We start from the raw sequence: 144,179 nt of genomic DNA, 5'->3' as shown, positions 1-144,179 counted from the left end.
TTTTTTTTTTTTAACCCTCGTCGTCAGTTTGTAAAGGCCTCCTCGCTACTACTGTGGAGGCCGAGTTGCCACTGCTGTTACGGTAGGCCGAGTTTGTGAGTTCGCGAAACGCCCTCTGGTGCAATACAACGCTAAGACAATTTCTTCCTGCCGCTATTACGCGGCTATGCCCCAGTGCCAGGTAACAGGATAGGAGGACGAAGGTTCTACAACACTCCAACAAATTAGTAACAGAGTCACACAAATGAGTTATAAGGTTTACTTATCTTTGTGACTGGTTGAATAATGAAGTCAGCAACACTGCTTGAAATATAACACAAAAAAGCCCTCAATGGTAAGTGTAAATAAACGTAGGTAAGCTTCACAGTACATAGAAAATTAATTTTACAACAACTGTCTGTTCACATCTAAGAGTTCACTAAACGACGTTCCTGTCCAAGTCAGCCCTGGACGATAATCTATAACAAAGTGGACGAGAGCTGCTCTTCTATCTTCCGAGTAAGTTTCTGTACGTTGTCGTCCTGTCATTGGCGGATTGCACTCGGCTGGCAACTGGCCGAGGCGAAGTCGATATCTTCATCCTCAGCACCGCCCGTGGCGCTGTTGGAACTCTCGCAAGTGGCGGATCTCTGTGCCAGTGGTAGCAGCTCGCATCTTTTCACCTCTAGAGCTTTTGCCCTTGCCGTGTCTTGTTTGGACGACACAGCACTTTTTACTTATTCTAGGCGGGTTATTTGCCGTGTCGGTCCCTTCTAGGTGTTCTTGACCTTCTCTCTTCTTACCTTTTCTTTCTTTCTGTATAATAAGACTTTATGTGATGATTGAGAAAGAAGTATAATTTGGAATAAAATATTATTTACTAATGAAATGCTTACATTGAAAACAATGAATCATTATACACTACTTCCCATTAAAATTGCTACACCAAGATGAAATGCAGGTGATAAACAGGTATTCATTGGACAAATATATTACACTAGAACTGACATGTGATTATATTTCCACGCAATTTTGGTGCATAGATCCTGAGAAATCAGTACCCAGAACAACCACCTCTGGCCGTAATAACGGCCTTGATACGCCTGGGCATTGAGTCAAACAGAGCTTGGATGGCGTATACAGGTACAGCTGCCCATGCAGCTTCAACACGATACCACAGTTCATCAAGAGTAGTGACTGGCGTATTGTGACGAGCCAGCCGCTCGGCCACCATTGACCAGACGTTTTCAATTGGTGAGAGATCTGGAGAATGTGCTGGCCAGGGCAGCAGTCGAACATTTTCTGTATCCATAAAGCCCCGTACAGGACCTGCAACATGCAATCGTGAATTATCCTGCTGAAATGTAGGGTTTCTCAGGGATCGAATCAAGGGTAGAGACACGGGTCGTAACACATCTGAAATGTAACGTCCACTGTTCAAATTGCCGTCAATGCGAACAAGAGGTGACCGAGACGTGTAACCAATGGCACTCCATACCATCACACCGGGTGATACGCCAGTATGGTGATGACGAATACACACTTCCAATGTGCGTTCACCGCGATGTCGCCAAACACGGATGTGACCATCATGATGCTGTAAACAGAACCTGGATTCATCCGAAAAAATGACGTTTTGCCATTCGTGCACCTAGATTCGTCGTCGAGTACACCATCGCAGGCGCTCCTGCCTGTGATGCAGCGTCAAGGGTAACCGCAGCCACGGTCTCCGAGCTGATAGTTCAGGCTGCTGCGAACGTCGTCGAACTGTTCGTGCAGATGGTTGTTGTCTTCCAAACGTCCCCATCTGTTGACTCAGGGATCGAGATGTGGCTGTATGATCCGTTACAGCCATGCGGATAAAACGCCTGCCATCTCGACTGCTAGTGATACGAGGCCTTTGGGATCGAGCACGGCGTTCCGTATTACCCTCCTGAACCCACCGATTCCGTATTCTGCTAACAGTCATTGGATCTCGACCAATGCGAGCAGCAATGTCACGATAGGCTACAATCCGACCTTTATCAAAGTCGGAAACGTGATGGTACGCATTTCTCCTCCTTACACAAGGCATCAAAACAACGTTTCACCAGGCAACGCCGGTCAACTGCTTTTTGTGTATGGAAAATCGGTTCGAAACTTTTCCTCATGTCAGCAAGTTGTAGGTGTCGCCACCCTAGTGTGAATGCTCTGAAAAGCTAATCATTTGCATATCACAGCATCTTCTTTCTATCGGTTAAATTTCCCGTCTGTAGCACGTCATCTTTGTGGTGTAGCAATTTTAATGGCCAGTAGTGTACATTGAAATGTATTCAAAACTCGAGAGAAGACTAGTGTCAGCAGTACAAAGTTATGTATGACAAATTTGGAAGGTCAAGTACGAACTCTGTGTCAAAAATTGTCGCCTACACTTCAAATAGTAAGCGTAGCGTGAAAGGAGATTACATTTCCTCTTCAGCGGCCTGTGCAATGCTATGCAGTGTGGATTAGCATTTCATGGCGGCATTGGCGGTCAATGGCTGGCAGCAACCCAGGAAGACGGCTTGTCTGTCAGTTGTTGCTCCACAGGCAGTGACCGACGACAAGCGGTAACGCGGAGGAAGGCTTTCATCTGTCGTGCTGGCGTTTGCTAAAATGTTTCTTCCCTAGACCTTAACTCTGGTTTTCCTCTTCCATCTCGCAAATGCCGTGCCACAGCAGAGAGTATGATACTCGCTCGTTACTTAGTGACAACAACAGACATCTGTAGCTTCCTGGCAGATTAAAACTGTGTGTCGGACTGAGACTCGAACTCGGAGCCTACGCCTTTCTTGGGAAAATATTGTATCCACTGCGCTATCCAGCCGTGTCTGGCGGCCCGCACTTACAGCCAGCATTACTTCCGCCAGTACACCACTCTACCATAAAAGCTTGGTCGGAGTAAGATTTGCGAGCGAAAGGTAAAATACCAACTTCGAATCTCGGTCCGGCACTCAATTTTAATCTGCCAGAAAGTTTCGTATAAGCACACGTTCCACTGTTGAGTGAAATATTCATTTTGAAAACACATTATTTACTTTCATCGAACGACGGACTTTAGAGATGAATTTTATCCATAGTGGATGCTGTTGAGCTCCGTGACTGTTCCTTTATCGGGTGTAGAAAAATATCCGCTACTACTCACAACAAAAGGTTATTTATTTGTCACACGACCGGTTTCGGGCTTGCGCCAATCCTCAGGTGTTTATACATTCATTTATATGTTTATACTGTTGGAGATTACTGTATAAATACAAAAAATTATTTGCTGGTGACTACACAGATACAAGTGGGACAATTGTAAGTGGTAAGGCAGCATTTGACGAAAATATATCTGTACTTACATAAAGATGAAGCACCATTATTACAGTTATGCTGTAGTGACAGTTTTGTCAGTTAGTTACACACTTATTGTCATTTTCACGTGCATATTTCAGTTTTACCAAGTATAGCTTCATATTTCACTATTATGAGGTGCACTCGTGAAATACACTATGTTTACACACAAACACGTGGGCTGTGGTCAAAGAACTTAGATGTAGCAGATGTAAAGATGTTGGTCATACAGAAACGTGTAGGTTATGGTCAGAGAACTTAGCCACAGGAAGTGCAAGGGTGTTGCATATATAGAAATTTAAAAAGCTATTATAGACTGCGACGTTTTTCGATACACATTTTGAAATTTTTTTGATTCACATTTTTGTCAGAGAACTTAGATCTAGGAAGTACAATGATGTTATATATATGAAACTACTCAAAGCTATTACAAATTAAAAAATGACAGCTAGAACTCTTTTGAGCCACACTGTTGTCAGAGAACTAAGATCTAGGAGGTACAATAATGTTACACACATGAAATTTTGAAAGCTATTACACATTATACAATGACAGTTACAGCTTATGTTTACAATATGACTATTACAAATTACGATAATGACACTTGGACTGTTGTATGACTGCTACATCGAATTTCCATAGAATATTACTTTGTTATTATATCAGAGGATAATTAGTTTCTGTTTTTGAATATTTCATGAAATATGTGAACATAGGATTTGTTTGCAAGCTCCACTTGTTCGTTGAGAATAAGGTCTGGTGAGTTAGAGCTGTGGATATAAATTTCTAGCTGTTCAAGCAGATAAATTTTCTTTCCTTTGTTCACAGTGTGTAGCATTTGTAGGTTTTCTGTAATGGCTGTGGCTGAGTGACCATGGTCTTTTAGGTGCATTGCAAAGGTGGATTTATCAAAATTATTTAGCCGGAAGACATCCATATGCTCACGGTATCTTATAGTGAAACTCCTTCCAGTTTGACCTTTAGAGAATTTGCGTCAGTAGGTTTGAGGTACCCAAGGACCGACGACGGGGCTCGCCACTTAGAGTCTAGAGTGAAGTAGCTTTGTACCGGCATGTACTAACAATCTGTGAATGTGCCATGCTTTTTCCTCTGCTGTAATTAGTGACATTTCTAGGATAGTGTCTCATGTTTACTGTTGTGACCTGACGAAATACAGTCGTCCGGACATAACTGTCGGTTCTTTGATTGCAATGGGAGATGGTTGATCAGTACTACAACATATGAAATACTAGTTGACTTTATTACAAGAATGATAAAAAGATTTACTTAACTCTACACAGTCCATCGCCACAGGAGTGTACTGAATATTTACAATTGTCTTCGTATATTAAAGCACCACTTGATGTACATATTTACTAAACTATTCTCTCGAAGAACAAAGCTCCCAATTCTTCCTTCTAAGTCATAAGTAACACATCGGTCCTAACTATCCGATGTTGTCTTTATGATCGGAGGTCACGAACTGGGCAGAGCCTTCCTCTTCTCGGCTGTGTATCGGCCTCTGTGCGGTTGCGTTGCGGAGCTGGAAGCGATCGATGCGCTTTGCAGCGAGACATCGCTAAAAAATGGCTCTGAGCACTATGGGACTCAACATCTGAGGTCATCAGTCCCCTAGAACTTAGAAATACTTAAACCTAACTAACCTAAGGACATCACACACATCCATGCCCGAGGCAGGATTCGAACTTGCGACCGTAGCGGTCGCGCGGTTCTAGACTGAAGCGCCTAGAACCGACCGGCCACACCGGCCACCAGACATCGCTAAATCTTTGGTATCGATGAGAGTTGCCGACTTTGGTATCGCGCCGCGATCTTTGGACGATACCACATTTACAATAAATTTATATGTTGTGGGTTTTATATTTTCCGTGTCCGATAGAATATGTAGAATGGGCTGCAGGTCACTCATTGTTCACACCAAAAATATACACTACTGTTTTGATGTTTTATGTGGTAAATCGCGCAAAGGCTATCCGCGTACTTTTAATGAACAGATTATATGTACTGCCTCTGCCTCCGATGCCAAAGAGGCAGAGAGCGCAACGTTACATCTGCTGCTCGAGCAGCAACCTCTCATTCGTCGTAGTTCCAGAAGCTGTAGTCCCATTAACAGTAAGCCGCTACAACTTTAGGCCCATTATAGCTCCCTTTACGGAAATAGCGTCACTGCGAATGGAAGAGGACATTCAGTGAGTATTCGAAAGAACGAGCGGCAGTCAGCTGCCTATCATAGGTCGCAACATCTCTCGCCAAAGACTTGAGACTATACTCGGTTGTTTCCGGAAATTAATTGAAGTAGTGTAGCTCGCCTCACATGTAAGGTCTCGACACAGTTGTCTTCCTATATTTTATTACATATGTTTTTGAGTGGGGTCTGCCTTTAACAAAACAGAAGTTTGTTTTTTGTCCCAGATATGTTTCACTGCAGTTGCAGCTTCATCAGTGGCTTTTTTATTGTTATGAGAGTTCAACATAAGGAATGTTCTTTACTGTTTAAATACATACAAATATTAGTTTCTAAATCTAAATTACAGGTTTTTGAGGAGCACATAAAATTGTGTATTCATACCTTCTTACCACATGGTGTGGTTATCCTGTTGTATTTCGTTTTTATAGTGTCTGCTTTTCTTTACAGTTTGTCACCTGCAACCATATACAACTTAATGTAGGCAAAACATTTACGCAAAAATTTCGATTTCTAAACTGTTGTGGCTATGCCTGAGATTAATAATTTATGTGAAAGGTTGTGTGTTGTTGTGTACATAGTTCCGCGTAGTCAGCGCGTACACAACTTTCCCACTAGAGCGCGCCCCGCTAAGCACAACAGCGCAGGCGCAGCGCTCGTCCGTCTCCGCACTACGAGATGGCACTGTCTTAGAGACGGACCAAATTCTGCTTCCGCCGATCCGCGTATTAATATGTAACGCAGCCAATGAGATTGCTGCTAACGTAGAACCTTTTCTCCTCGCGGATCACACTCGCGCAGTGATACCTGAACGCGCGAGGTATTATAACGAGTGTACAGACCTCCGATTAGTTAGTCTGCATTAGTCTACATTAGTCTGTACCAGTCTATAGTCAAGTTTCAGTCTGCGCCTAATAAGATTATCATATTCCTGTACATAGCCATGAAGATAAATGTATAGACACTTTGTCAAGTATCAGAGATATGTGAGAATAAGATTAACGTGCCAAGACCAAAGGAACTTCAGATTATCCATTGTAAATAGCATCCAGAACCAAGTTAAGTTATTTTTATGCTTGTTATTATTTTAACAAATATGTGTGAAAATTAATCAAGTTCTGTTTAAAGTTGGTCACCGTCAATCTGCTACTCTAAGCGTGCATTTCTGTCGTCTGACCTAACGACAGAATATAAACACGCCACGATAAGACCATGAGACATACTGCTGACACTCGCCTACTTCGTTAGAGCGACAAGTCAAATAATCTGATGGTGTGTGTACCGAAGGTCTTACAGTACGCACACCACATCTGTATGTGTGTGTTTATCTGTTTACATTACGTTTCACTTACGGTTTCTTTCTCTGTCATCTTCTTCATTGTCAAGTTCAGTGTTTTGAGTTGTCACTGTCACTGTCTATCAGTTGTGATAACAAGATGGCGGACAGTGGAACAGTAGAAGGTGTCAAAACAAGATGGCAGACAGTGGAACAGTTAAAGATGTCATTGGCGGTTGTTTTGAATTTCTCAGAGAGAGAGAGAGAGATAGAGAGAGGGGAGAGAGAGAGAGAGAGAGAGAGAGAGAGAGAGAGAGAGCGTAATTGTGCTCCTCAAAAACCTGTAATTACGATTTAGAAACTAATATTTATATGTATTTAAACAGCAAAGAACATTCCTTTTATCAGCCATAACAATAAAAAAAAAAACACTGGTGATGCTGCAACTGCAGTGAAACATGTCTGGAACAAAAAACAAAATTGTGTTTTGCTAAAGGCGAACCCCACTCAAAAACATATGTTATTGTTAAAGCAAACACAGACAAAAGAGCTTCAACATCAAGATGATTTTAGAACTATGTTTAATGTCCGTCTGGGGCAGTAACCTAGAGAAACTATATTGTTTGTGGATAAAAAGAAGCTTTTCTCAAAGCATCAAAACAGTTTTGGAATAAAAAACAATTCATATTTAATGCACCACCCTGTATTCTCACAAGCTCTTAGGAAAATATAAGGTGCAAATGAACAAGTGGATTCCTTCTTCTTATATTTCAGAGCTGCGGTCGACACTGTACTGTATCGTCTGCTAGTGTCCAAAATAAGATCATACGGATTAGTTTCAAAAACATGTGATTGACTAGAAAAACATCTTACTAACAAATCTAAGCACGATTTACACTGAAGTACCAAACAAACCTGAACACCTCCCTAATATCGTGTAGGGCCCCCGTAAGCACGCAGAAGCGCCGCAAGACGGCGTGGGATGTACTCTACTAATGTCTGAAGTAGTGCTGGAGGGAACTGACATCATCAATCCTGCACGGCTGTCCATAAATCCGTAAGAGTACGAGGGGGTGGAGATCTATTCTGAACGGCACCTTGCAAGGCATCTCAGATATGCTCAATAATGTTTATGTCTGGGGAGTTTGGTGGCCAGCGGAAGCGATTGAGCACAGAAGAGAATTCCTAGAGCCACTCTGTAGCAATTCTGGACGTGTGGGGTGTCGCATTGTCCTGCTGGAATCAGCCAAGTCCGTAGAATAGCACAATGCACATGAATGGATGTAGGTGATCAGACAGGATACTTACGAACGTGTCAACTGTCAGAATCGTATCTAGACGTATCAGGGTCTCATATCACTCCAACTGCACACGCTCCACATCATTACAGAGCCTATACCAGCTTGAACAGTCCCCTACTGACATGCAGGATCCATGGATTCATGAGGTTGTCTCCATGCCCGTCCACGTCCATCCGCTCGATAAAATTTGAAACGACACTCGTCCGACCAGGCATCATATTTCCAGTTATCAACAGTTCAAGATCGATTTTGACGGACCCAGGTGAGGCGTAAAGCTTTGTGTCGTGCGGTCATCAAGGGTACACGAGCGGGCCCTCTGCTCCGAAAGTCCATATCGATGATGGTTCGCACGCTGACACTTGTTGATGGTCCAGCATTGAAATCTGCAGCAATTTGCAAAGGGTTGCACTTCTGTCACGTTGAACGATTTTCTTCTGTCGTCCTTGGTCCCGTTCTTGCAGGATTTTTTCCGGCCGCAGCGATGTCGGAGATTTGATGTTTTACCGGACTCCTGATATTCACGGTACACTCGTGGAATGGCCGTACGATAAAATCCTCACTTCGTCAGTACCTCGGACATGCTGTACCCCATCGTTCATGCGACGACTATAACGCCACGTTCAAACTCACTTAAATCTTGATACCCTGCCATTTTAGCAGCAGTAACCGATCTAACAACTGCGCCAGACACTTGTCTTACATAGGCGTTGCCGACCGCAACGCTGTATTCTGCCTGTTTACATACAGTATCTCTGTATTTGAAAGCACATGTCTATACCAGTTTCTTCGGTGCTTCAGTGTAGTAGGACGAAAATGTTCAGGTGAAACGATAGTAACGGCTGATGTGTCCAATGGAGCGCCGTAGTAACTCCAATGTTCTCATTACGCACAAACAACTTGTGAGATAAGCTCCGCCGTTCTATCCAAGTGTTCGCTATCGGAATGTTTGGCTACTGGATGATCGTAAGGAAACGCAGGAACAACTTAGATATTAGTGCAATCAATTCCAGACTGTTGCTTCTTTCGAGCCCCTACCAAGAATTCTTGACAGCAGACACAAACGAAATCAGAGTTTTGTTACTAGAATCGCAGCTGAAATCCCGTGCCAGCGCTTCGTCTGCTCTTCTCAAAGAACCCCATCGCTCCGCCGACAGACGAATCACTGTCAACAATGCCAAATTTCCTCATTCCATGAGACGCTGAAGAGAGGTTTAGAATTCAATCCATGTCACTGGACCATATGTAGTAATCAGGAACTTAACGCCACCGCGTTTCCTCCCTTTGCAGCCGAAATGAAAGAGGCAAGAATTTTTTCAGTCATCATCAGTCGAAACTTTTACGTCCCAGTCGAACACCACCTGACAAGGGTGTGTTAGCAACCTCTGCTGCTGAGGCGGCTATTACCAGTGGTGAAGGTGCATAGGCGGTTAATGTATTGCAGCCAGCACGCCATACTGTTAGAATGTCAGGTAACAAATGAATCAACATATAAAAGAGAATTTAAGTCACCCGGCGACTTTTCTGGTAGCAGCGTAGCCGGTTACAGAGAATGTTTTCGGTTTGGATGATTGATCCGCGTCTCGTTTTGAAATTAAGGACGCTCTTCCTCCGTCGCCGATTCCGTTCCAGAATACTGACGGTGTCTCTGCAGAGAATAGTTTGCTACTGTCTCCTACATCTGCTTTGTCCATATTATATTGGAACATAGCTGTGGAAACACGATTCTGTAGTGTTCTTCCTGCCCCCTTTGGAAATCAGAACACTGGTAAGAAAAATTGGTTAACTTACGAGAGCTATGAATAACTGAACCAGTGATATGTAGCCAATGCGAAATTCGAGTACTAGTAGCCAAGCTGTTCTATCCCCCTTCCTCTGCGGTGATTGTAAGCCGACTGTGAACGCGTATCCCCTCATTTATTTTTGTTCTGTACCTCGCCGTGAAAAGTTACGCTCGAAATTGTTAGCAGGCCAGTATATTACTCAAACTTCTTGACTGCCTGCTCCTAACTACCCTAATATGAGTTATTCTCAAAAAGCTGCGGTGGTTAACACCCTTTGGCCCCTATAAATGCAAACATCTGTCTTATTGTATCGCAAGCACAGCACTTTTATAGCACTAGCAGGAACTGCTGATTCAACAAAACCCGACGCATTACGATATTAAACTACCGGCCATTAAAATTGCTACACCAAGAAGGAGTGCAGATGATAAACGGGTATTCATTGAACAAATATATTCTACTAGAACTGACATTTGATTACATTTTCAGGCAGTTTGGGTGCATAGATCCTGAGAAATCAGTACCCAGAACAACCACCTCTGGCCGTAATAACGGCCTTGATACGCCTGGGCATTGAGTCAAACAGAGCTTGGATGGCGTGTACAGGTACAGCTGCCCATGCAGCTTCGACACGATACCACAGTTCATCAAGAGTAGTGACTGGCGTATTGTGACGAGCCAGCTGCTCGGCCACCATTGACCAGACGTTTTCAATTGGTGAGAGATCTGGAGAATGTGCTGGCTAGGGCAGCAGTCGAACATTTTCTGTATCCAGGACCTACAACATGCGGTCGTGAATTATCCTGCTGAAGTGTAGGGTTTCGCAGGGATGGAATGAAGGGTAGAGCCACGGGTCGTAACACATCTGAAATGTAACGTGCAATGTTCAAAGTCCGTCAATGCGAACAAGAGGTGACCGAGACGTGTAACCAGTAGCACCACATACCATCACGCCGGGTGATACGCCAGTGTGGCGATGACGAATACACGCTTCCAATGTGAGTTCACCGCCATGTCGCCAAACACAGATGCGATCATCATGGTGCTGTAAACAGAACCTGGATTCATCCGAAAAAATGACGTTTTGCCATTCGTGCACCCAGGTTCGTCGTTGAGTACACCATCGCAGCCGCTCCTGTCTGTGATGCAGCGTCAAGGGTAACTGCAGTCATGGTCTCCGAGCTGATAGTCCATGCTGCTGCAAACGTCCTCGAACTGTTCGTGCGGATGTTTTTTGTCTTGCAAACGTCCCCGTCTGTTGACTCAGGTATCGAGACGTGGCTGCACGATCTGTTACAGCCATGCGGATAAGATGCCTGTCATCTCGACTGCAAGTGATACTAGGCTGTTGGGATCGAGCACGGCGTTCCGTATTACCCTCCTGAACCCACCGATTCCCTATTCTGCTTACAGTCATTGGATCTCGATCAACGCGAGCAGCAATGTCGCGATACGATAAACCGCAATCGCGATAGGCTACAATCCAACTTTTTTCAAAGTCGGAAATGTCATGGTACGTATTTCTCCTCCTTACAAAAATGGTTCAAATGGCTCTGAGCACTATGGGCCTTAACATCTATGGTCATCAGTCCCCTAGAACTTAGAACTACTTAAACCTAACTAACCTAAGGACATCACAGTACACCCAGTCATCACGAGGCAGAGAAATCCTCCTTACACGAGGCATCACAACAACGTTTCACCAGGCAACGCCGTTCAACTGCTGTTTGTGTATGAGAAATAGGTTGCAAACTTTCCTCATTTCAGCACGTTGTACGTGTCGCCACCGGCGCCAACCTTGGTGAATCCTCTGAAAAGCTAATCATTTGCATATCACAGCATCTTCTTCATGTCAGTTAAATTTCGCGTCTGCAGCACGTCATCTTCGTGGTGTAGCAATTTTAATGGCCAGTGGTGTATATCAGGCACCACCCGAAAGAAACGCTAAGTGTAGGAGATTGTTTATCGTTCTCAAGCAATATGGTCCCTTATGAACTCTTAGTAAGCGTAAATTCTCCCAGTCAAGTGTATAATAATTGTGATAGGTACTCAGCAGAGATTGCATATATCTTACAAAACAAGATACAGATGCAAAGCATTGCGAAGAGCCATATTACACTACTGGCGATATCCAATTACACTACTGGCGATAAATCACTTAAAATACTATTAACCGTAAAATACCTAGGAGCAAACGTCCGGAGCGACTTAAAGTGAAATGATCAAGGAAAACTAACAGTAGGAGAAAAAATACCAGGCTGAGATTCATTAGAAGAATCTTAAAATTCTTATGTACGAAGATAGTGGCTTACTAATACGTGCCTGAGTATTCTGTAGTATTACTTATTAATATACTAGCGTGAGAACCAAAGAAGCATTGTTACGGAGGAACTCAAAAGGCTCCAGTGGCAGTCTCGCTATAAGAGGGCAATTATCCATCACGAAGAGGTTTACAATTGAAATTCCGTCAACGTGCTTTCCAAGAATAATCATGCGACATATTACGTCCTCGAAGATATGCATGAGGAAATTACCACGACGAGAAAATTAGAGATACTAAAGATTACGCTGGAGTTCATGGACAGCAGTTCTTCCCACAGACTTTCGCAAGTAGAACAGGGAAGCATGCAAATTCTTATGTACGAAGATAGTGGCTTACTAATACGTGCCTGAGTATTCTGTAGTATTACTTATTAATATACTAGTGTGAGAACCAAAGAAGCATTGTTACGAAGGAACTCAAAAGGCTCCAGTGGCAGTCTCGCTATAAGAGGGCAATTATCCATCACGAAGAGGTTTACAATTGAAATCCCGTCAACGTGCTTTCCAAGAAGAATCATGCGACATATTACGTCCTCGAAGATATGCATGAGGAAATTACCACGACGAGAAAATTAGAGACACTAAAGATTACGCTGGAGTTCATGGACCGCAGTTCTTCCCACAGACTTTCGCAAGTAGAACAGGGAAGCATGCAAATCACAGTGGTACCAAAAGTACCCTTCACCACACATCGTAAGGTAATCTGCAGAAAATAGATTCTTTATTGTTACGTCATCGCCCGAACTACATCTCAGACAAAAAAAAGGGAGAGTGCCACGAAGGAATTTACCGAATGGGACGAAAATCGGTAAAAGGCATTTAAGTGTACAGACAAAGAAATGAGTGCAATTTCAGATATATCAGATGAATTACTCAAGAGACAGAGTTTCACAAATTGAGCAAGTCAGTAACGTGTTGGTCCAAATGGTTCAAATGGCTCTGAGCACTATGGGACTCAACTGCTGAGGTCATTAGTCCCCTAGAACTTAGAACTAGTTAAACCTAACTAACCTAAGGACATCACAAACATCCATGCCCGAGGCAGGATTCGAACCTGCGACCGTAGCGGTCTTGCGGTTCCAGACTGCAGTGCCTTTAACCGCACGGCCACTTCGGCCGGCCGTGTTGGTCCATCTCGGGCCCTTATGAAAGCAGTTATTCGGCTTGACATTGATTAACAGAGTTGTTAGACGCCCTCCTGAGGGATACCGTTCAAATTCTGGCCGATTTGCGCGTTACATCGTCAAAATCCAGAGCTCGTTGGAGGATCCTCCCCATAATGCTCCAGATGTTCTCAAGTGGGGAGAGATCCGACGACCTAGCTGGCCAAGTTAGGGTTTGGGAAGCACGAAGACAAGCAGTAGGAACCCTCACCGCGTGTGAGCGGGCCCAGGAAGCCTTGTCCTGAGGGGCAACAAAACGGGGCCTAGAACATTGTCGACGTCAAGCTGTGCTGTGAGGGTGCCGCGGATTGCAGTCAATGGGGTTCTGCTACGAAATGAAATGGCAACCCATACCATCGCTCTTTGTTGTCACGCCATATGGCTGTTAACAATCAGGCTGGTGTCGAACTGCAGTTCGGGGCGCCTCCAGACACGTCTTCGCTGGTTATCGTAGCTCAGGTCAAGAAGGACTCATCACTGAAGACAAGATGGCTGGGTGTTGTGTGCTGTCCTTAGGTTAGTTAGGTTTAAGTAGTTCTAAGTTCTAGGGGACTTATGACCACAGGAGTTGAGTCCCATAGTGCTCAGTGCCATTTGAACCATTTTGAACTGAAGACAATTACACTCTATTCAATGAAACGACAAGTCGAAGATGTGTCTGGAGTCGCCTGGGACAGCAGCGCATACCTACCTGACTGTCGCCCGCCATATGGTCCGACAACCACGACTGATGGTCTGGGGTGCCATTTCTTTTCATATCAGGACCCCTTTGGTTGTCAGCCGAGGCACCCTTACAGCACAGCGATTTGTTGGCCTTCACGGCAAGCCATTCTGATCTAACATTTCAGCAAGAATTCGAAACCAGAACAGCTGTTAGCATGAGCGACATAAAAGTAGATATCTTAGGTGTTGCGACACTTAAGAAAGGCAAGTCTTCCGGTCCAGATGGTATACCAATCAGGTTCCTTTTACAGTATGCAGACACAATAGCACTTTTCTTAGCAATCATATACAACCGCTCATTTGACGAAAGGTCTGTTCCTAAAGACTGGAAAGTAGCACAGGTCACACCAATACTCAAGAAAGGAATATGAGTAACCCATTGAATTACAGACCCATAGCACTGACCTCAATTTGCAGTAGGATGTTGGTGCATACACTGTACTCGAACATTATGGATCACCTTGAATAAAATGACTTATTGATACATAACCAACACGGATTCAGAAAATATCGTTCTTGTGCAACACAGCTCTTTATTCCCATGAAGTAATGAGTGCTTCCGACAAGGGATCTCAGATCGATTCCATATTCCTAGATTTCCAGAAGGCTTTTGTTACCGTTCCTCACAAGCGACTATTAATCAAATTGCGTGCATATGGATTATCGTCTCAGTTGTGTGACTGGATTCGTGATTTTCTCTCAGAGAGGTCACAGTTCGTAGTGACAGACGGTAAACCATCGAGTAGAACAAAAATGATATCTGGCGTTCCGCAAGGTAGTGTCATAGGCGCTCTGCTGTTCCTGATTTACATAAACGATCTAGGTAATAATCTGAGCAGCCCCCTTAGATTGTTTGTAGATGACGTTGTAATTTACCGGCTAGTAAAATCATCAGACGATCAGTTCCAATTACAAAATGCTCTAGAGAGAATTTCTGTATGGTGCGAGAAGTGGCAATTCTCACTAAACAAAGAAAACTGCGAGGTCATCCACATGGGTACTAAAAGAAATCCGATAAATTTTGAGGCCGGCCGGTGTGGCCGTGCGGTTCTAGGCGCTTCAGTTTGAAACCGCGTGACCGCTACGGTCGCAGGTTCGAATCCTGCCTCGGGCATGGATGTGTGTGATGTCCTTAGGTTAGTTAGGTTCAAGTAGTTCTAAGTTGTAGGGGACTGATGACCACAGATGTTGAGTCCCATAGTGCTCAGAGCCATTTGAACCATTTTGAACCATAAATGTTGGGTATGCGATAAATCGCATAAATCTAAGGGCTGTCAATTCGAGTAAATACCTAGGAATTGCAATTACGAGCAACTTAAACTGGAAAGTCCACATAGGTAATATTATCGGGAAGGCGAAACAAAGACTACGCTTTGTTGGCAGGACACTTAGAAGATGCGACAAACCCACTAAAGAGACAGCCTACATTACACTTGTCCGTCCTCTGCTGGAATGTTGCTGCGCGGTATGGGATCCTTACCAGGTAGGATTGACGGAAGACATCGAACAAGTGCAAAGAAGGGCAGCTCGTTTCGTGTTATCGCGCAATAGGGGTGAGAGTGTCACTGATATGATACGCGAGTTGGGGTGGCAGTCACTGAAAAAAAGTCGGTTTTCTTTGTGGTGAGATCTATTTACGAAATTTCAGTCACCAACTTTCTCTTCCGAATGCGAAAATATTTTGTTGACACCCACCTACGTAGGGAGAAATGATCATCATAATAAAACAACAGAAATCAGAGCTAGAACGGAAAGATTTAGGTGTTCCTTTTCCCACGCGCCATTCGAGAGTGGAATGTTAGAGAAGCAGTATGAAAATGTTTCGATGAACCCTCTGCCAGGCACTTAAGTGTAAATTGCAGAGTAACCATGTAGAAGATAATGCCCTCCCGCGCACGGTGAGAGTTTCTTCTGCTTGTCTTTGTGCTTGCCATGCCCTAGCTTGACCAGCAGGGTGCTCGGCTCTCTCCCTCTCTGAGAACGTTTGGAGCGTTACTGTCAGGGTTCTCAAATCAGCTCAGGATTTTGATGATTTAACGCCCCAGTCGAACAGAATTTGGCACGATATCCCTCAGGAAGGCATCCAAAAACTCTATCAATCAATGCCAAGCCGAATAAATGCTTCCATAGGGGCCAGAGGTTGACCAACATGTAATCGGCTTGCTCAGTATGTGAAGCGCTTTCTCTTGAATAAATCACCATATTTTTCCGTAATTGTAATTATTTTTGTTCATGTACATGTACATGGCATCTACCGATTTCCGTCGCATTCGGATAATTCCTTCGTGGTGCGTCGATTTTTTTTTCTTAGTGCGTATTTATATCTACTTCCTAGCGAAGCTTCGTAGCTTTTAGTAATTTTCAAAGAAAGCTGCTACGCAACAGTAGTGTCACTTCGTCGGTGGCTAGCGGTTTTCATTCCTAGAACGGTACTTTCGGCTACCTTTTTACAGTATTTACATAGTTCCCTCGTTAAATCTACGTTGTGACCTCACACATCACTCCAACCCGTAAATTCATCAAGAAGCTCTCTCTTCATTTTTTCAGAGATTATACGCATCACATCTAATACGTTAAAAAATGAAACAACTTCAAGAAGCACCAAAAAGTTGCTATTTTAATTTTTAAAGATATTCTGCAACTGATTCCGTCGTAAGCCCATTTTCCATGTGACATAGTAGACACAGTAGGCAAAAGTCGCGGGAAGGCACTGTTGTTGTCTAGTGAAGCGCGTGCGGTGGATTTTTCCTGGTAAAAGAGCTTCCTGGCGCCACATGTTCAAATCTGACCTACTGTAGACCGTCGATTGGCGCTATTGATCTGCGTGGCGTACTTTCGTGAAACACTTATGGTCATTTATAAACTGGCCTGTGTTCCGGGCATCCGCAGCTGTGGTAATACATCTTGCGAAAGTAAGACCGGTCTCAGTTTTATATTACTCTTTACCCCGAACGAAGGACGCTTTGGTTAGCACACTGGACTCGCATTCGGGAAGACGATGGTTGAAGTCTGCGTCCAGCCATCCAGATCTAGGTTTTCCATGATCTCCCTAAACCGATCCAGGCAAATGCCGGGATGGTTCCTTTGAAAGGGCAAGGTCGATTTCCTTCGCTATAATTGACAAAGTCCGAGCTTGTTCTCCGTCTTTAATGACCTCGATGTCGACGAGACGTAAAAGCTAATCTTCTCTCCTTCCTAGAATTCCTTAATGCGACCGGTTTCGTAGTGTGTAGCCACAACCTCAAGCGTACATCTAAAGAGAAAACAATAGAAATCTACGTAACAATTCATATGGTCCAGCAGACCCACGTCAGGACATGACAATAATAAGAACCTAAAACTGACAATTACTAAACATACGTTACTGTTGGTAATTTAAGACATCAACGTTTGAGGAAAGGAGGACCCAAAATTTGCTGGTAAAACGGTATTACTCGCCAAATTCAGAATGTTACACTACTGGCCATTAAAATTGCTACACCAAGAAGCAATGCAGATGATAAACGGATATTCATTGGACAAATATATTATACTAGCACTGACATGTGATTGCATTTTCACGCAATTTGGGTGCATAGATCCTGGGAAATCAGTACCAAGAACAACCACCTCTAGCCTTAATAAGGATACGCCTGGGCATTGAGTCGAACAGAGCTTGGATGGCGTGTACAGGTACAGCTGCCCATGCAGCTTCGACACGATACCACAGTTCATTAACAGTAGCGACTGGCGTATTGTGACGAGCCAGCTGCTCGGCCACCATTAACCAGACGTTTTCAATTGGTGAGAGATCTGGAGAATGTGCTGGCTAGGGCAGCAGTCGAACATTTTCTGTATCCAGGACATACAACATGCGGTCGTGAATTATCCTGCTGAAATGTAGGGTTTCGCAGGGATGGAATGAAGGGTAGAGCCACGGGTCGTAACACATATGAAATGTAACGTGCAATGTTCAAAGGCCGTCAATGCGAACAAGAGGTGACCGAGACGTGTAACCAATGGCACCCCATACCATCACGCTGGGAGATACGCCAGTATGGCGATGACGAATACACGCTTCCAATGTGCGTTCACCGCGATGTCGCCAAACACGGATGCGACCATCATGATGCTGTAAACAGAACCTGCATTCATCCGAAGAAATGACGTTTTGCCATTCGTGCACTCTGGTTCGTCGTCGAGTACACCATCGCACGCACTTCTGTCTGTGATGCAGCGTCAAGGGTAACCACAGCCATGGTCTCCGAGCTGATAGTCCGTGCTGCTGCAAACGTCGTCGAACTGTTCGTGCAGATGGTTGTTGTCTTGCAAACGTCCCCATCTGTTGAGTATGGGGTCGAAACGTGGCTGCAAGACCCGTTAGAGCCATGCGGATAAGATGCCTATCATCTCGACTGATAGTGATACGAGGCCGTTGGGATCCAGCACGGCGTTCCGTATTACCCTCCTGAACCCACCGATTCCATATTCTGCTAACAGTCATTGGATCTCGACCAACGCGAGCAGCAATGTCGCGATACGATGAACCGCAATCGCGATAGGCTACAATCCGACCTTTATCAAAGGCGGAAACGTGATGGTATGCATTTCTCCTCCTTACACGAGGCATCACAACAACGTTTCACCAGGCATCGCCGGTCAACTGCTGTTTGTGTATGAGAAATCGGTTTGAAACTTTGCTCATGTAGGCACGTTGTAGGTGTTGCCACCGGCGCCAACCTTGTGTGAATGCTCTGAAAAGGTAAACATTTGCATGTGACAGTATCTTCTTCCTGTCGGTTAAATTTCGCGTCTGTAGCACGTAATCTTCGTGGTGTAGCAATTTTAATGGCCAGTAGTGTAGTAATGGCCTTGAACTGGACAAATTTAGATGTTCTCTAAACCTAGCATCGAAGCCTTTTATGACTGTAATGTCATGAACTGGGTCCACAGGACAATATGAATTGTCACTTAGGTTTTTATTGTTTCCTCTTCAGATGTATACCTGAAGTCGGGGCAATAGACCATGAAATCGGTCGTGTTCCATTAAACAGTGTTATCCTGCTGCAAGCGCTGATCTTTTTGCAAGACTTATCATTCTGTGCAGCCGTTTACGCGTGTACAAACGCTGTCCCTTTTATACTGAAGACCCACGTGAGACAGAGATGAGCTCGTAAATCTCCGATTTGCTACGGCCCATGCTTCTGGCACCGATTACGATCCCACGTTCAAATTCCGTAACACGCGACATGCTGCCATATTAACAACACAGCCATCTCAACAGCCTGCTCAGATATCGTGTCTACACTCGCATCTAGCCGAAACATGGGGCACAGCTCCAAATTGGGCAACCCTTTTCGAGACTTTTGGGAATTTCAGCGTGTGGTCACTTAGAAAACCGTGGCATATATGTTATCATTTATACGGTTTAGATCTGCAAAACCTGGTAGTACATAAGGGAACAAGGCGGCGAACGTAACTTTATATTATGACTGCATAACGTCATGTTCAAGTTGTTTTGATCCCAAACTATACGGTATACATGAATTATTAGCTGGCGACCTCCACTGGCTCCACGTGGGTATCACTACGGATTACGGCTGGCCGACTTGCCCCACGTAGCTGTAATAAATTATATACCACACACAAACCTTCATTCTCAGGGGCTCAGTATTCGTTTGCAGGGCACGGGCTTGGTGACTTCGGGGTGACTCAGCTGGAGACGTAAGTGCAGCCAGTCCTCTCTCACCTTAAGCTCTGGGCGTGCTTCAGCGAGCACTGTACGGGGCGGTGGTATGATGTATGCCACAGGGACTGGTGATATTGGTTTGACCGCCAGGTTTGTGAAAATGACGGAAACCTCTACATAAAACATTTCAGCCTCAAGGTGTGGTCGAGCGGTTCAAGGCGCTTCAGTCCGGAACGGCGCTGCTGCTTCGGTCGCAGGTTCGAATCCTGCCTCGGGCATGGATGTTTGTGATGTCCTTAGGTTAGTTAGGTTTAAGTAGTTCTAAGTCTAGGGGACTGATGACCTCAGATGTTAGTTCCATAGTGCTTAGAACCATTTGAACGTTTTGAATCAAGGTGTGTTGCGCGCCGATGAGATGCATGGCTGTTGAGTTGGAGCAGTCAATAGCTCTGGGGAAGCTGCCATCTACCGCACCTCAGTTGTATATACCCAGTCAAGTGGTGCTGTGTCTGAGTGGACTCTTACTTGCATAGCTGCGCGTGGGACTGAGATGGAACCCTCGTAATTTTCATTTCCACCTGCCGGCAGATTGAATGGGCTACTGGTAGATGGCAGTTGCCAGTCTAAGAAGAAGGCTCGTGTAGAATTCTTGTATTTACAGTAACAGGAGGTATGCTGCAAGTCAGAATGTGTTTTTAATAGGAAAGAGTGCAAGTTTGACAAAGTTTCACCTTCCTGCATCAAAAAAGCTTTATAGGGTATTGCTGGCATCTTAAAATATGTCAAGCTACTGCACAGTAGGACACTGTTGGTCGAAACCTCTAGTTCACAAACAGGGACAAACCTGCAGAAAGCGCAAAGCCTTTGTGATGTTAGAGACCAGGCAACTCGTTAACCACTGTCAGTGTGGATTCAGGCCGCACGGGATTAGCCTTGCGGTCTCAGGCGCTGCAGTCATGAACTGTACGGCTGGTCCCGGCGGAGGTTCGAGTCCTCCCTCGGGCATGGGTGTGTGTGTTTGTCCTTAGGATAATTTAGTTTAAGTAGTGTGTAAGCCTAGGGTCTGATGACCTTAGCAGTTAAGTCCCATAAGATTTCACACACATTTGAACATTTTTGTGGATTCAGGAGATTTCGGTCCCCGTTCACCAGCCTGATACTACTAGAGGCGGCTATTCAACAGGCTTTCTTATGTAGGCATCACTGTATCGGTATATTCTTTGAAATTAGTAAGGAGTACGACAGTACTTGGAAACCAGTATTCTAGGGCAGCTCCACCAATGGACCTTTCGTGGCCACCTCCCCATCGTCATACAGGCCTTCCTACCTAAGAGCGTTTTTAGGTCCCAAGTTTTTAAAGTGCTGTCGGATCAGTTTGAGCAGGAGAAAAGTGTTCCTTGGGCACTGTTTTAAGTGTTTGCAATAGCCATAAATAGTATCACATCTACAGTAAGGAATCTTATAAAACGCCCCTTATTTGTGAACGATTTTTCAGTTTTCTGTTCGTCCTCCAGTACTGCAACAGCGACTCGTCAGTTGCAACTTACAGTGCAAAGGCTACAAGAGTGTGTTGCAAAGACGAGTTTTCAGTTTTCTGCAGATAAGTGTGTGTTTTGTTTATTTTAATCGTTCTCATCGTATTTTTAATTTACCTGATTTGCATATGAAGAATACTGATCTCCCTTTTAAAGACTCCATGTGGCTTCTGGGCCTCGCTTTTGACACCAAACTGTCGTGGTTACACCACCAAAAGGATGTGAAGGCAAGGGCCAGAAGGCACAGAACGTCTTGACGTGTCGCAGTCGCAAAATCTGGAAAGCTGACAATATTATAGGGCTTTCGTGCGATCGCGGCTAGGCTATGGGTGCACAGTGTATGAATTGGTGAGGCCTTCTTATCTGAAGATTATTGACGGTATCTTCCATGACGGGATTAGTTCAGAACGAGTACATACTACTGAATTGTAATGTGAATTTTGGTACAGTTTGACGGGGAAGTTTCTGTTGTGTTCCCCCTTGCTGATGTGGGTAAAGAACATTCTCGTTTGTCAAACTCGCAGCAGCATTCACTCACGCCTCCAAATTGAGTTTGGGAATTGTCGATAATTCAGGAGGGAGATTTTGGATTTGGTATCTATTCACTTCCCAACTCTCGCGTCGTCCTGACTGGCGTCCACTAGCCGGGAAAATATAAGTGTCACTTAGGCCTAGCGCAGTCCAACTTCTGAGCAGCTCGAAGTTAACTAATTGTGTTACTCATCTTGTACATTCAGTTTTGTATTCCACTTTTGTCTCATTTATTTTGAGTTTGGCAGCTGCCCTGTTGTGGAAGTCTTATTCCTTTTTCTTCCTGCAGTCTTCCAGCTAATTTTGAGTCCTACAGTGCTTAGCGTCATATTACTTTAGATTATTCAATTCTTTAGAACATTGCCCTGTGCTATTTGTTGTCAATTACTCACTTGACTAGAGCAAATAAAAATTTTGTATTCACAATCATGACTTACGTTTTGAGATTCCTAATTTTCTATAACTTCCCCACGGTTAGGCGTCCGTTAAACAATAATTATCATCAGTTGCTTCCAAAATGGTTCAAATGGCTCTGAGCACTATGGGACTCAACTGCTGAGGTCATTAGTCCCCTAGAACTTATAACTAGTTAAACCTAACTAACCTAAGGACATCACAAACATCCATGCCCGAGGCAGGATTCGAACCTGCGACCGTAGCGGTCTTGCGGTTCCAGACTGCAGCGCCTTTAACCGCACGGCCACTTCGGCCGGCCACCAGTTGCTCTCTTAGGACGTTGCTTCGTTCTGATGAGTTTGCGTTGTGTGTAGTGGCCAAGCATAAGATTCTAATAATTTGTGCACGAGATATTGGGTCTGATTTCGACCTTCTTTAGGCCGGTTAATATGCTAACATTCATGTTAATTGTGTCATTCAATCTGTGGTGGAACATTTTCACACCCTGTAGTTAATTTCCACATATAATTAATCATAGGATAATTATCTATTTTGTTGCAATTGTCGCTGTCCCGCGTAGCTTGCTTCACTTATGAAACGTCCTTAATTTTTCGTTGCGAAGTCCTTCCCAGGGACTATCCAGGTAATATTCATGGTGAGCCTTTTTGCTGGGATAAACGTAGAAGCAAACACGTAATTTTACACATTCCTCGCGAATCAGTCTACCTATTAGTGAAAACCAAGTTAAAAACTCTGCAGCAATTTCTGAGATTAACCTTCACACACAAATGGAAAAAAAATACGGCAAGGGCCTTAATTTAGTAATATGTATAGACAGGCAAGTGAAGCGGACAGAAATTATTTGCGTATGAATTATAAATTTACGATGTGGTGTTATGTCCATTACCTTGTTGAATTAGATAATCTAGGTATAATCACGCTAGAGATATTCACCCGTATGGTCACAGACGATTTCTGTATATTTGCACACTGTTGTTCATACACAGCATACTGGCAAGACCATAGTCTTACGCTTGAAATTAGCTGCAGAATAAAACAACAGTATTAAAATAGAAAATTTTGTGATTCTCCAAGATGCTTTTTATATTATTATTCAGGTAGAGTGGAGTTAACGCTTACATGGAGGCACCTTAACGGGATTACAAACACACTTACGTGTCGCCTGCTGCTACAAGGTATCATCTCCCTAGTGACAGATCACAATCAGTACAAACTGATCTTTTTCCAAGCCCCTAGGGTTGTTCAGTATCTCCATAATGCCCTCGCACCGACTAAACTATCTCGTGATGAAACGTGGGGCTCTTCAGTGGGTCTTGCCTGTCGCATTAATCCAACCTGGTAATTGTCGTCGACTGATGAGCAATACCCAAAAGTCGGAAGAATTACAGATTCTTAAGATCTCAGCCTGACATCTGATTTTCCTGGAATTTTTTTTTTTTTTTTTTTTTTTTTTTTTACGTGGTCATTCCACTTTAGGTCGCTCATATGTGTTTTACGGAGGCTGATGTTTCCAGTGATTTGTCTCCAATAGTTTAATCGTACAGTAGAGAATTTCTTCACTTATTTGTGCTCAATAACTTACATTTACTTACATTCAATGTCAACGGCCAGGCCTTGCATCAGTAATCGATCGTCTGCAGGTCTTCCTGAAATTCGCTACAGTTTTCTGGGGTTGTTAAAGCTTACATACAACTGCGTCATCTGTGAACATACTTATGGAGTTTCCGACGTTACCTACTGGATCATTTATACATATATTAAAAACAGTAACGGTTCTGTCATACTTCCTTCGAGAAATCTTGAAATCATCATTACATCTCTCGTGTTTCTTCCGTCAATGGCGACGTATTGAAGTCTCGCTGCAAGGAAGACTTGAATCTAGTCGCAAATCTGGTCCGACACTCGATAAGTTCACATTTTAAAAAAAAAAAAAAAAAAAGGAAGAACACGGCAGTGCGCGAAGTTTAGGAACACGACAGCAACCTGAACGCTGATGTCTACAGCACTGTGGATCTCAAGGAGGAACAAAGAGAGCTGAGTACCGCAAGATCTCTGTTTGCGCAATCCATGTTGATTTTTAGAGACCCATTGGTTCTCCAAATATGTCGTCATACGTGATCGTTAAATACACTGATAAGTGAAAACATTGTGACCACTGCCCACCGTGACGTTAGATGCCACCTGGTGGCGTTGAGGGCACGTGACGCGGTCACAAAAGTGTGTAAGCGGAGCAGACACGGACGGGGGATCATCCTAGCGAAAATATGGGCTGCAAATGGGGAATCCATTGAGATAAGCGACTTTGACGAAGTGAAAATTATTATTACGCATAGCCTGTGAACGAGTATCTCAAAAATGGCGAGGCAGGTAAAATGTTCACGTGCTACTGCCATGAGCATCTACGGGAAGAGGTAGAAGGACATTGAAATGACCACGAGGCGCTAAAATGTTGGACGTCCACGACTCTTCACCGAACGTGGGGTTCGGAGGCTTGTCTGGTTTATAAAGTAGGTTACATGGTGATCTGTGACATCTCTGCCGAAAGAGTACAATGCTGGTGCACGCACAAGTGTTTTGGAGTACACCACTTATAGTACGTTGTTGAACACGGAGCTCCGCAGCAGACCACCCATACATGTTCACGTGTTGACCCAACGACAATTTGATTGGACACGGGATCATCGGGATTCGACCGTCGATCCATGGAAACATGTCGGCTCTTCGGGTGAATTACATTTTTGTTACACAAGGTCGATGGTGGTCTCCATAAACGCCGTCATCACAGTGAACGGCGGCTCGAAACGTGGAGCACGGCACGGACTCAGTTTGGTGGGAGCAGTATTATGTTATATTGTTATGGAAGACATTCTCCTGCGTTGGCGTGGGACCTGCGGTAGTAATCGAAGACACTCGAAATACATGCATCCCTTCATGCTTCTTCCTCGACGGCGATGTCATCTTCAGTAGTACAACTGTCCGTCTCTCGGAGCCAGATCCGTCCTGCAGTGGTTTGAGCAGCATTAAAGTGAACTAACGTTGATGTCTCGGCGAACAAATTCGCCTGATGAAAATCCTATGTAACCTATCTGGGTCGCTATCGAGCGCAATCACCGCGTACGCAACTCAGTGGCCCGTTATTTACGCGAATTACGTGACCTGTGCGCAAAACATCGAATGACACATCCCTCTTCAAACCTGGTAACGAACTGGCGTATCCCTGATACGCAGAATCAGTGATGTATTTCGTTCCAAAGACGGACAAACAAGCTGTTAAGCAGGTAGTTAGTGTTTTGGCTCATCAGTGTTTGTTTCATAAGTCTAGAACAAATAGACATCATCAACCGGCCTATAATTACGTGCATCTATGTTTTGAGAACTGGAGTGACCTACTGTTTTTCCAGTCTCTAGGTCCCCTTCGTTGCTTGAGCGATCTATGGTAAACTACTTTAGGGCAGCCAACACTCCCGCGTAATCTCTGTAGAATCTGACAAGTATTTCTGTCGATACAATACCTTTGCACTGTTAACCTGTTGTAGTTGCTTTTTAATGCCACGATCATTTATCTTAATATCTGCAATTTCGTCTTTAGTGCGATGACTGAGAGGAGAAACCGTATTACGACCTTCCGCGACCAAACAGTTTCGGAAGACCAAATTCAGTATTTCGGCCACCTATCTATCGTCTTCCGTTTCGTTAACAGTAAGGGCATGGGCGTACCCAGCGAGGAGCAGGAGGGGGGGAGGGGCAGCTGCCCCCCCCCCCTAGAAGATACTCGAACTCGTTCGCGCAGATCCGGGTATAATTTTTTCGTCTTCGGCACGTTACTGTCGGCAGGGAAGTTTATAGAAATAATAAATTTAGTGATAAGCAATCCGCTCTGCTATTCGCAGGCATGTTACGTCGCCAAGGAACAGCGTATTCACTTGAAGGCAGTTAGGGATCATGACTATGTGAAGTTTCTAACGAACAACATCGTTTCTCCTACCATATTTAAATGTAAAATGCTTTTCTGCTCCTAAACTATTAATTTTTTAGTTACAGCTGGCGCTAACTGTAGATTAATAGCAGTTGACGTGCAGGTTATGACAAGCAGTAGATGGAGAGACATTTAGTGCAAGTGATTTATAAAATAATTTTTAGAACGTTCCACAAAACTGGCCATCACCGAAAAAACTACCGGGCACTTCAGTAAAAGCCCCATTAGGACTGCCTGAAGCCCTTGCTCACTTGCATAATTTAATGAGTCCATTTTCTGGATTGTTACTAAGTGACGAAGAAAGATTATTTACCAAGAAATTATCGGCGGCTAGAGTGCTAGTGGAACGCACGTTCGGATGAGTCCATTTTCTGGATTGTTACTAAGTGACGAAGAAAGATTATTTACCAAGAAATTATCGGCGGCTAGAGTGCTATTGGAACGCACGTTCTGATTTTTGACGAGCAAGTTGCATATTCTCCCAAACAAAAAAAACTCCTTTAGAACACGAAGACATTGTTATTCAGTGCATCTACTTCTTTCACAACATATTAATCGATAAAGGTAGACCCAAAATATCCCTTCAGTTGAGTTTTTACCAGGACATAATCGAAAACACCGCTTTGAAGCATGCATTCAGAAGCAAACAGTGGAGCTTCAAGAAGGATGAGGAGCGGAGGAGAGGTGTTCAAAACCTGTCAACTGTCATTATTGCAAATTTACCTCATGAATCGTTTATTGAATACTGTAACTACTGGGGCTATCATTTCTTTATTAAAATGATAAAATTTGTAAGTAACTCAAATATGATAATATACCAAAGTTTATGCGTTTCTTGTCTGTAGTATTTTTGGTAGTTATTTATTTTAATTTTTTGTACTTATACAGTTCATTCCAAGATTGGCATACAAGACCTCTGTCGTGACTGTGTAGGATTTGGCTTCGATTGCTGTTCTACAATGGCAGGTAGAGAGAGTGGTGTACACGACATTTTAATAAAGAAATATTATCGAGCACCATACGATCATTGCTCGAGCCACAAACTCAACCTTGTGGTGAACGATGCAAACGCAGTGCCGTAAATTAGGAATACTGTTGCCACTGTGAAAGACACTATAAACGTTTTTAGAGAATCGAGTACACGTCGGAAATACGCTCCCAATTTAACAAGAATGTGTGAGACGAGATGGTCTGAAAAATATAAATCCATCAGACAATTTTCTCAAAATTTCCCAGAGGTTGTGAGAGCTCTAGAAAAATTGTCTACTGAGGGAAATTATGCAACGAGGAAATCTGCGTATCAGTTGCATTCAGCCATTACCAAACCAGTGTTCATCTTATCTTCACAAACAATAGCCAAATACTCAGCAGTTTTGGAAGCAGTAGCTAATGTCCTGCAGTCTACGTCTGTAGATATGATCGCGGTGAGGGAACACATCAGAGGAATCCTTGACGTGCTCAGTAATGATCGAAAGGAAACAGACAGAGTAACTAGCGAATTACTTGCAAAACCACAAGTTATAGCAGAGGAACTGGAAATAGAAATTACTGTTCCACGTTTTGCTTGCAAGCAAAAATTCAGAAACAATCCACCACCCCAAAATGACAACGAATACTGGCGACGTTCGCTGGTAATACCATACATCGCATCATTCATGTCACCATTAAATATACGATTTTCACCAGAAAATACACCAGCTTTTGCTCTAAATAAGCTACATCCCTTGAATATGAGCAATTCTAGTGTAACAGACTTCCTTAAAAGTGCAGAATTGTTTAAAACATTTTATGGATTGGATGATATTGCCGGAGAACTGGAACTATGGTACAATTTGTGGAGGAAGAAGAATATAACTGAAGCTAAATTAAAGGATATGGAAGTCGTTGACCTGTTTAACGAGACCAATATATTTTTCCCTAGCATGAAATGGCTCTGAGCACTATGGGACTCAACTGCTGTGGTCATAAGTCCCCTAGAACTTAGAACTACTTAAACCTAACTAACCTAAGGACAGCACACAACACCCAGCCGTCACGAGGCAGAGAAAATCCCTGACCCCGCCGGGAATCGAACCCGGGAACCCGGGCGTGGGAAGCGAGAACGCTACCGCACGACCACGAGATGCGGGCCCCTAGCATGAAAAAAGCACTAAAAATTTTGAGCACTCTTCGATGCACAACAGCGACTGTGGAACGATCCTTCAGCACACGTCGAAGAGTGAAGACGTGGCTCAGAAGCACTATGGGAGAAGAAAGGTTCACAGGATTGTGCCTGGTGAGCGTACACCGCAATTATGTAAAAGAAAACTGCGAGATGTTACAGAAGAAAGTAATTGAAAAATTTGCGGCAAATCCTAGAAGATTATTACTGAATTAAAAAGTTGAGTTTTTAAACAAGTGCATTCTTATATTTAAAATGTTTATTGAAAACAGTTTTTCACTAGTTTACTGTTTTATTTAATAAGAAGTGCTGCATGTTTTCTCGGATTGTACAAGTGCATTCTTGTATTTAAAATGTTTATTAAAAGCAGTTTTTCACTGGTTTACTGTTTTATTTAATAAGAAGTGCTGTATGTTGTTGTTTCCTGAGACTAGTACGACCTGCCCCCCCCCCCCCCCCCCCCTAGTTCAGATCCCGGGTAAGCCCTTGAGTAAGGGCACTTATCGACTGATTAGACGATTTCGATCCACTTAGGGACTTTATATACAGCAATACTTCTTTCGACGTTTAGTCAAATCTATTGCCAAAATATTACTTTCAAATTCCTGAACGTTTATCTCATTGCTCTCCTTACGCTCATTTTCTTTGCCAGCTAGACTTCGACTTCGTTTAAACCTGTGATAAAGCTCTCTTTCGTTTCGTAGCAACTTCCTAACATGGATATTAAACCACGGTTAGTCTTTCCCATTCCTTAAAAGCTGTGTCTGCGTATGCTTGTCTAAGGTGTATTGAACACAGGTTTTGAGTTTTATTCATTTATGCTCGACAGATAAAAAGTTCCGGAAGCAGGTCTTTGCAGTAAGCGCTTTTTATTTCATTGAGTATATGGAGTATAAAATAATGGCAAATCCTATTACAGGAGCCATTTCCATTCTTGGTGCTAAACTCCCAAGAGGTCAGAATTCGTGGCTCATCTGGCTCTCAAGCGTAACGGCATAAACTTTATTTACAGCGTTTACTAATTGCGTCGAAGTCTGAACAAGGGATCTACGTTAATCATTTAACAGTAACACATGTGCACTCCTAACAGTAACTACAGATCAAGTATAATTTTAGTGCTGAGTCGAAAGCTTGTTTATTGAGTGATGTAGCACGATATGTGATGCTCATTTATTCACTGCACTGACAAGAGAGAATAGCAGCGACCTCTCCCTACTGCCACTGCTTCGGTCCATGATGAAAGTGTTGAAAGTAAATAGTACATTGCACACACAAAAGAAGAGGACTGAGAATGAACGCACCTGTGGTTCATTAAGTTGTATTCTACGAAATAAACGTGGAAAAACAGTAAAAGGTGCGTATTAAAGCGTCTTGTCCGTATTACACGTATTTTAAATTAATTGTAATTTAGGACACAACGTTTATATTTTACACTGATCTGGCTTATGAAGCCAACATTTAATTGGCAGATGAACTTAAAATACAACTTCTTTGATTTCTATTGTTTAAAATTCCTTGTTTTTGTTATCTTTTGTTTTCTACACCGATATAATAATTTTGATTTTTATTATCATGACTTTATTCATTTGATATTAATTTATTAACTGTGTGTTAAGTATGATACATGCTTTTCCCCTTGAGTACGATCCACAACCATAAATTTTGGAGTTGGGAGCTCTGCTTCTTGAAAACTGGATGATAAGTGTTCCGGATCAACAGAGAGTATTAAGCAGGTACCATAAAAATTCACTTATATATTGATAAACGTATGGTCTGTAATAGCATGTAGGATGGAAACTATTCGAAGTTAGTGACATACGAGAGGTACACTATCTGATCAAAAGTATCGCAGCAAGTACTAGAGGACATTAATACGGGGTGTATCCATCTTACGCCTGTACGATGGCCCGAACACTGGTACAGACACTTCCAGTGAGGTGTCTCAGTGACTGTGGAGAAATGGTAGCAAGTGCCTCCTGGAGAGCCGAAACCGGAGGGACGCTAGAGTCACTAGTGAAGTAGACGTTGTGGTAAGAGGGGAAAACACGAAGGTGCCGCATTTAAATGCAAATGCAGTCGGGCTGCGTACAACTTGATTTTATATTTCATATTTCTCAACAACACAGATGAAAACTAAAACAAATATCCAGTATTATTCGGCTGTTTTTGGTGCGCTGAAAAGGCCTACAAAGTGAAGCAGACAACTTCGTAGAGTTTCGTACCCAGGTTGTCATGAAACTGTGACTTATTTACTCTCGTAAGCAAAAAAAAAAAAAAACGTCTTTCACACACATGTTATTGTTGTTGTGGCCTTCAGTCCAGAGACTGGTTTGATGCAGCTCTCCACGCTACTCTACCCTGTGCGAGCCTCTCCATCTCCGAGTAACTACTGCAATCTACATTCTTCTGAATCTGCCTAGTGAACTAATCCCTAGGTCTACATCTACGATTTTTACCCTCCACGCTTCCCTCCAGTATTAAATTGATGATCCCTTGATGCCTCAGAATGTGTCCTACTAACCGATCCCTTCTTCCAGTCAAGTTGTACCACAAATTCCTCTTCTCTCCAATTCTATTCAGCATCTCCTCATTAGCTCCTTGATCTACCCATCTAATCTTCAGCATTCTTCTGTAATACCAAGTTTCGAAATCCTCTATTCTCTTCTTATCTAAACTATTTATCGTCCATGTTTCGCTTCCATATATGGCTACACTCCACAAAAATACTTTCAGAAAAGACTTCCTGACACTTAAATCTGTACTCGACGTTAATAAATTTATCTTTTTCAGAAACGCTTTCCTTGCCATTGGCATTCTACATTTTATATTCTCTCTACTACGACCATCATCAGTTATTTTGCTGCCCAAACAGCAAAACTCATCTGCTACGTTAAGTGTCTCATTACCTAATCTATTTTAATTCGCCTACATTCCGTCATCCTCGCTTTGCTTTTGTTAACGTTCATCTTATATCCTCCTTTCAAGACGTTGTCCATTCCGTTAAACTGCTCTTCCAGGTCCTTTCTGATGACAGAATTACAATGTCATCGGCAAACCTCAAAGTTTTTATTTCTTCACTATGCATTTTAATTCCTACTCCAAATTTTTGTTTTGTTTCCTTTACTGCTTGCTTAATATATAGACTGAATAACATCGGGGATAGGCTACAACCCTGTCTCACTCCCTTCCCAACCATTGCTTCCCTTTCATGTCACTCGACTCTTATAACTGCCATCTGGTTTCTGGACAAACTGTTAATAGCCTTTCGCTCCCTGTATGTTACCCCTGCCACCTTCAGAATTTGATAGCGAGTATTCCAGTCAACATTGCCAAATTTTTCTCTAACTCTACAAAAGATAGTAACGTAGGTTTGCCTTTCCTTAATCTACACTATGTCATCAAAAGTATCCGAATACCTGGCTGAAAATGACTTACAAATTCGTGGCGCCCTCCATCGGTAATGCTGGAATTCAGTATGGTGTTGGCCCACGTTAGCCTTGATGACTGCTTCCACTCTCGCACGCATACGTTCAATCAGGTGCTGGAAGGTTTCTTGGGGAATGGCAGCCCATTCTTCACGGAGTGCTGCACTGAGGAGAGATATTGATGTAGGCGTCCCAGAATATCCCAAAGGTGTTCTATAGGATTCAGGTAAGGACTCTGGGCAGGTCAGTCCTTCACAGGGAAGTTATTGTGGTGTTACCACTCCGCCACATGCCGTGCATTATGAACAGGTGCTCGATCGTGTTGAAAGATGCAGTCCCATTCCCGAATTACTCTTTAACAGTGGGTATCAAGAAGGTGCTTAAAACATCAATGTAAACCGTGCTCTGATAGCGCCACGCAAAACAACGAGGGGTGTAAGGTCGTGAAAAACACGACCATACCATAACACCACTGCCTCCGAATGTTACTGTTGGCACTACATACGCTGGCAGATAACGTTCACTGGGAATTCGCCATACCCATACCCTGCCATCGGATCGCCACATTGTGCACCGTGAATCGTCACTCCACACGTTTTTCCACTATTCAGTCGTCCAATGTTTACACTCCTTACACCAAGCGAGGCGTCGTTTGGCATTTACTGATGTGCTGTGCGGCTTATAAGCAGTCGCTCGACATGAAATCCAAGTTTTCTCACCTCCCGCCTATCTCTCACAGTACTGGAAGTGGATCCTGATGCACTTTGGAATTCCTGTGCGATGGTCTGGATAGTTGTCTGCCTATTTATTACACATTACGACCCTCTTCAACTGTCAGCGGTCACTGTCATTTCAAATGGTTCAAATGGCTCTGAGCACTATGGGACTTAACATCTGAGGTCATCAGTCCCCTAGGACTTAGAACTACTTAAACCTAACTAACCTGAGGACATCACACACATCCATGCCCGAGGCAGGATTCGAACCTGCGACCGTAGCGGTCGTGCGGTTCCAGACTGAAGTGCCTGGTACCGCTCAGCCACATCGGCAGGCTCTCTGTCAGTCAGCAGACGAGACCGACCTGTACGCTTTTGTGCTGTAAGTATCTCTTCACGTTTCCACTTCACTATCACATCAGAAACCGTGGACCTAGGGATGTTTAGGTGTGTGGAAATCTCACTACAGACGTATGACACAAGGGACACCCAATCTCCCGACCACGTTCGAAGTCCGTGAGTTCCGCCGTGGGCCCCATTCTGCTCTCTCACGATGTGTATTGAGTTCAAAATGGTTCAAATGGCTCTGAGCACTATGGGACTCAACTGCTGTGGTCATAAGTCCCCTAGAACTTAGAACTACTTAAACCTAACTAGCCTAAGGACAGCACACAACACCCAGCCATCACGAGGCAGAGAAAATCCCTGACCCCGCCGGGAATCGAACCCGGGAACCCGGGCGTGGGAAGCGAGAACGCTACCGCACGACCACGAGATGCGGGCTGTGTATTGAGTACTGAGGTCGCTGATATGGAGTACCTGCCAGTAGGTGGCCGCACAATGAACCTAATATGAAAAACGTATGTTCTTGGGTGTGTACTGATACTTTTGAGCACAGTGTATCTTCTGAGAGAAGTCTTACGATCAGCATTGCCTCGTGTGTTCCAACATTTCTACGGAATGCTAACTTATCTTCCCCTAGGTTGGATTCTACCAGTTTTTCCATATTGCATCACTTTTGCAACCTCATTACGGAGATGTGGAAAATCGGAAACTCTACCTGACAAAAGCAGTGAGGACGTCCTGGAAATTGTTAACGTTAAAGGAATTTGTTTTTAAAACGGAAATTACCTCTCAGATTTATCAGTTGTATTTGCATAAGCACAGGGGCACTTTCAGTCGAAACGGCAAATCGGCTCAAAAACAGATGTGAAATTAGTAAAACAGAAACCCAGCCAAAGTTGCAGATTTCACTTTTTTTAATTACTTGATGACTAGTTACGCGCTGGGACCCAGTTTCAATTTATCCAGATAGTGAAAATGAGATTTCCAAAAATACAAGAACCAGTCAAGATAAACATATACGTGTTATGAAGTGTTACCCGTATGCGCTGTCACTGTTCGTTTGCACTTCATAACACGTATGTCTTTATATTGACAAGGTTCTTATATTTTTGGAAATGGGCACTAGCCTGAAACTAGTAGCAAGTAAATAAAAAAGCGAAATTTGCAACTATGTCTGGTTTTCCGTTGTAATGATTAAAAGAAGTTGCTAACCTGCAATTATTCCAGATAAAAGATGTAAAATTGTCAGTGTCCCCAAAATGTTTCAGAAAGTGTCCTTGTAATTCTTTCAAGGCCACCATGAATTATTGAAACATCACGTTCCCTGTAAAGCAAGTGAGTTAAGGGAACCGGACTGCGTTTTTCAGAATGTGTCCCTTCTGCAACGCGATTTTCTTTTTAAATGCATTCCCATCACATCAGAAACAAGCTGTTCCTCATCTTTCAATGTCTTACTGTGGGCAGTGTGCAGTCTACTCTTCTTAAATTCGAGGTCTGCAGTCCATTCCGGATGTTCTATTTTTTTTTTTTTTTTTTTTGCCTGTACTCGTTCTTCCTTCATTAATTCATCAACAGCGAGTTTTAGATCGAAAAATCCTTAAAAGCATCCCCCTTGACTTACTCTTTGTTCATTACCACCGAACTCTGTTGCAACTAATACTGGAATAATACTTGCGGCTTCAGAAATTTTACTATTCGTACCACCAATTTCTTCACGTGCTCCATGCCTGCAAATGTAACACACAGTGATGTACAGAACAATGAATCCCGTCTATTGTTCATTGTAATTTATTGCTCTTTCATTCTCAACTAAATGTTTAAATCCTTTCTGCTTCATGCCAAATTTGCAGCACTATTCGCTTATGCACCTGCATAAAATACATTGAGAATTGTCATCTCCCTCATCTGTCATTCACATTCATTTTTAATAGCAAGTGACGATAGATCACTAGACTGCCTCATTTGGTGCAAACTCGAACCATACCAAGAACAACTAGCGAAGTGTGGACAGCGCTGACACCATGATTCCCCCGAGCAGGAGACAGTTGTGCCGACCTAAAACTGCTACACCACAGCACCCAATGAAATGTCGCGCTGTTCCGGATCCGTCCGAGAAGGACCGAGCAAAGCCGAGACAGGCCGCGCCTTTTCCTACACGCAGTCCGCGCACCGTGCTCGCCAGAAGCTGGCCGCGCCGTGGACGGCCCTGTTTTAACTCACCCCAAAGGTGTTCCATTGGGATCAGGCCCTGAATCTGGCTAGGCCAGACAGTTTCAGAAATGTTATTGTCCACAACCTATTGCTTCACAGATGCTGACTTATGACAGAGTGAACAATCATCGTCTTCTATATAGTTGTTCTCCTGTACACAGTACACAATGCTGAAAAATGTTTTGATATCCTTCCTCATTTAGAGTTTTCTGAAGCGCAAAAAGGCGACCATACCCCAACCACGAAAAGTACCCACATAAAGTAACAAAAATTACTCCACACTTCACTGTTGGCACTATGTACCAGGTGGCTATGATTCAACTTTCCCTATTTAACAAGTTAGAGCACGGAAACTGATTACCGTACAAGTACCAAACTTGGTAGCATTAATTTCCAGAGTATGGGATGCATGATTTCCATGTGTCACAGCACTACCATCAAGTTCCGACTATGACCACCAGGTGCCGTGATCAGTCACCGCGATTCATAGTCTCACACACCTGACCAGTCGCAGTGCACTTGTTGACGTGTCAACATTAGCTTGGACAAAACGAGCAGGGTGAAACTGCAGCTGAAAGGATTACGGAAGTATCCACTTTCTCCCTGCGGAACATGATGAAGAAGTTTGAATCAACTGGAGAACTGGGCGTCGCTTTGGGAATGGGTAGACAGCCGGTTGCACCACAAGTGGTTGATGAAATCGCTGTTGCTATGGCGGACAACGCTCTAAGTAATTCCAGATCGTCAGGCAGTGCACGTGCTGTGTCACGACAGTTGAATATCCCGTGGTCCACTGAATAGAGGGTACTTCGAACCATTCTCAAATGGTATCGGTAATCGATTCGTATCGTACAGCAGCTTGCACCACAGGACGCACAACGACGTGTTCATTTCGATCTCCAGTTTCTCGCAAGGACTGAAGTTGACGAGGGCTGGCCCTGGACTATCCTATGGACAGACGAAGCTCATTTTTCTCTGATGGGTGAGATAAACACACAGAATTGTCGAGTGTGTTGATCTTCACCTCTAGTCACTGTGCATGAAGTTCCTCTGTATGGTGAACGTGTCACCTTATGATGTGGCTTCACGGCTACGTTCATCATTGGCCCAGTCTTTTTTGCACAGTTTGGCGCTCAGGGACCAAAGACGTGCAGTGTGGCTGGCCAGTGTTGCTTCGAAATGCTTCGCCAGCATGTCATACCGCCCTTCAAGAGAAAGACGCACTGAACTCAACAATTTTAATGTAAGATGGTGCCTCACCGCACATCGCTCGTGAAGCTCACCTGCATCTCCAAAACGCATATGGAATTATCAGCCTATCGGTTTTAAATGCTTGTCAGGCACGATCACCTGATCTCGCTCCCTGTGATTTCTGGTTGTGGGGCTACCTGAAGGACGGGGTTTACCAAGGGAACATTTTCAGATGGCTCTGACCACTATGGGACTTAACATCTTAGGTCATCAGTCCCCTAGAACTTAGAACTACTTAAACCTAACTAACCTAAGGACATCACACACATCCATGCCCGAGGCAGGATTCGAACCTGCGACCGTAGCAGTCCCACGGTTCCGGACTGCAGCGCCTAGAACCGCAAGACCACCGCGGCCGGCGGGAACATTTTCACATGTGCTGATCTGAAGGGCAGCATACTAAGAGATGTAGCCAGTATACCTACTGACATGCTTCGTTCTGCTATGGAGAATGCAATCCTGTGCTTCCACACTCTTCTGGACACTGAACGGTGCCATATTGAGCCCCTTTTGTACCAGTATGTAATGGTATGATGTATCATAGCAGCACAATACAAATGTTTCAGTTTAATTGCTTCTGCGTTTTTTCTCTTCCGCGGGCCTTGACATTAATGCTACCAGGTTTGGTCTTCGTACGGTAATTATTTTTCGTGTTATAACGTGTTAAGTAGGGAGAGTTTAATTATGACCACCCGGTATGATGGTAGGTAACGATCTCCATAGATTCACCAAACCCAAACTCTTGTAGCGGATTGCCAATCGGCATAGCGTGATTAATCACTCCAATTCGCCGGCCGGAGTGGTCGAGCGGTTTCAGGCGCTTCAGTCTCGAACCGTGCGATCACTACGGTCGCAGGTTCGAATCCTGCCTCGGGCATGGATGTGTGTGATGTCCTTAGGTTAGTTAGGTTTAAGTAGTTCTAAGTTCTAGGGGACTGATGACCTCAGAAGTTAAGTCCCATAGTGCTCAGAGCCAGTCACTCCAATTCACCCTTTTCCAGTCATCCGCTGTCCAGTTACGTCGCTCTTTACGCCATCTCAAGCGTCGCTTAACATTGTCTACTGGAATGTTTGGCTTATGAGGAGCTATTCGACATTTGTACCTCACTCATTTTAATATCCTACGTACAGTCGTTGTACTAGCTGGACTGCTGGTATCACTATCGAACTCACGAGTGATTTCTTCCCGATATCGCGCGATTTTTTATAGCCAACCCCCGCAATGCTCGATGGTCGCTGCCCGTGAATACATGAGATTTGCCTAGCCCTGGGTTAAGTGCGACTGTTCCTTAGCTTTTCCAGTTCATAATCACGTCATAAGTAGTCGACTTGGGAAAATTTAGAGGGATTGAAACGTTCCTCATGGGTCTGTTACACAGCTGACTTTCAATGACTGGTCCACGTTCGAAGCCACTGATCTGTCCTGACCCACCAATTCTGCTTGTACTGCTTCTCTACTCACAACACAATACTCCCCAACTCTCGTGAAATATAGAGGTCAATTTCATATTACATGAGAGTATTGTGAAACATCTGATGAGATAATGAACTTACTGCAATAGTTAAATGCTGATGACGTTAGACAATTTGGATAAGGTCAGATGCTAATGGGTGTCACTGGCAACGAACTCTGTCGTCCACACCTGTACTGCGGTGAAATTGGATTTTCATCCCCAAAAGTATACTTCCGATGCAAAGTAGCGCATTCGACATTTTACGATCCGGCGTTAACCAAACATTTACGATTCGTCGTCATTACACTGTTGTGCCAGGCCATTGTGTCACACGAAAGTATCATCTTTTAGTATTACTATTGCCTTAAGTAGATATTTATTTAAATTCGTCGAAGTGACACTTTCAGTCTAGCTGAAGATCCATTGCGCGATACGCAGAGATGGTAGTTGCAAAGGAGAAGTAATTTTCAACTGCAGTAATAAATTTCCGTATTTAAGTGCGAGGAATGGCTCTGAACACTATGGGACTTAACTTCTAAGGTCATCAGTCCCCTAGAACTTAGAACTACTTAAACCTAACTAACCTAAGGGCATCACACACATCCATGCCCGAGGCAGGATTTGAACCTTCGACCGTAGCGGTCGTGTGGTTCCAGACTGTAGCGCCTAGAACCGCTCGGCCACCACGGCCGGCATATTTAAGTGCGCAGATCCCTGCTGCATTCACTACAAGTTCTTCATATCTCTATTGGGTTTGCGTTAGTGTAGACGACTTTTGTTCCGATTTTATACAGGCGCGCCTAAAAATATTTCAGTATTGCCTAACTTAGAAATATTTGCCGCGATTGTTCTTAAATTCGTCTTAGAAGATTTTGAGCCCCTCTAATAAGAACCGCAACGATCCAGCAATAAAGCGAATCCTCGCCAATGTTTTGTTTCCGCGACAAAGGCGAGGGAGTGAAATTGCACCACTATATTTATAAGAAAATGCAGCAGTCACGTGGCCGCATGACGTCAGCAGCAGAGCACAATAGCCGAGCTCTTAACTACAAATTGCTCTCTCCAAAATGGAAGTTCTATTTCCTCTCTGTTCTTTTCTTTATCTCTCTTTTTATTTCGAGTGTTTTCCAGCGAGAGGGTAGGGCTGCCGCTAAAGGGTAATGGCGCATGCTGCTGCTGCCTCGAAAGAAAAGGGGGAGGAAGCAACTGCGGGAGGAAGGAAGTGGCAGAAAATAGATCTCGCCCGCTTTTAACTTGGAAATGAATTCTGTACGCATATGGCGCGCGCCGGCCGAGTAATTCGAGTGTGCGCGCGGCGCTGCGCGGCCACTCTGAAACAAAAGCGGGCGATTTCTTTTGTTGCAGCCGGAAGCCGGAAGCCGGAAGCACCTGTTATTCGCTACATTGTGGCGCGCGCGCGCGCACGCATCTGTCGCCTTCTGGCCCCATCTGTGATTTACGGCTGCCGGCGAACCTGCCATTAGCGCAAATATTTCCGAAATATTTTAAGCAAAATCCCTTAACAGCCGCGATTCGCTCTCTAAATGGTTCTAATTGAGCCAGTGTTCTTCGTTGAGTAAACGATTCGAATTGTTGCTTCGTAAGGGTTGCAGCATGGGGAATCGCAGCCAACGTTCGTTGTGTCGAGCTATACTTCCTGCTTCCCGATATCTAGTACCTAGATGAAACAGAGGTCGAATGGAACCACTTTTTTTTATAAGCATTTAACATAACAATGTACTGCTTGCTTATTACGAAAAACAGGAGCTAGGTCGCGCATTTAATAAATGTTGACAAGTGTACATAAACACTAAAATCTTGGTAGCCATAGAACTTGATAGCTCATCTGAACAAGCAAAGCGCTCACACAAAATTATTGAGATTCTGTTACTGTTGTTAATATTTTTATAGCCTATGTGACTCTAATACTTAAGTATAGTGGTAGATATCGACACATAGAGTGCCCTAATTTGTTTTCCACAGCCAGATGATATCTTATTCATAGGATGCGAAGGAAAATTGCTCTGTAACCAAATTAGTTAACAAAGTAATATGGAGAATTTCGAAGAGAAAATAAAAACTATTGATTGTATTGGAAAAAAATACAGATGTGCCAAATTTAAAAAAATCATTAGTTTAATTATTTAGGCTTTTCACTTACCGTGAAGCAGATAAAGCTGTTTTTGTGCAGCGATTAATTGGTACTTAAAATAACCGTGCAAACAAGCCAGTACGAAATTTTACAAATAATAGCTGTTCCAGTCAGTTACAGGACAGTTTTTCCAAAGCTGCTCCATAAACTTATTAACAAACCATTTTTAGGTAAGCATAACCAGTCCATTTAAATTATTGGTTCAAATGGCTTTGAGCACTATGGGACTTAACATCTGAGGTCATCAGGCCCCTAGAACTTAGAACTACTTAAACCTAACCAACCTTAGGACATCACACACATCCATGCCCGAGGCAGGATTCGAACCTGCGACCGTAGCAGTCGCGCGGCTCCGAACTGCAGCGCCTAGAACCGCTTGGCTTTAAATTATTAACGCTGCATGAGAGTATGCACACAATGAAATCTTACCCCAATGATTACAAATCTTAGAAATACTTTTTTCTTTAATTCCGTATCGTTACGGTTCCTTGTAGTGCTTTTCTGAAACTTGGGATGGTTAGCAGGCTGATCACAGAGCTCTGACATTAGCATGGCGTTCAGATCATAAAAATTTTTCTGCTGAAATCCAGGATTCAGTCAGGTACATATTGGGAACTGAGAGCTGTTTTTTTGACAGATGCGCGGACTCTGGGCGTTCACTGTGGGGGTAGCAGAGTAAGAGTGCCCAACACGTTATAGACTTTCAGTATGTGAGGAGCTAAACATTGCCTGTTAGAATAGACAAGATCTGAGAAGAAAAGAGAGAAACACAACACACTCAGTGTCGGACATAGCCATTGGGGGTCAGAGGAGGCCGTATGTGTTGGGACATGACAGTTAATTTTGTAGCAGTGTCAGAGACTTGCCAGTGTGAGTGCAGCCATTTCTATTTGATAAAATGTAAAAACACAAATAATGTGGGAAAGAATTTCTGTCTACTGCCCCACTATAAGAGAGAACAAGACAGTGACAGTTAAAACCAATAGTTTCGTTAGGAGAAGGGGAACTGTTGCAGTGCTTATAAATCTTTCCATCGGTCAGAAATCAGAAAGCATGCTACTATTGGCTAGCAAGATTCCAGCACCCTCAGGACATACTCGATTTTGTGGAGGAGAGGATAAAGACACTTCATCTCAGAGCATCATACAGTACACCTCTACATCCTGCATCTTCATGGAGACATTACTACACTTTAGTACTGCAGATGTCTTCACTTTACATCTGATCACAGAAGCGGGGCTGAACTTAGAATTCTCAGCTACTTGTGCGGCCATCCTCTGCACCTGAGTATCAACAGTTGGTAAGGATGAGCCACATTTGCCCACATTGTGCTGAGGTTACACGTCAAAGTTTCGTTTTTCTGAATTAATCCATAGAGCCAGCTACTTGCATTCAATATACATCTGAGCAAGCGAAATGGTGCTTGCACATACCTTCCGGATTTTTCTTTAGGCTCTCAACTTATTTAGTAATCATTGGTAATTATTGTGGATATAATTTTTCTACGTTTTTTATCTCATACACCCACCTGTGCCAAGGTCTTTTGTACGTGTTTTTGGACTCTTGAACCCTTTTGTAATTATTTGTATTGTTTATTCAGTGGTTAGGACCACACTAATGAATCTAGCAATAGATCAGATTGTTATAGTGAAGTTTAGTTTCATTTAGAACTTGGTAGAAACCTTTATCAGTATTTCTGTTTGAGATGTGGTACCCATAACTCATGTTCAATTGGGCTAACCCTGTTTACTTCAGATATTTAATTAGTTATTCGTTACACGACTCTGCCATTTAATTTCATATGATTTCGTGAGAAGCAGTCTTTTCGCTGTATAGGTTCAGATCTCGTAGAATCTCAGGGATATGCTAAATGCTCAACTCACATCTCAAGAATCGCATTATATGAGATAAAGCTATGGACTACGACTACGCCGCCCGTGATTAGCCGAGCGGTCTAGTCGTGGCCTGTGCGGCTGGTCCCGGAGCAGGTTCGAGTCCTCCCTCGGGCATGGGCGTGGTTGTGTTTGTCCTTAGGATAATTTAGGTTAAGTAGTGTGTAAGCTTAGGGACTGATGACCTTAGCGGTTAAGTCCCATAAGATTTCACACACATTTGAACATCTGAACTACAACTACGACTAAATGAAAGAGCGACACAGAGTTTAGACTTATTCTTTATTGAAACAATAAAAGGTTGTAGTACATTAAGAAGTGTGAGAAATTGTTGCAATAGAAAATTAACCAAATTACTATATTACAAGAAATAAAATTAAAAATGAAAGTAGTAAATGGTGTGAGGCCATAACAAAACTTGCTGATTTGAGAGCTATAAACACAGGCAGTGAAAGGGTGTAGGTAAAGAAATTGCGTGATGATGAATGTAACAGGCATATGCTTATTACTGCAATGGTCAGACATCGTATGCAATTTGGGTCGAGGAAGTGGTGATTGCTACGCTGGCACGAGAGTTGCAGGATGGCAGCTTCTACCCCAGAATGACGTGTGGGATGTGATCTTCTAGCACTGCAGCGAGTATGAAGTCAAGTTTGCTTACTCAAGAACAACACTCTTTATTAAGCGTTGTTTCCTTACAGGAGGCGGACGACTGCGGCCAGGAGTCGGCCGTGGCTAGTGGACAACGAATGAGAACACCGAGGCAGCGGAATATTATGACATCGTTACACCAGCTGGCGGCGTGCGGCGCTGCTGACGCAAAACAAGAGTTGGCCCTGCAGCAAGTGAACGTACGGCTGGACTCCCGTATGCAGGCAGCATGCAGCGTGGGGCAGGTGCGAGAGGCGTGCAGAACCCAGAACCCTCGAAGACCAGCTGGAGCATCAGACGATGGCACCCAATGGGTGGCCTCGCCTCAACGGCACCAGCTGGAAACCTTGAACCATCAGGGCTAGCAGACGATGGTATAGCAGTTGCCTAGTTGATGCTGCTGCTCAGAGAGGCTCTAGCTGCTCGGCCACTCATGTGATAGATGACTGTCGTGGGAGCTTCCACGGCGCCGGTGGAAGTCATATACAGATTTTAAATTTTATGTTGGCAAACCAGAATAACTCGAAAAATAAGCTTCACACGAAAAACTGCGTAGAAACCAAAGTTGATTATTTTACAGGGGGACATCTGCTGGCGCTAAAATTAAACCTCCACCCCTGCCCCCATCCCCTTGGGGGCCTACAACTTAAAAATTTCAAGTGGGAACCTCCATTTTTTATTGCAGAATCAGATTCTACATAAGAAAACTACGTACATTTTGTCTTAGACGTTTGTTTTGATTCCTGGTATTTGGCGTTGTAATTCAAGAAAATCCATGTTCTCATTTTTGCGTGGAAAATGGTTACGGTTAAATAACAAATACTTATTTACTTCGCAAATTTTGATTCGCTAAAACTAAAACTCTCCCTCTCTCCCCATAGGGTGGGGTTTGAGAGAGAGGAACTAGAGTTTTACAGATGTTGACCCAAATATTAATTTTTTCCGCAGATTCGGATAAGTTTTATTTGTTTCTTGGTCATGAGGCCACAAAACTTTTAATTATCAGTCAAATCATCTGAATAACTAACTAAGGGGGAGAGTTTTAATTTTAGCGAATCAAAATTTACAAAATAAATAAGTACATTTTTTTATTTATCCGTAACCATTTTCCACGCAAAAATGAGAAAATGGATTTTCTTGAATTACAGCGCCAACTACCAAGAATCAAAACAAACGTTTAAGACAAAATGTACGTAGTATTTTATGATTCTGCAATAAAAAATGGGAGTTCCCATTAAAAGTTGCCTCCCGCCCCACCCCCAGGGGGCTGGGGTGGCGGGCTAATTTTAGCACCAGCAGATGTCCCCCTCGAAAATAATCAACTTTGGATTCTACTCAGCCGGCTGCGGTGGTCTAGCGGTTCTTGGCGCTCAGTCAGGAACCGCACGACTGCTACGGTCGCAGGTTCGAATCCTGCCTCGGGCATGGATGTGTGTGATGTCCTTAGGTTAGTTAGGTTTAAGTAGTTCTAAGTTCTAGGGGACTGATGATCACAGATGTTGAGTCCCATAGTGCTCAGAGCCATTTGAACCATTCTTTGATTCTACTCATTTTTTCATGCGAAGTTTATTTTTCGAGTTATTCTGATTTGTCAACTTAAAATTTACACCCTCTAGTATGCAGTTAATGGCTGAGCGGAGAGCATTTATATATGCTCCAGCTGGGTGTGTTGTGACGGGATGTCGCTCCCCGTCGAACAGCCGGCTGCAGAACAAGTAGCAATCCAGACCAGCACTATGATAGACTGCTACATTGCAGATGGCTACGTCAGCGTAATTTTAGAGTCTAGCTGTAGAATTACGTAGTTGACTGGCCTACATGGGGCCGATGCTGCAACATAACCTGCACAGAAAATGAGTAAGATGAAAATGAGCCTGCTGCTTACTGGCAAATCTCCTCCTCTGAGTTATAGACCAAGAAAGTGCAATGAGTCGCATCTCAAAATATAAGAAAACTTCGTGAAACTTACAGTCGACTATAGCAACTGAGGTTCAGAAAGATGTAAACAAATCGGGCAACATTTTATTGGGGAAAATGAAATTCTTCCCATATTGAAACATGGAACGGCGTGAGATGCTCATTGTTATATTCATATATAAATCAAAGTTAAGTTATATTTTGTAGTCGTTTTAATTCGCTCCGAATCAGTCTAGAGATGAGCAATTCTAAAGTAATAATGAGATCGGAATGAACTGGTTATTTTCGTTTCCAAAAAATAGTTCAAATGGCTCTGAGCACTATGGGACTTAACTTCTGTGGTCATCAGTCCCCTATAACTTAGAACTACTTAAACCTAACTAACCTAAGGACATCACACACATCCATGCCCGAGGCAGGATTCAAACCTGCGACCGTGGCGGTCGCGCGGTTCCAGACTGACGCGCCTAGAACCTCTCGGCCACTCCGGCCGGCATTTTCGTTTCCGTTTGTGGTACTGCTACTGAATAGTCCTTAAATTTCGTCCTAGGTTACACCGAAAAGGCTAATTAAACTCTGTAACAACTTGTACACACTACTTAATCTAACTTAAACTAATTTACTCTCTGGACAACACACACACCCATACCCGAGAGAGGACTCGAAGAGCGCTCAGCTACCCCGCGCGACATCCTTTTTTTTTTCCTTTTTTTTCACAGCAGAATGACTGTTCCTGTAAACCTCGGGCGCACAGCCGCATCAATATTAATGCGGCTGAACACTCGAAATTTAATAGTGTATCACAACTTATTTGTGATTTATAAAGCCTGTTCTAAATAAAACGCCTGAAACAATATTTTAGTACCCGTTATCTTAACGACCTGAGTATTTTTTCCAGAGATACTGGAATACGTTTTCTCACGAAAAATTCGAGATTTCTGCCAGCTAGTTAGAGACGTTTACGCTTAATAAGTTAGCTAGTTATGTTACTTATCACACATTCTCCTAATTATATGTTACTATTTTCCAAGGCATCAACAACTGAGTTTTATGAATGCTTGAGATCAGTATGCGTATAGACTCGAAAACAACAGAAGTGACTTCACAGTGTACTTTTCACATGGGATCAGGAGTCAAAAAGGGAGCAGGTCAAGCTCAAGTTGTCCTGAAACGTTACAGGAACAACGTGTGAACGAAGGTGTGGTGTTCCTCTTTGAGGTCTTCAGCAAGCAGTATACTGTCATGTGAAATCTTGCAAATAAATGTAACACACACATGTGTGTTAAATCTTATGGGACTTAACTGCTAAGGTCATCAGTCCCTAAGCTAACACACTACTTAACCTAAACTATCCGAAGGACAAACACACACACCCATGCCCGAGGGAGGACTCGAACCTCCGCCGGGACCAACCGCTCAGTCCATGACTGCAGCGCCGTACGCCGCTCGGATAATCCCTCCTAATCCCTTGTGGGACCTTAATTTGTCCGGCGTAGTACAACAACTCGACGTAGTATGGACTCAACAAGTCGTTGGATGTACCCTGCAGAAATATTGAGGCATGGTACCTCTATAGCCGTCCATAATTGCGGAAGTGTTGCCAGTGCAGGATTTTCTGTACGAACTGATCTTTCAGTTATGTCCCGTTCACGAAGCCGGGGAGGCTAAACCAGGCCTCATCTGAAAAAAATAAAAATAATATAAAAATATATAAAAACCTGAGGATAGAAATATTCTTACACGCCTTCAGTCCGAAATTACTGCCTGAACTGAACTCATGCAGGTTGGTCTGGAAGCATTATGTCTTGCACAACAGAAAAAGTGCAAGGCTAAACATGCATGTCTCATTCATATTAGTTTGGCTTTACATTCTTTCGGTTTCCACTTGCCAGTTTTGTCGGACTTTCCTACTAACTGTGTTTCACTTGAGCAGTGTTTTATTGTATTTGGAATCGTTTCAGATCGTTTCCGATTGATCCTGTTCTTGTTTACATTACGTTATATACACCGACACAATTTTTAGATCAGTTTCATTCCGCTCGTCTTGTAAGAAAATACATCTGGAGTTCATTTCCCTTAGTATAGTGGATTGAATATTATTTTAAAAAATTCAGCTACTTATTTCTTTTACATTTCCAAGGCATGAAATTATTAAAGTGTGGTAGAAAATTAATAACATACGTTTGGAGATTCATTACATTCAAAGAAACAATTACAGATGAAATTCAGTAAAATATAGAAATAACAATAAAAATACAGGGATTAAGAGGCACAATAAGGATCAGTAGAATACAGAAAGGAAGATAAAAAAAAAGCAAACAGCAATATTAGTCTCTTCATATTTCTTGGAGAGTCTAGTATCCAACGGTTTTGACAGTTGTTTTTCTAACTGTAGCAAGATCACTGGGTAACACGTGTGTCTGGAAGTTCCTGCAAACTGTTGATTCTGCAGGTCACCACACAGGTAAATTTCATCTTCACTGTTGAAGTCCCATTGCCTGAGGTTCACTTTGCGTCGTGACATCGCAGTTCTCCGACCGTTCAGCGTCTTCTGTGTCACACATAGCAGGTGCGGATCTGCGGCTGGCTCCTCTAACATTCGTTCCGTAAAGCACAATACTTTGAAAGTAGGCTGTTTAGGTTTTTATGTTGGTAACGCCACGTAGCGCTGTGTATGAAAATCAATGACTGTGCTGTGTGCAGTCTGCGGCTGGTTTGCATTGTAGGAATATTTGCTATTGTAGTGTTGGGCTGTTGGATGTGAACAGCGCATAGCATTGCGCAGTTGGAGGTATATATATATATATATATATATATATATATATATATATATATATATATATATATATATATGATGACTTTTGAACATTATTAAGGTAAATAAATTGTTTGTTCTCTATCAAAATCTTTCATTTGCTAACTATGTCTATCGGTAGTTAGTGCCTTCAGTAGTTAGAATCTTTTATTTAGTTGGCAGTATTGGCGGTCGCTGTATTGCAGTAGTTCGAGTAACGAAGATTTTTGTGAGGTAAGTGATTCATGAAAGGTATAAGTTATTGTTAGTCAGGGCCATTCTTTTGGAGGGATTATTGAAAGTCAGATTGCGTTGCGCTAAAAATATTGTGTGTCAGTTTATTGATGATCAGAATAAGTAAAGAGAGAAATGTCTGAGCACGTTCAGTTTTGCTCAGCTGTTTGAAAATCAAATAACGTAAGAGGTTTACCAGCACTGTGATTTATAATTTTCAAAAGGGGACGTTTCAACTTTCATTTCGAAACGTAATATATCTACAAGTATCGACAACTATGTTTCATCTTCTCTAAGTCTCATTTTAATTTTTGCAGAATCATAAAATAATCTTTTGATCGGTTTTCCATTTTACGCCTGAGAGTAATGAATGTGCGCCTATCCTTTTGTGATTGATCACCTGACGATGCATCGTTTAAAGTTTAATGAGCAATTACACCAAAAATAACGCAGATGGTATAGTTTTATGACTGAAATAGAAAGCCAATCAAACGCTTGTATGATTTCGTTTACAGAAAAAAACGCGAGACCCACAGAAGAAGACGTGGGTGACGAAACATGTCGGTGAGCAATAAGAAAAACATTTTTGACAGAAAGAGAATTTTTTTAAAACCATTCACAGACACAGAATAACGGTAATAAAAGTTCTAGCCGGCCGGGGTGACCGAGCGGTTCTAGGCGCTACAGACTGGACCGCGAGACCGCTACGGTCGCAGGTTCGAATCCTGCCTTTGGCATGGATGTGTATGATGTCCTTAGGTTAGTTAGGTTTAAGTAGTTCTAAGTTCTAGGGGACTGATGACCTCAAAGCTCAGAGCCATTTGACCCATTTGAACCAAAAGTTCCTAACCTCAACAGGATAACAGATCGATTTCGTTCTTGACGGAATAGTCCACTGGTTTCCTGCCAGTTCTCGACGTCCAGCGAGCAACCCTGTTGCCATCCTCACTGCGCTGACGAACTGACAGACTGTCAGGACGCCTGCTAACAGCGGCAGGGTTAGTCGCCGAAATAGTGTGCTCGTCGGACACTGAGAACAGACAGTACAAGCGCGGACTGTTTTGTCAACAAATACGTCGGAAGAAGAATGACAATGTCGCACTCGTTGCCGCACTGTCGCATTAGCTCCCGTACTGTCTGGTACGCGACGGTACGGACTGGGGACGACAAATTCAGAAGCAGCTAACTAGGACGCGGATCTGCAGTTACCTTGGTGGAGGCTGAGGAGCCGGCGTGCAGAAGACGGTAGCGGCGCCCCCCGCGGGGCAGCATAATTGAACGCTGATTGGGGAGCGTGCGCCGCACGTGGCCAGCCAGCTTTCCGACTCGCTGCCTCCCACCGGCCGGCGTGGCCCGTCACAGAATACCCACTAAATGTATAGATTAGAGGACGGATAAATTGACGTAATTTGCGTCTCTTCGCCGGCCGCAGGCGGATAATTCAGCCCGGTACACCGTCCCGTATATGTATATTCTTTCGGTTTAGTCACCGTTTGCTTACGAGCAATGGAAAGCGTGCGCGCCCATTGTCCGGGCCCTATTTACGGGCACAATTTATCAGAGGGGTTAGCTGTAACTGCTGTATGCTCACACACACGACCCTAGGGCGTGGCCTTTGTTTCTTAATTATCTCAAAGCACACGCCGTGAGAGTTTAAATGTGGACATCTCCAACTCTCCCGTCTTACACACAATTTTACACGTCCATATCTCTTCTGCGTCACCACCCAAAACTTCGTTATATTATGGCCGATATTCCTTGTCCATTAAGTGTCTGCTCGTTAAAAGTAAACAATTTTAAGAAGTTTGCCACATCTGAGAAAGTGATAAAGCAATGGAGGTGAAATCGAAATGACTGTCATTCAATTTCGACGCTTCAATCATGAGACTGTGTCTCCATTTCCTTTCTTAATTCATTGAGGTAAATCCCAGTTTGCCCTCCTCAGGTACAACGTAAAAGTATAATCGAACAACGAGTAAAAAGCTTTATAGTGTCTGGCAAAAATTTAAAGCAACGAAGGATTGCCCAAGTTCACATACAGTTTTACGATAGCAACAATTTCTATAAAATTCGTCAGATGTAAATCTAGAAGAAGTGTCCCCTAGAATGTCATCTAATGCTCGGTAACTGCCCTCAACGACGGCCGCGGTGGTCTCGCGGTTCTAGGCGCTCAGTCCGGAGCCGCGCGACTGCTACGGTCGCAGGTTCGAATCCTGCCTCGGGCATGGATGTGTGTGACGTCCTTAAGTTAGTTAGGTTTAAGTAGTTCTAAGTTCTAGGGGACTGATGACCACAGATGTTAAGTCCCATAGTGCTCAGAGCCTTTTGAACTGCCCTCAACAATACATAGTAAAGTCTGCGAATTGTTCTACAATGACGGAAGAATAAAGACCTATGTATTAGACGCTTTGCCAAGTAGACGAATAAAATGATCCCAGCGCGAGAACAGAGCGTCGGCTGATGCGACTGCCACCGATTCAGGTGTGACTGTGTTAGAGTCACTGAACTTGTGTTCAAGAGGAATGAATCTTAAATTCGTGGTCGTGCGGTAGCGTTCTCGCTTCCCGCGCCCGGGTTCCCGGGTTCGATTCCCGGCGGGGTCAGGGATTTTCTCTGCCTCGTGATGACTGGGTGTCGTGTGATATCCTTAGGTTAGTTAGGTTTAAGTAGTTCTAAGTTCTAGGGGACTGATGACCATAGCTATTAAGTCCCATAGTGCTCAGAGCCATTTGAACGATTTTTTTGAATCTTAAATTTTCCATCAGGTATCATAGTTTAAATTACAATGAAATGAATACGCCCAGCCGGCCGCGGTGGTCTAGCGGTTCTAGGCGCGCAGTCCAGAACCGCGCGACTGCTACGGTCGCAGGTTCGAATCCTGCCTCGGGCATGGATGTGTGTGATGTCCTTAGGTTAGTTAGGTTTAAGTAGTTCTAAGTTCTAGGGGACTGATGACCACATATGTTAAGTCCCATAGTGCTCAGAACCATTTGAACCAGTTTTTTTTGAATACGCCTAGTTGCATAAAGGCGTTGATATAAGTCAACGGGGGCAACTGAAAATGCGTGCCCCGACCGGGACACGAACCCAAGATCTCCTGCTTACGTGGCAGACGCTCTATCCATCTGAGCCACCGAGAACACAGAGCATAGTGCGACTGCAGGGACTTATCTCTGGCACGCCTCCCGTGAGACCCACATTCTCAACTTATTGTCCCGCATTATATTCATAGTGCCTCATTACTCGCGGCTTTTTGCCGATTACCGTAAGAGTTCGGGCACTGTTTGTGCATCCGTGCAGAAGATGATGGGCCGGCCGTGGTGGCCAAGCGGTTAAAGGCGCTACAGTCTGGAACCGCGCGACCGCTACGGTCGCAGGTTCGAATCCTGCCTCGGGCATGGATGTGTGTGATGTCCTTAGGTTAGTTAGGTTTAAGTAGTTCTAAGTTCTAGGGGACTGATGACCTTAGAAGTTAAGTCCCATAGTGCTCAGAGCCATTTGAACCATTTTTTAGAAGATGATGGTCAAATGGCCGGTGAGCCTTATATATATGAAGATGGTATCTGTTCTTTCGGACATGTCAGGCCGGCACGGTAGGTCAGGGTGTTCGGTCGGAGGGCTGCGTGCTCTCAGTAATAATAATAATAATAATAATAATAATAATAAAACTGAGTCAAGGAATCAACGATCAACTTGAACGGTAGTCTTGTGGCGTCCACCCAGGCCAAACGCAACGAACTATATCAAACAAAATGGAAAGAAAGGATGCATAGAGCGTCTGCCATGTAAGTAGGAGATACCGGGTTCGAGTCCCGGTCGGGGCACACTTTTTCATCTGTCCCCATTGACTTATATCATCGCCTGTATGCAGTTATGGGTATTCATTTCGTTGTCATTTCATTCTAACGAGCTCCACGGTCACAGATGGTATCTGTTCTTTCGGACATGTCGGAAAGAACAGATGCCATCTTCATATATATCATAGTTTAAGTAGAAGGCCACGGTCGATCTCCTTAAACACCATTATGCAGCTAGTTAACTGGCTTTCTTCAAAGTTAATGGAACGTTGAACTCTAAGCTTCATTTTCTTAACCAAACGGGATTTCGTTCGTGTGATGCGAATGTTTAACTAACTAAATCACTTCATGGTGTGATCAGTAGCTAATTGTTAAGGGACAAGAGTCCCTGGCATTCATTACAAAACATGAGACATTGCAATCTCTGCTTCGCAGCGCACTGAACACTGACCAGCCAGTTAAGTGCATAAAATACTTATACAATATCCACAGAAAAACAAGAAAAATTCCAAGTCAATTTGAGGCTTGTCAGTATGATATTAACTACCTCGGTTCTTCGAAAATATACATAGCCCATTTAGGGATGGGTCAAATGGCTCTGAGCACTATGGGACTTAACATCTATGTTCATCAGTCCCCTAGAACTTAGAACTACTTAAACCTAACTAACCTAAGGACAGCACACCATTTAGGGATGTGTCAGTGTTTCTTTTTGAGAATACGTGTCCCTTCCTGATTGCCTCACGGCCGACAGATGAAAAAGAAGCAGTTTTACGAAGCAGTAACAGCCAAACATCGGAATTATGAGGTCAGGTTAATAGCTAAGCTAGAAATTTATGTGCCGTACTACAGCTGTATGACAACTGCCTGTGTCAGAAAATAAGAAGCAGTTTTATCTGACTGCGGTACCTTGAGTCTCCCTCCGTAGCCGAGAGGTCAGTGTGGATGGTTGCAATGCTGAGAACCCGGTTTCTGTTCCTGGTACTGCCGCGGGTTTTTCCTTGGCGGGAGGACTGGCCTGGCAGAGCTGCTTCACCGCTTGGAAGCGGCACCATGTCTGCAGACCCGACAACGATCGAGAGAACGATGCGCTCACCCGCACCATCCATACCGCATCGACATGTTGACAGCGGCTGACGGAAGACACGGCGGTCAGTCGTGTCCGCCTGGTCCGTCTGTGGCGAGTACGACGGTGTTTACGATACTGCGATGTGAGGATTGCAACAAGCAACTCAGAGAGGTCCAATGCTTTTTCCAGCTCTAAACGAGGCAGATAATAATATAATACCCAAATTGTTTCAAAAAGATTCACCTAGTTTCACATGAGTGCATTTTACACATAACTGAAGACAGAAACGTGGGATAAATTTCATGTTACGCATCGGAAATAACGGCGTCAATTCATCCAGGCATTCAGACACGTCACTGAAAGCGTCACCAACAGAGGTGTGGACAAACCTCGTATTAATGTCCACTAATAAGTGTGAAGTCTGAGCACATGTTGGATGTGTGGACACGGAGAATATTTTGTATTTTATTTGCGATCTCTATAAACCAGTGAGCTAAACATTTGTGAACTGAGCTGAAATAGTAGCAATAAGTTCCCATTCTTATGTGTTCGATTATTATTCAATAAGTGTTAATGCAGTGTATCATTAAAAACCGATCACAGAAATAACTAGGGCCGATACTGCAAGACACTTTCTACAAGCCTGGTAATTGTAGCTCCATTGTTTTCAAACTAATTAAGAACTATAGATAAAAAATAAAAATCATTGCTGTGTTCCTCTCATGAAACATGTCTTGGGTTAAGACAAGAATACATTAATATTCCGATTAACCACCACAGCTACACCGTAAAGTCAAGATCCTTAAGCCGTCCGATACTGCGCGACTTTCTCCTACTGTTTTGCATAGCCGCTAGACACCATACCAGAAATTTGATGGCAAAAAAATAGAAATAGATGATGGAAAAATGTACATGTGGATACTTGTCTTGTATACAAGCCCGTTCCCAGGCTGAAGCTACGTGCTGTCTTTGTACGATCCCGCCCGGCGTAACGAACTATTTGTCTGTTTTCTGCGTACTGTATTAACGCGCGAGGTCACTAAAATCCTCAATAGCTGCCGGCCGGTGTAGCCGTGCGGTTCTAGGCGCTTCGTCTTGAACCGCGTGACCGCTACGGTCGCAGGTTCGAATCCTGCCTCGGGCATGGATGTGTGTGATGTCCTTAGGTTAGTTAGGTTTAAGTAGTTCTAAGTTCTAGCGGACTGATGACCACAGATGTTAAGTCCCATAGTGCTCAGAGCCATTTGAACAATTTTGAACCTCTAAGGCTTTGAATATAGTCTTCCTGAAACACATCAGCTCCACAGTCTCGTGGGATCCGATCGACGCGAGTAGCAATACGCGGAATGATATACCGAAGTCTCGACTTAGCATGAGCCTGCCGCTGTCGTATTCCGATAGATGTTGGTAGACGTTTCTTCACCTTAAACGAGACAAAAAAACGATATTGTAGGAAACAAATAACATTGAAATGCGATTTCTGAATGAGAAACCCGCTGCATAATCCATCTTTGCGTACAGAATGTATATGTCGCTACTGTTACCTACCTTGTGCGACTGAAGCTCTACTACACAATATTTTAAAAGTGTTGCATTAAAATGGAATGGAGGAAGTATATTTGCGGAAACAGAACATGTTTTCATCCGTATAGTACCTATAACGCGTTTATTTATTTGTGTGACACACAAGTAATAATTTCCCCTTGATTTGAATGCTTTCTGGCGCCCTTGTAGGTACGTGACACGGCAATGAAAGTAAATAAGCGGAGCTAAGATGAATAGGAAATCATTTTAGCGACGATGTTGGTCGCAAATTGGGAAGTCCACGTACAACGGACAGAGTGTTATGGGCCAGAGACTGAGAACAAACATTTGGGTAACAATGAAGTTGGTCGGCTCTTCACGTTCTACTGTCATGGGCATCTACGGAAAGTGGAAAGAATTGAAACCACGAATAGGCGACGAGGTGTGGAACGTACACGCCTCATCAAAGAACGTAGAGGACGGAGACTTGTCCGGTCTGTTAAACCATTATTAGTGGGTGAGTGGTTATCTGGAAACTGATTTGCAAACGGAAACTAAGTATTTTGACATGCCATATAGTAGTCGAACCACTGCAATGCAGAGTTACAATAGATCAAGGACCTAGATAACTACACAGTCATGGAAATTAAGATACTTAACCATTAATGTACTCTAACGGTGGTGGATCTGTCTTTATGCGGTCCATCCAGCAGCGGAGGCAGGAGCGAATGTCGCATTTCCGGTATGGTCTTGTCTGTTACTCATTCTGGAGACTGTGTTCTCAGCCATTTGTGAAGAAAGTCTGCCGCTCCACTATCCCTGATGCTGGTTGAGTTCGACTTGTCTCAAAAATTCCTTACAAACGCTATCAAATAAGATAATCCACAAATGAAATTTGCTACTGCTTGCAAACAATGAGCTGACAAGCAGAGTACAACGCATTCATTGAGGTTAGGTTCGATGAAAACAGGAAATGAAATGCAACGCATACTTATACTACATCACTCAACTATTATTGTGAAGTATGAAAATATGCACCAAACTTGAACAAGTAGTTTGAAAGACATTGAATGGATTCATCAGTAAACCACATAAAAGTTCGGAAATTATTGTAATTGACTCTCTGCATTGTATTAAATAGGCTTCCACAGTTAGGCTACACGGGAGCGTTGGCGAAATTACGCAGAGCTGTTACAGTCAAACAATCAGCGCAGTTAATTTGTTGGGCTTATACAACATAGTAACAGTAGTGGTGAAACAGGATGGATTGCAACTAAATATAAATTCAATGGCAAATTTGATAGATACTTAGAACTGTGATGTTTCGGTCAGAAAGAAAAAAAAACAGTTGTACTCAACTTCAACGTAACTCTAAATATAAAACAAAACCTACAACCATTTCTGTAATTTGTCTGGTCAGTTAATGAAATTGCACATTTAAGGGAGCAAGGGTTTCTCTTGAGTTTGAGATATACGCTATAAACGTATCTACCAAATTTCTGAATATCATTATTTCGTAAGCAAAAATGTTTTACTATTTATTAGTTAATAAAGCTATTAACTAATAATCGAGACAAGAAATATGCAGCAAGCACCAATAAAAACTAAACACACACACCAAATTTCAGTTTTGACTCTCAAGGAGAGTTGTATTTTTCTGGATTTATTCTTCCACAAAATAAATTTGCTGCTACTGCTGTTGTGTTCAAGTTCGGAAGGGTAGAGAGGGGGTAAAGCCCTGCTCCTTTTAGTTTTTCAAATATTGTGGTCAATGAGCGGTAGATGTTACCGCTATTTCAAACTAAAGTCGTAGGTTGCTGTCTGTAACCCATCCTAATTACATTTCTGTCTTATTATTAATTACATAGAAATTTAAAATTTAGCTAAACCGAAAACTGCTCTGTTTGACCCCATAAAATGAGGAAATGAGGTGGGATAAAATAGATGACTGCATAGTAAAAACACTTCAATTAACCTTTAGCAACACTGTTGTATTTATTGAATTGTAGTCAAGTTACTAAACACAATAATGAACTGAAATACCTCGTAACTTTGAACATAATTCTTAATAATACTTGGAAAAAAAAATATTTTCTCCTCCGCCAAAGGAGGATTAGTAGGTAACAGAAAAGAGTTCAGTTACGTGGACTAACCTATCTAGGTATGAGGTAAATAGTGTACTTTGTTATGTCCTCTGATTCTATCTTGAAGTTCCAGGCTCTTGTTCTTTTTCTTCTTTTTTGGATACTTCTTCGCCAAATAGTAACTCCATTTCTATATCTCAGCTACTATCGTGATGTGAGAGGTCTGAATCTGACTTTGAAGAATAATCAGTTGGCCGTTTGATTTGTTTTCTTCCTTTTTTGGCATTGATGGAATGAAATCTAGCTTACGTCGTTTTCTTTCTATAGCACACTTTTTTCTTTCTTTGGCACGTCTTTCCTTCTCAGTAGCAACCTTTCTTTTCCCATGCATTGTTCTTCCCTTCGTTCGTTATAGGGTGTCGACGTTAGAAGAACAGAGTTCAATGCCTTGCTCGAAAGTTTCCCCTAAATCTTTATTTTAGACAGCAGAATTATATTTTCGGATGAGACTGTCTCACTCAGTGTGTCAAAAATGTCATCTTTTGCGAGGATTAACGTTGAAGAATTTTCGTCACATTGTTGGAGTTGCGGGGATTTATCCCAAACACCTGAAGGGATTTGCCCCATTTTGCTATTTTCTGACAAATGCTCCATTGTTGTTTTTAGAGACCAAATGGAACCATTATTTCCACGCAAAAATGAAGCTGAAATTCAGTAGCTTCGACGAGTAATTCGTTGATTCAAGATTTCGAACCCTATATTATACAATGTTCAAATAAAACATCAGAAAAGTTACATAAAAGTAGTAAAAAACAGACTTACTTTATTTGCTCATCTCTGGAGTAAACAATAGTTTAAAATAGGGCAAGCTTGCCACCTGGTGGTCTACTCATGAATCGATGGCAGTCAATGGAAAAACTCACTGCGGATTTTTACCCCACGCAGGGCTTTACCTCACCTACCCTACGTCATACTAAAACGCTAAAATTAAACTAAAACGAAAACAACACATCAACGATCTTTTTTCCGCTTGGTCATCTGTCGGACTTTAGCGTATTACGTGTATTACAAATGTGTGTGTGTGTGTGTGTATGAACGGTGAAGGGGTGGGGGGCACTGCACACGTCATAATCTGTCTCGGTAGCCTTTATTTTCATTGAGTTATTATAGAATCCAGTTTCAGTTGCTTCACGCGAAATTGTGAGCGCCACATTCGCAAAAAAGTAAAACACGTACCGCTTTGGTTTTTGTTTCTAGCTTCCAGATTTAGTTTTTCCTCAGTTTCCCTACATCAACTCGTTAAAAATGCGAGGATGGTCCGTTTTGAAAAGGACACTGTCGATTTCCATCCGACATCCCTGACCAGTCTGAACTTATACTCCTTCTATAATGACCTCTTAGACGTCGGCACGTTAGACCCCAAACTTTCAATTCTCGCAAGACGTAAAGATGTGCCTCGTACGTACATTAAATGACCTATAAGCACAATAAAGGGTAATTCCTGAGATTCACTAGGGTGGCGTTCTTACAAGGGAACTCCCCATCGAACCCCCCTCAGATTTAGCTATAAGTTGGCACAGTGGATAGGCCTTGAAAAACTGAACACAGATCAATCGAGAAAACAGGAAGAAGTTGTGTGGAACTATGAAAAAATAAGCAAAATATACAAACTGAGTAGTCGATGTGCAAGATAGGCAACATCAAGGATAATGTGAGCTCAGGAGCGCCGTGGTCCCGTGATTAGCGTGAGCAACTGCGGAACAAGAGGTCCTTGGTTCAAGTCTTCCGCGAGTGAAAAGTTTATTTTCTTTATTTTCGCAAAGTTATGACCTGTCCGTTCGTTCATTGATGTCTCTGTTCACTGTAATAGGTTTAGTGTCTGTGTTTTGCGACCGCACCGCAAAACCGTGCGATTAGTAGACGGAAACCGAAAACATTTGATCGCAAGGTCATAGGTCAACCGATTCCTCCACAGGAAAATATTCATTGACCTTGTTATTGAAGTCGCGAGCTATATTTGCTGGATTCATATTGCCCACGGAATACATCTCACGTATTTAATGCGAACAGTCAACTGCCAGCCAGGGAGCCTCGTTAGCAGGAATACTCTCTCTTCCGTGCGCTGTAGTCGACTGACGTCGTGTGTTTCGATGTTTGTTTAGGTGTAACGTCCCCATACTATGGCGCAGTTACCTCGCATCGGACGGACGGACGGACAGATAATAATTGTCTGAAAATAAAAAATTAAACTTTTCACTCGAGGGACGACTTGAACCAAGGACCTCTTGCTCCGCAGCTGCTCACGCTAACTACGGGACCATTTTTTTTAAATCTCATTTTGTTCCCTTTTGTTCGTTGCATCTGCTCGGGACAGACGTCGTAACACATCTGTTTAAGTTCTTTGTTCATCGAGTAATCGAGTAACTCAGTTTTTTTTTATTTTTTTTTTATTCCAGAGGGCAGCTAACCCTCTGACCGAACACGCTGAGCTACCGTGCCGGCAGGACCACGGCGCTCCTGCGCTCACACTATCCTTGATGTTGCATATCTTGCGCATGGACTGCTCAGTTTGTATATTTTGCTTATTTTTTTCATAGTTCCACACAACTTCTACCTGTTTTCCGATTGATCTGTGTTCAGTTTTTCAAGGCCTGTCCACTGTGCCAACTTACAACTAAATCTGAGGGTGGTGCGATGGGGACGTTCCCTTGTTAGAGGCTTCTAGTCAAAAACTCTCGGACTTGATCTTTTGGAGTCAGTTTGCACTACGTGCTCCCCACAGTAGGTAACCGTTGTAACATTCGCGTTGACCGCTGTTTTTCGCTGTGACAGCGAGCGTGTACGGGGAGGGAGTGGCGCTGTCTGCGCATCCCGCGTATCGATCTGGTGTGCCAACACGGCCGCTCTGCCAGCCCTCGCCCACCGAATCTCCCTCCTTCCCTCGCAATCCCATTTAACTTCGCAGTTCTGAAAGCTACATGTCTAACACACAGATTAACTTACTGTAGAATACTTCTGCGATCCGACACTACAGGAATCTGTTGTGGTTTTTAAAACTCTCCACACTGTATGGAATTCGTTGAGGTCTGTGACTGCAATACGAAATTTGTAAAATAACCTGTTTCTCAGCTTTAGTCTCTTCTTATCGACTATTTTTTGGGACGACTCATTTCATTAGCTTCCAAAATGATATTTCCGTATCAATTATTAATTGCCAGTGCATGTGTAGTAACGAGAAAATGTTTTTCCGGATGTGCCAGTGAGGTTACGTTCCGAATGTTACTGCCCCTGTCCAGAAAATTAATTTTAGTGCGCCATATCAGGGGAACCATACCTAAGAGTGAGCATTTAATGAACAATCGTAAATATCTGGGTTATTATCGATAAGAAAACAAAATCATTTTAGGTTAATATTGTAAGTAGGCTGTTTAGGTTTTTATGTTGGTAACGCCACGTAGCGCTTTGTATGAAAATCACTGATTGTGCTGTGTGCAGCCTGTGGCTGGTTTGCATTGTTGGAATATTTGCTATTGTAGTGGTGGGCAGTTGGATGTGAACAGCGCGTAGCGTTGCGCAGTTGGAGGTGAGCCGCCAGCAGTGGTGGATGTGGGGAGAGAGATGGGAGAGTTTTGAGAGCGGATGATATGGACGTGTGTCCATCGGAAAGAGTAAATTTGTAAGACTGGATGTCATGAAATGATATAATGACTTTTGAACACTATTAAGGTAAATAAATTGTTTGTTCTGTATCAAAATCTTTCATTTGCTAACTATGCCTATCGGTAGTTAGTGCCTTCAGTAGTTAGAATCTTTTATTTAGTTGGCAGTATTGGCGCTCACTCTATTGCAGTAGTTCGAGTAACGAAGATTTTTGTGAGGTAAGCGATTAATGACAGGTATAGGTTATTGTTAGTCAGGGCCATTCTTTTGTAGGAATTATTGAAAGTCAGATTGCGTTGCGCTAAAAATATTGTGTGTCAGTTTAGTGTTGATCAGAATATGTAAAGAGAGAAATGTCTGAGTACGTTTAGTTCTGCTCAGCTGTTTGAAAATCAAATAACGTAAGAGGTTTATCAGCACAGTAATTCATCAATTTTTCTAAGGGGATGTTACAATATTCATTAACACAAAATCTACATGTCCAGAAAACTACAGCAGGAAAGAGGCAATAGTTTCATCGAACTTTTGAAAAATATAAAAAACGGGAAATCCGCACTCTTCCGTTCACCTACGCCTATGAGTACACAAAACATGTCCAAAGAGTACGTATTTAGCAAATGTCACAAATGAACGCAATACCACCCTCAAATGAAGAACACTGTTTGCACCACTACCTCCCACATTTAATGCACTGGATCCAGTCCCGTGGAAACCCCAAAATCATGTTCTCTACTCACAGCTTTCAGTCTTTTCACTCAGCAGTCCCTTTCGTACCAAGAGCAGCGGCAACCTCTGTTTGCGTTCTCCTTTTTCAGTTCGTTCTCTGGCTCTTCAGTTTAGATGAGCTTCCCTTCACATTTTCGTAGTTAATATGAAGTCATTCAGGAACAAAACCTATCCTTTGGACTCCACAACTCACTCAAGAGATACAAATTGTGCCATAAAGAGAGACCGAGCGAGGTGGCGCAGTGTTTAGCACACAGGACTCGCATTCGGGAGGAGGACGGTACAAACCCGCGTCCAGCCATTCTAATTTAGGATTTCCGTGTTTTCCCTAAATCGCTTTAGACAAATGCCGGGATGGTTCCTATGAAAGGGCACGGCCGACTTCCTTCCCCATCCTTTCCTAATCCTATGACCTCGCTGTTTTGACCCCTCCACCTCCCCCAACCATCCAATCTTAAAGAGAACGCACACACTCTTTTGCGACATTTTATGCGTGCTCTTTCGTATAGAAACAATGATTCCAAGTGAAGTCAAGTGATCGCACCACCGGCCGATGTGGCCGAGCGGTTCTAGGCGCTTCAGTCTGGAACCGCGCGACCGCTACGGTCGCAGGTTCGAATCCTGCCTCGGGCATGGATGTGTGTGATGTCCTTAGGTTAGTTAGGTAGAAGTAGTTCTAAGTTCTAGGGGACTGATGACCTCAGATGTTAAGTCCCATAGTGCTCAGAGCCATTTGAACCATTTTTTGAACTGATCGCAGCACACGTCACATTTTCAAAACATGTGGATGCAGTATGGTAGATTAGAAGCCAGCATTTCAAAATGCAGTCAAGAATTAAACGCTATTGCTCGTGTATTTTCTGTATAACTTACGCAACACAGTACCTGCAGTAGATCAAGAGAGCTGAAAAGTGATTCTTATCTGTTGCACTTCGGAAACACAGGACTCCTTCACACAGCTTTTACGAGGTGTTTCTGATACCACTCTGAACACAACTACGTTAGTGACGAGTTGATCAGTTTAGTCAGCTGTCAGCAACAGAAGCTGCGCTCTCTTTGGGACTGTGCAGTCTGTGGTACCTTTACACTATGTAGGAGTATACTGTATATTTAGATAAAGTGAACGATAGCATGACTTACATGTTATGGGTGCACATCCTTACCTGGCCACAAGAGCCACAGGAACCAATAGAATATCATACTTCACACAGTTTCTTACATCAAAGATTCTTCTGTGCAACGAAAGTACATACTTTTAACTTCTAAGATAGTGCATACACTAACAACACAGGCATTTTTGTACAACAATGTTTCTTTCATGAGACTTGCGAAACAGTATGATCGTTCAGTATTTATTAACTTGCTCCTATTCAGTATTACGCACTATGTACGGGGTGTAACAAAAATGTACAGCACAAATTGCAGGACACATTCCTCACACGTAGACAAAGGAACTGTGTTTTATGAGCATGGGTCTGGAAACGCTTTCTTTCTATGTTACAACTCATTTCTTCCAACACATTAATCACAAGAAACACACAAGAAGAGAATTCTAGAATCATCAATCAAAGACGCAACTGTTGACGCAACTCATCAGCAAAATATTTCTGTCAATATTTGGGCCGGCATTGTTCCCTCCGCAAATAGAGCGAAGAAAGAGGAAACAGTCTTCTCTACAACAGTACCGGTGCATGGATTCCACTGTCAGAGGTATCAGAACGATTTTCGCTTATAGCTTTTGAACTGGTCGTTTCCGGTCCAGGGTCCCTTTCCTCAAATTGATAAATTTATCTAGCCGGCCGCTGTGACCGAGCGGTTCTAGGCTCTTCAGTCCGGAACCTCGCTGCTGCTACGGTTGCAGGTTCGAATCCTACCTCGGGCATGGATGTGCGTGATATCCTTAGGTTAGTTTGGCTTAACTAGTTCTAAGTCTAGCGGACCGATCACCTCAGTAGCTAAGTCCCATAGTGCTTAGAGGAATTTGAACCATTTTTGATACATTTACCCTTCTCCATCATACCTGTTTGTAAAATCATCACTGGTTGAGCCGGCCTGGGTGGCCGAGCGGTTCTAGGCGCTACAGTCTGGAACCGCGCGACCGCTACGGTCGCAGGTTCGAATCCTGCCTCGGGCATGTGTGTGTGGGTGTTGTCCTTAGGTTAGTTAGGTTTAAGTAGTTCTAAGTTCTAGGGGACTGATGACCTCAGAAGTTAAGTCCCATAGTGCTCAGAGCCATTTGAGCCATCACTGGTTGACCCTTGTACAGTGTCGTAGTTAAATGGAGTTATTGGAAGAGAATGCAGACAGACGGAGTCTGTTACAATCCCCTAAAAGATAAGGTTACATAACGTAAGTTCAAGCGACCTGTGCGGCCAATAGTGCACCGCATGATCAGTATGGCACTTACAGTATAATATACACATCTCTTAGTGCTATATTATCGCCATGTGATTTCGTCTCACAGTAGGTGTAGATCCCTACCGACAACCACATCAACCCTTAACTTACGACTGGCGCCGAGGAAAGCTTTTAGTTCCGATGCGTAATACAAAATTCGCCGCCGGTTTCTCTATTCAGTGGTGTAGAAAAAAATTTTTGGAAATTTGTGGTAAGTTCCTATGGCACCAAACTGCTGAGGTCATCGGTCCCTAGGTTTACACACTACTTAAACTAACTTAAACTAACTTACGCTAAGAACAACATTTACACCCATGCCCGAGGGAGGACTCGAACCTCCGACGGGGGGACCCGCGAGAACAGTGCCAATGCAACGCTGTAGAAGATATAGTCTTGTTAAACTGGGTGAATGTTGTTGAAATACCTTGTATTATTTGAAGTGTGCGCTTTAAATGCAAATTGCCGGTGATTATTGATGGATCTACTCTCACGCGGTCCAACAACATTTTCTCAAATTATACTGTGCAAACCAATCTTCATCCAGAAAACTTATCCACCGGTCTGAGCGACTCAGTTTCTCTTAAGCTCCTCTCCTTTACTCCAATTAGAATGGCGCCTGCTGTGACACTATTCTCTGTACAACCGTTTTGCTACACTTCACTGCAAAATGGTTCAAATGGTTCAAATGGCTCTGAGCACTATGGGACTTAACATCTATGGTCATCAGTCCCCTAGAACTTAGAACTACTTAAACCTAACTAACCTAAGGACAGCACACAACACCCAGCCATCACGAGGCAGAGAAAATCCCTGACCCCACCGGGAATCGAACCCGGGAACCCGGGCGTGGGAAGCGAGAACGCTACCGCACGACCACGAGATGCGGGCTGCAAAATGGTTCAAATGGCTCTGAGCACTATGGGACTCAACTGCCGAGGTCATCAGTCCCCTAGAACTTAGAACTAGTTAAACCTAACTAACCTAAGGACATCACAAACATCCATGCCCGAGGCAGGATTCGAACCTGCGACCGTAGCGGTCTTGCGGTTCCAGACTGCAGCGCCTTTAACCGCACGGCCACTTCGGCCGGCTCACTGCAAAAAAAATGGTTCAAATGGCTCTGAGCACTATGGGACTTAACATCTGTGGTCATCAGTCCCCTAGAACTTAGAACTACTTAAACCTCACTAACCTAAGGACATCACACACATCCATGCCCGAGGCAGGATTCGAACCTGCGACCGTAGCGGTTACGCGGTTCCAGACTGAAGTGCCCACAACCGCACGGCCACACCGGCCGGCACTTCACTGCAACATTTTTTTAAATGTATGTGTACTATTTCCTGTGAGGAGTAATACTCATTTTCGACAGCCGTGACTGAGTATTTACTTTGAAGCGCTAGCTACGGCACTCAGCTGTTTGTTACGAAACATACACTGATAAGCCGAAACATTATGACCACGGCCCACCGCGAGATTGGATATCACCTGCGGCGTTGCAGGGATGTAATGTGATAAGGAAATTCATATAAGGACCGGAGACGGACGGCGCAATCACTCAAGCGGCGATACAAATCGAAAAATGGAGAAATCCACTGATAAAAGCGACTTTGACAAAGGCCAGATTATTATTTCCCGGAGCTATTTATGCTTAGACATTCGCTGCCACATACCTCCACAAGCCTACCAACGAACTGTAGAACAGATGATACCCAGAATCGATAATGTGTTGCGTTTCAAAGATGGCCCAAAAAGCTATTAAGCAGGTTGTGGTAATGTTTTAATTCGTCAGTGTAAACGGTTTATAAACGCGCATCTCTCACCCATTACATCGTGGCACTGCAAACGTTGGTTCAAGATATCAAGACACTCAGTTTAGTATCTTGTCCCGTCTATGTAATTTTGACCCTACATGCATTGGAATTTTTAAATGCTCTTTACAGGGTCTTAGGATGCCATGATTAGATAACGATTTGAAAAGGAGACCACGTAATCAGGCGAACTATTCCCGTAAAACTGAAGCAAACTTGTAAAACGGTGCGCTGCACTCTGAATTAGCAGTTGTAGTTCGTTGTGATTCCAGTTATTACTAAACATGTAAGCAAGCAACTAATGTGATGACAATGTCCAGTACCGGAATACACTCCAAAAGTATCACTTATACACTAGGTACATCTTGCCTGATAGTATGCGTCCTGTTCGACTATTGCAACAGCGGCTAAATTTCAGCGTAGCTACCACATGATCAGAAATGTAATACGTACCAGAGATGCACTTAGCTCTGGCGCAATCCCAGTGTTAGTGTGAGTGCGGAATAGGCTTTTTACAGATTTATGTCCTGTGGCACTGAAACAGTACTCAATTCCGGCCATGTGTCGTCCTTGAAACATTACATACCCAGCGCCCTCTATATGTCCCTGAAGTTTTTAATTTAATCTAGAAACAAACCAAAGCGTCTCTATATCCCTCACTATAAGGAATTATCCCATTTACGTACAGTCTGAACTAGACCACAGCATATCAACGATAACCACAACCCTACGCCTCTGTCCTCAAATAAAGTATTCCTGCATCAAAAATACCCACGGTAAAAGCGAACTTGGCGGGCCTTGATACTGCTGTCTAACAACGCTGCGTCAATAGCGACAAGTGATGACGCCTTGCATAGCGCAATATGACACATATCTGGAAACGTGTGTGTTGTAGAGCAGCAAAGAAACTATACTTATTTGTATTCAACCACTCAAAATGCTATGACAGGTGTGAAAATGTAAGTGTCGTAAGAGCAATACATTTCTAATTTGCGGTTAACAGTGTTGATTAATTTTGAACAGACATTCTCGTAAGAAAGTAGTGTAGGCAGTATGCCTTCTCGTAGAAAAAGTGTAAATCTCGCACACCTCCAGTAAAGTCAACCTAATCATTGAGCACTTCAATAACCAACTGATAAATACGTGGTTAATGCATATTGTAAAGTTATCCACACGTCAAATAGTAAACTTGTTGCAACGTACTATAGTAATGTTCAGTTATAATCAGATTCAGTGCATAGAATCTTGGCAACACATGGTTCAGTAGCTGTTTATCATACAGAATACAGGTTACACAACGACCAAGTAAGATGCACAGTGTTAAGAAACTGCACTATCATTCAGAAGGACGGCGTTTCAAATTCTCGTCATCCAGATTTAGGTTTCTCGTGCTTACCCTAGATCACTTAAGACGATTTCCAGGATATTTCCATCGGAAGGACACGGTCGACTTTCACCTCCATTCCTCCCCTATCCGAGCTTGTGCTCCGCCTCTAATGGTCTCGTCGTCGACGGGACATTAAGAGCTAAGCTCTCCTCTCTGCTTTGACGTAGAAAGCGGATGTGGCATCTGAACGTGATACGAGGTTCGTTCAATAAGTAATGCCCCACATTTCTTTTTAAAAAGCCATTAATGTACAATGACAAACGTCCTTTTCGGTGCTTCACATTTGATGTTTGTTCTGTGCGCCGGTAAAGTTTCGAACCGTTATGGCAGATGGCAGAGCCGTAGTACGGCGTCAAAATGGCGTCCACATATGACTCACGTTACAAGCAGCGTGTTGCTATTGAATTCTTGTGTGCTGAATCGCGTGGATGCTATTATTCGTGCCTACCGGTGCATCACAACTGCAGTTGTCGGTCAGCAGTGGAAGTGTGTCTGCAAAGATCCAGACTCGGATATTCAAAGAAATGCTCACAATGGGTTCCACGAATGGTCACAGCGGACCACAAGATTCAAAGAAAGGCCATTGTTGGAGCATTTTGAGGCCGACGGAGAGGCCTGTCTGTCACGGATTGTTACGGGGGACGAATGCTGGGTGCACGACTTTGCACCGGATACAAAAAGAAGAATGGCATCAGCCTCATTCACCCCAAAAGAAGAAATTCAAGACAACCCCATCTGCTGGAAAAGTCATGGTGATAGTCTTCTGGGATTGTGATGGCGTCATTCTCGTGCATGTTATGCCAAGAAGGTCAACCTTCAATTCAGAGGCATACCCGAAGACTCTGAATTAACTCAAAAACCGTTTCCGACGTGTTCGACCGGACAAGAATCCACCAGAAAGCTTGCTCCAACACGATAATACTCGACCACACACAAGTCTGAGAACCCAGGAACACATCGCCAAATTGGGCTAGACATCCACCCTACAGTCCAGATCTGGCACCTAGGACTTCCATCTCTTTGGGCCAGCCAGGGTGGTCGAGCGGTTCTAGGCGCTACAGTCTGGAACCGCGCGACCGCCACGGTCGTAGGTTCGAATCCTGCCTCGGGCATGGATGTGTGTGATGTCCTTAGGTTAGTTAGGTTTAAATAGTTATAAGTTCTAGGGGACTGATGACCTCAGAAGTTAAGTCCCATAGTGCTCAGGGCCATTTGAACCAATTTTTGGGCCAATTAAAAATTCTCTACGGGGACCACACGTTGAAGATGCCGAGAGTGGCAATCATGCTGTGAAAACATGGTTACACCTACAGGACAAGAGCTACATGCTCTTCCACGACGTTGGCGTACGACCATAGAAAGTGATGGAGACTACGTAGAAAAACAGGACATGGACAAGACGTGTTGATGTATATTGTCACCAAATTCCGACTTTTAACAATAAATATGTTCTGAAGAAGAATATTGGGGCATTACCTATTGAGCAACCCTCGTAGTTGAAAACAAAGCGTTGTGCAAATTGTTTATAACAGACCGTAGTTCTCAGCCAAATATCGGCAGTAGCAGCCTGCTGGTCGCTAGCTACATGATATTTATTCAGTATTACTCATAGTCATAGGGAATGTTGGTTTGGTTATTTTCTTCTTGAAACGAACATTGTACCACTATGTTTAATCTTCCTGCTGTGCTGAAAGGGACAGCATCGGCAATGATTTTCTAATTAGAAACATTTATCTACGGTGTTGGTGATAGGTTGCTAATTCACTCAGCAGTAATGAGAGTATTCATTCCTCGTGAATAATACTGTGTGTGTGGAAGTCCTTGCCGAGTAGATGGTCCATAAGTCGACAGAATACCAGAAATAGACATGGAAGACACGGTTTTGAATAAGAGTTTGAAGCCTCTCTGTCGGTACAAAAACTATGGGGACGCACGGCATAAACCTGCTCTCCGTCCTCGGAATCAGTGGGTATGTGCACCACGACGAAGGAGCCATTGTTCACGGTCACACATTGCAGCTAGCGTGACATATGAGTGTAACCGTTCTATACGAACAGCGCCAGTACGTAAAGGGGTGTTACAACGAAACACTCCATCTTACATCCCTCTTAGTTCTTTCCCATTAACAAAAGATCACGTTTAATTATTCTCTGCTGCAAACTCTCGAGTAAGGAATCACATGCATCTTAATACCAGAGAAGATACATATTTTCCCAATTTCAGTTACAAACTAATGCTTTAAAATGAAGCATCTCGATGGTCAGGCTCAGGGAGAATGCAGACCACTGACTCAGTACACTTACCGAGCAAGCTGGCGTAGTGGCTAGCACACTGGACCCGCATTCGGGAGGACGACGGTTCAAACTCGCGTCCGGCCATCCTGATTTAGGTTTTCCGTGATTTCCCTAAATCGCTCCAGGCAAAGGCCGGGATGGTTCCTTTGTAAGGGATTTCCTTCTCCATCCTTTCCTCATCCGATGGGACCGATGACCTCGTTGTTTACCCTCCCCCAAATTAACCAGCCAATCAACCTCAATACACTTGGACGGCCACACTGGTGTTGTCACCACAACGGTGTCCTCACCTTTTCTGTCTGCTGGAGCCACCACGTGTCCTTAACATAGCTCTGTATCTATCCTTAAGAAACTTAGTGGGCCACAATCCAACCTTTCTACCTCGAAAAATCTTCCCAATTTTGGTTATCGAGCCCACGTCCTACAGGTGCCTGTCGAACGCATTGCCCAATGGCATACAGACAATAAGAACCGTGTCCCATTAAATTCAGATAACTTAGAGGGTGACAATTATTGAACTAAATGATGACTAACTGACAACCTAAGCTGCCGACAGGTGTTGTTGATATACACCGATCTGGACAGCTGAAAATGTGTGCCCCGACCGGGACTCGAACACGGGATCTCCTGCTTACATGGCAGACGCTCTATCCATCTGAGCCACCGAGGAGACAGATGAATAGCGCGACTGCAGGGACTTATCCCTTGCACGCTTCCCGTGGGACTCACATTCCCAACTGTCCACAATTCTACATATGTATTGTACCTTATAGACATTTGCCCACCCACTCATTACTGGCGCACGCTTTGGCGATTCCCGTAAGAGTTTGGGCAAACTGTGCGCATTTGCACAGACGAAAGTCAATGGCTGGGTAGCCTTTAACTATATATACGAAGACAGTAACTTGTTCTCGAAAGAACAGTTACTGTTGATGACCGTGCAGCTTTTCCTTGGAATAAATGATGACTAACTGACAACCTAAGCTGCCGACAGGTGTTGTTGATATACCTCGATGTGGACAGCTGAAAATTTGTGCCCCGACCGGGACTCGAACCCGGGATCTCCTGCTTACATGGCAGACGCTCTATCCATCTGAGCCACCGAGGACACAGATGAATAGCGCGACTGCAGGGACTTATCCCTTGCACGCTTCCCGTGAGACTCACATTCCCAACTGTCCACAATTCTACATATGTACTGTACCTTATAGACATTTGCCCACCCACTCATTACTCGCGCACGCTTTGGCGATTCCCGTAAGAGTTTGGGCAACCTGTGCGCATTTGCACAGACGAAGGTCAATGGCTGGGTAGCCTTTAACTATATATACGAAGACAGTAACTTGTTCTCGAAAGAACAGTTACTGTTGATGACCGTGCAGCTTTTCCCTGGAATAAATGATGACTAACTGACAACCTAAGCTGCCGACAGGTGTTGTTGATATACCTCGATGTGGACAGCTGAAAATTTGTGCCCCGACCGGGACTCGAACCCGGGATCTCCTGCTTACATGGCAGACGCTCTATCCATCTGAGCCACCGAGGACACAGATGAATAGCGCGACTGCAGGGACTTATCCCTTGCACGCTTCCCGTGAGACTCACATTCCCAACTGTCCACAATTCTACATATGTATTGTACCTTATAGACATTTGCCCATCCACTCATTACTCGCGCACGCTTTGGCGATTCCCGTAAGAGTTTGGGCAACCTGTGCGCATTTGCACAGACGAAGGTCAATGGCTGGGTAGCCTTTAACTATATATACGAAGACAGTAACTTGTTCTCGAAAGAACAGTTACTGTTGATGACCGTGCAGCTTTTCCCTGGAATAAATGTCTATAAGGTACAATACATATGTGGAATTGTGGGCAGTTGGGAATGTGAGTCTCACGGGAAGCGTGCAAGGGACAAGTCCCTGCAGTCGCGCTATTCGTCTGTGTCCTCGGTGGCTCAGATCAGTCTGCCTTCGGCAGGGCAACAGAGCGGACGCGTACGTGTTGACTTCGTGCGGCGCGCGAGCTCGCCTTGTTTACTTTCTGACGGCCGTTGATTAAGTGCCGGCTTACCTTGTACGATCCATGGTGAACCGTTACCATAAATCAACACTCCGATTTACTTTCCGCAACGATTATGCCCGACCCAAAGCACTCGAGGTGGAGCGTTTTCTGCGAGAGGAAGTGAAGATCCCGGCAACCGATATTATCGGCATACATTTATCCATCGTGAGCAGCACGGTCTATGTGAAAATCATTAACGACGCGGCGTGCGAACGCATACTACGTGAGACCAAACAGGGGCTCCGCTTCTGTCACGCTGATGGCAATGTGGGGGAGGTAACCGTCAACCACGCAGGCTTAGGTATGCGAACGATACGCATTTTCGAATTGCCATTCGAACTTCCTTCTGAGGAAGTCGTCGCGGCACTACGCCCATACGGCACAGTCCATGGCCACACTGCGGAGAAGTGGACACAGTTTCGGACGTATCCTGTCCTAAACGGGGTCCGACAGGTCACCATAGATCTCCGAAGCCACGTCCCGTCCTACTTACAGATCGGCGGATGCCGTGCAATAATTATATACGACGGCCAGCCTCGGACCTGTTCCGGGTGCGGCAAAGAAGGCCACCTTAGATCCGAATGCCTACAACGGCGTATTATGCAACTTCCAGCTGCCGAAGAACCACCCACGTCGCAACCTACAGTGCTACCGGTGACCTATGCCGCTGCTCTACCTTCTCCTACCGCTTTGCAACGTCGCCCGGTCACCACAAAGGACGCCACCAACGAGCCCGACCAGACACCGACGGAGAGCGCCTCGGACGACCCGCCGCCTCGGCCGGCCATCGACGCCGCTCCGAAGATGCCGGCGCAACCAGACGCTGACCCTGGCCTCGGAAACACGATGGAGATCGACTCGCTCATCGTTCCTACAGCGGCCTTTCTGCCAGAACGACGCGACTCCCTTGCGTCGTCGGACACGGAGGGTCGCACAAGGAAACAACGTTCCCCGAAACGTCGCAAGCGAAGACGTCGCACCGTTTCCGGCCAAGAGGAGACGTTACAAGTCGAGGAGGACGTAACCGTCGACCAGCACGAGGCCTCAGAACCTGCTACTGCTGACGAAGACGTAATGACGCGGAGACATCTATCGGTGTGCCTGCGCCCCGTGCTGACGCTGAACTAAATCATGAACGTAACACAGGCGACACTACACCACGCACAATTACAACATCTTCTGCAGACAAAATGGACGATAGACCAGTTTCCGATTCCACGGCGTGGCACGAGGAGGAGGTCAAGGAGCAGGACCCGTTACGGGACCCTGCGCCGTCACGGCCGCACCACTAATCATACTCTCCCCAGACTCCCCTGCGGGCCAGCGGGATAACGTTCCGCTGCGACGCCCACACCCTTGCGCGAACGGCGGAGTGGACCAGCCTCCAGCAATCCGACACCAGGCCTACCGGATAGCAACCATCAACACCAACAACATCCGTTCCAGGGTGAAAATCCGCCTTGTGCAGGAGATGTTCTGGGCTTTGGATATTGATTTCGCCCTTCTGCAGGAAGTTCACTTGGCTAGTCTCCCGGATATCAATGGCTATACCGCCCAAGTCTCCGCGAGTGATCCTATGGGCCGCGGGGTGGCCATCTACGTCCGCCACGGGATTTCTGTGACCGATGTCGCCTTTCTTCCATCAGCTCGGGGCATGGCACTCACTGCCATGGGGACACGCATCATTAATGTCTACGCCCCCTCAGGCACCGACCGACGGCATGAAAGAGCCCAGTTTTATTCCGAGGAAATCGCTCCCCTGTTTTTAGGGCGTTATGACCATTGCCTACTAGGAGGTGATTTTAACTGCGTTCTGCATCCTAAAGATCAGATTCCCCACTATACTACATGCCAGGAGCTACGTATAGTGGTGCGAGACCTCCTGCTTCACGATACCTGGGAAGTTCAACACGGCGACCTTTCTGGCCATACCTTTCTTACAAGTCATTCCGCAAGCCGACTAGACAGGATATATGTCTCACAAACTCTTAGATCTGCGATACGGGGCGCCGAACGATGGCCGCTGGCCTTTTCCGACCATTGCGTTTACATCTGTACGGTCCTCCTTCCGCCGCAATCAGTATGGCGCAGCCGTGCGCCATGGAAACTCAATACCTCACACTTGCATGACCTGGCGTGTCACCAACAAGTCACTGAAACGTGGACAGCCTGCGAACGACGCCTTACCCGCTACCGCTCGACATTGACATGGTGGTTGGACTGCGCCAAGCCGGCGATCCAGTGGACACTGATGAGATACGGGAAGGACATGGCCGACTGGCATCGCACCACTGTTGACTTCTATTACGCGATTCTCCGAGATCTGGATGCTCAACCGCCAACCCCGGACAACCAGTTGGAACGGCAAAGAACTAAGGCGAAGATAATTGCGCTGGCACGCCGGAAACTGCAAGGGGTCGTGATACGGACGCGTCGCCACGATCACGCGGATTTAGAAATTCCATCCATGCATGATATAGTGTCCGACAAACGAAGGCGTCGTCGGCAGATCATTAGCACTCTGACCACGCCTCATGGAACGCAGGTGACCACTCAGAATGACATCGTCCACGCATTCGTCGAGCACTACCGTCGTACTTATAGTGATGAAGACGCTGAAACGGCAGCAGACGACTCCATTTTGTATTACGTCACGCGCACCCTCCCCCACACGGAGGCGGATGCTTTGACAGTGCCGGTCACGCTAGACGAAGTCAACCACGCCGTCGCACGCCATCGCCAAGGGTGCAGTCAACAGATCGCCCGGCTTTGACGGCTTACCGATTGAGTTTTACCGTACCTTTCGGGACCTCATGGCACCACGGTGGACGACTATGTATCAAGAACTGATGACATCTGACCAAGCAATCCCACCCGCCTTTGCTGAGGGCATCATTATACCGGTCCACAAACCAGCTCGAGGTTCGATGGTCACGAGTTACAGACCGCTCACCCTACTCAATGCCGATTACAAGATTTTCGCGCGCTTACTGGCAATGCGGCTCCGAACTACATTCCCTCATATCCTCTCCCCAGAGCAAACGACGCCTGGCGGACAGGTTAACATACAGACTGCCACAGGGGAATGCCGCGACTTAATTGCGATAGCGGCGGCCTGCAGACTCCGGGCAGCGGTCGTCGCTATAGACTTCGACAGCGCCTTCGATAAAGTGCGTCATCTTTTCCTGTTTTCGGTGGCAGCCCGAATGGGCATCCCCCCTCCGTTTCTCGACGTCATCCGACGTCTTTACGACAGTGCCAGTTCACGTGTCCAAGTCAATCGACGTTTAGCAGGGCCGGTACCTATCTGCCGTTCCATACGACAGGGGTGCCCCCTCTCTACCATCCTGTATGCCATTGCCCTTGAGCCCCTTATTGGTGGCTTGACGACCAAGCTCTCTGGCCTCACCCTACGTCAACACACTTTTCACTGTCGGACATATGCTGATGACCTCCTCCTCCTCATTCGCTCCGGCTCTGAGATTCGGGAACGAATTGATTACCCGTTATGGGGCTGCCGCTGGCAGTGCCATGAATGTCGCCAAATCTTCTGCAATGCACATTGGACGAGGCCTCCAGGAGGGTGAAGTAGCACCCCTGCCGCTTGTGCGGTCTTTCCGGTACCTGGGAATTACCTTTACCCCCACGGTCACACGCACAGCGGCAACGAATTTCTGTCGCCTGTTACACGTCATCCGCAACGACGTCCGCCAGAACCTCTTGTGCTGCCAGGACACACTTCAACGGGTTGAGTTTATTAATCTTTATGTGGCATCAAAATTGGTTCACATCGCGCAAGTTCTCCCTCTGCCAACTGCAATTGGGTGCAACCTTCAGGCGGCTTTTGGCTATTATCTCACGGCTGGTTCAATGTTTAAAGTCCGTTATGAGACACTTACCCTGCCCCCACGGTATGGTGGCGTCGGGCTCGTCAGTGTCCGTATGCGAGCTGCAGCCTTGTACATGAGTACCATGAGAAAACAGTGGATGGGCCAGGGTACATCTCTAACACGCAGCTTGCTTGAAGTCCTCCTACCTGCTAACACCTCACCACCGGTGTCTGTCGGCCATATCGTGCCTTATTTGTCCCATGTTTCGACCTTTTTCGTCGACTACAGTTACATACATACCAGTCTCCCAGATACACGCCCACATAGGACTAAGGATTTTTACAGCCTGTTGCTGCGCTGTGTTCCCCGGAATTTGATGGAGACCAAACATCCCTCCATCCAGTGGCCCATAGTGTGGACTACCGTCCACCAGCCCTTCCTCCCTACGAACGTCCGGGCACTGTGGTATCACATAGTCAACGGGAAATTTGCCACGAAGCAGCGCCTGCACAACATTGGCTTGTCAGAATCCCCTCTTTGTCTCCTTTGACAGCAACTGGACACTGATGAACACCGTCTGACATGCGCCTCATCGCAAGATGTATGGCGCTTCGTGCAGCAAATCATTGCCTGCTTTCTCCGGGTGCCACCAGACACAATCGAACCTCGAATGTTTCTATACCCGGAGGACCGACATTTTCCCGCCGCCAAATGTCATGCTATTACGTGGGTCAAAGGGTGGGCGGTCGCTTATCTCCTTCATGAGGGACCTAAATCCCGCCTCGACTTCTGGACCTATTTACGAACAGCCCATGCAGCTCTCGAAAACACGCCACGTTACCGAACATTATTTGCTAACTATCTCCGAGCGGTCTTTGTTAGACCTCCACTGAGTTGGGAAGTGCCTGGCTCAGAGGCCACCCACCCCTCCTCCCCCGGTGGTGTCTGAGTTTCAACCGCCTACGATCTATTCTACTTCTGACCTCCGCGGATGGAGAGCGGGTCGCAGATTGCGCGGATTTTATTTCTTTTTGCTTTTCCTTTTTCCTTTCTTTTTCTTTAACCAGAATTTATATTTCTTTTCTTTTTCGCCGATGTGTTCCCATAATTTCATGATATTAGTGAATCTTACAAAAACACATGCAAATAAATAAATAACAACGCCTTCCACTACTGTTGATTCCTGTGCCTCCCACTTCCCTAAGCAGCACAGGCTCGGTGGTGGTGAGGGGGACACTGTGGCCAGGCCTCAGCTTTCTACCCCTGCCCACTTTGCCCCCCGAGCCCCCACCGTCGCCACTAAATAAAATAAATAAATAAATAAAAAAAAATTAAAAAAAAGTAAAAACCAACAAAAAAAGATGGATAGAGCGTCTGCCATGTAAGCAGGAGATCCCGGTTTCGAGTCCCGGTCGGGGCACACATTTTCAGCTGTCCACATCAAGGTATATCAACAACACCTGTCGGCAGCTTAGGTTGTCAGTTAGTCATCATTTATTCCAGGGAAAAGCTGCACAGTCATCAACTGTAACTGTTCTTTCGAGAACAAGTTACTGTCTTCGTATATATAGTTAAAGGCTACCCAGCCATTGACCTTCGTCTGTGCAAATGCGCACGGGTTGCCCAAACTCTTACGGGAATCGCCAAAGCGTGCGCGAGTAATGAGTGGGTGGGCAAATGTCTATAAGGTACAATACATATGTAGAATTGTGGACAGTTGGGAATGTGAGTCTCACGGGAAGCGTGCAAGGGATAAGTCCCTGCAGTCGCGCTATTCATCTGTGTCCTCGGTGGCTCAGATGGATAGAGCGTCTGCCATGTAAGCAGGAGATCCCGGGTTCGAGTCCCGATCGGGGCACACATTTTCAGCTGTCCACATCGAGGTATATCAACAACACCTGTCGGCAGCTTAGGGTGTCAGTTAGTCATAATTTATTCCAGGGAAAAGCTGCACGGTCATCAACAGTAACTGTTCTTTCGAGAACAAGTTACTGTCTTCGTATATATAATTATTGAACTAAATGATATAAAATCGTCATAGTTTCCGAACGGTTTCCGTTACGACGTTCAAACTGCACCTTTGGTCACGGGGAATGATGGGAATTAAGTATGCGTTGTATGGTTTGGTTTAGTGGCGAAGCCCACCTTCATATGGATGGGTTCATCAATAAGCAAAATTAGCGCAATTGGGGGACTGTTAATCCGCATTTCGTGATCGAGAAGTCTCTTCACTCTCAACGGATGACTGTGTGGCGTGCAATATCCAGTCACAGAATAATAGGTACGATATTCCTTGATGTCACGGTGACTACCGAACGGTACGTGAAGGTTTTGGAGGATGATTTCAACGCCATTATCCGGTGACTCTGATTTCGACAAGATGTGGTTCATGCAAGGCGCAGCTCGATCCCATCGAAGCAGGAGAATGTTTGATGTCCTGCAGGAGCACTTTGAGGACCGCATACTGGCTCTGGGGTACCCAGAGGCCTCTGCCACGGGCGTCGATTGGCCGCCATATTCTCCGAATCTGAACACACGTGACTCCCTTTTGTGAGGCTATATTAAAGATAAGGTATACATAAATAACCCCAAAAACCATTGCTGTGCTGAAAACAGCCATTCAGGAGGTAATCGACAGTATCGATGTTCCGACATTTCAGCGGATCATGCATAATTTCACTACTCGTCTTCGCCACATCATCGCGAATGGCTGGTCAACTGGTTCTAAGCCATATGTGACTTAATATCTGAGGTCATCAGTCCCCTAGACTTAGAACTACTGAAACCTAACAAACCTAAGGACATCACACACATCTATGCCCGAGGCAAAATTCAAAACTGCGGCCGTAGCAGAAGCGCGGTTCCAGACTGAAGCACCTAGAACCGCTCGGCCACAAAGGGCCGGCATCATCGCGAACGATGGCAGACATACCGAACATGTCATAACCTAAATCCGAATATCTGTATTGCATGTTGAATAAAATGTGCGCACGCCATAGTTTGTAACTAATTTAGGTTTTTTCATGCAGTTCAATATTCGTCACCCTGTATCCCTGCACTGGTTCTTTGTGGCCGCTAGCTGTAATCAGTAATATGTTATCATTAAAACTTTTTTTTATATTTACTGACATTTTGCGTTGATCTGTTTTTGTGTCACTTATAAGACATTCTCGCGCGGTACGTTGTTGTTGATTGGTTCAAATGGCTCTGAGCACTATGGGACTTAACATCTGAGGTCATCAGTCCCCTAGAACTTAGAACTACTTAAACCTAACTAACCTAAGGACATCACACACATCTATGCCCGAGGCAAAATTCAAAACTGCGGCCGTAGCAGAAGCGCGGTTCCAGACTGAAGCACCTAGAACCGCTCGGCCACAAAGGGCCGGCATCATCGCGAACGATGGCAGACATACCGAACATGTCATAACCTAAATCCGAATATCTGTATTACATGTTGAATAAAGTGTGCGCACGCCATAGTTTGTAACTAATTTAGGTTTTTTCATGCAGTTCAATATTCGTCACCCTGTATCCCTGCACTGGTTCTTTGTGGCCGCTAGCTGTAATCAGTAATATGTTATCATTAAAACTTTTTTTTATATTTACTGACATTTTGCGTTGATCTGTTTTTGTGTCACTTATAAGACATTCTCGCGCGGTACGTTGTTGTTGATTGGTTCAAATGGCTCTGAGCACTATGGGACTTAACATCTGAGGTCATCAGTCCCCTAGAACTTAGAACTACTTAAACCTAACTAACCTAAGGACATCACACACATCTATGCCCGAGGCAAAATTCAAAACTGCGGCCGTAGCAGAAGCGCGGTTCCAGACTGAAGCACCTAGAACCGCTCGGCCACAAAGGGCCGGCATCATCGCGAACGATGGCAGACATACCGAACATGTCATAACCTAAATCCGAATATCTGTATTACATGTTGAATAAAGTGTGCGCACGCCATAGTTTGTAACTAATTTAGGTTTTTTCATGCAGTTCAATATTCGTCACCCTGTATCCCTGCACTGGTTCTTTGTGGCCGCTAGCTGTAATCAGTAATATGTTATCATTAAAACTTTTTTTTATATTTACTGACATTTTGCGTTGATCTGTTTTTGTGTCACTTATAAGACATTCTCGCGCGGTACGTTGTTGTTGATTGGTTCAAATGGCTCTGAGCACTATGGGACTTAACATCTGAGGTCATCAGTCCCCTAGAACTTAGAACTACTTAAACCTAACTAACCTAAGGACATTACACACATCCATGCCCGAGGCAGGATTCGAACCTGCTACCGTAGCCGTCGCGCGGTTCCAGACTGTAGCGCCTAGAACCACTCGGCCACACCGGACAGCCATTTTTGTTGATACGTTAAATGGTTCAAATGGCTCTGAGCACTATGGGACTCAACATCTGTGGTCATCAGTCCCCTAGAACTTAGAACTACTTAAACCTAACTAACCTAAGGACATCACACACATCCATGCCCGGAGCAGGATTCGAACCTGCGACCGTAGCAGTCGCGCGGTTCTGGACTGAGTTCTGGACTGAGCGCCTAGAACCGCTCGGCCACCGCGGCCGGCGATACGTTAACTCTTGTATTGTATAATGTATGGTCGAATGTAGGAAGATGTTGAGTAGGGCCTAGTACATAAATAAACCCGCTCATCTCTAACGCCATAACTTTTAGCCCCATAGCAACACTCTAGGTTACTGTCGATTTCTTCCTCAACATTATCATATTAGAGAGAGCTGATTAAGCAATCTGCCATGTTGTATTCGTTGAGTGTGCTCTCAATGCGGGTGAGATCATGACTGTAAGTCAAACTATTCGATTTCAATAGGTTTCACTTCAAAATATCGATTGATGATCTCGTTGAGAATGTCGTAGGTCATTTTCAAAATTATGCTACAGTGCGAATTACAGGGAATTTTACGATATTGTGTGACATACATCACTCCAGTATTCATAGCTATCGGCAGTGAATCCAATGAATTAATATAGAAAGACGGACAGTACACTTCACTGCGTAGCCTATTACACCAAAGTTCATAGCGGGAAATCAACGATCGTCTGATTCTTCACTAGTCCATACGAGTCAATCTGACTTCTTAGCGTGATTTCACCGCTGTTTCAGATTTTCTAATACAGTTACATTCGCTGAAATGAATAGAACCGAAACATTGGGACTGAAAACATTTAAATGTAATGACACGGCACGCTGTCAACGAAATCCTTTCAGATTGGCTGAACCTGCAGTATTATGAAGTCATTTAATTTAATTCGATTTATGAAGCGGGTGATGCCGTGATGATGTTGCAGACTTTCAGGGATGATGGAGAAGGGTAAATGTATCTATCTGAGGTAAGGGATCAGGGTTCGGAATCGACCGAGTCAGAAGTTAAAAGAGAAAATATTTCTGATTCCCATACAGTGGAATACGTGTAACGGTACCATAATTGCCAAGACTGTAGGGTAGGCAACTTTCAGAGACGGTAGTATAGACAAAAACAAGGAAAAAAACTAGTGAACATGGGCTCTAAACTGCATACCATAAGAGATATGTACACTTTTTTATTTTCCATATTTTGAAACACATCTCTTCTACTGAACAAGTGCATTTTAGAGACCATATTTACTGGGCATTTTTTCCTTCTTCCGGTCCATAATACCTCATCCAAAAAAGTCAAAACCAAAGAGCTTGTAGTAGAAGAGATGTGTGTTACAATATCGAAGACGAACAAGTGCTCATAGCTCTTAAGGTATACAATTTAGAACCCACATTCACCAGACATTTTCTTCTATTTTTTGTCCATATTATCATCTCTGAAAGTTGCCTAACCTACAAACATAGCAACAGCAGTACCGCTACATGTATTTCATTGTCAGAGGTGTTAGATCAATTTTCGGTTATACCTTTCGACACTAGGGTCCCTTACCTCAGATTGACACATTTAGCTTTCTCTATTATCTTTGAAAGTTTGTAACATCATCAGAGAATCACCCTGTTTATCTCACTGAGATGGCGGATGTCGTGACTTGTTGCTGTTCCCAAACGAAGAATCTTCGAGTGTTTGTCTGGATATCCGGCTAATTGTCTGGACAAATACGAAGAAAATATAAGTGTCATTCAGTGTTTGAGTAGGTCATGGATACTGGCTCGGATGACTTAATTTGTTAAGACGACTGCTCGTGATAAGTAAATCAGAATCTGAAACCCAACCTGCCAAATATTTTCGAGTACATTTCCGGTACACAGGATTTAACTGGTAAAGTGTTATTTCCACTGAAAGCACACTATTAATTTTATTGAATTACTCAAATTACTTATACACCTATAGCAGTTGTGAAGAAATAAGCGTATATAATTTGAGAGATACAGAGGGTAGCGAGGCTGCCGGGACTTACCCAGTTCACTGCCACGTAATCATAACGCGCCTGTGCGTAGCATACAACTATTGCATCATAATCTAAGGATGAAATTAAAAATTAAAGTAGCTTTTCTAAACTTTGTCAACATACGCTTCAGTATATTAATGTTTAAATCTCAGAGTGATCAGATGGATATCTTTCCTGATTACATGGTTATAAGAAAAAAAATAAGTGGCGCTAAATGATAAATCTAGAACGCCAAACACTGGTCAGAATGTGCAAATGTATGTCAAAATCTTCTGTTACAAGTTTCAACTTGATCAGAACAGTGTTTTGGTCAAAATCGACGTTTTACGAAAAATTGAAGGCGCTAAATATTTGACTTAGAAATGTGAAAATTCGTATGACGCTTAAGTTTGATATAAAAATCTTAACTGTGTGGCCCCATTAAGCTACCTCTAATACTTTTCAAGTAATTTGCTAGAAACTAAATTTGGAACAAAATGTCCTTATTTGTCGTAGATTAAGTATCAGTTATATTAGTGATTGACAGTTCTGACTACAGCACTTGATTACACCTATTAAATAATAGAGCTATAACAAGTTTCAAGACACTGATGCAAATACTAATCAATACAAGATCTCTTAAAGATGTAGTTCAGAGGTCATGTTCTACTGTCAGTTCCGTTCTAAAAATTCTAGGCGACGAAGTTTAAATGGAGCCAAGCTGAAAATTATTTCTTGAGATTAAAGCCAACTTAACTCCATTTGCATAAAAATTACGAAGATTATAAATTAATTCATGACAGTCTTATAAAGTAATGTGTGTCCGGGAAAGCGGCCATTTAGAGGCTACTACTGTGGCATAGAGCGAATGACGGAAGGTGTTTCCTTCGGCCGTCCCGTGTGCCCATATAAAAATACGGCCTGAGAGGCAGTGACACTTCACTTCGCACCCAGCAATCAGTCGGTCCGCGTCAGTCAAACTCCGGTTTACGTGCTGCCTCTGATAACGTCACAGCTACGCTGCTGCTTAACGCATGTTTTTGGCACAAATAGGAAGTGATCTCGCAATGACTATACGCCGTCCTGGATCGCTTAGATTTCGCGGAAGTAACTGTTTGTGTGCAGCCCGTAATGTTAACAAAACCGCGTGGCAAGTGGTGAGATTATTTTTCACTTTTGTGGCGAGCAATTAACTTTTATTTCGATGAGAAATTATGTATATTTTACAAATGTTTTCATTAACAGTCTCGGAAGGGGACTTGTTTAATTGTGGCAGGAGCCGTACACAGACAAGTGGTATCAGCTGCGCACGTAAGGAGTAAACTGTGATGCCGTGAGCGCATGTTACAAGAAGGGATGGAAACGTGATTATGGAAAAACTACCTGCCGAAACCGAAGTTACATCAGTCACATTATTCTCAGAGAATGCTCGTCCCCGCAGAGCGGAAACATAAAAGGTTGATATGATATTAGTAAACTGCAGGTGCATCCATGGTAAGGTCCAAGAATTAGTATCGCTTATTGAAGGTTATAATACCCAGATGGTATTAGGGACGGAAATTTGGTTGAAACCTGAAGTAAATAGCAATGAAATCCTAAATTCTTATCGGATTATTTATCTTGAGGATAGGTTAGTCGCCGATGGTGGCGGGGTATTTATTGAAGTAAGTAATTTGATAATATCTAGTGAGGTTATCACCGATTCAGGATGTGAGTGATTCTGGGTACGTTAAGCATCAGAGGGGGTCAAGAATGGTAATCGGCTGCTTTTATAGACCATCTGCATCAGGAGGTGTAGTGGTAGAGCGCGTCAAAGAAAACTTGCAGAATTTCGTGGATAAGTTTCCTGCTGTTGTAATAAGGAGGTGACATCAACTTGCCAGGTAAATTGCGTAATCTAAATGCAAGATTAAACGGAATTGTCACTCTGCAGCGGAATGAGCGCTGATATGAAACTTCCTGGCAGATTAAAACTGTGTGCCAGACCGAGAATCGAACTCGGGACCTTTGCCTTCCACAGGAAAATGCTCTACCATCCGAGCTACCGATATACGACTCACGAGACCCCCTCACAGCTTCAATTCTGCCAGTACCTCGTCTCCTACTGGAAGTATTGAAGCTGTGAGGGCGGGTCGTTAGTCGTGCTAGGGTAGCTCAGCGTGTTCGGTCCGAGGGCGAGCAGCCCTCTGTAATAAGAAAACTGAGTAAAGGAATCAACGATCAACTTGAACGGATGTCTTGTGACTTCCGCCCAGACCAAACGCAACGAACAATACCGAACAAAATGCAGGAGAAAAGGTGGTAGAGCACATCCCTGCGAAAGGCAATAGTCCCGGGCTCGAGTCTCGGTCAGAGATACAGTTTTAATCCGGCGGAAAGTTTAAATGTAAGCTGTAACGTTATCAAAAAAAGTGTAGCTTGAACATTCCTCTGTCAATATAATAAAATACGTATAATGAAATATACATAAGTATTTCACATTCTACGATTATAGAAAAAGTGGCAATAACAGAAATCACCACCAACTGTTTATCTGGACAACAAGGTGCATATCGAGGTATGTAGTAGCGATTAGAAACGGAGCTAGTCAGAATCTATTGAGGGTTGCATACTTTACAAACACAGGCGCCGCTGTTACATTGCAGTGCTTTATTCCGACTTCCTTCGCTCCCACTGTAGTTCCGCCAGTCTGAGAACGATGGCGCCGCGGTCGCTTCATACTTGTCGACTCGTCTCTCACTGACGTGAGTAGGAGAGTCACGCTAGTCGTGACTTAGTACGGAATTTGACTACACGAGGTTGCTGTTCTAAAGTACCACTGACAATGCGAAATGACCGAATGTCGGGATCAGCTGATATTTAAGGAAGCCATGTTTTGTGGGAATGTGGAAGGTGTGAAGCGAACATTAAGTGATGCAGTATATACAATTGCAGATGCGTTCCATTAGAGAAGCAGTGATGTCTGCAATATGTTCTATAATACAATTGACGCTTCAGTCGAGAAGCATTCAAATTTCGTCCAATGAAGCAAAGTTCTTGTATTCTTCTTCATTCCACAATTCACAACGTCACAAGGTTCAGTCTTGCGCCTGCCGCGGTGGTCTCGCGGTTCTAGGCGCTCAGTCCGGAAGCGCGCGACTGATACGGTCGCAGGTTCGAATCCTGTCTCGGGCATGGATGTGTGTGATGTGCTTAGGTTAGTTAGGTTTAAGTAGTTCTAAGTTCTAGGGGACTTATGACCACAGATGTTAAGTCCCATAGTGATCAGAGCCATTTGAACCATTTTTTTCAGTCCTGAGTGACTTTTTTATATAATTTTTTTGAAGTGTACCAGTAGCAATCGGAAAGACCAGACGCTCGATCTACGACTATTACAATACTGTTCCGAAATTTTAGACAGACTTTCTTTGTGATTCGAGGTGAATCAACAACTGATGAATGAACTGCGTTTAAGACTTTGACACAACATCACGCTGTTAATTCAGTTGTGAGGCAGCAGGATTCCGTGAAAGTTCTCCGTTCTTTTGTTAAAACTGGTCAATGGTATGCATCCGGGAAGAGGAGGTAAATTTATACTGCTTAGCAGTTTGTTCCAAATAGACGTTTTTCGCCTCTACATATGAGTTCTGTATTCAGTGACCTGGCGCAGACAACAAATCGTGAGAACGCTAGGATATGTGTGCATAAGGGAACATTCACACTGCACACATTAACAGAAATGAAACAGTACACACCGTTGGCGAAATTGAATAGTATTGCTCAGCTAATACGGCTAGAGGTGTCTGTATTTTAAATGAAATAATTCTATGAAATGATGTAATAAACTCAACGGTGACGAAGGTGTGGTCAATGATTTACAACAAGAACTACCAGGTATGCATTTATGTATAAATAAATATCTTAACATACCGACAGAAAAGCATTCACACACACACCCTTATGCACACTACGTTTCTATTAAGCACGCGCAACAATGATGTTGAAAATTATGAAACCAACACAACTATTGAAATTACTGAGCAGGTAGTACAATACTGAGAACAATGCTCATAAGTATAAAATTTGTAGAGCTTTCACAATATTTCATGAAGCGAAAATATAGTCACTTAAAATAAAGTTTAGGGCCAAATAGCACTAATGAGTTTAAAAGACACTACCAAATATCAATATCAGGAATTGCCCTTTACAAAGTTTATGACTCTGGATTCTGTTGCCGGACGTATGCTTTGCTGAAGCAAGCATCTTAGTTTTAGTGGTGGACCAGCATTTTCCTCTCTCTTACAGAGTCACCAGTGTACTTTTTTGTGCCTAATACTACTAGCTTAAGCTGCTTCCTCAATCCTTTCAATATATTGCCTCTTTAATTTACAGCGACCCACATTTTGATTTTGAAGAGCACAGCGTTACACCGAAATGCACAACAAGTAATGTTTTTGCCCTACCTAGAGCAGCTCTCCCTCCAATGTTAACAAAAAGTTTGCAATAAATATGGTCTTTCATGCTATACATTCCACTATCTGCATATCATTTATACCTTTAACGAAAAAGTTTAAAATGTATCACTCAGAAGTACTAAAATAAATTACAATTTTACACAGACAATACAAAAACTGAAGAACTTTCATTCACCTTTAACAGGTGGAATTGCTTTTTACTTTTACAACACATTGGCGAATATACTGAGACGCCTTAATGTAAATTATATAATAAATTGAGAAAGAAGAGAAAGATATTTAATTAGGTGTCAGTGTCGCGTATGTACTGGGTCATTAGAAGTTCCATAGGACGCCTGCGGTCGGAGAACAAAGTCTGGAATTCTCGTTTGAGTTCAGTGAGCTACATTGCCGCAGTGGCGTCCCAGTTTTGGGAACAATTGCTTACAGTATGTAAACCTGTGATGGTGGATAACAGGGAAGGAGTAGCTACTGATCACTTATGGCACCTAGAATTTGTTAATCGATTTGTGTTAAGTGCAGACATCAAAATAACGACTGTTTATCATGTTTGGTACTCAAATATTTTCGGAACACCAGTACAAGAAGTTGTCCTACCACAATTTTCAAACAGTTTGTATGACTATGGTATAAGTGATGCGTAGCACGTTTCCACCCGACATCCAGTTGCGAAAACATCCTTACTGTATTATTTACGGGAGCGAGGAAGCGTTACAGCTCTAACTTCACGTTCTGTAGGGCTGTGGTTCCAATCCCGACCACAGATCCTAACTGAAATTTCTTGTGGTTCCCCAAACCATTTACGACAAATCTTGGGATTGTTCCTTCGAAACAGACGTTGACTATTTCGCTCTCGGTAGCTGTAGGATGCCATCTTGTGCTCCTTCTCTAATCTCGTCGTCTACCTTAATTTTTACTCTTTTCTTTTTTACTTTTTCTCAATTCACTAACGAACCCACATGTCTCTGCTCTATCAGAATATATAAGTATAACGCAATTATTATATGACCATTACCAAATAATTTCTCTGAGCTATAAGTCGCTGACATTTGGAGAGCTATTTTCCAACTTAGACAACTGTAATACACTTAAGAAAGATTTTTTTTTAAATCTTACAGTGGTTTCGGTAGTTTTAATTTATTTTGCCATAAATTCACATGGAACAGTTTCTTTCCGTACACCGTGTCCGAAGGAAATACTTTAACTAGGCATTCTGTTGGGAATTGTCCATAGTTTTGTTTCAAAACACCCTGGTAAACAGCACTAGATGACGAGTTCCATTCTCTTGTGAGATGGCTCCAATTACAAGGCATATGGCGCGAAATTTATCTACTCGAGGTTTCTGAACTTTAAACCTCAGTGCAGTGTGTCCAACAGTATCTTTAGCTCAGCATACAATGTCATAAAAGTCATTTCGGGTTTACGAGAACGAAATGAGAAAAGTGTTAACGATTTCCAAAGCTGCAATAGAATACGCGTCTCGCACGGCTAAAATATTCCGATTTTACCATGTGAAATAAATACATTCAGTCTGGCATCTAAGCAGATTCTTCATTAATTCTTTCGCAATACCTCAACAGAAAACGCACAACGCGATGTAGCGCAGTGGTTAGCACACAGGACTCGTAATCGGGAGGACGACGGTTCAAACACGCGCCCAGCCATCCAGATTCAGGCTTTCCATGATTTACCTAAACAGCTTGTGGCAAATGCCGGTATGGTTCATTTGAAAGGGCAAGCCCCATAATCCGAGGTTGTGCTGAGCCTGTAATGAACGTGATTCCGACGGGACGTTAATCACTAATTTCTCTCGCCCCCTCCTCAACAGAAAGCGCGAAGTGGCAAAATGAAATTCTGCTTGTTGTGTCTGGTTGCACTGAACCTACTACGTCTATATTCATTGCCGGAAATTTGACGGCAATGAACTTACTTCCGTGCTAGAAAAACGAAAGGGAAATATCGTTCGGTATGTACCTTAATCACATTAACGTAAGGAAAATATTTAAGGGAATAGCATTAGTGACTGACAGGACCAATAAAAATTTTCAGCTCCTGAGCTTGTGTGCTTTCCTAATACGAAGGGACTTCAGAAAAGTGAGCTAAAAATTATGAGAGGCCAATTAACTTTTACTGAACGCAGCACTACACTTCAAAGTGACAAAGGTACATGACACTACTTTTCAAAATCGTAAATTTGGAGTAGTAATTAAAATTCAGGAGAAAGAAATAGTAATTTTGAGGTTCTGCGATGACATCATAGTTCTGTCAGAGACAACGAAGGACTTGGAAGAGCAGTTGAACGTAATGGACAGCGTTTTGAAAAGAGGATATAAAATGAACATCAACAAAAGCAAATCAGGAAACGAGACACTTAAAGTAGCATATCAGTTTTGCTATTTGTACATCAAAATAACTGATGATAGCCGAAGTAGAGAGGATGGGAAGAAAAGCATTTCTGAAGAAAAGGAGTCTTTTAACATCGAATATAGATTTAAGTGTTAGTAAGTCTTTTCTGAAGGTATTTGTCTGGACTGTAGCTACGTATGGAAGTGAAACATGGACAATAAACAGTTTAGATGAAAAGAGAATAGAAGCTTTCGAAATGTGGTGCTTCAGAAGAATGCTGACGATTAGATGGGTCGCTCACGTAACTAATGAGGAAATACTGAACAGAATTGGGGAGACAAGATATTTCGGGCACAACTTGACAAAAACAGCTGATCAGGTGATAGGACACATTCTGAGACATAAAAGGATCACAAATTTAGTATTCGAGGGAAATGAGAGGGGTGAAAATCGTAGAGGGAGATCAAGAGGAGAATACACTAAACTGATTCAAAAAGGTGTAGGTTGCAGTAGTTGTTCGGAGATGAAGTGGCTTGCACAGGCTAGATCAGCATGGAGAGCTGCATCAAACCAGTTTTCGCACTGTAGACCACGACGACTACAACAACCCAACCTTTGAAAACAATGGACGAAATGTTCTATCACTCGTTCTAATCCTCGATACCAGAAATCCACTTCTTGACCACAGAACCATTGGATAACTGCAGGACGAAGTCATTAGAGACGGAGCACAAGCACGAATTACGGAAGCATGGGGAAGTAAACCAACCGTGCCCTTTCAAAGGAACCATTCCGGCATTTTCCTGCAACGATTTAGGGAAATCACGGAAAACCTAAATCAGGATGGCTTGAGACGGTTTTGAACCGTCGTCCTCCCGAATGCGAGACCAGTGTGCTAAGCATTACGCCATCTCGCTCGGTGACTGTAACAGTCTACATCGGTTTGTAATCTGTTGTGTAGAGCACTAAAAAATTATTATAATGCATATGACGGGTTTTCAGAAAGTTTTAATGGGCTCCGGAAAGGCTAAAAATCATGAAAAGTTCAACTTTTACTTTTTTGCGTTTTCTGAATCAGCAGACTATTACCTTTTAATAGATATATAATTTATTCAATTCCGAAGACTACAACTATTTTTAATTTTTTTTGAAATGTGTTCTACATGGGCGTGACCCACTGTGGCGCTGTTAAACTGCTGTCAAATGGTGTTATTATTAACGTCCGTGTTCATCAGGTACATTTTAGTGATGTGAGATAAAGTATGTGTTGTGGCTAACCTGTGATGGTTCAATATATATCGCTGGTGTGATTGTCGATTGTTTCATGTTTATTTACTCTGTCGTTATCTCGAAAATATTCGTAATTAATTCTGTTTCTTGAGTCTCTGTTTTGTTGAAGTATAATAATGAGTAAAAGTAAAGTTATTAGAAATCCTCTGAAGGCTTTTAAGAAAAGGAGAAATGTTGGAAAGCCAAAGGTATGTGTTATTACTGTAAACAATAAAGACGATAACCAAGTGAGTGAACCTAACCTCTCAAGTACACCTGCCCATAGCAGTCAAAGTGGGAAAGAAAATACTTCACAGAAGAAGCTTGGTTCAATGAGTGAAAACTATGAACGTTTTATGTGAATGAAATATTTGATATGTCGGTTCTCAAAGGAATTTTTTCAAACTGTGTAAGATGTATTCATTGTAGTGAAGTTGGTTCAAATGGCTCTGAGCACTATGGGACTCAACTGCTGAGGTCATTAGTCCCCTAGAACTTAGAACTAGTTAAACCTAACTAACCTAAGGACATCACAAACATCCATGCCCGAGGCAGGATTCGAACCTGCGACCGTAGCGGTCTTGCGGTTCCAGACTGCAGCGCCTTTAACCGCACGGCCAATTCGGCCGGCAGTGAAGTTGGTCTGGAACTCTCCATAATAAAGCACGTAGGACTTGCTAGTGAAATACAACTGAAATGTGATAAGTGTTCATACATGACCACCTTTTGGAACAGTGTTGCAGTAACTGCAACTGAAGAAAATGGTAGCAAAATCTACGAACACAACAACGAGCGATGCTTGCTTTAGACAAGGAACGCCTTCGGGCTGCAGACAGGGCTGTAAAGAGTCTAGAAATACAAGCAAGAGTAAACAGGAGGAGGAACAAGAGGAAGCTGGAGGAGGAGTTTGGAGAGGATGAAGATAATCCATCCTATGGACCTGGAATGCACTAAAAAGTTAATCCAATCTTTGTCGCTCGATTCCCAAAACTTTTATTTTCTCATACTAATTACATGTTTTCTAAGGATCCTCCAAACATATTTGTTTCAAACTTTCAGTAAATGTTACACAGTACCTTCTGCATAATTTAACACAGCCTTTTTCCAAAAAACTGTATATTTTTGAATATATAAATAAAAAATTGCAAAAAAATGTTGTGAATTTTCATTACAATTGAAAAAAAAAAATCATCTTTAATAACTGAACTAAAATTTTGTAAAATCCCTGTGTTAAGTTGTAGCCCATATTCCAATAAATAATCTGTAAAAAGTTCAACTTCCTACCTTAAATACTTTGTGAGGAAAGATGTAACTTATAAGCGTTATTTTAATATTGCAAGTATAGGGCGTTCCGGAGCCCCTTAAAAACACAAAAAAGGAATCTCGGATTAAATGTGCATAATTATTAATCACGCCATTGTACTTCTGTTTGAAACCTATCGAACCTTTGTAGAATCGTCAGCAAAGTACAGTTAACGAGACTTCGCCTCCAGATTTTCGCGTGAGATAAGTTCTTTTTCCTTGCAATCCTGAGTGAGTCCCGTATAATATAACTACTAAACGGAGCCATATCACTGCATCAGTAGTTTTCTCATCAGACATTTCGAACTGGCGTGAATCGTATCCATTAACAATACGTTGTTATAAGGCCATAGTGATGTTTTGACAACACTGCTGTGTGCACGTGCAGGGTTTGTTATGCAATCGTTAGTTATGGAACAACATATGAGGAAAAAATCTGTTTCTCGACACAGGGATACAGCAAAACCAGAACGAACTTTCAAATAAAGAATCTGTGCCGAAACTGGATGAACCAGAGGAGTCGGTTTGTCACAGTTCAATGGTCTGTGACTGTAGGAGAAAGTAGTGTGAACTACATTTTTTAGAATGGTTAGTAAAATATTGGAACCTGGTGTTTAATTATTAGATGTAACATAATGAACATAGTTTCTTCGTGCCAGTCTCTTTTCGATTCGTGTTCGTCTGCCTTGGAGGGACAAAGACACGAGCTCTTTTGTAACAGGGTAGGGCAGAGAGCCGCCAAGGCTAGGCTAGGGGACACGGTGGTCACACAGCGCACTCTCAGGAACGGCTGACAATAGCGGCGTGACGACGATACACGCAGTCAGAAAACAGCCACCGTTCACGGAACACCGCTATGGGAACAAACGCGAACGGAAGAGCGCCGTGGGAAGCTCAGCGCTCACAATTTCCGACCATAGCAGATTTACCTTGAAATGGCGCGTGAACATGGGAAGCGGCCGACTGTATCAGCTGCTGCCTCTTGCACAAACCTGTCAACATTTTACCTTCTTATCCAAAGTCTTTTATTTCCAGTCACGTCAGTCGCCTGGCAACATTTCTCGCACTCAGTCAATGTCAGAAAAGGAAATACATTGTAATTATCCATCTCCAGTGTTATAGGCTTTCTATTACATGACTGGGCACAGACACAAATTCTTCTTATTAATGATGGCTTTTTCATTTATTTTGCTACAACTGTCACTCAAGGATCTGTTCATTTTCAGCTGACCAATACACACAGGTAAATCAACAGCCTGCACATATTCGGAAATTGATTGAGCAGTAAAAGCTGCTTTTTCGCACTCAATCACTTGCACACCAAGCCAAATCTGACGATTGCGTAACACATCCTGCACGTGCACACAGTAGTGTTGTAAAAACTTCACTATGGTCTTATAACAACGTATTGTTCATGAATACGATTCACGGCAGTTCGAAATGTCTGACAAAAAAACTACTGACGTAGTGGTATGGCTCCGATTAGTCACTATATTACACGGGAAAACTGACATCCCTTAGTAATTTTGTACAGGCTTTGTGCTCCGTTTATGAGAAAATATTAAAAACAAATTCTTCTTACATATTTTTTGTTGAATGCGTCCTCATGTTTTACAAATTGTAGAAGTGACATCATGAAACAGCTTAATCTGCTGTTCATTTTCTTCTTTATTCTGCGATCTTTTTCGGTCAAAGAACATTATCCAGCATTTATTTTATGGACGTCATGAATACAGGAAAATTTAAGGTTAAAAAGATGTTTGAAAATTGTAATAAAAATACAAACAATAATTACATGTTTTTGTTAAAATCAAGAGAGAAGTTTTTTCTCATTATGTTAAAGGACCAATTTTCACTTTGAATGAATAACTCTAGCTGACAAACAAAAAGTATATTGAAAATTTTTGTGAGAGCTTGGTACAAGAGTAATTCTAGTCATGAGGGCAATTTTATTGGAACTAATTCTATGGCATTTGCTTATTAGCGATGTTTTGCACTCACGATTCCTTGCGATTTCCTTCTTCTTCTGCTTTCTGCAAGTCTTAGGCATTTGCCTCCTACGCCTTCTTGGTTGTAATTATTGAGCCTCCCAAATTTTCCTCCTTCTCTTTCGAGATTTTCTGCCCACTAGGTAATAATTCAACATTAATTTTGGGTTACCGTAGTCTTACAGTCTTTTAACGTGGTCCTTCCAATAGTTCGTCTTTCTTCTTTATTATGCGACCTTTTTCGGTCAAAGAACACTATCCAGCACTGTTCTTAATCTTTTCATTTAAGGTTTTCACTCCCTGTTCTTCTCTGAACCTGTAAGGTGATGTGTACTCAGCTATCCTTCTTAGAAACGGCATCTCCGATACTTGCTTTCATTTCTTTTCGTTACAGTCCACCGCTAACTTTCATATGTCACGGTTGGTACCGAAAAGATTTTCAGAACACAGAGTTTTCTTTCTTATTATAGTTCCGAGGGTTCCATAGGTTGTTCCATTAAAGTAATGAGGTAGTATTTCCTAATAAGGTGAACGAATTTCTCTTCTATAGTGTTTGTAATGTCCTTAGGTTAGTTAGGTTTAACTAGTTCTAAGTTCTAGGGGACTAATGACCTCAGCAGTTGAGTCCCATAGTGCTCAGAGCCATTTGAACCATTTCTTCTATAGTGTGATTATTTATTATTATTTTTCTGGAAATTGGATCCTGGATCCTGAAAGCCATAAAATTTGTTTTCTTTGATGATACTAATGGATTATATAACTAAGCTGTTTGGAGTGTATTCTCGCTGTCAGGAGTCCCGACTTGATCATCAACAGAATACTTTAATACACTCCTGGAAACTGAAATAAGAACACCGTGAATTCATTGTCCCAGGAAGGGGAAACTTTATTGACACATTCCTGGGGTCAGATACATCACATGATCACACTGACAGAACCACAGGCACATAGACACAGGCAACAGAGCATGCACAATGTCGGCACTAGTACAGTGTATATCCACCTTTCGCAGCAATGCAGGCTGCTATTCTCCCATGGAGACGATCGTAGAGATGCTGGATGTAGTCCTGTGGAACGGCTTGCCATGCCATTTCCACCTGGCGCCTCAGTTGGACCAGCGTTCGTGCTGGACGTGCAGACCGCGTGAGACGACGCTTCATCCAGTCCCAAACATGCTCAATGGGGGACAGATCCGGAGATCTTGCTGGCCAGGGTAGTTGACTTACACCTTCTAGAGCACGTTGGGTGGCACGGGATACATGCGGACGTGCATTGTCCTGTTGGAACAGCAAGTTCCCTTGCCGGTCTAGCAATGGTAGAACGATGGGTTCGATGACGGTTTGGATGTACCGTGCACTATTCAGTGTCCCCTCGACGATCACCAGTGGTGTACGGCCAGTGTAGGAGATCGCTCCCCACACCATGATGCCGGGTGTTGGCCCTGTGTGCCTCGGTCGTATGCAGTCCTGATTGTGGCGCTCACCTGCACGGCGCCAAACACGCATACGACCATCATTGGCACCAAGGCAGAAGCGACTCTCATCGCTGAAGACGACACGTCTCCATTCGTCCCTCCATTCACGCCTGTCGCGACACCACTGGAGGCGGGCTGCACGATGTTGGGGCGTGAGCGGAAGACGGCCTAACGGTGTGCGGGACCGTAGCCCAGCTTCATGGAGACGGTTGCGAATGGTCCTCGCCGATACCCCAGGAGCAACAGTGTCCCTAATTTGCTGGGAAGTGGCGGTGCGGTCCCCTACGGCACTGCGTAGGATCCTACGGTCTTGGCGTGCATCCGTGCGTCGCTGCGGTCCGGTCCCAGGTCGACGGGCACGTGCACCTTCCGCCGACCACTGGCGACAACATCGATGTACTGTGGAGACCTCACGCCCCACGTGTTGAGCAATTCGGCGGTACGTCCACCCGGCCTCCCGCATGCCCACTATACGCCCTCGCTCAAAGTCCGTCAACTGCAAGTACGGTTCACGTCCACGCTGTCGCGGCATGCTACCAGTGTTAAAGACTGCGATGGAGCTCCGTATGCCACGGCAAACCGGCTGACACTGACGGCGGCGGTGCACAAATGCTGCGCAGTTAGCGCCATTCGACGGCCAACACCGCGGTTCCTGGTGTGTCCGCTGTGCCGTGCGTGTGATCATTGCTTGTACAGCCCTCTCGCAGTGTCCGGAGCAAGTATGGTGGGTGACACACCGGTGTCAATGTGTTCTTTTTTCCATTTCCAGGAGTGTATTTCACAGGAGCTATCCACTTCTACTACACTACACGATAAACTACTACTAACAGCGACAAACACGCCTCCACCGGTTGCATGCAATCTATCCTTTCTAAACACCGTCTGTGCCTTTGTAAAAATTTCAGCTGAATTTAGCTCTGGCTGTACCTATAACGATTTCAGCTTCGGTGCTTTCTATCAGCGCTTGAAGTTCCGGTACTTTACCAATGCAGCTTCGACAGTTTACAATTACAATGCCGATTGCTACTTGGTCCCCGCATGTCCTGACTTTGCCCCGCACCCTTTGAGGCTGTTGCCCTTTCTGAACTTGCCCGAGGCCATCTAACCTAAAAAACCGCCCAGTCCACGCCACACAACCCCTGCTACCCGTGTAGCCGCTTGCTGCGTGTAGTGAACTCCTGACCTATCCAGTGGAACCCGAAACCCGACCACCCTATGGCGCAAGTCGAGGAATCTGCAGCCCGCACGGTCGCAGAACCGTCTCAGCCTCTGATTCAGACCCTCTACTCGGCTCTGTACCAAAGGTCCGCAGTCAGTCCTGTCGACGATGCTGCAGATGGTGAGCTCTGCTTTCATCCCGCTAGCGAGACTGGCAGTCTTCACCAAATCAGATAGCCGCCGGAAGCCAGAGAGGATTTCCTCCGATCCATAGCACACATCATTAGTGCCGACATGAGCGACCACCTGCAGATGGGTGCACACTGTACCCTTCATGGCATCCGGAAGGACCCTTTCCACATCTGGAATGACTCCCCCCGGTATGCACACGGAGTGCACATTGGTTTTCTTCCCCTCTCTTGCTGCCATATTACTAAGGGGCCCCATTACGCGCCTGACGTTGGAGCTCCCAACAGGACAGAGGAGATAGAGAAGATCCAAAGAAGAGCGGCGCATTTCATCACAGGGTTATTTGGTAAGCGTTACGGAGATGTTTAGCAAACTCAAGTGGCAGACTCTGTAAGAGAGGCGCTCTGCATCGCGGTGTAGCTTGCTGTCCAGGTTTCGAGAGGGTGCGTTTCTGGACGAGGTATAGAATATATTGCTTCCCCCTACTTATACCCCCCGAGGAGATCACGAATGTAAAATTAGAGAGATTCGAGCGCGCACGGAGGCTTTCCGGCAGTCATTCTTCCCGCGAAACATACGCGACTGGAAAAGCAGTGTCCGGAGCAAGTATGGTGGGTCTGACACACCGGTGTCAATGTGTTCTTTTTTCCATTTCCAGGAGTGTAGAATCATTCATTTCATTGAAGTAATAAGCATAAAAACTTAATTTATCTACCCATGGCCTCAGAATGTCGTTAATACATTAAAAAGAATGAGAGAGAACGTACATTTTTATTTTATCCCAAAATTTGTCCTGCTCTTAAATTTTCCATTTCATGTAATGGCGGTTTCTAATCCTTGGTACATGTTTCTTAATACCTTTGTTATGTACAGAGGAATTCCTCTTTGTTTTATTATCTCCCATAGCTTTTTCTCTATTTACCTTATCAAAAACATTTACACTATTTATCAACATTAGATGTATCTCTCGACTGAACTCTCTGTGTTTCTCAATGATTTGTCTAATAGTAAACGTATTGTTTGTGCACGATCTACTTTTCCTAGGACCCGTTTGCTTTTCTAACATAATGTTTTCAACACATACTGCTAGATTCTGCGTTACTACTTTAGAATATATTTTACACTCTGTGCTTAGCAAGCAGACACCCAGATAGTTTTCGCAATTGTTTCTGTCTCCTCTCTTGTAAATAGGTATTATTGTTGCTAATTTCCATTTCTCTGGAATTTTCTTAGTCCCAAAATTTGATAATATAGTTTTTAAATTTGGATTTCAATGTGGGAGATGCAAATCTAGAATATTTAATCAGCTCTGTGTTAATTCCTTCATTGCCTGCATCTTCGAATCCCTTGATTTCTGTTCTGTCTGCTATTGTCTCTTCCTCTTCCTCCTGCGCATCATTTCCGTCCAGAGTTTTATTTACATCGCCTCCTTTTGTCTAAAGTTTGAAATAGCACGCTAACCCTTGTATCTTACTTATCACTTCTATTCTTATATCATCTTTTATATTTTTACTCAAGTTCTTCGTCATTTTGTAAGAAAATTCCTGTCTACCATGGATATCGTTTGCCACTTCCGAAATGAATCTACCCCAGCATTCTTGATTAATTTTAAGACATATTTCTTAAGCTTCTTAAGATGTTGTTTATATTAGCCTCTATTTTCAACTGTGCTGCTCAGTAAACATTTTGAGTACACCCCTTTTTCATTCTTCATCCATCTGTCTATATCATTGTTCCAGCGTTCAGTTGTTCTTCCTTTGACTTCGATATCTTAGAGCCTCCGTAGCTGTCGGCCCTATTACAGCTTTAACATTTTTCTATTCATTTTCTACGTCTACGATATCTTCTATTTCATCGTATAATTTGTTCGAAAGCTCTTTATGGAATTTTCTTTTAGCAAATATGTTATTCATTTCTTAATGTCATGGTTTTTAGAAGCCTTGTTCTTCGTCCATTGTGCTTTAACCTATATTACTACCATTAAAAACAATCTGTATTCAGTTTAGATCCCCTGTATACTCTCATACACCAAAGAGCGAAAAAAACTGCTACACTTGCCTAATAGAGGACGACGGTTGGATCCCGCGTCCGGCCATCCTGATTTAGGTTTTCCGTGGTTTCCCTAAATCGCCCCAGGCAAATGCCGGGATGGCTCCTTTGAAAGGGCACGGCCGACTTCCTTTCCCATCCTTCCCTAATCCGATGAGACCGATGACATCGCTGTTTGGTCTCTTCCCCTCAAACAACCAAACCAACTTGCCTAATATTGTGTCGGACCCCCTCGATCACGCTGAAGTACCGTAGCACGACGTGCCATGGACTCGACTGATATCTCACGTAGTGCTCGAGGCAACTGACACCATGATTCCTGCAGGGCTGTCCATAAATCCGTAAGAGTACGAGGGTATGGAGATCTCTTCTGAACAGCACGATACAAGGCATCCCAGATTTGCTCAATAATGTTCGTGTCTGGAGAGATTGGTGGGCAGCGAAAGTGTTTAAACTCAGAAGAGTACTCCTCGAGCCACTCTGTAGCAATTCTGGACGTGTGGAATGCTCGCATTGTCCTGCGACAAGTCCGTAGGAATCCACAATGGACACGAATGGATGCAAGTGATCAGACAGGTTACTTGTTTACATGTCACCTGTCAGAGTCGTATCTAGACGTGTCAGGGGACCCATATCACTCCAATTGCACACTCCCACACCCAGAGCCTCCACCAGCTTGAATAATCCCCCGCTGACACGCAGTGTTCATGGATTCATGAGGTTGTCTCCATAGCAGTACACTCACATCCGCTCCATACAATTTGAAACGAGACTCGTCCGACAAGGCAACATGTTTCCAGTCATCAACAGTCCAATGTGTGTTGACGGGCCCGGGTGAGGCGTAAAGCTTTGTGTCGTGCAGTCATCAAGGGAACACGAGTGGGCCTTTGGCAGCGAAAGCCCATATCTTTGAAGTTTCGTTCAACGGTTCGCACGCTGACACTTTTTGATGGCCCAGCACTGAAATCTGCAGCAATTTACGGAAGGATTGCGCTTCTGTCACGGTGAACGATTCTCGTCAGTCATCGTCAGTCTCGTTCTTGCAGGATCATTTTCCGGCCGCAGTGATATCGGAGCTTTGATGTTCTACCGGATTCCTGATTGTCAAGTGCCTCTTGTGAAATGGTCGCACTGGAAAATCCCTACTTCATCGCTACCTCGGAAACGCTGTGTCCCATAGCTCTTCCGCCGACTGTAACACCACGTTGTAACTTGCTTAAATTTCGATAACCTGCCATTGTAGCACCAGTCAACGTTCTAACAACTGTTGTAGACACTTGTTGTGTTATATAGGCGTTGCCGACGTCAGCTACGTATTCTGCCTGATTGCATATCTCTGTATTTGAAAACGGATACCTACATCAGTTTCTTCGGCGCTTCATCGTATTTGTAAATGTTTTAGCTGTTTCACTTTGTGTATTTTTTGAATAGTTAAACGTAATTGACACTTCATGAATCTACTTTCGATTCACTGTTCATTATTTATGTGTATTAATTTTGTTGACATGGCGTTTTTAAGAGTACAGGGAGAATCAGAACTTGCACCGCAAATATCGCACAAATGGAAAGTGCTATTTATCTATTTATGTGCGCTTTTGACAGAATGGATTGGTAGCCAGGGTGTGGGGAAGCAGCCTACTCACGCCTTCTCATCAGTCTTTCCATTGTGTGCCAGCCTAGCTCTGACGTCATAAATGTTGCGCAATACTTTTAAAATCAAGTAAATAACCTGAAACGGTTCTAGCATGTCATGAGTAATACTAAATTAACATGTGTTGAATATCAGTTCGATAACTTTAACCATTTTCGAAATTTGGACGTTTTTCTGTAAAAATCATTGGCACAACAGAAAAGAGCTACAGACTTAAAAATTTATATTTAGATTCCTTTTTCATAATAATTTAATAGGAACAATATTTTGGATCTCACAAATTAAAATTTTTGTTGAAATTCATGAGTTTCTGGTTTGTGTCTTAAAAATTAAGGAAGCAAGATAGATTAAGTAGGTAAATAAATAAGGCTAGGATGTTTAAATTTAAGTAAAAGGGAGATCCGCTATAATCATAAAGATGTGAGAAATTTCAACTGAATGACTATAAAACTATAGCGATAGCATATCTCCAAAGGGCAAGTTCAGAGCTCGTCAACTGCGTGTAGTGTAATTAAATAAATTCTCTCGCCCAAAATATTTAACTTAGCCACGTCAAACTTTTATTATGATTACTTACCTGTGTGCTGAATGCACATTTAAATTGAGAGCTTCATCGGCCATCAGCAAAGGAAGCAATGATTTATTCAGTAACTTAATGTGGTGCATTACTAGCCCAGCGGCTAGTCGGGAGAGCCGATTTGATCAGGCGTTCCCTTAGCTGTCCGCACCGCAGCTTTATATATAAGAACGCTGCGCGAGGAAGAAAGGCCCCAGTTCCCTCCAGACGCTGAATAGCACACCATCTGTGTCGGGAGTCGCGTCGCGTCGGTATGGTTCAAATGGTTCAAATGGCTCTGAGCACTATGGGACTCAACTGCTGAGGTCATTAGTCCCCTAGAACTTAGAACTAGTTAAACCTAACTAACCTAAGGACATCACAAACATCCATGCCCGAGGCAGGATTCGAACCTGCGACCGTAGCGGTCTTGCGGTTCCAGACTGCAGCGCCTTTAACCGCACGGCCACTTCGGCCGGCCGCGTCGGTATCATTGCTATAAACAGCCTCGGATGCCGTAATAAGTTACTCGGGATACGCGTAACCATGAAACCATTTTCGAGTGAAGTGTTAATTCTGGGATAACTTTAATTATCCATCTTCAGTTTGCGTATGTCGTATTTTCACGTGCCGCCACGGTACAGACATTCTACCATTATTTAGCGTGGCGTTTGATGAACATTATCATCAAATTATGCCGAGCATTCACTTAAACATTTAATTTGGACAGTTATAGTTGCATCAGCGCATTAGACTCTGAACTGCTCTGTTAGTCAGATTGTGTGGATTTTTTTTTTTTTTTTTTTTCATCTGTGACTTTCAGAATATAGCGGACGTCTTTTTCACGATCGTGTTTGATTATGAATCCCAGACAATCTCCAAATTCCTCAGAGCTATAAGCTGTAGCTATAAGTGTATTTCTCAGATGAAGTGGGCACTAGGAATTCTAATTACAGGCTTCACGTTTTGCTAATCACTTTCTGGTTGCCAAAATTGTAGTTAGAGAGCCAGTGTTGAGAACGGCAAAAGACAGCATAAATAATAGGAACATTTATATAAACAATAATTCTACCCGCCGCCCCACATATGGTTAAACGGCAGGGAAATGCATCTTTTCTACATTACAAAACATTTTAAACAATAAATTTCCACCCGCCGCCCCTCAAGGGGCTCCTATTTTTTGTCAGTAAACAGATTGTAATAATACTTAGGAAGTGCATTCTTTTTGCAGAAATAGGCTTTTTAACCGGTACATTGCCTATTGACATTAACAATCTAAAAATAGGGTAAATTAGTATACCGGTGGTGCTTGTTGCAGGATTCTAGTGAGAGTCGTTTATGAGGTATCATATTTTGAAAAGTGTGGACACCGACAGTTATCTGTGTCATACAAAGTGCTTAGTTGCTAGGTACGATGTTGTTATGTGTGCTTACAGTGTGCTTGTGTGTCCCTTGAGTGCATTGCGACTTGCTAGTTAGTTAGTGTGTGACAGTCCGAGCAGTACCGGGTACGTCGTGTGTGGACGATCAAATTTACCAGTACAGAAAAAGTTGACATACTCATGGTGTGTGGAGAGTGTAGGAACAATGAAGTTCGTTCCTGTACGGTGCATGCGACAAGATATCCCAATAAACGTCAACCATATCGGCAATTGTTTATCATCTACTTCAACTAGTTGTGTGGAAGTGATCGTGTGGCACCTAGACAACATAAAAGAAGGAAAAAAGTGAAGACCGAAGAAGGGGAAATGAATGTTCTTTCTGCTGTTGCAGTTGATCCGCACGCTCGCGCAATAGCACGGGGAAGTGTTATGAGTCAGGCAAGTGTCCTACGCATTTTCCATCGACATGCGTTTCATCCCTATCACATCTCTCTCCATCAAGAGCCGCATGGAAAAGATTACGAAAATCGTCTGATCTTCTGTGCAAGGGCATTAAAACAGGATACTCCAGATGTATCACGTATCTTGTTTAGAGATGAAGCCACATTTACTAGTCATGGCCAGGTGCTGAACATGCGCTATTGGTCGACTGACAATCGCCGTGGGATTCGTCAGGTGGAACGTCAGCGTCTGTGGAGTGTAAACGTGTGGTGTGAGACAGTGAACCATCAGTTCATAGGCCCGTTTTTCAAGGATAGAACATTGAACACGCATAAGTATCGCAGCCTCCTAAATGACCATCTTCCACGGATGCTAGAAGTCGTTCAGATCTGGAGGAACCTATGGTACCAACAGGATGGCTGTCCAACCCATAGCATGTCTTTACGAATTGTTTCTAAATCGTTGGATTGGACGCAGGGGACCTGTACCTTGGCTCGCCGCGTCGTGGATTTGACGCCCTTAGACTTTTTTTCTGTTGGAAAAGCTGAAAGACGCTGTCTACAAGAATATACCAACTACACCCGATGCTATGCAACAACGTACTACTACAGCACGCTCGGACATCGCTGAAATGCTAGGACGTGTGAAGCTGTCTTTCCGTACCAGATTGGAAGCGTGTATTGCTGTCGGTGGTCATTTTGAACACAACTTGTGATGCTCAATTGTCTCGTTACTGACCAGAATCCACATTACTAATGTATGCACATGCACTGTTTTTTAGTGTGTGCTACCACAGGTATTTTACAAGTGTCGGTGTGGGAAGTTTTCAAAATCCGATATCTCGTAAGTGACTCGCACTAGAATCCTGTACCTAACACCACTGACGTTCTAATTTACACTACTTTTAGTTTGCTAATGCCAATAGGCATTGTCCCATTTACAAAAGTGTATGTTTACTAAGGAATACACTACCAAAGTATTATTATAGTCTGTTTAGTGACTAAAAATACGGGCCCATCTATTCTGTGAAAGCCGCACACCAACAGCATCTTGAATTTTCGCAATATTTGCGGTGCACGTTTCATGTCATTCGCCCTGTATATGTAATCATTTAATGATATTGTACAGGTTTTGACCCCCAGTTCTAAGAAATCGTTAGAGTTCTAAGAAGTTATTAAAAACCAATTCTTATTCCTTTCGTTAACTTACAACATTATGTTTATACTGGTAGTGGATACGTGGAAATATATTTTGGAAAGACCGGCAAGAAGATCTTGTGTTCTCCATAAACAGGTGGAACGTAGTCCTACAATTCTTCACCACAAACCATCCTTCGTTTAGAGCATGACAAAGTAAAGACCAGTTACATTCCTCCTTCTTAGAAATTTTGTCTTCAGGGGATTCGTACAAGGTTCTATCAAGAAAAATTCAAGTTCTTGTAGTTATGTATAGAACTGTAAGCCACAAATCATTTCTCTGATTACTACAACAGATTTACACTGGCGGTGCAAGACGACACTGTGTTTAAGATACTGGACTCGTATTCAGAAGTTCTGGAGATCAAGTTGTCGTCCAGCCATCCTGATTTAGATATCTTGAGGTTCCTTCAAAAGGTTGTGATCGTTTTCCCTTCAAGCCGTGTCTAAGTGAGTCTGATTCCGCACTCTTAATAGCGTGTCATCGACGAGACGTTAAGTACTAACCTTTACTCTGATGCCCGTCATCTTTCTGCAGTGTCAGAAAGGCGCAAAAACGTAAATGGAAGCAGTCTGTTATACTTCACACAAGACTAGAATGTGGATAAAGTGTTTAAGATGGTGGAAAATTACATTAAAGGGTTCCAGCTGTCAATATTCTTCTTCATTCACGTGTCCTTAGGCACGATGACATTATTAAATGAAACCATTTTTCCTGCCGGGATGGTTTTATTCAACAAAAAAATCGTACTTAACGACCAGCCAAGTTCAACTTGTTGTCATTTTATGTGTACGAAAAGGCCAACAATTCATAAACATGATGCAATAAACTTCTTCTTTTTCTTCTTCTTCCTTTTCTTCTTCTTTTATCTATCAATCTATCTACCTTCTTTACGTACATAAGTCCCCTTCTGCAGTTTCTGTCTATTGTTCGGAACAATCTCGGGAACTTCTGTAGTAGGGATTTTGATACGGTTTTCACGAACAGATAGACTGATACACGAGGAAAATCTGTGTGTATAATTTATAAATATTTCATGTAAATTGGCTGATCTACTATGAATTAGAGTCCCCCGACGCTGGTAAACGATATAATTCGCATTTAGTGGTGAGCAGCCGAATCGTTGAAATCATCCATACAGACGTAAGGCCCCCCCGACTGCAGCGCAAAGCCGACCTGAGTTACTGCTATCGGGAGCCCGGTGCAAGCAGCTGCCGACTTAATAAAAGAGCCGTGATGCAGGGCTTCATCAGACATTAAGCCGATGAGAACAGTTTTTTTGCTGTTGTATCAATGTTTCAGGGGTTTGAAATAAAGTGGGAGAAAGAGTCACACAGAAAATGTAGCTCACACTGAACTGGCGTTGGTGTGAGAGGGCCAGCAATTGGCAATGAGTCGCTACGGACTCCGTTACGGTGAAATTTACCTCTACGATAGACAAGTCGTCCGGCTCTAGATAGGACTCGTGCGAAGGCAGGGCAGGTCGCTGGTATCACATGAATTACATTCAAATTCTGTAATATATTTTAGCAATGTATTATCTAGTAGTAACGTATGAAAACTTTATTGTTACATAGAAACAGCCTTGCAGGGAAAATAGTTTCATTTAATAATATCAATTGTCACTTAGTTTCGATTTACACAGTGCTTTTGAAACAGTAACACTATGTTGAGGTTGCCGTAAGTAAACAATAAAGTGTGATATTAAATGCTGTTAACCAGTGATGGCTACAGCATGAAATCTATAAGGTCGTAGAATATTTCTTACATTCACAGAAAATTTCCAGAATATAGGAATAATGAATTTCATCATCTGAAACTCTCGGGTCGATTAAATTTCATGGAACGTTGCGAAGCGGTATGAAATGGAACGAGCATATAAGTTTGATATTAGGGAAGGCGAATAGACGACTTCGATCTATTGAGAGAATTATAGGAAAGTGTAGCTCATATGTGAATGAAACCACAAACAATACACTAGTGCGAACAATTCTGGAATACCGTTCTAGTTCTCGGGACCCCCAACAGGTCGACATAGAGGAAGACATGAAAGCAATTCAGAGACATGCTGCTAGATTTGTTATCGGTAAGTTCGATCAACACCCGAGTATTACGGAAATGCTCCGTGAACTCAAACGGAGGAAAGATGAAGTTCTTTTCGCGAAACACTGCAGAGAAAATTGCATTTGCGGCTGACTGCAGAATGATTCTGGTGCCACCAACGTACATATCGTGTCAAAAAGATCCGGACAGCCCCATGTAATGGTGAACTGACCACTAGATATCGCAAGAGGCAGTCCCGCCAGCATAAAAGGAGGCTGGGAGTACCGAGTTGTCAGTAGAGAAAACAGTATGGAGAACTGGGCGCTCTGGAGAACTCAGTAGCTTCCAACATGGAGTTGTCATTCGATGTCACCTGAGTAACAGATCGATCAAGCACATTTCGATTTTGGTAAGTAAGTGTGCTTAATCTACTGAAAAGCTTCGTACAGATATATAAAGAAATATAACTGGGGATTTTCGAACATGGAGTCATTTAACATTTCATTGAATGTACATCATATTGTCGATTAATTAATGTTCACTAATAGGTGGTCAGATACTTCTGATCAGGTACTGTACATAGTGAGTATGGACCGTGTAATGGGACACCCGGATACTACCTTTTTTCTTATAGAAATAACTGATATCATGCATACTGTAGTTTCTTGTATAGGTGAACATTCTCGGCTGTTTCTTTGAAAGAATTTCATTTGATTTTGTATATGATGTATTACATTTCAGACTAAAATGTATAAAAAGAAATAAATTTGTTGCAATCGATGTGTACTAACCGTTAAAATTATTCTTGGTTTACAAATATTTGAAATTAGAAATTCTGGCATACTTAAAATTCATATTATTAATTGCAAAATCTAACGTGAATTATTAAATTTATTTCTGGATTCATTTATAAAAATATTTGAAATTAGAAGTTCTCGCATACTTAAAATTCATATGATTAATTACACAATCTAACGCGAATTATTAAATTTATTTCTGGATTCATTTATAAAATAATGATATATCTTGATGATGATTCTTCTTTTGTCAAGAAAGTTTGTAAACTCTATGGCTTTGTAAACTCTTTGTAATTTTGTAAGTATCGAAGAATGTAACTGGTAGTGGGCATGCCTCTGATGAAATCAGACGTGTTTTTGATTGTGTGTGATAGAAGTGGAAATTGTTAAGACGGCGTGATATTGAAAAATATTACAAAGAATAAAATTCAAGCATAATACAGGCTAATATTCATCAGTTATTTAGTCATCACGAACCCACAACGTTATAAATCAAAATTTCAGCCGCAAGAATGTACCCCTAGACGCAGGAATTGGAGCCAACAACACGAAGAGAAAATGGAGATAAGTGAAAAGTTTTTCTTTTGTATATTTTACACCTTTCGAAACTTTTGAAAATAATGAAGAGACTAAGAGGATTTTAATGGTGATGTGTGGGAGGGTAAGATTACTTCTGAGAAGACAGAGTAAAAGAAATTAGTGTACGTGTGGAGGCATATAAACAATCTTTTCTCCCTCGCTCTCTTTGTGAATGGGAAAGGAAAGGGAATGACTAGTAGTGGTACAAGATATCCTCCGGCATGCACAACATGATGGCTTGCGAAATATGTACGTAGAATATCGACTAAACTGTTGACTGAGAAACCAGGACAGTTCGTTTTTTGAAAAGAAATTTTTTTATCATTCGTACAGTTGTAAATTTCCTTCTTATATTATGACTGATTTGTCTTCGATGAAATTATTTGAAGCAACGACTGTATCAGACACGTGTGTAGTTGTGTTGTTAATGAAGGAATTGGAAGAAATGCGACATGTAGCCTGCTGCTGTGGAGAGCCTCCGACAGTGACGTGGGTTAAAATAATATGTTTAACTCGTATCTTCTTTCATTTCTTCAAAAACCTTCACGATAACTACCAACGTCAAGCAGAGTACTGAGCAGAGCCTCTTATATTCCAATTCTATTAGTCTCGGTGCAAAAGTTTGTAATTTGTCTGTAGATAAGACCATAGTCTCATGATTCCGCTTCCTTCATTTCCCGAAGATTATGGCATCTGTAAATGGTCCACCGATGGGACTTGTCCGAACTGAAATCCCTGCGTCATTACGGTCCAGCAACTCAAGTGGGAAGACTGATTTACAGTGGACCATTTCTGTGTTGATGGCACCAATTTTCAGCGTTAATGGAATGGGGAAAATATAAAATTTAGAATTTGAATCGATCATCCTCCATATAGTCCCGACTTGGCTCCATCCGGTTTTCATGTATTTCCAAAACTTGAAGGACATCTTTGAGGACTTCGCTTCTGAAACAGTCTTTGCATATTAAGTTAGATTGCCTTTATTTTTCATGTAATAATTTCAGTGTTATTAACCTGCAGATAACTAAATGCTATTTGAGTAGGTATGATATGTGTATTCTGGTCCATATTTCGCGTCGCCTCGATATGCATCATGAGGATCTGGGCTTATCACTGCCGTCATTATTCTTATCGGTGATATCATCACTCTTATCCGTGACATCATCATCCTTATCGGGGATAAACCACACACGTTCCCCCTCCATTCCCTCTCCCATCCCCTTCCCTTCCTACTCAATCTCTAACCAATCACAGCACAGTATTAAAAATGAAAGAACCCGTCAAATATTCAAGACTAGGAGACCAACCCAGTTGTCCAGAACGAGCCCAAATGTGTCAATACGAAGTTAAAAACCCGCTCCCCACACACTCGCACTGAATGCAAACAACAGAAGCGAAATATTACAATGAGGCATCTAATCAAAATGTAGTTTGAGTACATATATTTATAAAATCTAAGATGGCGGAAATATTCGAATTGTGCTTTAGGTCCCATGCTCCTCTCCCTCTCCGCTCTAGCTAATCAAAGTGAGGAATTTAAATGAAATGTCAAGTTACACTATTTTTGTGAAAGTAAACGAAAATTTCATACACATAAAATATCTTTGTATCTTGCTCAGCTGTGCATTTTACTCCTCCCCTCCTCTCCAGCCAATTATATGAAGGGCTTATTTCAATAGTTGTACAAGTCCATTACCTCCACTTTTCTGTCTATAATGCTTCTGAAATTAATGGTCCAAACAAACAGAAAGAAGGGTTCATCTCTAGCAAGAAGCCATATGCTTGAATATTTCTGGTATCTCAACTGCAGATTTTTCAACGCTCATTTAACTTTAGGGCTCTGTATCTCAGAATGAACAAAAATGGACTTGTACCACTATTGAAATAAGCCCTTCATATCGAAGGATCAGAATCCCTCTCTGTCCCCTTCGCTTCCTCTTCCTAACCAGACAGACCGTAGTATTAAAATGATGTGTAATAATTTCCGAAAAACACTTACCCTGAACTAAAAATGTAGACAAGTCACATTATTTCATAAAGACATTTACATACACATATACTGCGGGAAAAGACATTCAGTAGCCTCAAGGAATGTGTTTAATGGCACCAGGTGTGCGTAGTGGAGGGTTGTAGTGTTACTGGTTTATTTGTCATAGTCATCAGCGATCAATTGGCGTTCAGGAGACCTGTCCGCACACCTTCTATTTTGACTCTGCAGGAAGTAGCTGTGCTGTGCTTAGAGGTATACAGTGCTTAAAACATTCATTCTAGAGTACAATAATGCCACACCTATGAATATGTGCTCCTACTGAACAGCTTCAGCTATTAGAACAGGGTCGCACTGTGAGTCGGCGGGAAGTTGGATGGGTGTATTGACGGATATTGCGCATGTTGTGCACATTGTATCGGTGACGTGTCGACGCTTTCATTAGTGGTCTGTGTAACATTCCCACACCCATAGACCAGGTTCTGGACGTCCACATAGTGGAGATGCACGTCAAGATCGACGCATAGAGCGAGCAGCAGTGGACGACCGAACATCATCCAGCGTCAAAATCAAGACAAATGTGGCACTTGCTTTGTCATCATGGCCCAATGGAAACCATTTACTCGTAGCAGTTTTAATTGAGATGACGCGCTCTATTGTGTTCAGTAGGTTCTGTTTGTATGCAAGTGATGGACGTACACGTGCATGGCGTACATCTGGTGCGCTGCCTATTGCAAAATACAGTCGCCCACGACACACAGGTGGCAGCCCAGGATGCCATCAGTTACAACCTGCGGTCGGATTTGGTGTTTCTGTGACTTCTTCGGCAGGAAAGTGAAGTGCTCTTTCAGCATGACAGCACAGTCCCACATACAGCTGCTGCAATACAACATTCTCTTCGTGGTGCATACCAAATGCCCTGGCCAGAAAGACCACCAGATCTCTCGTCAGTGGAACACGTATGCGACGAAGTGAGAACAAACTCCTTCTTCAGCTCCAGCAAGAACCATTAACGAATTGCAACAAAATGTGCAAGATGCCTGGGACAATCTGTCGCAAAATACTTCCTATTTAATTTCATCTCCCAACATTTTAAAATAAAAACCCCGACTATTGTAGAATTTTCAGAAAAAGTATAAATATCCTGAGCTCTCGAGTTTTCCGTCAGTAACACTCAGGCTTGCATATAATGAAGGGTGCCCATATCTGGGGCAAGGGGGTGAGGAGGGTGGGGTGGGGGGGGGGGGGGATTGCGCCCCTCTTGGCTCTCAGGGAAAGAAAAACATGTAGTGTATTCAAGTGCTTTTCTTTCATGAAGATAAATTAAAACTTGGTATTACGCAGGTTTTTAGCGGGGTCGGAATTTGGAGCTTTAATGTGGCTATTTAAAAGCCACCATTCGTCTTCCAAATTATTAAAAATATTCCATACCCCCAGGTAACTGCCCCCCCATCCCCCCCACCCCACTCTACAGGTTAACAAATAAGAAAACCAGTATTATTGTAAAAATATTGTTTTATTTTGTTTATACAGTTACACACACCCTTTTACATTTACGCAGTCTTCGCAATTTAGGATGCCTGACCGAAATTTTATGGATCGAACAGACTGGACTGCAAATACAGGCATATTTAAATATTTGGAGGGCATCATCTTAGATTTTTATTATATGTATATATATATATATATATATATATATATATATATATATATATATATATATATTGTGTGTTGTATTTTCTTACTAAGGAGGGTACCACTTAAGGTGCAATTTGTGTTGCCAATATCAGTAACATGACTGTCCAGGTTCTGCAATAATAAACACAAATCAAAGCGTTCGTCGATTGATTTCGTCTTGCTCCCTAATAGCTGAAAGATGTTTAGCGCTTTGGAAGAGATGATGCTGAAGCTTTCCACTGCTACTGCATATACAGGGTGTATCATAATTAATCACACAAACGCATACAATTGAAAGTACACAATATTAAGAGCAAAAAAGTCTCAGTAAACGTAGTGTCGAAATTGCATACCTTAAGAGCTGCGACCTTTTTTTCATCTTCGATACTGTGAAGTAAATCCCTTTTACTGAAAGCTCTTTGCTTTCCATATTTTGAGAAACAAGACCAAAACAAGAAAACAAGAAAAAAATGTCCAGTGAACGTGTGCTCTAAAATGCATACCTTAAGAGCTATGAGCACGTACTCATCTTCACTACTTGGAAACACAGCTCTTCTAATGAACAATTGTTCGTAACTTCTGTGGTATGCATTTTAGAGGAAATGTTTACTGGATATTTTTTCTTGTTTTGTCTGCAGCTCGTGGTCGTGCGGTAGCGTTCTCGCTTCCCACGCCCGGGTTCCCGGGTTCGATTCCCGGTGGGGTCAGAGATTTTCTCTGCCTCGTGATGACTGGGTGTTGTGTGATGTCCTTAGGTTAGTTAGGTTTAAGCAGTTCTGAGTTCTAGGGGACTGATGACCAAAGCTGTTAAGTCCCATAGTGCTCAGAGCCATTTTTTTCTTGTTTTGGTCCATACTACGACTTCCCAAAAATGTGGAAAGCAAAGAGCTTGCAGTAGAAGAGATTTACTTCACAGGATCGAAGATGAAAAATTGCTCGTAGCTCTTAATGTATTTTCGACCCTATGTTTACTGAGACTTTTTTGCTTCTAGTATCGTGTACTTTCAACTGCATGCGTTTACGCCATTAATTGTGATACATCCTGTACATATTTAATAGCTGAAGGATGTTTATATACGCAGTAGTGTATAGGAGTGCTTGTGCCTATTACAAAACGATTTTGTGACAACATTATGGTGGTTAAAATCTGTGATCAGGTGGACTGCCAAGAACTATTAGAGAACAAACGGCCTGTAATGTTAAAAAAGGAAATGTGTAGCGGATTTAACTGTTACCTAACACTTATCTACAACGTAAATTCTCCACGATCATCTCAGTGGGCATTGCATCTAGGTGAAACTACAGTTACTCCTACACGGGAATGACAAGGAAGTACTGGAAACTGTTGCAAGGGAATATAAAAATCCTGTTGCTATACTATTCAAAGAGGAATTTTCTGATGTTAAAATGTCTATAATAATGAATGAGCTGCCTGAGATATTCCAACAGCTCTGTGTAGACGAAGAATGAAGGGTTTCACGAGCGGATGACACAGCTGTTGGTAAACCTTTTGGGATGTGAGTTCGTGGTCGGAGAAACTCTTCCGTTCCTGAGGTTTCGCCCTGGTGTGTGCTGGACATCCTCAGAGGTGCTCTGTGTAGACCTGGACCAAACGTCAGGAACGGAAGAGTTTCTCGGACGACGACCTCACATCCCTAAAGGTTTACCAGCAACTCTGTGTAGACGACTTTTAGATTATTGACCTGCAAATAATTCAAGACTTCGTTGAGATTTTTAAAAAAATGGAGATATGTGATTACATATCACCAAACTATGACGTCAGTGTGCAGGGAACCTACCAAGGAAACAGCAACGTTATTGTGAACAATGATATGACAGTTGTAACAGAATGTTTAATGTCGATGAGCTCCGATTGCAAAGATTTATAACAAGTTTATATTTAAAATCGCCATCTCTGGAGTAAACAAAGGTATCAGTAACCATATAATCGAATTTATAAAGCTACATGAAAAATGTACAACTTTCTTGGCTAAAGAACATGGTATTACCAGACTGTAAGCTACAACATATTGTCACGTAGAAGAAGGTGTAATTAAATGAATGACAAACACTAACTTCACTTAACAAAGATTTATTCAGCACTTGCGCATACAAGAGCGCGGAGCCAACTGCCTCCGGCCAGAACTCATACATTATATACACAGCTACAGAATATTCCAGTACAATGATTCTTGACATTTTTGGATACTTCTAGAATGTACTCGAACCGAATATAGAAGTTAAAATCGTACACTCCACCTGAGTTTTGAATTCACGACCTTCCATGCAACAGTTTAGTACCATACCCACTACATCACGGTGCTACTGAGCTTCTTCCACCACAATGTAACTACAGAATAGATCATGTGTTCAATTCTATGGAAGAATGTTTAAGTGTACCAATTGCCAACTAAGAATACTTTCAATGTGGTCCGCTGTACTCTGTGCCAATTGCTTCTATATGGTGCAAATTATTGGATAGCTTACTGAACAGTTACTATATTGTATTTAGTGTTCTGCAGTTTGTCTACTGGAGCAGTAAGAATACCCATAAGTTGACGGATGTACACATAAACCTTCAAAACTATGAATACCAAGAAAAGGTCTGCCTATAGTTTTAAGTATCTATCCGTAAACCATGTGAAAATTGTTAACACAGACTTCAACGAAGATGCCAGAAGTATTATTCATAAGTGTTATATTAATGCAGGCGAAACATATTTTTCTCAATCTAGGATACTGTTCTCCACAACGGTTAAGAATACATATTGCCAAATTAGGATTGATTCCCACAGATACTGTTATTCTACTGGTCTTAAGAAAAAGAACTAATGTATCAAATAGACTTGAACCATTCCTCAATAGGGAAATTTCTCCTTTAAGTACAGTTAATGTGTTGTGTGTTTTTTAAAAGAAAACTTTAAATGAAAGAGAATGAAGTCAAAAAGCGCGAACTGGAGTGTATGGCAAAAACAACTCCCATAAAAGAAGAACATAATCTAAAATTGGAAAAAAAAGAAGTCGTTATACATGTGCAAGGATGGCTTCATTTTACTTTAAACACAGTGTATGGAAAAATCTGGCTGCAACTGAGGAATACAAGTTCTCAGTATTTATTAGAAATATTAATGGATACTGGCCGCAGTTTGGAGAAGTCGCAGAAAAAATGGGTCCACGTACGGTTACTACATTAACAAATACACGAAAAATCTGTTTGTAAACATCCACTCCCATTTTGATCTACTTAAAAATGACGGTTCATAGTATCAAAAACATTCGTTTGCTGAAATGATAAAGTTAAATTTCTATATGGAAATCCTGAAAAATGGTGAGCAGAAGACATAGTAATGCACAACCAAGAAGACATCGAATGCTTTAAAAAGAGTGCAACGTAGAAAATACACGATAAATATAAAATCAATGAAAGCTCTGAGCGGGAAGAATAGCAGGAAGAGATAGATCCAATTTTTAAAGCCCTCAAAGAAATATTTTACAGAAACAAAATTTGGTATGGGTTGAAGTTCGAGAATATACACTCAAGAGCCAAAGAACTGGTATTCCTGCCTAATATCGTGTAACGCCTCTGAGAGCACGCAGAAGTGCCGCAACACGTGTCATGGACACGACAGATGTCTGAAGTAGTGCTGGAGGGAACTGACACCATCAATCCTGCAGGGGTATCCATAAATCCGTAAGAGTACGAGGGGGTGGAGATCTCTTCTGAACTGCACGTTCCAAGGCATCCCAGATATGCTCAATAATGTTCATGTCTGAGGAGTTTGGTGGCCAGCGGAAGTGTCAGGGGTACCCTGCGCACGCCACACACCATTCCAGAGCCTCCACCAGCCAGTTTGAAGAGTCCCCTGGTGACAGGCAGGGTCAATGGATTCACGAGGTTCTGTCCAGACCCGTACACTCCATCCGCTCGATACAATTTGAAACGAGACTCTTCCGACCAGACAACATGTTTACAGTCATCAACATTTCAATGTCGGCGTTGACGGGCCAAGGCGAGGCGTAAAGCTTTGTGTCGTGCAGTCATCCAGGGTACACGAGTGGGCCTTCGGCTCCGAAAGCCCATATTGATGATGTTTCGTTGAATGGTTCGCAGGCTGACACTTGTTGATGGCCCAGCACTGAAATCTGCAACAATTTGCCGAAGGGTTGCACTTCTGTCACATCGAACGTTTCTCTTCAGTCGTCGTTGGTCCCGTTCTTGCAGGATCTTTTTCCGGTCGCAGCTTCAAATGGTTCAAATGGCTCTGAGCACTATGGGACTTAACTTCTGAGGTCATCAGTCCCCTAGAACTTAGAATTACTTAAACCTAACTAACCTAAGGACATCACACACATCCATGCCCGAGGCAGGATTCGAACCTGCGACCGTAGCGGTCGCGCAGTTCCAGACTGTAGCGCCTAGAACCGCTCGGCCACCCCGGCCGGCCCGGTCGCAGCGATTTCGGTGATTTGAAGTTTGATATTCACTGTACACTCCTGGAACAGCCGAACGGGAAAATCCCCACTTCATCGCTACTTCGGAGATGCTGTGTCCCATCGCTTGTCGCCGACTATAACACCACCTTCAAAGTGACTTAAATGTTGATAACCTGCCATTGTGGCAGCAGTAACCGATCTAGCAACTGTACCAGACACTTGTCATAATATACAGGGTGTTTGGGGAGTAAAGGTCAATATTTTAAACAGTGATAGTATAAGTAAGCCTGAACATAAATGTTATACGAACATAGGTCCGAAAATTGAAAGGAACTTTAATTCTGCTAAACTGATGTGCACAACGTGAACGTATACGCAATACAAATGGACCGTAACGTGATTTTCGTGCAAACAATGCACGGGTACATGCCACGTTTACGCTATGCTACCTATCACGTGTTATGGTCATGTGACGTACGTAGTACAACCACCTGTTGTTTGCGCAGTTGTGCCGTGTAAGTCGCATTTTGTAGAGTACCGGCGACGGATTGGTTAGCTGTGTAGTGTATGGTGTTAACTGTGTTCGTACAAGCGCTGCTAACAATGCCACACGTCTACAGTAATGAGGAATACGCAGATATGGTGTATGTTTATGGCTTCTGCGACGGTAGTGCTACCGCTGCAAGAGAAGAATACCATAGGCGCTTTCCGACTCGACGATTACCTGACCTCAGGGTGTTTACCAAAGTGTTTATCACTTTACGTGCAACAGGCTCTCTTCCAGGTAGACATTTCTCATCCAATCGTGCACGTCAACAAACTCTGCAAAAAGAGGAAGAAATTATCGCAGTTGTTGAGTGAAGTCCCAGTACGAGCATGCGAAGAATGTCCCTGCGTATTAATGTCCCACAGACACGTGTATGGAAAACATTGCATGCGGAAAACCTGTATCCATTTCACATACAGCGTGTGTAAAATCTCCAAGTTGGCGACAATGTCCAACGACTTCAATTCTGTCACTGGATAATTGAGAATAGTCAACTGATTCCATACATACTATTCACTGACGAAGCCCAGTTTTCACGACATGGAACATACAACACACGCAGTAATCATCGATGGTCACTGGAAAATACAAACGCTTCACTAGATAGCAATTTCCAAGTTCGTTTTGCCATAAATGTTTGGCGCGCCAGGATCAGTAACCTTTTGACAGGTCCATTTATTTTCAGTCAGCGATTGACGGGAGAGAGGTACTTGCATTTTTTGGAAAATTCATTTGTGGAACTATTGGAATACGTTCCTTTAGCCAAGCGAACTGGAATGTACTTTTAACATATTACCTTACGTGTGAGGGACCATCTCAACTGCACATACTCTAATCGCTGGATTGGCCGTGTCGGTGCTATTAACTGGCCTCCAAGATCACCTGACCTTACACCTTTAGATTTCTCTTCACGGAATTGGATGAAATCAGAGGTGCACAAAGTGAAGGGAAATACACGAGATGGACTGCTTCGTTGCATCATGGACGCTGCTGAATTGAATAGGAACCAACCACAGGCAAGTGAACAAGCAACATAACATGTTATCACTAGAGTGCAAAAGTGCATTGACGATCGTGGTGGGATATTCGAACCTGTTCTGTGAACTGTACAACAGCTGTACAATAAGTGTTAAACCCGTTTGTGAAAGATGTGGTACGTCTTTCTCAATTGAATACATGTAACGTGCACATTGTTATGCATTATGTACTAAATGCAAAGTAAATAAACATTATGTAAAAATTTGTAACATAACTGTACTTCTCTGTAACATTGTTTTCAAGAAAATCACGTTACGGTCCATTTGTATTGCGTATATGTTCACGTTGTGCACATCAGTTTTGCAGAATTACAGCTACTTTCAATACCCATACCTCCCTAACGAAGAATTTGCGGACCTATCTTCATTTAACAGCTTTTGTTCAGAATTACTTATGCTATCACTGTGTAAAATATTGACCTTTCCTCCCCGAACACCCTGTACAGGCGTTGCCGACTGCAGCGCCGTATTCTGACTGTTCGCATATCTCTGTATTAGAATACGCATGCCTATACCGGTTTCTTTGGCGCTTCAGTGCATATTCTTTGTACTGAAATAAATCGTTGATAAGAGAATTATGTTACGGAATCAGACACTAAAAGTAGTGCTTTGCTGTTTCAATAATCATATAACGAAGGATGGTTCAACTAGACAGGAAGTAACATAAGGATTGGCAATGACAAGCTAAACGTTTCTGAAAGGAAGAAATATTTTAAAATCTAGTGTTAATATAAGTGCTACGAAATACTTTTTAATTATTCATCTGGAGTGTAGCCTAATATAGAAATGAATCATGGACGATAAACAGTACACACAAGAAGAGAACGGAGGCTTTTTAAATGTGATGCCGCGAAAGAATGGATGTAGCCGACAAACAACGAAGAGGCACTGAAGCTAACTGGGAAGGTCAGATGTTTATCGTACTACTTGAGCAAAATAAAGTGTCGATTGATAAGATACATCCGGAGGCATCAGGTAATGGCAACTTTGGTGGTGGAGATAAGAATAAGGAGGTAAACGTTGTAGAGGGGGATCAAGGCTGGACTGTATGAAGCTGATTCCAGAGGATGTAGGTAGTAGTAATCACTCAGAGATGAAACGGCTCGCACGGAAGAAGGCAATGTGGAGAACTGCATGACACCTGTCTTTAGACTGATAATTTCCGACAACTACATCGTGCACGATTCAGTGCAGGAAAGAAAATAAACCAATATAAAACAATTGAACCACATCATTACGATGGCTGAAACTCAAACTAACCAAATTCTGTTAATGCAAAATTAAAAACACTCCCCCATCCCTCCCCCTATTCCAGCCGAACACTCAGAAGCATTGCAATGAGGCATTCAACAACAATGTAGTTTAAAAAAATTAATTTAAAAAATTGAAGAAAGTGGAAACATCCCTATTGCACTTTATGCCCCCACACCTCACTCCCCCTCCTCTCCAGCCAAACACAGACAAGTATTAAAATGAGGTGCCAAATCACACAGTTTCTTTAAAAGTCAACAATAATTATATACACTTCCACATCTTTGTATCTAGCCAAGATGTGCTTTGTATCCCATCCGCCGTCTCCGAATTCAAGTTCTTTGAGGTATTAAAACCCTCTCTCCCTCCTCTTTCTCACCAATCAGATTCTAGTATTAAAATAACGTCAAAACATTTCCGAAAGATATTTGCTTCTGACGTAAAAATGATGACAAGTCACATTATTTGCTTAAGATATTTACGTAAACATATATACGTCTGACAAAATATCAAAATGATGCATAAAAATGGTCTCAAGCTACATTATTTACCTACACGTAAATACGAGAGGCGTAACACTAAAAATCATGTCAAATGCAAAGATTTCATTATAACAGGTTGTTTCTTTTAACTTGAGACAGCTAAATATCCCGAAAACGAGTCACCGTACGAAAAAAATGGTCTAGGTGAAGATTTAATATCAATAAACGGGAAATCTGTTTGGTTGCAGCTGATCACCTCCCAACTTCTCCTGCGTGGACGGGGTCAAATTTGCATTTTCAAATGGCAACCGCTCACTTGATATTTGACGATTACAGAGTCGTCTGTCACGAATGAGAAACAACAATCTGAGTTAACGGTAAGAATTTTTTGGAGTAGAATCTGAATATGCAATAAAAATTGGGGCTCCTATTTGAAAATACGAAGTTGACCTCGCCCACGCAGTAAAAGTGCTTAGGAAGTGACCAGCTGTAGCACAGACAAATATCCCCTTTGCTAATATTAAATTTTCACGTACAATATTTTTATTTCATAAGATGCGTCGTTTTCGATATATTTAGTTGTCCCAAATTAAAAAAAAAAACACCCTGCATACCTAAAATGGCGTACTTAACTGTGTACTCACATACGTCTGTATTTCATTTCTCTCTCTCTCTCTCTCTCTCTCTCTCTCTCTCTATCTATCTTTCTATCTATCTCTCTCTTTCATTACACACATACGCACACACAAACACATACACACAGTATTTCAGATAGGTTGAAAATGAGGGTTGCTATACTTTCCTTTACACTTATTTATTTATCTTGATGTTGATGTTACTATCTATTTTCAAGAAATTAACCTTTCCTTTCAACTTATTTTTCAAGTCACGTGATGTCTTTGACAGTATTAGTAATTTATCGACAAACCTTACACTTATTTATTATGCGAAAGGTTGCAAACTCACTCGAGCTGCACTTGTGTGATGTCGATCATTCATACAACAAACATGATCGGTTTCGGAACACTCATTCCGTCACCAGATGTATCTGAGAAAGCAGTCATATCACTATAGACTCAATGAAATACGCCCATGCACATGTAGCTGCTAAGTACCTGTATCCTGAAATAACATTTTACTATGTGGCAAAAATCAAGTAAAGTTCAGCAAAAAAAATAGTACGACACACAAGGAACTCAAACTGACCTTGAGCACAGAAGAAAGTCAAACTGACTGGGTAGCGCACCAAGAAAAATATTTAGTTGGATTTCGTATGAATTACATATTTTTTAAGTGAGGAATTCAACGTTCTACTGAGCGAGTTTTAATATCGGCTGTTCGTTGCATCATTAAGGGACACGAATTACTCGTAGATGTGACAGATGATCAATCTTTCACTTACGAGCAGTAGGCCGTGGCAGATCATTGATTTTTTAAATTGCGGCTAGATAAAGATGGGAAGTTATAATTGATACGAAACAGATCAGACAGGCCTCGCCAAACAGAACGTCTCAGTTTTTTCGATGATCCATTTCACTTGAGCCACCACGGATTAAGTCCGCCAAATATTGCTAGGGTTTCGATAACTGGATGAGGATTTTAAACTGATACCTGGTTTGCTAGTCCCCTACAGAAGGAAGCTATGTGATGGAACCTGCGTTCTCTCTGTCTCTCTCTCTGTCTTCATCAGCATCATCACCAAGAAGAACACTAACATTGCACTGTACACGTTCTACTCACCGCGATCTACAGTAAATAGTGTCACTTGTGACATTTGATTCTGAAAGATTCCACCAGGCCTTGCTCTTGGTAATTTTTGTTTCTAAATTAGGAAATCTACATATTTTCTAGATTTTTGACATTGGAGGATATACATGGTATAACAAAAAGATAGGTATTTATTTGTTGTATTAATTAGTAAATGATAATAGTCTTGCCTCGCAACATTTCTATCAGAAGAGATTTCTAAAATGAAGTTGCCCCGAGGTGAAATGGCTCTGAGCACTATGTGACCTAACATCTATGGTCATCAGTCCCCTATAACTTAGAACTACTTAAACCTAACTAACCTAAGGACATCACACAACACCCAGTCATCACGAGGCAGAGAAAATCCCTGACCGCACCGGGAATCGAACCCGGGAACCCGGGCGCGGGAAGCGAGAACGACCACGAGCTGCGGACTCCCGAGGTGAAGATGTTTGAAGAAATAAGTAGTTGTCTTTGGAAGTATGTGACATGTGCCTCCTACTTGCGGCTGGGGAAGGTCATGAATGACGAGAACACCGCAACTGAGGAACGCAGTTCTTCATGCATTTACAGACGACGCTAGTGTAAATATGAGACCAGTAGCTGCAACATCTTATGCTGACCATATGACTCTCTGGTGAGTGTTATGTGATAACCTGCTGTGTCCATGTTATTCACAACGTGTGCAGCCACAGTCATCAGCTGATTTTTCTCCATGGGTATACTTTTGCATATTGTTTATTCAAGAATTTTTCGACCCTCATTTTAGTGTGACTGAGGAGTCGTTTCAACGTGATATGATCTTAAATTTTCAGAATCGTCTGGGAAGACGTGAATCGTCTCCCAGCTGTTGAAGCACGTCAGCAACAAAGATTATCTGGCAATGTTTGGGTGACTCTTTGTTAAGGTCTCGTGTTCTTTTCCAACGGCTCAACGGATTAACGTACAACGTTTTCTTACAGATTACTCTACCTGATCTGGTAGGAGACGTTCTTTTATCAACAGGGCGGGTTTCAATTCGGGCAGTGACCGTAGCAGATATAAACTGAGGTGCTTCCGTTCAACTGTATTTATTCTTGTTGGGCATATTATTAGTTTTCACTCCCATATAATATGTGACGGTAATGAGTTAAAAAACCTTATGTTTCTAATTGATGCACTAACAGATATTCCACACCTGGATTTTTGAAACATTATCTGATCAAGATAATAAACGTGTAAACATTAGTGAAGGCATTACAACTGCCCTCCTTTTGTTAGCTGCAATCACACAGCAACGAAAAAATCACTGTTGAGATAAATCAGTTTCGTGTTTTTCGTCGCTTCCCCATAAAGAAACTGTTAACCGGTGTGGTATCTATGCAGTAACGTGACAATTCCGTCCGATGGTGGTGACAAGTGTTGTCGTCCTTCGACTCAGGACATTTCGAGTCGGTTCTGCTGGCCATCCACAATGTAGTTTTCCGGAGGTTACCCTGCTCACTCACATATGTACTGGTGGGTAGGATAAGTGTTTCCGCCTCAATCACTCTTTTCACAAACAAAACGAATATGAAAAAATACGACTAAATTGGAAACATAATACGGAGGGAGCTGTCAGCACTCACTCATCAACTTGTAGCTTAGTCATCCTGTTTACAGAAAACGCTTGCAGAAATAAATTAGTACAAAAAATAAGAAAACGAATGCAGCTTGACGAATTCAATTGACATATCTGTAATTTGTGTACGTATCTTAGCTTGTCTTATGAGGACTTACGTTCTCCTTTGTAAATTTCAGACATTCAGACAGAACAAAATGTAGCATCACAGTGCATAAGACTACGCCAAACAATCAAACGTCGCGACAAACAGGTACGAAAAACGTGATCTACATTGTGCTTAGCGGTGGGAAAGGGAACGTCATACTGCAGAATTCGGAGGGAGGTATTGAGAATACTGACGTGTCTGAATAGGTTAAACATTCACGCACGTCTGGGAAATGTACGGGAAAAGGTTGACAATTGGCAGACAAACTTACTGTAGGGGCATACTGAGGCTGAACACAAAATTAGATAAAGGAACGTAAAACAGTATCATAAAAATTGTTCTACCTGAGCTGTACCATGACTAACATTAATTCAAACGAATAGCTGATAGAATTTCGGAGTCATTTACTGGTCTGCGCCGTTTGGTGCAAGGCTATATCAACAAATGATTTTGCTCGAGTCTTAGTAACAATGTCAAGTTAATTCTGTCTGTTGACAGGATTGTGGCGCAAGTTTATAACAATGCAAAACAGACTAGAGTGTAATACGAGGGTCGTTCCATAAGCAATGCCCCACATTTTTTATCTCAGAACATATTTATTGTTTAGAGTCGTCATTTGGTGGCAATATACATTAACATTATTGTCCACGTCCTATTTTCCTACGTAGTTTCCATCACGTCATATGGTCGTTTGCGAACGTTGAGGAAGAGTATGTATTCCCTGCTGGTAAAAGCTCTTGTCCTGTAGGCGTAGCTATGTTTTCACTGCATGACTGACACTCTCGTCATCTTCAAAGTGTGTTCCCCGTAGGGAATCTTTAAGCGGCCCACATAGATGGAATTTTGAGGGTGTCAGATCTGGACTGTACGGTGGATGAGGAAATTATGTCCAACTCAATTTGGCGATTTGTTCCCGGGTTCTCAGACTTGTGTGTGGATGTGAATTATCGTGTTGGAACAAGATTTCTGGTGGATTCTTGTCCGATCGAACCATTCGGAAAAGGTTCTTGAGTTTATTCAGAGTCTTCACGTATGCCTCTAAATTGATGGTTGACCCTCTGGGCATCACACCCACGAGAATGACGACATCACAGTTCCAGAAGACTGTCACCATGACTTTTCCGGCAGAAGGGGGTTGTCTTGAAATTTTTTTCTATTTTTTGTGGTGAATGAGGATGATGCCATTCCATGGACTGCCTTTTTGTTTCCGGCGCAAAGTGGTGCACCCAGCTTTCGTTGTCCTTAACGATCCGGGACAGAAAGGCCTCTCCGTCAGTCTCAAAACACTACAACAATTCAGATGAAATGATCTTTCTTTGAATCTTGTAGTCAGTTGTGAGCATTCTTGGAACCCATCGTGAGCACCTCTTTGAATATCCGAGAGTCTCGATCATTACAGACGCACTTACAATGCTGACCGACAACTGTAGAGCCAATTGTCGAATTGTGTTGCGCCGGTCGTCACGAATAATGGCATCCACTCGATTCGTCAAGTCTGGAGCAGAGGCTGTGACAGGACGACCCGAGCGTAGCTGATCATGGAGCTCTGTTTCTGCGTTTCCTGAGGCTGTAACTTTCTTTACCCATCGCCCAACTGTACTCCTATCAACTGCATCATCGCCATACACTGCACACAAACGTTTATGGCTGTTCATCACCGTTTGTTTTTCAGCAAGCAAGAATTCAATAGCAACACACTGCTTGTAATGTGAGTCGTATGTAGACGCCAGTTTAACGCTGTAATATGGCTCTGCCTAGAACGGTTCGAAACTTCACCGACGCACAGAAAAAACATCAAATGTGAAGCACCAACAAGGAAATTTGTCTACGTATATTAATGGTTTTTTTAATCATTGAACGACCCTCGTAGAATACAAAAATAACGTTAAGTATTAATAGGACGAACATATTCTTTAAACGCTCGAAAGACACTCAGCTTTATGTCAACGATAAATAATTTGGAGTACTTTAATAAGAGTGTACAATCACTTGCATATAACCTTACGGACATTATTATTTTCAGATGAAAACAGCACGAAAAAACAGTGCAGCGTCGCTGCCATGTACCTGACTTCGCAGGGCCCGTAGCATGGCCTACATGGGTAAATCCTCTACATACAGACATACTCCCCAATCCTCCATATGTTGAATGGCGGAGGGTACGTTGTATTACTACTGGCCATTTCCTTCCCTGCTCCACTTGCAAACAAAGTGAGGGAGAAACGACTGTGTAAATCCCACCATACATGCACTATTTTCTCATATCGTATCTTCGTGGTCCTTACGCCAGATGTTCCCTGGCGACAGTAGAATCGTTCTGCAGTCTAGTTCAAATGACGGTTCTCTAAATTTTCTTTGTAATGTTTCGCGAAAGGACGTCGTCTTCCCTCCAGGGATATCCATTTGAGTTCAGGAAGCATCTCCGTAGTACTCGCGTGGTGACCGAACCTACCGGTAACAAATCTAGCCGCCCGACACTGAATCGCTTCGATGTTTCCCTATACTCGGACGTGATCGGGATCCCAAACACTCGAGCAATAGATTGAAATCGGTGAAAAAAATTATTTCTGCAATGGAAACAAAACGTTTAAGGAGCCATGTCCTCATAACACGGGCTAAAAATGTGGCCTGAAAGTTTGTCCTTTTTTTATTATCCTGTACAGACTTTCAGTACTTCCTGACATGCAGAAATACAAGTGACGAATAGAAAAGATAGTAAATATACACTGACAGAAGTAGGAAGTGTTACATCAAGAACGCATTGACGTAATGGTGTCGAAGTGATGCTCCAGCATTACCATATCTGTGGGACATGTTGATTAAGATTTCATCGTTATGCGAGCTTAATTCCAGTACAGAAAAATCCATTGCTATAGATGAAGATTGGTGTGAGTATAAGATGGTTATAGGGTGTGTCTAGCTTTACGGAAACTTTTCCGATAGACATCGCAACACAGGATGCAAATAGGAAGTGAGCGTGTATCTTATTGGCATCTATCGGGCATTGAGAAATGTCATATCATTGACATGAGCGACGTGCGAGCATGGTACCGACAGATCACTGTAGTGCAATGACTGCAACATGAGTGGACTCAGAACAACGGTGTGACAAGAAATGTAAGCATGGGTCCTTCGAGATAGACACAACTCGAGAAGATCGTGGGATTGTTCGACTGGCTCTGACGAGTAAATGGATGGATGACAACTGCTGAAATCTGAGCAATGGTTCAGATGGTTCAAATGGTTCAAATGGCTCTAAGCACTATGGGAATTATCATCTGAGGTCATCAGCCCCTTGACTTAGAACTACTTTAACCTAACTAACCTAAGAACATCACACACATCCATGCTCGAGGCAGGATTCGAACCTACGACCGTAGCGGCCGCGCGGTTCCGAACTAAAGCACCTAGAACCGCTCGGCCACAGAGGACGGCCTGAGAAATGGTTACAGGCGGATTATCAATACGAAGAGACGAGAAGCTGGATTGAAATCGCGGGTTGCTGCATGCTGTAATGACTTCCATGTCGACGGGACATTAAACCACTGGAGTTGCTATACGTCGTTTACCGCTGACATCATAAAACAGAAAACATAAACTCGCATCGTGCACAGCTAGAGTCACCTAGGACATGGACTACTATTCTGTAGTTTTCAGCAATGAGCCACGCTTCTGTTTGTAGCAATCAGATCGACGACAACGTGTCCGTTGATGAGTTGGTGGAAGGCCACACGAACCAGCGATTCTCGAGAAACATACCTCTCCAATTCCTGGAATGATAGTGTGCAGAGGTATTTGATATGACAAAATGATTGAGTTTATGGTTGACAGGAGGTTGAATTTTCTCCAGCATGTGGCAGAAACAGAATTGTAAAACCACCGTAGACTATCATAAGTAAGCTTAGTCTACGTTGTTAGAATTATATTAATACCTTCAGCTGCTGACGGGCGTTGATATATATCTACGGGGACAGATGAAAACGGGTGCCCCCACCGGCCTCGAACCCGGGATCTCCTACTTACATGGCAGACGCTCTATCCATCTGACCCACCGAGGGCACAGATAATAGTGCGACTGCAGGGACTATCTCGCGCACGCCTCCCGCTGACCCACATTCTCACCTTTTATGTCCACACACTGCATTCGTACTGTCCCACCCCAACACACTCATTACTCGTGGAAGACATTCTTACCAAGTCCCGTAAGAGTTCGGGGAATATGTGTGCAATCCGCACAGAAGAAGAAGGTCATGGTCGGTATTGCCAGATATAGTGCTAGAAAACGCAATTTGCTCATAAAAGATAAAAACAAAAACGTATCAAATATCGCTTCACCCATTCGTCGAGCTTATATACAACATGTTTCTGCTATTTATAAATGACTTTCGCACTTATCTATAATAACAGGAAACTGTTTGTTGCCTTTGATTGTGATGAAGAACGTACTATTGAGTACAAACTAACAAAAATAATTACATACATTTTTATACTTATGCGTATGAACTGCACATCCATAAATAGTAATGGCTTTGGTTATATAAAAGCTCAGAAATTAAGTGATCAATTAATTTTTATTACTTATGAAATGGAATTAAAATTTTGTAGTAATATGAAATAGACAAAGGGCTAACACCGAACGATGTGCGCTTCTGATTAAGGACAAAACAAACAAAGCAACAAATAGAAGTAGTCGGCTCCCAGTTTCTCTCTCACACATTCATTTATGTTTCTTCCCCCACCAGTGCTACCAATACTACCGGTAATGCATCCATTTACTACGTCATTTACGTACTGTACCAGAACTACCGATCCGTAGCTTTGGTGGTAACTCTAGGAAGAAAAGATAAATTGTTGTGACACCCTTCAGGAGCAGGGTTATAAAGAGCACATTCCAGCAGCATATTGCAAAACTTCACAGTACAATTCGCGCCACATACGCCTTGACGAATACACAGACCCTTGAGTGGCCTACCTGATTCCCTGATCTCTCAGCTATAGCGCATGTGTAGAATGTAATAAGAAGACGTATACTTGCATGCCAGTCTCAGCCAATCAATATTGATGAACTGAGACATCATGTGTTTCAGGAATGGAACGAGATGGTTTCAGATGGCATTCAGAAGCCGTTTGCTTCCGCGCCACAACGAACACAACGCCTCGTTCGTGTCAAAACAGGTGCAGATGATAAACGGGCATTCATCGGACAAATATATTATACTAGAACTGACATGTGATTACCAGACGTTTTCAGTTGGTGAGAGATCTGAAGAATGTGCTGGCCAGGGCAGCAGTTGAACATTGTCTATATCCAGAAAGGCCAGTACAGGACCTGCAACATGCATTATCCTGCTGAAATGTAGGGTTTCGCAGGGATCGAATGAAGCGTAGAGCCATGGGTCTAAACACATCTGAAATGTAACGTCCACTGTTCAAATTGCTGTCAATGCGAACAAGAGGTGACCGAGGCGTGTAACCAATGGCACCCCATACCATCACGCCGGGTGATACGCCAGTATGGCGATGACGAATACACGCTTCCAACGTGCGTTCACAGACGTCTCCAAACACGGATGCGACCATCATGATACTGTAAACAGAACCTGGATTCATCCTAAAAAATTACGTTTTGCCATTGGTTCACCCAGGTTCGCCGTTGAGTACACCATCGCAGGCGCTCCTGTCTGTGATGCAGCGTCAGGGGAAACCGCAGCCATGGTCTCCGAGCTGATAGTCCATGCTGCTGCAAACATCGTCGAACTGTTCGTGCAGATGGTTGTTGTCTTGCAAACGTCCCCATCTGTTGACTCAAGGATCGAGACGCGGCTGCACGACCCGTTACAGCCATGCCGATAAGATGCCTGCCATCTCGACTGCTAGTGATACGAGGACGTTGGGATGCAGCACGGCGTTCCGTATTGCCCTCCTGAACCCACCGATTCCATATTCTGCCAACAGTCATTGGATCTCGACCAACGCGAGCAGCAGTGTCACGATACGATACACCGCAATCACCATAGGCTGCAATCCGACCTTTATCGAAGTCGGAAACGTGATGGTACGCATTTCTCCTCCTTACACGAGGCATCACAACAACGTTTCACCAGGCAACGCCGGTCAACTGCTGTTCGTGTATGAGAAATCGGGTGGAAACTTTCCTCAAGTCAGCACGTTGTAGCTCTCGCCACCGGCGCCAACCTAGTGTGAATGCTGTGAAAAGCTCATCATTTGCATATCACAGCATCATCTTGCTGTCGGTTAAATTTCGCGTCTGTAGCACGTCATCTTTGTGGTGTAGCAATTTTAATGGCCAGTAGTGTACGTTATGTGACGAACACCTCCAAAAGTTTTATATACATCAGACTTGTGATTCGTGGTGTAAGACTTCCCTTTTCCGTCAGTGTATTTTCATCTCTTTACCTTATTTCTCGTGTAATATAATTTTCCCCTGTGCGGAGAGACGATGCAGGTGTGCAGGGAGCAGGAGGTCCTTGGCGCCGTCGCCGAGGATGCGTGCCGGGCTGCGACGGAAGCCGGGGGCCGTGGCACGCTACGCTGCACCGCATTGTTCGCGACGCCCGGAACGGGAAGTCTGCGCGCCCGCGCCCGCTGTCTTACCGCACCCCACCCTGCGACCTCTCCGCGCCCGCTGTTCGCTAGTGTGTCCTGCCTCAGGCAGCGTGCCATACATTCGCTCGTTGCAATAGCTTTCCGAGACGTTTCGTCTTACAGCTGCGCTGCAGAATGTCTTATACAGAAGAGAAAGCCTAAAAATAGCAGTAATCTAACTTACGAGGGTTGCCCAAAAAGTAATGCACCGTATTTTTTCTCTCAGCCGGAAACACTGCTACGAGTGCGAAACGTTACAAGTGCATTATTTGAACTCTCTTGAATGAACACGCCAAGTTTCCGTCACTTACGACAGACAGCATAACTGCAGGACAGTTTCAAAATGGCGTCTGTAGGTGATGTACGTTACAAACAACGTACCGTCATTGAATTTCTCATTGCAGAGAAAGAAACTGTGGGGGGGGGGGGGGGGGTATTCACAAACGCTTATGCAAAGCGTATGGAGCATCTGCTGTCGACAGAAGTACAGTCAGTCGCTGGGCACGGAGGGTGAGGTCATCAGAAGGCGGTTCGGCGGAGCTCTACTATGTGCAGCGGTCGGGGAGAGCGTCCACGGCTGTCATGCCTCACGCCTGACATGTTGCAGCGACATTCTGGAGGGTAGACGCATTACGACTCGGTAGTTGACGCTGCATCTATCAGTCAGCAAAGGAAGTGTGTATGCAATTATCCGCACTCTTGGATATACAGAAAAAACATTTATCTTGATATGTTGCAACGTTTAGAAGCTGAGGGGGAATCCTTCTTGTCCCGGATTGTGACAGATGATGAAACCTGGGTTCACCATTTTGAGCCAGAAACAAAACGGCAGTCGATGGAATGGCGCCATTCCCACTCCCCACAGAAAATGGGCAACTGCTTTCGCCGGTAAAGTCATGATCACCGTGTTCTGGGACTGGGACTGTGTGATTCTCATTGATATGATTGCAAGAGGCGGTACCATTAATTCAGAAGCATATGTCAACATATTAACAAAACTCAAGACACGTTCCCGGCGACTTAGGCGCCACAGCAACTTAGGTGATGTTTTGCTGCAACACGGTAACGCTCGGCCCCACACAAGTCTGAGAACTGCTGAACACATCGCAAAAAAAGGTTGGACAGTGTTACCCCATCCACCCCACAGCCCTAACCTACACCCCCCTCGAACTTCCACTTGTTTGGGCCATTAAAGGATGACATTCGTGGAAGGACAAGGATTGGTACTGACAGAGCATATACGCCCTTTTTTTGCTCTGGAAGAAGGCCATAGAACCGAATGAAGATTACGCGGAAAAATAGGGTGTGTAGGTAAAACACAATTTTTTCGTGTGTGTAATTCTCATTATTTTCAATAAAGAATTGTTGAAGAAAAATTGTGGTGCATTACTTTCTGGGCAACCCTCGTATTACAGTAAGCAAAATTCCACTTCTCCCACAATGACCTGCTTTAATAAAGCTGTCTACACCTCTAGCATGCAAAGCTCTGTGGAGTGCATAGTGGAAGGTATCTCTGATTTTTCCACTTATTACGGTTTCTTCCCGTACATTCACCTATGGAGCGAGGGAAGAGTGATTGTTTACATGGCTCGGTTCGAGCTAGAATTAGTCTAATCTTGTCTTCACGATCCATACGGGTGCGCTACGAAGGTATCATAGTGCATTTCTTCTTACACACTCAAAGGTAGTATCTTGAAACTTTTGAAGGAGGCTTTCGTGGAATAAGCAGAATGGAATTTTCGCTCTGCATCTGAGTGTGCGCTGATATGAAACTTCCTGACAGATTGAAACAGTGCAATGTTCCCGAGTTAGAGTCTCGGTGCGGTACACAGTTTTAATCTGCCAGGAAGTTTCACGGAATAGTTTGCGCCTATCTTCAAGCGACTATCAATTCACCTTTTTCATAATCTCTGTGATCCTTTCCCATGGATCAAATAAAGCTGTGGTAATTCCAGCTCCCTACTTCGTATATACTGAATATTCTCTCTCTGTTTCACACACTTGACATGACTTGACACTACTCTCCTTCGTGGACTCATTGCAGTTTCACTGTATCCTATCAGTGAACCGATGTTTGTCACCTGCATTACCTGCGACTGAGCTTATGTAATCGTTACATTTCATATCCCCACAAATTGTTACACACTGGTATTTGTATGAGTTTAGTGATTTCAACTGTGATTTGCTGCTGGTGTAATCATAGGACACTACGGTTTTTTCGTATTGTGAAGCGCACAATTTTGGATTTCTGAATATTTGAAGCAATTTTGCAATTTTACACCATTTTTAACAGTCGGCGTGGTGGTCTGTTGCTAAAGTGCGTGGATGATAACCTAGAGATCGCGGGACTGAATCACGGTCGCACCACGGAAATGTTCAGTGTCCATTTAACCTAAGGCTCCTTTCACCGGTTAACTGGGGTAGGTTAAGGACAAGGACGCCCTCGAAGCGGCATCCATTTCAAAGACTTCCACACAGTAATTTAGCTAGACGACATTATTATTATTACCACTTTTAAATTTTATTAAGATATGGCTGCAGTTTGTACAGCTGCTTTCAGACAGTACTCCACTACAGTTAACTGTACCCTCTGCAAAATGTCTGAGGAAACTGTTAATATTCCCTTTCTGGTTGTTAATGTACAACATAAGCAGCTAGACCCCCATCACCGGTTCCTTGAGCATGTCTGAAGTTGCTTCTACTTCTGTTGACGAATCTCCATCCAAGATATGTTGAATAGTGTCTAACAAGAAATCCTCAAGCCAGTCGCAGATTTCGCTCAATACCCCTATGGTATTACTATCATTAATGAGCATTGGTGTGGTACTGAGTCAAATGCTTTTTGGAAGGCAAGAAATAGTGCCTCTGCCACCATGCCTTGATCCATGTTGTCACGTATTTTCGGAACGTGAAAAAAAAACGAAAAAAAACAGCTTAGCATCAAGACCCCATAAACTGGGCGTGCAACACATAATCCCGTACCACCTCTCCAAAACCATAAGCTCCATCCACAACGTCACATTGCATGTCCAGTACTGCTCAGCACTACGTTCCAACTTGCTCCATCTGAAGCCGTCGAGGCGTTCTGGCATTTGCTTCCACGTTCTCAGTTCGCTTCACACAGCCTCCGAGTTTGGATTCAGTACAGGTGGTCTTAGCCGGCGTCACACTTCCCACAAACGTCAGTGTATGAGTAAATGGCTTGTTCATGAAATGAGTCACAAAACTTTTCTTCCCTAGGTTATGAACGATAAGGTTAGAAAAGTAATTTCGAGAGAAACGTATATAATTGCTAATTTTTGGAAGACTGTGCGTCATGATGTGTTCAGCGCTGTGAGTATGGGCTGTTGACGCTAAGTTTCCTGACGCTATGGTTCAAGTAATATTGAAGGATGGCTGCTTATCCACTGCCATACGTCTGTTATTATTCTTGTTAAAATGGCTAAAGATGAGGAGTAATCCTCCTAAACTGATAGAAATATTAGTAAAGGACAATGTGGCACAGGCGGATCTTTTATGAAACGTCCGCTTTGAACAATTATACAAGACTGTGCTTAAACTGACACACAATATTTCTTTAGCGCAACGCAATCTGACTTTCAGAAATCCCTACACAAGAATGGCCCTGACTAACATTAACCTATACCTTTCACAAATCACTTACCTCACAAAAATCTTCGTTACTCAAGCTACTGCAATACAGCGAGCACCACTACTGCCAGTTAAATAAAAGATTCAAACTACTGAAGGCACTAACTACTGATAGGCATAGTTAGCAAATGAAAGATTTTAATAGAGAACAAACAATGTATTTACCTAATAGTCATAATATATATAGCAGTTCATGACATCCATTCTTACAAATATCAAAACTCCGCCATTTCTCTCCCCACATCCACCACTGCTGGCGGCTCACCTCCAACTGCGCAACGCTACGCGTTGTTAACAGCCAACTGCCCAACACTACAATGGCAAATTCCAACAATGCCACCCAGCTACAGACTGCACACAGCACAGCCAGTGATTTTCATACAGAGCGCTACGTGGCGTTACCATTAAAAAAACCTAAACAGCCTACTTACACTTTTTTCATTGTCTTTAATAAATGCAGTGAAACTACTTTATGCCGGGGATAAGTTTTTCTGATTTATTAGTATCACAGTATGAATGTGCAGTTTAGGTGGGAAACAGATTTCTTACAAAGCATTTTGATGGCTTATGCTGAAATACTGCTCAGCTACATGAGATTTATACCAGTTAGGTCTGACGAAGGACACCGAGTGCGTACGAAGAAGGCCACATTATTTCATCAAAGCCTGGTTTGCTTCGGGGAGAGCACACTAGAAATGCTGAAAACTCTGAAATGACGGACACTCGATGAAAGAAGGGTTATACCGTGCGGAAACCTGCTCAGAAGTAAACCCAAGTATGCCTACCTGTTTTCAGAGTGTAATCCACGAATATTTTTAACCCCTTGTGTATCATATCCGAAGACACTGAATACTAAATTGGACTAAAATTTGACACAGGTACACATAACTAAGTACTTAGAAGAAGCAATCTTAACATATGCACAATAAAAAATACCCTCTATAGTTCAATGTATAGTGATTAGCACCACGTGAATGCAGTTGTAGAAAAAGCAAGAGTAATTCTAAGCTGGTACTCGGCAATAGCGAATTTCAGTTTCTGATATACAGGGTGTTACAAAAAGGTACGGCCAAACTTACAGGAAACATTCCTCACACACAAATAAAGAAAAGATGCTATGTGGACATGTGTCCGGAAACGCTTAATTTCCATGTTAGAGCTCATTTTAGTTTCGTTCTTCCACCTACGCTCAATGGAGCACGTTATCATGATTTCATACGGGATACTCTACCTGTGCTGCTAGAACATGTGCCTTTACAAGTACGACACAACATGTGGTTCATGCACGATGGAGCTCCTGCACATTTCAGTCGAAGTGTTCGTACGCTTCTCAACAACAGATTCGGTGACCGATGGATTGGTTGAGGCGGGCCAATTCCATGGCCTCCACGCTCTCCTGACCTCAACCCTCTTGACTTTCATTTATGGGGACATTTGAAAGCTCTTGTCTACGCAACCCCGGTACCAAATGTAGAGACTCTTCGTGCTCGTATTGTGGACGGCTGTGATACAATACGCCATTCTCCAGGGCTGCATCAGCGCATCAGGGATTCCATGCGACGGAGGGTGGATGCATGTATCCTCGCTAACGGAGGACATTTTCAACATTTCTTGTAACAAAGTGTTTGAAGTCACGCTGGTACGTTCTGTTGCTGTGTGTTTCCATTCCATGATTAATGTAATTCGAAGAGAAGTAATAAAATGAGCTCTAACATGGAAAGTAAGCGTTTGCGGACCTATGTCCACATAACATATTTTCTTTCTTTGTGTGTGAGGAATGTTTCCTGAAAGTTTGGCCGTACCTTTTTGTAGCACCCTGTAGATATCCTTGTTGATGAACCCTCGTGACTGTTTCAAACTACGTTCCTGATTCAAAGTCTACCCCGTATCGTTTCCTTTGAAGAACAGCACTTGACACTTTTGTTGCCCCACATTTTGTAAAGAACTGCCTGGAGCAGTCACAGATCCATGGTCTGCCAGCCAGCTCCTTTACGACAGCACATATCACTGCAAGAATAGTCATCTCACTGCAGATACTGATCTGTGTCTTTCAGTATCTTCAATACTAACTTTAGATGGATGCTGTAACAGCTCGTAACAGCTTATGAAACTTAGATATTCCCGAAATAAATTTCGAAGAAAGTGATAATCGGTCTATTTCTCCATCCCTCGATAGATCAGAAACAATTTTTTGATTCATTCTTTCCTTGACTGAAACAGTCATTCATTGTTTTCTGATAACTTAACACCCGAGCATATCAAAACTACGTTATAAACCAGGACTCGAATCCGGATGTATGTGTTCGTAGCTCTTAAGAAAAAAAATTGTAAAGTATATTTTCATAAAATAGATGCGGAAGGCATTCCTGTTCGTAAGAGAGGAGAAAGTCATCTAATTCCTCTATAATACGGGGAATACCCGAATGATGTCTAGTAGATCATACCTCTAACGCAATAAAATGAAAAATGATGGTCTCTTTTGCAGCAAGTGCGCAGCGACATAGACACTGTTGTAGCAGGACACAGCGAGTTAGCAACTAAGTCAGTGTGTCAAGCTTCAGGCTCATAAATATTGTCAATGCTCTGAAAAGCGGTAACGACATCTTCAATTGGTACACAGTTCCACTACGCAGTGAATCGATGTTGAACCCTAATCTTCCTTCCTTCCTTTCTACGCGGTGAACTGCGTTATTGGCCAGTCTCGTAACGTAGTTGTACCAGTTCGATTCCCTCTGGCGGTAGCCCCGTGTTATTAGGCGATTCCACGAAGCGAGCCGGCAATTCCGTTTTCTTGAATGGCAATTATGAGCGGCGCTGTAAGAAGACCGAACGAGCAATGGTCCCTAAACAGCGGCACTAGCGGCGGGAGCCCAGTCCACTGCTCTTATTGCGGTGGAGGCGGAGGAGCCGCCTTATACGGCCGCCGAAGGCCGGGAAGCGCGGCTGCCCGCCGCCGGCTGGCGATCCGTCAAACACCGCGGCCTCTTAGTCACCGCGTGCCAAATTGCAGCTTCCTGAATTATGCAGACCATCATCTGTCACGCCCACAGCCGGCTCTTCTTATTGCCTGTCAGCGTTCTTACGCAACCGAAAAAGGCTTCCCTGGGGGAAAAACAGTCGCGTAGCACCTGGAAAAAAGCCGACCGGGTGACGCAAAAAAAAAAGTAGGACAGCAGACGATCGGTGGAGCACTATTGCAACAGCAGCACCGGCGCACGCCGGTGCACGCCTTCCTCGCGACTGACGTAATTGTTTTTCAGATCGCTGCTGATAATACGAAAAAAGTAAAGTAAGTTGTCGGGCTTAACCGGAACAGCTAGAAGTAGGCAGTGACTGCTTAAACACTAGGCACTTTATAATTTACGACGGTGATCTTTCTCGGGAGTGTGGGAGCCGTTCCGCCTACGATTTCTCCATAGCGTTAAGCCGTTTACGCATATCGTAATGTAAAAGTCTCAAAACCACAAGCTGGGGCAATCTAAACGAATGTCTCTCTCTTAGAAGTTCGTATCTCATACTACTCATTTCTGAATTCTACCTCACAATTTAATTTGAATTTTGTACTGTCACTCTTATTGTTATTACCATCACAATTATTGCTATTATTGTTTGTAATAGTAGTAGTTCTGCTATAATTGCTACTTCATGGTCAGCACTGTTTTTCAAAATGGTCTTAGTTATATGTAAGCAATTTCTACCGATATTACTATTATCATTGTTTATTAAACTGTGATGCAGAATGTGTTACATATTTAAAACCCAAGTTCAATCTAAGATAGGACCAGATGGCGATGGAGACGATGACAAATATAGAAAAATTTCTGTTTGGTCCGATGACTGCAGCTTGCTTTAAATGTGGGAAAATGTAATTTTATACGTCTGCCTAGAAGAAACTTTACTACAGTGACAGAATAAGGTACTAGTGATATATCTAGACGTAACGTTCAAAAATAACATGTTCTGCAACGACCATACACGTAAGGACAACACTGCAGAAGACCGACATCTAGGCGTAGCGTTCAAAAATAACATGTTCTGCAACGACCACACACGTAAGGACAACATTGAAGAAGACCGACATCTAGGCGTAATGTTCCAAAATAACATGTGCTGCAACGACCACACACGTAAGGACAACACTGCAGAAGACCGACATCTAGGCGTAACGTTCAAAAATAACATGTTCTGCAACGACCACACACGTAAGGACAACATTGAAGAAGACCGACATCTAGGCGTAAAGTTCAAAAATAACATGTGCTGCAATGACCATACACGTTAGGACAACACTGCACCACACACGTAAGGAAAACACTGAAGAAGACCGACATCTAGGCGTAACGTTCAAAAATAACATGTTCTGCAACGACCACACACGTAAGAACAACATTGAAGAAGACCGACATCTAGGCGTAAAGTTCAAAAATAACATGTGCTGCAACGACCATACACGTTAGGACAACACTGCAGAAGACCGACGGGTCAAATCAACGTCCAGCCATCCAGGTTTGGGTTTTCTGTGATGTCCCTAAATCGATTAAGGCAAATGTCTGGATGGTTCCTTTGAAAGGGCTCGGCCGATTTCCTTCCCCAAACAGAGCTTGTGCTCCGTCTGTAATGACCTCTTTGTCGATACACCGTTAAACAGTACTCTTCCTTTGCAGAGAAAACAAATGGCCACTTCGGTTTAGTGGGAGAATTATGCGAACTTCAGCGCACCAATGAGGGAGTCCGCGTACAGAACGCTTTTGTGACCCACTGTGGAGTCATGGCATCTCAAATAGCTCGAATTAATGGTAAAGATCGAAGCAATTCAGAGGTGTGTTGCTAGTTTAGACATTCGTTGCTTCGCTCTGCGTACGAGTGCCATGATAACGCTCTTTGAACACAATTGGGCACCTTTGTAGGGCAGATGACCTCCTTTTAGGCAAATATTATTGACAAAGTCATTTGTGATTGCAGAACGATTCGACTGCCTCTTTCGCACATCTCGCGAAAGGCCCGTAATAACGAGAAAACAGAAATTAGAGCTCGTATAGAAGCATATGGGCTATCTTTTTTCCCTAGCTCCATTTACTGTTGGAATAGGAAAAAGAAGGTGTCTAGCATTGGTATAGAGTACCTTCTGCAAATGCATAGTACAATGGGAAGCCTTTCGCACGGAGTCACCGCGCGGTTTAGGGTGCTGTGCCACGGACTGCCCCTCGGGCATGGGTGTGTGTGCTGCTCTTATCATAAGTTAGTTTAAGTTAAATTAACTAGTGTGTAAGTCTAGGGACCCATGACCTCAGCAGTTTGGTCCCTTAGGGATTCACACACATTTAAACACAATGGCATGCCTGCAAATGCACATTGAACTGGCTTATGGAGTAAGTGTAATTTTCTAAACTATCATTATAATCATTATACTTGCGTTATTGTCTTCCATTTCCCGTATGGCCAATCCACTAACCTTTGTCCTTGAGATATGACATTTGTAATCTGTTGTGACAATGTGAAACGTCCTATTGTTCTAATGTGATAAGTTTGTCTATATGATAGAAGGTAATCTATTATGGATGTCGTCGTCATGTCTTTGCCTAAGCCTTCATTGCCTATATCGTCTATAGAAATATAGCCAGCAATGTTCCTCGGAAGTTACATTTCATTGATGTTAAGTGCTTCATTTATTGATAATGAATGACCCATGCTTCACCACCATAACAGGAAACTAGGTCTACTAAAAATTATAAGTTGTCAATTTCTATTGTTTCTGAAATCCAGTTTCCTTTCCAAACCTGATTGATGACGGTGAGTGCTCTATTGTAGTTTCGTATTTTGTACGATATATCTTTATCACCTATATAAGACAATTTTCTGCCTCAGTATTTATTATTGAACTTTGTTTGTATATTTTACTTCTGATAGAGTTTTTCCCTTAAGACCAAGACACTTTTCGTTGTTGAAATTATACCAATTTACAATTTTTCGCTATAATATTGATGTAGTCGAAGTTGTATTGCGATTTACTGTCACTATTAACAAAGGGAGCCTTATTATGTACGTTCGGTATGATATCAAAGGTGTTAATACCTTGTAGTTGAATGTTACTGTGTATTATTAATCTACTTTCTCTTACAGTTCCATTGATATAAATGTTAAATAGAAGTGGTGATAAGGGGTAACCTTGTTGTAAGCGGAATGTATGTGTTTGTTTTCTGAAAAGTCTTTTCTTTTTTCTCTGTCATCAATTTTTTATTATGGTTGAATCATATACTAAAATTTCAGTAAGAATTTTCTTTCTGTGTGATCAAATACTTTCTTATAGTCGACGATCGCAGCATGTGCTTCTTTATTAAATATTTTATGTATTTCAGTCAAACGTTTTGGAAAAAAAAGTTGTCATCAACATAATGGCCTCCCCGTCGAATATCATTTTGTTCTTCACCTTTTTATAGTGAATTTTGGGTTTAGCACTTATATTCTGATAAGAATAAATTTATTCTCAATTTAAAACCGTTATACCGTTCTAATTTTCAGTCTTCGAGCTTTCCTTTCTTGCCAGGGCTTTGATGGATTTTCCGTAGCAAAATTTTCTTTAACAGCCTAAATATTCGCAAGATAAAGGTTCTCTGATAGACTCAACCTTCTCACACAATAACATCAACAAAATATGCTTGGTACCGTACTGTACAGATGTGGAGGCAAAGGAGTGTCTGAGAAGAAACTATCTTACTCATATCAGTATGTATGCTGCATAATTTGTGACATGCTATAACTGTACACCGGACTAGGATTCGGACCCAAATCCATCGATTACACACTGATGTTTCTAGTTAGATTCTGAGGCACTTTACGTGTGATGATTTACGAGGTACTCAATAAAATGTCTCATTAATATGCTGTTTCTGTATCCCAAATCGGCACACTGGCGATATATAACACCTCAATTACCAAAACGGTCATGTTCGTCAATGTTCCTGGGTATATTACCTGTTTCTAACTCTCTCAATGTGAGAGTACGTCCAGCATTGTCGAACATGATCGTTTTGGTGATCCAGGTGTTATGGTGTGCACATGCATAATGTTACATGGACGTACTCACCTCGAAATCCTTGAACACGGTACATTCACCGATCAACGTTGTTGTGACAATGTGCTCCTTACCCACGAGCGTCTTTTCTAGACTACGTTCGACCCTGAATTTATATTTATGCACGACAATGTTTGACCGCATCGATCGCCACTGGTCGAGGAAATCTTGGAACGAGAGGATATTCTACATCTACATCTACGTGATTACTCTGCTATTCACAATAAAGTGCCTGGCAGAGGGTTCAATGAACCACCTTCATGCTGTCTCTCTACCGTTCCACTCTCGAACGACACGCGGGAAAAACAAGCACTTAATTTTTTCGGTGGGAGCCCTGATTTCTCTTATTTTATCGTGATGATCATTTATCCCTATGTAGATGGGTGCCAACAGAATGTTTTCGCAATCGGAGGAGAAAACTGGTGATTGAAATTTCATGAGAAGATCCCGTCGCAACGAAAAACGCCTTTGTGTTAATGATTGCCACCCAAATTCACGTATCATGTCTGTCCCTATCTCCCCTATTTCGCGATAATACAAAACGAGCTGCTCTTCTTTCTACTTTTTCGATGTCATCCGTCAGTCCCACCTGATACGGATCCCACACCGCACAGCAATACTCCAGTATAGGGAGCGTAGTGTAAGCAGTCTCTTTGGTAGACCTGTTACACCTTTTAAGTGTTCTGCCAATGAATGGAAGTCGTTGGTTTGCTCTACCCACAATATTATCTATGTGATCGTTCCAATTTAGGTCATTTGTAATTGTAATCCCTAAGTATTTAGTTGAATTTATAGCCTTCAGATTTGTGTGACTTACCGCGTAATCGAAATTTAGTTGATTTCTTTTAGTACTCATGTGAATAACTTCACACTTTCCTTTATTCAGGGTCAATTGCCACTTTTCGCACCAAATAGATATCTTATCTAAATCATTTTGCAAGTCGTTTTGATCATCTGATGACTTTACAAGACGGTAAATGACAGCATAATCTGCAAACAATCTAAGACGCCTACTCAGATTGTCACCTATGTCGTTAATATAGATCAGGAACGGGGAACGCAGAATATTACTTCTGTTTTACTCGATGACTTCCCGTCTATTACTACGAATTGTGACCTTTCTGACAGGAAATCACGAATCCAGTCGCACAACTGAGGCGATACTCCGTAGGCACGCAGTTTGGTTAGAAGACGCTTGTGAGGAACGGTGTCGAAAGCCTTCTGGAAATATAAAAATATGGAATCAATTTGACATCCCCTGTCGATTTCACTCATTACTTCATGAGTATAAAGAGCTAGCTGTGTTTCGCAAGAACGACATTTTCTGAATCCGTGCTGACTATGTGTCAATAAATCGTTTTCTTCGAGGTACTTCATAATGTTCGAATACGGTATATGTTTTAAAACCCTACTGCAAATCGACGTTAGTGATATAGGCCTGTAATTCAGCGGATTACTCCTACTTCCCTAATCGTTTTCTTCGAGGTACTTCATAATGTTCGAATACGGTATATGTTTTAAAACCCTACTGCAAATCGACGTTAGTGATATAGGCCTGTAATTCAGCGGATTACTCCTACTTCCCTTTTTGGGTATTGGTGTAACCTGAACAATTTTCCAGTCTTTAGGTACGGATCTTTCTGTGAGCGAGTGGTTGTATATAATTGCTAAATATGGAGCTATTTTATCAGCATACTCTGAGAGGAACCTGACTGGTATACAATCTGGACCGGAGGCCTTGCCTTTATTAAGTGATTTATCTGCTTTGTTACACCGAGGATATCTGCTTCTATGTTTCTCATCTTGGCAGTTGCTCTTGATTGGAATTCAGGAATATTTACTTCGCCTTCTTTGGTGAAGGAGTTTCGGAAAATCGTGTTTAATAGCTCTGCTTTAGTGGCACTGTCATCAGTGACTTCACCGTTGTTATCGCCACTGGTGCGCTTTATGTATGACCAGAATCTCTTTGGGTTCTCTGCCAGATTTTGAGACAGAATTTCGTTGCGGCAATTATTAAAAGCATCTCGCATTGAAGTGCGCGCTTTATTTTGAACTTCTGTAAAACTTTGCCAATCTTGGGGATATTGCGTTCTTTTAAATTTGGCATGTTTTTTTCGTTGCTTCTGCAACAACGATCTGACCTGTTTTGTGTACCATGGGGGATCAGTACCATCACTTATTAATTTAAATGGTATATACAGGGTGTTTCAAAAATGACCGGTATATTTGAAACGGCAATAAAAACTAAACGAGCAGCGATAGAAATACACCGTTTGTTGCAATATGCTTGGGACAACAGTACATTTTCAGGTGGACAAACTTTCGAAATTACAGTAGTTACAATTTTCAACAACAGATGGCGCTGCAAGTGATGTGAAAGGGTGCGCCATTCTGTACGTCGTCTTTCTGCTGTAAGCGTGTGCTGTTCACAACGTGCAAGTGTGCTGTAGACAACATGGTTTATTCCTTAGAACAGAGGATTTTTCTAGTGTTGGAATTCCACCGCCTAGAACACAGTGTTGTTGCAACAAGACGAAGTTTTCAACGGAGGTTTAATGTAACCAAAGGACCGAAAAGCGATACAATAAAGGATCTGTTTGAAAAATTTCAATGGACTGGGAACGTGACGGATGAACGTGCTGGATAGGTATGGCGACCGCGTACGGCAACCACAGAGGGCAACGCGCAGCTAGTGCAGCAGGTGATCCAACAGCGGCCTCGGGTTTCCGTTCGCCGTGTTGCAGCTGCGGTCCAAATGACGCCAACGTCCACGTATCGTCTCATGCGCCAGAGTTTACACCTCTATCCATACAAAATTCAAACGCGGCAACCCCTCAGCGCCGCTACCATTGCTGCACGAGAGACATTCGCTAACGATATAGTGCACAGGATTGATGACGGCGATATGCATGTGGGCAGCATTTGGTTTACTGACGAAGCTTATTTTTACCTGGACGGCTTCGTCAATAAACAGAACTGGCGCATATGGGGAACCGAAAAGCCCCATGTTGCAGTCCCATCGTCCCTGCATCCTCAAAAAGTACTGGTCTGGGCCGCCATTTCTTCCAAAGGAATCATTGGCCCATTTTTCAGATCCGAAACGATTACTGCATTACGCTATCTGGACATTCTTCGTGAATTTGTGGCGGTACAAACTGCCTTAGACGACACTGCGAACACCTCGTGGTTTATGCAAGATGGTGCCCGGCCACATCGCACGGCCGACGTCTTTAATTTCCTGACTGAATATTTCGATGATCGTGTGATTGCTTTGGGCTATCCGAAACATACAGGAGGCGGCGTGGATTGGCCTCCCTATTCGCCAGACATGAACCTCTGTGACTTCTTTCTGTGGGGACACTTGAAAGACCAGGTGTACCGCCAGAATCCAGAAACAATTGAACAGCTGAAGCAGTACATCTCATCTGCATGTGAAGCCATTCCGCCAGACACGTTGTCAAAGGTTTCGGGTAATTTCATTCAGAGACTACGCCATATTATTGCTACGCATGGTGGATATGTGGAAAATATCGTACTATAGTGTTTCCCAGACCGCAGCGCCATCTGTTGTTGAAAATTGTAACTACTGTAATTTCGAAAGTTTGTCTGCCTGAAAATGTTCTGTTGTCCCAAGCATATTGCGACAAACGGTGTATTTCTATCGCTGCTCGTTTAGTTTTTATTGCCGTTTCAAATATACCGGTCATTTTTGAAACACCCTGTATCTCTCAATTGCTGTTGATAGTATCTCTTTCAAAACGGGCCACAACTTTTCTACGCTTACATGATCAGATCGGAAGGAGTGAAGACTGTCTCTTAAAAAGGCGTTAAGAGCATTTTTATGAGCTTTTTTAAGTAAATATACTTTGCGTTTCTTTTTCATGGTTGTAGGTATTAAGGTATTCAGCCTAGCAATAACTGCCTTGTCGTCACTAATCCCTGTATTCGTCACAACACTCACTATTTGTCCAGGATTATTTGTTGCTAAAAGGTCGAGTATGCTTTCGCAACCATTTACGCTTCGAGTGGGCTCATGAACTAATTTTTCAAAAGAATTTTCTGAGAAAGCATTGAGTACAATTTCGGATGATATTCGGTGAATGGACTCGACTGCTCTCTCCCCCGACTGAAATCCCGTCGAGCACGTGTGCGATACGCTGGGAAGACGTATAGCAGCAAGTGTACATCATCAACGATAGACCATTCAGCACCTGTCAACCGAGCTGGCAGAGGACTGGAACGCCCTACCAGAAGAACTCCTGACCAACCGTATGGCAAGCATGGGATTGCGTTTCAGAGCATGCATTGCGCCTGTGATCATCACACACCCTATTAGCAACCATGTTCGCCTTTTTAATGTACGCAAGACCATTATAAATGTGAATGATTCAGAGTCATTATTGTCTTTGAATGATCGCGTCATTTCTGTCCGACTCATTGCGTATTTCCTAACAGATACCTTCTGCACTGTACTCTACCATTTCTGTCCGACTCATTGCGTATTTCCTACATATACCTTCTGCACTATACTCTACCAGTTCTTTCTATGTATGGTCCAATGGCTACGTTACTTGGCGGTGACACATTGTACGAAAATTACATTAATCCTTATGTTTTACCCACCAGTGTATTTAGCGTGAGAAGCCTAACCGAGAATCACTTCAAATGGTTCAAATGGCTCTGAGCACTATGGGACTTAACATCTGTGGTCACCAGTCCCCTAGAACTTAGAACTACTTAAACCTAACTAACCTAAGGACATCACACACATCCATGCCCGAGGCAGGATTCGAACCTGCGACCGTAGCAGTCCCACGGTTCTGGACTGAGTGCCTAGAACCGCTAGACCACCGCGGCCGGCGAGAGAATCACTTCCAAATTACAGCCGAAATGAGAGAAAACCCAAGAGACATGAAGTCTTGCTGAGTGTTTTACGAATTTATCAGAGACCTATAACCAGATTACGTTATCATTTGCCACATGCATGAGTTATACAGAAGAGTAAAAATATGATTCGTTCCCTTTGGTAAACTAAATGTACATTTCAGAACTAAGCATCAGATGCGCCTCAAACGGTAAACTATTTGTAAACTTTGTGATGCGTAGTGATAAACGGGGAGATGCATAATATACAGGGTGAGTCACCTAACGTTACCGCTGGATATATTTCGTAAACCACATCAAATACTGACGAACCGATTCCACAGACCGAACGTGAGGAGAGGGGCTAGCGTAATTGTTTAATACAAACCATACAAAAATGCACGGAGGCATGTTTTTTAACACAAACCTACGTTTTTTTAAATGGAACCACGTTAGTTTTGTTAGCAGATCTGAACATATAAACGAATACGTAATCAGTGCCGTCTGTTGCATTGTAAAATGTTAATTACATCAGGAGATATTGTAACCTAAAGTTGACGCTTGAGTACTACTCCTCCGCTGTTCGATCGTGTGTATCGGAGAGCACTGCAACATACATCGCGTTTCTACAGAATAATCTGCCAACGTTGCTCGCAAATGTACCACTGGAAACGCGTCGACGTATGTGGTATCAGTATGATGGTGCACCTGCACATTCCGCAATTAACACTAGGCTGACCCATGACAGGGTGTTCGACGGGCGTTTCATAGGACGTGGAGGACGCATAAATTGGCCAGCCCGTTCTCCTGATCTTACACCTCTGGACTTCTTTCTGTGGGGTACGTTAAAGGAGAATGTGTACCGTGATGTGCCTACATCCCCAGAGGATATGAAACAACGTATTGTGGCAGCCTGCGGCGACATTACACCAGATGTACTGCAGCGTGTACGACATTCATTACGCCAGAGATTGCAATTGTGCAGCAAATGATGGCCACCACATTGAACATCTATTGGCCTGACATGTTGGGACACACTCTATTCCACTCCGTAATTGCAAACGGAAACCACGTGTGTACGTGTACCTCACCCCTCATGGTAATGTACATGTGCGTCAGTGAAAAAGACCAATAAAAAGGTGTTAGCATGCGGACGTAATGTGCTGTTCCAGTCTCTTCTGTACCTAAGGTCCCTCACCGTTCCCTTTGGATCCCTACGTAATTCGGTGCTCTCCGATACACACAATCGAACAGCGGAGGAGTGGTACTCAAGCGTCAACCTTAGGTTACAATATCTCCAGAAGTAATTAACATTTTACAATGCAACAAATGGCACTGATTACGTATTTGTTTATATGTTCAGATGTGCTAGCAAAACTAACGTGGTTCCATTTTAAAAAACGTAGGTTTGTGTTAAAAAACACACTTCTGTGCATTTTTGTATGGTTTGTATTAAACAATTACACTAGCCCCTCTCCTCACGGTCGGTCTGTTGAATCGGTTTCTTCAGTATTTGATGTGGTATACGAAATATATCCAGCGGTAACGTTAGGTGACTCACCCTGTATATCTGAAGAAGATATAGGTGAACATGGAAATTGACGAGAGGAGAAACTTGCGTTGAAGAAGTAATTATGACTTTAACGAAAAATAAGTGGAGGTGGACAGGACGTGTAGCCAGATAAATTGTGATACACAGGCTAAGAAAGAATTTTATACAAGATAAGAAGAAGTCTCGTCGACG

This window comes from Schistocerca nitens, chromosome 3 (genome assembly GCF_023898315.1).
Source record: "Schistocerca nitens isolate TAMUIC-IGC-003100 chromosome 3, iqSchNite1.1, whole genome shotgun sequence".
Classification (NCBI taxonomy): Eukaryota; Metazoa; Arthropoda; class Insecta; order Orthoptera; family Acrididae; genus Schistocerca; species Schistocerca nitens.
The sequence above is the reverse complement of the archived record's forward strand: the minus strand, read 5'-3'. Positions refer to the sequence as shown.